Here is a 137,160-nt window from a genome sequence, read left to right on the forward strand (position 1 = left end):
GTGTTTGTCAGCCGCCCAGGTGACAGGGAGCCTTGTCTCCATCTTGTAGTTTTTACAGGATGGAGCAGACAAGGGACTGGCAGTTAGTACCCTGAAGGTGCAGGTAGCAGCCCTGACAGTGTTCTTAGAAAAATCTGTGGCCTCAGATCCGCTGGTGATCAGATTCTTTAGAGCACTTAAAAGATCTAGGCCAGCTCCTGTTAAGGTTTTTCCTAGATGGGATTTGTCGGTAGTCCTACAGTCTCTAACAAAAGGGCCTTTTGAGCCTCTTGTGGAGGCTTCCCTTAGGTTTCTCACATTAAAAACCGTTTTTCTGATTGCCATTGTCTCTGCACGCAGGATCAGTGAGCTAAATGCTCTGTCAGTTAAAGAACCATATCTTTCCATTTTTCCTGACAGAGTTATTCTTAGAACAGACGCAAAGTTCTTACCGAAGGTAGCTTCAGTGCAGAACCGTATACAGGACATAGTACTGCCAACCTTTTGTGTTAACCCCAAAGGAAATAAGGAGACTTTTTTCCATACTTTGGACGTCAGGAGGACTCTGCTGAGTTATTTAGAAAGGACGGAGTCCTTCAGGCGTTCAGATTCACTGTTTGTACTCTTCTCAGGAAGAAAAAAGGGTTTTCAAGCTTCTAAAGTTACTTTAGCTAGATGGCTGAAATTAGCTATCTCGGAGGCATATTCCCAGGCAGGGTTATCTCCTCCAGCAGAAATTTGTGCACACTCAACCAGGGCTCTGGCGTCTACGTGGGCAGAGAGAGCTGGTGCCACCCCGGAGCAGATCTGCAAGGCGGCGACATGGTCGAGTTTTCACACATTTGTGAAACATTATAGACTGGATCTCACTTCTGCCAGCGATCAGGCGTTTGGCAGAAAGGTCCTGCAAGCTGTTGTCCCGCCCTAAGGGGTAAGTCTCTGTTATCCTCTTAGGTGCTGTCCTGAAAGACGCCTTGGGAAAGACCAAGTTAGACTTACCGGTAACTTGTTTTCCAGAAGTCTTTCAGGACAGCAAGCATCCCGCCCTATGGTATTATATTATGCTACGCTGTGACTAACGTATGTGTTTATGTGTTCCAGCCGGGGCCGGAGGTTCTCTTCTACAACTGATGTGTGGTAGGGAGGCGCCTCCCTTTAAAGTCTGGAGGAAGAAGGTGTTTCCTAACGAGGAGGGTGGAGTCGCTATCTCTCAGGTGCTGTCCTGAAAGACTTCTGGAAAACAAGTTACCGGTAAGTCTAACTTGGTCTTTCTGGGGGAAAAGGCGTGTCAATTTTGTTTGGGTACAATGTCTCATGACCGCGCAATCGTCAGTTAAAGCAATGTAGTGCCACATCTTCTGGGGCTGAAGTGGTTAAACAATCCAATGTTTATTGTAAAATTCCCATTTATATTTAAAGTAAAAAAAAAAAAAGATTCAGCAATGTAAAATTGTCCAGTGGGACACATTTATTCAGGTATAATAGGCTGAAACTAACCTGATTTTTGAATTGTGATACCTTTTTAAGCTTTTGCTTTTTTATAAGCAGTCCTGTGTTAATTTTTTTGAAAGTGTGACATTATGTAATCTGATTACATACGCATATGACAATAATACAGTGGGCAAAGGAGAAGTAAAATCCTAGTTTACAGGTTTATATTTCTCCCGGCTGGGAAGACCCCTGCTCTTGATATCCTTGTTTACATTGTCACGGGGACAAAAACTGAGCGGAAAATCCAAAATGTTGCATTTTCACTAGGATTTTTCTTTTCCCTGGTGACAACTAGAGGCATTTCCCTAACTTTGGAGAGATTTAATTCTTTTCTTTTGTATATGGAGCAGAAAGTGAAGGGGCATGGAAAAAAACAAAAGGAAAACAAATGGCTTTAGCTGAAATGCTTTAGGATCAGATTTGACCTGGCTAAAAAAAAAATAGTACATTCTCTATAAGGCTGATCGCACTTATCTCTATTTTATTTTTTATTTTTTTCCTGACCTGCAAGGGAAAAGTCATAATGAGCTAGTATGTACCGCATACTAGCTCATTATGAAATACTTACCTTAGAACGAGGCCCCGACATCTCGCCCGAACCCAGACGAGGGAGCTGACATGTTCCCTCGGCGTGTCTTCTGGGTATCACGGCTCTGGCGCTGTGAGTGTCCGGAGCCGTGATATCGTCGCAACGAAATTCCAGCAACTGTTCTCACTATGCAGTTGACTGCCTCACTTTCCTCTTTACTGTTAGTTTGGTTATCCTCTAAGGCTCCATGCACACTGGAGCTCATAAACTGCAGTTTATTGGAGTTTGGGTGTTTTTTGTAAAAGCCCATAAACTCCACTCTGTTAGCCTATGTGTCCATGCACACACATGGACATTTTTTTAGCTTTAATGAGCAGTGGAGTTTATGGGCTTTTTTCTGAACGCCAGAAATTCACGTTCAAAGTGCAGTTTTTCCACCACCAAAAAAACGCTAAAACGCCATTAAACGCTCATAAATGCGCATTAGTGTTCGGCGTTCTATTTTTTCAATGCATTGTGGGATTTTTGGAGTGTCCTCTGTGTATTTTTATTAAAAATGCCCATAAACGCTTGTACAAAACGCTGTTAGAAGCACATTTTTCAACCAGCGTTTTCTGCCAGCAATCTGGCATCCAGAAAAAGCTTTTTTGAGCTTCAGCGTGCATGGAGCCTAAAGGCCCGTACATGCGATCTGACTTTTTGACAACAAACATGCAAATTAGCTGTTTTGGGGCAACATCCGACCGTGTATACGCTCGGTTTTCATCTGACTTTTGTTGGCCATGGAAACGGACAAACTTTTTGACAACATAAGTCCGATGGAGCAAAGGCCAATCGTGTGTACACAAGACTATTGGACTTTTGTACAAACACGCATGCTCAGAACCAATGCAAAAGATCAGACAACAATACAGAAGTTGACCAAAGGTGGCGCTGGAGTAATTGAACGTCCTCTTTTGACGTGTCGTACGTTGAAACTACTACATTCGTGTTTGTTGCCTAAAAAGTCCAATCGCGTGTATGCAATACAAACTTACGGCCAATGCCCTTTGTACAAAAATCCAAGGGAAAGTTTGTACAAAGTCCGATTGTGTGTATGAGGCTTTAGACAGCTGAGATCATTCATAGGGGGCTGAGTATTTTATGGTATTGCAATTTTCTATGAAGGAAAAAAACTTTTTTGTTTTTAGAGTAGCCATGTATAGTGACTGAATTTAAATACAGGGATATTTATTGTGTATGCGCGTGTTTGAGTATACTTGACAGTGATTGCTATTGCTCTATAGGACCATATTGACATTTTGCTAGCCTATTTTATGAAGCAGCACCTTTTGTATGTTGTAAGAGAATCGGTGTGACTTTGTTTTATGGTATGTGAACATATTCCTCAGAGATTAATTAAAAAAATCTGATGTGCAGCTGTGGGTATCCATGTAACCCTGGTATGTGTACATTTGTGGCACTTTTTGTATATCTGGAATTGCTAAAACAATGGCTTTCCATTTTGCAATTTATATTCTGCTACTTGAACCTCTGCTTTTTGCCCTTGCTACTTAAAACTCACAGCAAAATAACAATGAAATACTACATAGTAGCGGGTGATTGCATTAACCTCATGCTATGTATTACAGCCATTCACCTGCCTTCAACCCTTTCACTGCCAAAGCCATTGAAGATTGCATTAAACCCCCAAAACATTATATATTTTATGAAATGGCCATACACTAAAATTTATTTTGGTGCATACAAATACCCAATTTTTGGTAAAATTGTTCATGGGTAACACTTTAAAAGCCTGTACATGCCTACACAGTCTGACCAGTTGAACTGTGGCCATGCTTTCTTCCACCTCCCCATCCCTTGGATTGCACCACTTGTCCGCACCCAGTATGTGCGCACTTCATAGTTGGCAAAGCAATACATTATCAGTCGAACATTTCCAGCAAAATTACTTCTGACAATTTGTTTATTAACTTGGAGGGATCTTTACTAATGAGCAAGATTAAGTGATTTCTGAAAGTGTGTGTGTGTGTGTGTGTGTTGGGAAGGGGGTATAACATAAGTAAAGAATTTTTTTATTTTTTTGTAAATTATGTAATTTCTTTTAAGGTGTGTGGTGTGTGGTGTGTTTTTTTTTTTTTTTTTTTTTTTTTTAATTCTCACCGATTAATCTTTAGACTTCAGTAATACACTTTAAAATTTTATTTTTTACCTTCTGTACACACAGTAAACACCATGCTGCAAAATGCAATCTGCTGGGAATGGGTTTATGTCTATCGGCACATGGACCTCTGGTGGCCATATCACAATGTGAGTGATGTATATAACCTGATGCTGTATAAGTACACGGGGTCTTTTTTTCTGATGCTGTACTACATATGCCTAGACTCCCCTTACTGCAGCCTGAATAGAAAGATCTCTGCGATAGGTCAGGTCATACGGCTCCATTTATCAGAGTCTGAGCAAAAACTGTCAGTTATAGTAGATTCTTTGTTTTACTAAAAAAAAAAAATCCCTGTGTAGCTGGTCAGTGAGCCTACATTGTAAGCACCACTGGGCAGAGATATTCGTGGACAGGTCAGCGAGGAACACTTGTTCAAGAGAACTCCTCAGCTTGTTGTAGGAGGCCTTGTGTCTGCTGATGTGTGTAGACAGAATCATACAAGCATGCAGTTTGAAAGCCTCCTACACCACCCCCACCCCTCAGGGCCGACCCTAATTTGGAGACGAAGAAATGGGCCTAGTCTCACTGGATATCCTCCAAGTCCGACATGATGAACCAAAACGTGTTCGGTCGAAGGGGCTGAGGGCAATCGCAGGGTCATCCAATAGGGTGAATGCTCAGAGGACCGTGACACAGAACCCCACATCAAGGAGGTCCAGGGTAGGGTAGATCATAATCATGTAAATATGGGACATAGCAGACTGTGAGGGGGCGAAGCAGGAGTTAAGCGACTGTGGTCAGGTACTTGTGTCTCCAAGTATCTATCATGGCAAACTCTGAAAGGAATCTCCCAATGTTGGTGTGCAAGGGATGGGGGTGGCTTTTGTGCAGAGCAATCAAGTCTATTGAGGGTGGGTTCAACTGTTATGTTGAAGTTCCCCATCTAGACAATAGGCACTGTGGGGTGCTGGGCCATAAAGGTCACACCTTCCTGTAAGACAGCAAATTGAAACTGATGGAATATAGAATGCCATAAGGAGAACTTCCAGGCCACCTATGGCGGCGTGGAGGAACGGGTACCAACCCTGTGGGTCCGACTGCAGAAGGTGGAGCTGAAATTGAACCATCTTGGCAATCTGTACATCATGGGAGCTAGAAGTATAGGGCGCTTGATGTGACCAACTGACCCAGGTTATTTATTTTTTATTTTTTTTGCGGCATTTGCATCTGCCCTGTGATGTGAGTTTTAGCGAGGACAGAGGTCTGCACGCAGAGATTTTAAATGAGAAAGGACAGCCACACGTTTAGGTTTGGCTCTCAGCCCGCGCACATTCCATGTAGTTTGAGGGAAGCCATGACATTATTGGGGGTATATAAAATCGCAGTCGGAGATGCAGGGAGCACTCTCCAGTAACACATGTAAACATCTTAGACACAATACAGGACAGTATACATTTCAGTGAAAACATAACAAAGGCATACATGGCAGATCTGTGTGAGCAGGCTGCAATGCACAGCAGCTTGCAAGCGCTGGTCACACAGGGACCCGGAGAGAAGGGCAACTGACCTTGAGAATAAAAAAAAAATATATATATATATATATATATATATATATATAATATAATATAATATAATATATATATAATCTATATCTCTCTCTATATCAGCCGATGGAAGTGAATAAGTTGTAATATGAGGCTAGTCAAGCATAGGTATACCGATACACAACACACAAACTTTCCCTACACTGGACCAGCTTGGCAAAGTGAATAAATAGCAGCCCACAACAGCCGTGGGGGCAACAGCTGGCCAGGAAAAAAATGTTAAAGTCAGGGATGTGCGCCAGAACAAAAAAGGGGAACAGTAACTGAAAAGTGCACAACGGTGTGAAGTAGAAAAACATCCAGCAGTTCAATGGGATGCAGACAGTAGTCCAAGAGAGGCTGGGCTCATTTGGGTGGGGGGAAATAAGGAGTGAAAGTAAAAAATAGGGCTTCAGGAGGTTGATCCGGTTGAGGGTATAAGCAGCTGCAGACATTTACTGGGCATATCAATGTAGGCACGGGAGGGGGAAGAAAGAATTCAACTCGCGTTTCAAGAAAGGATGACCGATCAGCATTCTGTAGGGTCTAGGCTAAGGGGACCCGTTCACAGGGGGCAGCAAGATTGGCATCCACAGAAGGGTTAGGTGGGTGCAGGACCAGCCGCGTTGTGATGTTCCAGACAGAACAGGACCACAGAGGGATCTTCAAAGAAGTAGGCCTGACCATCCTGGAGTCACGCTGGGAACAGGTGGTGAGTTCATAATTTCCGTTTTGCCTTTCATGCGGGTAAGGCGTAAGATGGTGTTACAGTAGTTCAGGAGCTTGGCTATTAAGGTGCGCATGGGGGGGGCTCTGATTGGCGGGGGACGAGCAGCCAGGCGATGAGTGCGCTCTAGCACAAATGTGAATGATAAGGCCTCTCTGCTAAAGGCTTTGATAAGCGGGCTCTCAAGGAATGTGGGGGGTCCGAGCCTTCGGCCCTCTCGGGCAGATCCACATACCAGAGGTTGCATCTGCGGAGCCTGTTCTCTGTGTCATCCTGCTGAGTTGATACTGTAGTCGCTCGTTGGTTACCTGCAGCAGCGGGATTTCATCTTCCACATGGCCGATCCTGCGCTCCGTCTCAGTCACCCTCTTCCTCAGCTTGTGGCTATCCTGACGATTGAGGGATATATTGATTATTTTTCTCCTCCTATTTAGAGGTGAGGGTTATCTGGCACAGTGAAACGGCTTCTAGGATTCTGGTTGTGTCCTCCGAAGGTGGGTCCTCCACCCCCGGAGTGGGAGCGACTCCATCTTACTCCGCTGTGTCACTCTCCTCGTGGCCAAATCTGTCCAGCTTTGCTACAGCCTCAGAAGCCCATTTCAGAGGCGACATAGTTGTGGGCATATTGTAGGGTGTTATGGGCAGTCTGTGTGAGCAAGAGGCAGGATTACCCCCTAGGACCGCTATAAAGAAGATGTCAACCGGAGCTCTCACTCTGCACACCCTAAGCCCGGGGTGCCCAACTTTTTGAAGAGCGAGGGGCACTTAAGCGACTTGGTAACCGGTCGCAGGCCACAATGAGTGGAGCAGAAGGTGAGTTGCATGTCCACTGTGCATATGCAGAGCCGACACAGATCCAACCCATGGATTGGAGGTAAGTGGGGGTGTAAACGGCCACAAATCCGTTTACATCGGTGGCTCGATAGAGGTGAATGGGGGGTCAGACCGATAGTGTCAATGGGGCCTAAGGTTGTTTTCACACTGATGCGTTGTAGTTTACCCACGCAGAGGGTACAGACAAGTTCGCCTGTGGCTTTCCTGCAGTTTAGCTGTACTTTGCCATAGACTTCTATTATATCCTGCGGGTGTGGTGCACTTTCTGAAAGTTCACTAAACTTGCAGGTAATAACACAAGTCTATGGCTCAGTGTAGATAACCTGCAGGTGTTCTGCACTGAACCTGCGGATCAGTTTGAAAGCAGCCCAGTAACCACCGCAGAACAGATATGCCCATATATACACTGATTTAAGTATTAAACTTGCCTTTAATAACTGTTTTCCATTCAGGTATCGCCGACTGTTGTCCCAGGCAGATTGCATTTGGTGTAACTTCACCCATGATAGGAGTTGGTGCAATACAGGAAGTATGCAGCCGCTTGCTCCCTCTACCAGTGGCTTTTTTTTTTAAACAGAAGTTCTACCAGTGGATTTATTCACAACACTGATGCTCTGGGATGGCAGGTTGGCAGCCTACAATCTCTGCTTGCCAACCCACCATCCTAGAGCAGGAGGTCACGGGCCACTTCAGAGGGCTCCGTGGGCCACTGGTTGGGCACCCCTGCCCTATGCCATGCGGCTTCAGGCCGCGTTCCCCCAGCAAGTTCACATTTTACTTATACACCTGTCAAGTGGATGCTTTGTATGGCCCAAAACAGAAGTTTTTTCAGACTGTCTCTACATTCCTAGTCTACTAGCCACTTTAATTGAAAAGAGCCTGTCATAATTGGTATTATGCAGGGATTTTACTATGTAGCCTTTTGGTTATGAAGGCTTTACATTTACCTCATTTTTAGCTGTACTTGCTTTATCTGAACACGACACTTTAGCTGTCCTGACCACACACACACTGCCCTCTCACAACATGCAAGGCTTATATCTATTGCAATAGTTTTCGAATATTGCAGCTTGATTCACAAATGCCTCTTGTGAAGGAGGCATTTGTGCCTGCTCTGCTCTAACGTAGCACTGCCATAAAATAAAACCCATCCCTGACCACTTCTTATTGTGTGTCTGTTTTAGGAGTGACCATCTGTCTCCTCTCTAGTGGCATGTAAATCTTCGTCTCAGTTGGTTGCCCAGGATTTCAGGTGTAGGGATTGCAAATACATAGAAAATCTGTGGCATAGACTGGTTACTGACAGGGAGCCTGATTTGAATCTAAATTTTGTTGAGAACATACTGGAGGTCATTTATCGATCTTGTTGCAAGCAAAAAAAAGTGTGGAGAAACGCAATGGAACACATTGTGATACAGATGGTTAGAGCAGGAGGGTTGTTTGCTTTAAGTAAATTAGCAACACGATAAATCACAAATCGTGCTGAGACTCCTTCAGGAAAGTCTCTGCTGGTTTACTGCCTTGTGTTTCTGTATTCCTGGGCAGCCAAGTGCAATGGTTTTGCAAAGTTCTGAAACTGACTTTTTACTGAAGATAAGACAAATTTCTACTCTGAACAGAGGCATAATTAAGAAGAGGTCAGGTTTAAGGGTGACTTGGGGTTCATCGACTTGGGAATATGCATAGTTTCTGCATGAAAGAAAAGTTCTTGATGGCAGAGCTAGATGATCCTGCATAAAATCTGAAGATCTACATGTGTAAATTCTTCAGTGTCCTAATTAGTTTTATATGCATGCCTAAACGCATTTCACATTTTTTTTTTTTTTTTTTTTTTTTGTAAGTAGCTGAAGCTATGTGTATGGGATCAATAATTACTATAGTGCTGCATTTAGATGTGTACAAAAGCAAGCAAAAATCCACATTTAAACATGGTGTGTGTTTTTTTTTTTTTTTTTTTTCTGCCTGTGTTAATGAGCCCTAAAACATCCAAAGGAGAAATTTATGACCCGGGCTGAAATCTTGTATTTCTAACACGGTAACGGAACGTTTCCCAGACTCTGCTTGCGTGCTTCTGTCCTATAACACTTCCTCCAGTCTGAATATGGATATTATAGCCGCAGATTACAACCATGAACTAGGCAGGACATGTTTGGCTGCAAAGCTGGAACATGAACTGTTCATTTGAACAAAGGCACATAGATATACACTCGGGGGACAACCCCCCCCCCCCCCCCATGGTGGATGCAGCAAGTGCTGATTGACCTTGAGGATCCTGTTTTCTGCACAGGATGATCTTGGATGGAGTAATGCATCTGTCCAGCAGCCAAAACGAGTCTTCCCTAGTTCTTGGTTGCAAGCGGCTGTAATATCTATATTCAGAGTGGAGGAAGTGGTATATGGTGGAAGCACTCAAGCCGAGTGTGGGATGTTCTGTTACACGCCTGGTAAGCATTGCTTTGCCCAGAAACCGGATTGGCAAATGTCCCCCCAAGTCACAAATTCCTTCTTTTTGGCTGTTCTAAAGTGCTTATGACTGAATGAAACCTACCCTTAGTTAAGAGTCTGTTTAGAATGGAAATCTGTTACACTTGCCTGCCCAGGATGCGCATGTTTATAATGCTGTTGCAGAGACTCATCCTGAATTGAGATTGTGTCCCAAAAGCCCCATTCACACCTGAGTGTATTGTAACTCAAAGATCTAGTACTCAACATCCAGAATCCTATGTATTTCAATGATAAATGTTTGAATTTGAGCACTCAAGACACCTGAAGCTACATGAGTTACTTTTGAGGCAGATTTTGGCATCTATGGCCACATAGACTTTAATAGGAATGCCAGAAAATTCTCAAATCAAGTGTTTATTCAGGCGTACTTCTGGAATTTGTAAGCCTGTAAGAACTGGTCCCCCTCCCCCTAATGCTTTCCATTGGCTGAAACAAAAATGCCTAAAGATTGAATGCACAAAAAAGCTTGAAATGCACTTCTAAAACACTGGTATATGTGTAAAAAAGCTCAGATAGCGATGCCTAAAGGTCGCTCTGTTCCAGTGGGATTTGCAGCCTTTTTGGCTTCATAATTGCCCCCTATTGTCTTTAGGCAGTTCCTAATTCGGGAACTGTCAGACATTAGGTGACCTATGACCTGCAGCATTAACAGTTCCCATAATTCTATCCTGACCAGTTCCTTTCAAAATACGGCCCTCTGTCCTCTTCAGTGCGGTTTTCAATCTGATGGGTGGCAGTTGGTCAGATTGCCTGTATGGCACCTGGAATATAATCTGAATGTAAAAGTGTTAAGAGTCCAAAAACTTTTCAGGACCAAAATGCCATTGTTAGTTGTGTAGCTGACACTGCCTTGGTTACCACTTGTTTATACATGTCATTTTGTATGTCTTGTTCATACATGGGGAAGTATGTATATGAGAAAAAAATTTTTTTTATTACAGATTGTAATGTACTTTTGGTCATTTTCAGTGAAGTTTTATATGTACTAGCACATCTACCGGAATTTGTTTTTATTACCACAATGTATGTATGGTTTTATCTCTTCTAGCAAATGGAATACAGTGTATGGTTGGTTGTATTTCTGCTATTAAATGGATTCCCCATACTACTTCCTGTGAGATTTTATTTTGCTTATCTGTAAGGTACCGAGACACAAAATCTCTACAAATCTATAGGTGTCCATTAGAGCTGCATGATTCTGGCCAAAATGACAATCCCTATTTTTTTTGCTTACAATAAAAAGATCACGATTCCTCCAACGTAAAATCTTTCACGTTATGCAAAAAAAAAATTGAGCTAACTTTACTGGTTAGTTTATTTTTATTTTTTTAATTCATTAAGTAGTGTGTGTGTGTGTGTGTGTGTGTGTGTGTGTATGGGGGTTCTAAGTAATTTTCTAGCAAAAAAAATAATAATTTTAACTTGAAACCAACAAATGTAAGAAAGGTTTAATGTTTTAAGTGGTTAAACTTTCCTCATTTACACTGAAGGCTATTCCTTTGTCAAATTGTTACAATGTTTTTATACTTGGTTCCACTGCTAAAGAATGTCGTGATTCTTGGCAGACGGCCTGTTTTTATTTTATTTTTATTTTTTTTCCTTCCTTTCTTTTGATGGCTATCGGCTTCAGCAGAGTAGAGAGAATTCTCTGCAGAAAAAGAATCTGCAACAGGGAAAATAATCGTGATAATGATTGACGATTAACCGTGCAGCTTTAGCGTCCATACATGAGAATGTCACCCACACATTGCAGTCTGTTAATGATCAGGGAGATCAAGGCTGCTCATACATTCTTTGCTGTCTGAAGAAACTGATTTGAAAGCGGTATTAAACCTAAATCCACGCTTAAATGTATCCAAAAGGTATTTGCACTGTGTTGACCAGATTATTGTGCCTAGCTAGAAAGCTGTGCGATTTTGGTTGGCATCCACCATGTTAACTCCCTTCTACCTAGAGAACAATTAGCTTAGCGTCATTGAAAAGCGGTTAAAAACGTAATCTCATTTTGGCAGAGTTGGCTTGATAACCCAAGTCTCGCCCCGCCACAACTAGTGATGGATAGACTGTTACGATTTTGGACCCACCAAGAGTTGCAATGTTTTTGGAGAGTAGAAAAAAAATCGGCCATTCTGAGCAATTGTCCATCAATAAGCTCTGGTTGTTTTTTGTTTGTATTCTTTTTTTTTTTTTTTTATAGTTTTTATTTCTTTTCAAAAACTTTGTATATGTACCAAATATGATGTGGCCTCCTTTTTTTCGCTGTACATCTTATGTACAATACTTGTGCTATTGGTTGATGTGTATATCCTTTTTCACTACATTGTGCAATCGCTTATCATTTTTTTCAGGTTTTTTTTTTTTTAATCCAATCCAAAAATGTAATAGTGGCTATAAAAAGTTTACCCCTCTGTTAAACTGTCAGGTTTCTGTGATGTAAAAAAAATGAGACAAATAAATATTTCAGAACTTTTTTGCACCTTTTTAATGTGACCTATAAACTGTACAACACAGTTGAACAGCAAACTGAAATCTTTTAGGTGGTTGGGAAGTAAAAAAATAAAATGAATAAATAACTTTTTGATTTTATTACAGCACTCAGTCTTTTTGGGTACGAGTCTATCAGCATGGCACATCTTGACTTATATTTGCCCACTCTTCTTTGCAAAAACACTTCATGTCTGTCAGATTACAAGGGCATCTCCTGTGCACAGCCCTCTTCAGATCACCCCACAGATTTTCAGTCGGATTCAGGCCTGGACTCTGGCTGGGCCATTCCAAAATTGTAATCTCCTGGTAAAGCCATTCCTTTGATTTGGATGTAAGCTTTGGGTTGTTGTCATGGTGAAAGATGAAGTCCCTCTTCATGTTCAGCTTTCTAGCAGAGGCCTGAAGGTTTTGTGCCAATATTGACTGGTATTTGGAGCTGTTCATAATTTCTTCTACCTTGTCTAAGACCTCTGTTCCAGCTGAAGAAAAACAGCCCCAAAGCATGATGCTACCACCACCACTCTTCACGGTAGGTTTGGTGTTCTTTTGGTGATGTGCAGCGTTTTTTGCACTAAACATATCTTTTGGAATTTATGCCCAAAAAATTCAACTTTGGTTTCATCAGACCATAACACATTTTCCCATATGATTTTGGGAGATTTCAGATGTGTTTGTGCTAAATTTAGTCAGGCTTGGATGTTTTTCTTCGTGATTAAAGGTTTCTGTCTTGCCACTCTACCCCATAGCCCAGACTTATGAAGAATACGGGATATTGTTGTCACATGTCCCACACAGCCAATACTTGCCAGATTTTCCTGCAGTTCCTTTAAAGAGGGATTCCACCAAAAAAAATATTAAAAGCCAGCAGCTATAAATACTACAGCTGCTGACTTTAAATAAATGGACACTCACCTGTCCCGGGTTCCAGCGATGCCGAGGCCGATCGATCGGCTCTCGGCTGCTGTCACCACCACTCTAGGTGAGGGAATCAGGAAGTGAAGCGAATCAGCTTCACTTCCCGGTTCCCTACTGCGCATGCGCGAGCCGCGCAATATGAAATCTCCGCGCTGTCACTGGAACCCGTGTGTGTCCCAGCAGACAGCGCGGCAGGGCAGGAAATGGCGTAGACTCCCACGGGAGTCTATGCCTGGAAATGGGTGAAAATACCTGTCTTTGACAGGTATCTCCACCCCCCCCCCCCCTCCCCCATGAAAGGTGTCAATTGTGACACCGGAGGGGGGGAGGGATCCGATCAGCGGAAGTTCCACTTTAGGGTGGAATCCCGCTTTAATGTTGCTGTAGGCCTTTTGGTAGCCTCCCTGACCAATTTTCTTCTTGTCTTTTCATCAATTTTGAAGGGACATCCAGTTGTTGGTAATGTCACTGTTATGCCATATTTTCTCCACTTGATGATGACTGTGTTCCATGGTATATCTAATGCCTTGGAAATTGTTTTGTATCCTTCTCCTGACTGATACCTTTTACCAAGGAGATCCCTCTAATGCTGTGGAAGCTCTCTGCGGATTATGGCTTTTGCTGTAGGATGCGACTAAGAAAATGTCAGGAAAGACCTACTAGAAGAGCTGAACTTTATTTGGGGTTAATCCAAGGCACTTTTAAATGATGGCAGCTATGTATACTGACTACTATTTAACATGAATTTGACACTACTTGTTTAAATCTGAACACCGCTACATCCCCAGTTATAAGAGGATGTGCACACTTTTGCAACCACATGATTTATCTTTGTCTCGTTTTTCTTACATCACATAAACCTGAAATTTTAATGGGGAGGTGTAGACTTTTTATATCTACTGTATATTGCAGCTTACCAATCATTTATATGTGGTGGTTGCATTTTTTTTTTTTCACCTGGTAAATCTGACCAGTAACACACCTCTCGTATTAGGGTGACTCCACTCTGGATGAAGGAGCGCATCATCTTTTTGAAACGTTGCACCCATATTTAGAGTGCTCCATGTCTACCCCACGCACCCTCATTCCTGCAAAAATGTGTTTTTTTTTTTTGGAATAAAGGTTTTACATAAATGCTGATCACTGTAAGCACACCTGTCAGTGGTAAAATGGTTTGCCATTTTATATCAAAATGTAATGAATGGAAAAGTGGTGGTCAAAAATTTCACTTGCTTTTTAACATTCAGTTTTAAAATGAATGCAAATCCCCCCCCCCCCCCCAAAAAAAAAACGCATACATGGTAATGTAACAAATTTGTTTGCAAGAGAAATTTTTAATCCTGCTCCTTGAAAATTTTTGTCACTGGTTGAAAACAAAGTTTTTTTTTTTTTTACCCATAATGATTAGTAAATCATTAATAATGCATGTTCAAAAAACAATTATTTCCAGCCTTAAAGCGGGACTGTACTGGGGAAAAAAAAATATTAAAAGCCAGCAGCTATAAATACTACAGCTGCTGACTTTTAATAAATGGACACTCACCTGTCCCGGGGTCCAGCGATGCAGAGATCGATCGCTTGGCTCTCGGCTGCTGCCGCCACCATTCTAGGTGAGGGAATCAGGAAGTGAAGCGAATCAACTTCACTTCCCGGTTCCCTACTGCGCATGCGCGAGGAATGTCCGCTGTCTCTGGGACCAGTGTGTGTCCCAGCAGACAGCGTGGCAGGACAGGAAGAGGCATAGACTCCCACGGGAGTCTATGCCCAGAAGTGGGTGTAAATACCTGTCTTTGACAGGTATCTTTACCCCCCCCCTCCCCCCTGAAAGGTGCCACCGGAGGGGGGGGAGGGTTCCGATCAGCGGAAGTTCCACTTTAGGGTGGAACCCCGCTTTAATGGGTGAAAATAAAAGTGAGCCTAAAAAAAGATAAGGAATGCAGCCATCACATCTAAAAACAGGTAAGCAGCAATATAATACATTTTTTCTTTTGGGTTTAACACTGCTTTAAAACGGTTGTAAACTCTCTATTTGTATTTTAACCTATAAGTAAGCTTCCAATAAACCTTGCCTGTAGGTTAAATGAATATACCTGTGCCTCAGAAACAGAGGTTCTCCTGTAGTCCTCTGGGGGCACTGACAGATGCCAGAAGACTGCATCCACCACTCATAATGCACAGTACAACTCGCGCATGCGCAAGGGCACCCGACTGTGAAGCCGCAAGCTGTCATAGCCGGGTGCCCATAGTGAAGATGTCAGCGCCAGTTGCTATATAAATGAAAAAATACAGAATTTTGAAGAAAAAAAAAACGGTTTCCCTGAGTTTCTGTTATAAGATTTTGCAAACAAATCTTTCTTCATAAAATTAGAGCCGGTTCACACAGGGGCAACATGACTTCCAACGCGACTTTTGTAGGCAACTTGGACACGACTTGTCAACACGACTTGGGGCGACTTACAACACGACTTTAAGTCGCCCCAGGCCAGGCGACTTTGACGGTGGCCAATCAATGAGCTCTCAAGGGAGAAGTCCACGCCAAATAATAATAAAAAAAAAAAAAAAACGGCATGGGTTCCCCCTCCGGGAGCATACAAAATTTTAAGGGGAACCCCCTACGCCGAAAAAACGGTGTGGGGTCCCCCCAGATCCATACCAGACCCTTATCCGAGCATGAAGCCTCGCCGGTCGGGGAGGGGTTGGGGACAAGCGAGCACCCCCCTCCTGGACCGTACCAGGCCGTGTGCCCTCAACATGGGGGGTGCTTTGGGTAAGGGGGGGGGCCCGCACGGCCCCCCCACCCCAAAGCACGTTGTCCCCATGTTGATGAGGTCTGCGGGCAGGGGGGCTTATCGGAATCCGGGAGCCCCCTTTTAATAAGGGGGGCCCCCAGATCCTGGCCCCTCACCCTATGTGAATGAGTAAGGGGTACATCGTACCCCTACCCATTCACCTGGGGAAAAAAAAATGTCAAAAACCACAATACAAGTTTTAAAAGTAACTTATTAATCAGCTCTGGGGGTCTTCTTCTGACGTCGGGGGGTCTTCTGACGACTTCTCTGGTGTCCAGCCTCTTCTCCCGCTCTCCGGTGTCTTCTTCTGGGCTCCTCTGCTGTCTTCTTGCAGCTCTTTTATTAGCGGAGGAGCCTGGTCTCCTCCGTCCTTCCCTCTTCTTTCTTCCCTCTTCTCTCTTCTTGCGATGTTGACCCGGCGCTGTCTTCCGCTGTACTGGCTTGTGTGACGGGCGCAGCGACTTGTATAGGTATAGGGCGTGATCACCGGCTGATGTCACATGGTTACCCTGCCCCTTTATGACGTCCCGGGCCATGCTGGGACTGTGATGTCATAAAGGGGCGGGGTCACTGTGTGACATCACCCGGTGACTACGCCCTATACCTATATAAGTCGCCGTGCACGTCGCGGAAGACAGTGCAGGGTCAACATCGAGAGAAGAGGAACGGAGGAGACTGGGCTCCTCCGCTAGTAAAAGAGCTGCAAGAAGACAGCGCAGGAGCACGGGAGAAGACAGCGGAGAGCGGAAGAAGACGCCGGACACCGGAAGAAGAGAGTGGAGAAGTCGTCAGAAAACCCCCCGACGTCGGAAAAAGATTAATAAATTAATAAAGTAATTAATAAATTACTTTTAAAACTTGTGTTGTGTTTTTTATTGACATTTTTTTCCCAGGTGAATGGATAGGGGTATGATGTACCCCTTACTCATTCACATAGGGTGGGGGGGCCGGGATATGGGGACCACTTTATTAAAGGGGGCTCCCGGATTCCGATAAGTCCCCCGCCCGAAGACCCCGACAACCAACGGCCAGGGTTGTCGGGAAGAGGCCCTTGTCCTCATCAACATGGGGACAAGGTGCTTTGGGGTGCTGGGGGGCCGCGCGGCTCCCCCTTACCCAAAGCACCCCCCATGTTGAGGGCACGCGGCCTGGTACGGTCCAGGAGGGGGGGGCGCTCGCTCGCTCGTCCCCACCCCCTTCCTTACCAGCCAGGCTTCGTGCTCGGATAAGGGTCTGGTATGGATCTGGGGGGGGGTCCCACGCCGTTTTTTCGGCGTAGGGGGTTCCCCTTAAAATCCATACCAGACCTAAGGGCCTGGTATGCTCCCGGAGGGGGAACCCACTCCGGATTTTTTTAAATAAATTTGGCGTGGAGTTCCCTCTCGAGAACTGATAATTCTGTGAGAGTCTCCTCAATATAGACGGTGATCCGACTTGGAGGCGACTTCCATTGAAATCAGTGGGTACCAGTCGCCTAGAAGTCGGATACAAGTAGTACAGGAACCTTTTCTGAAGTCTGAGCGACTTCAGTGGTAGGCATTAAGACGGCTCTCATTCACTTACATTGATTTTTATGAGTCGCCCCTGTGTGAACCGGCTCTTAGGCCAAAATGTATTCTGCTACATTTCTTTGGTAAAGATAACACAAATTGGTGTATATTATTTAGTGTGTGTGACAGTTATAGAGTCTACAAACTATGATATATATTTGAGAATTGATCAACCTTGATGTACTGATGCCAAGACAGTACAATTACCCCCCCAAATGGGCCCCTTTTTGGAAAGTATACAGTCCCAAGCTATTTAGTAAGCGGCAGGGCAAGTTGTAGTTTTTTTTGTCACAATTTTATGGAGAACTAAGAATTTTATTTTTTTATACATACTGTGACCAGTGCAGTACAGCGTCATCATATGACTGATATGGCAGTGATCAGGGATACTGACTGGTGACAGTATGTAAAATAAATACGTTTGTTTATATAATATATATTACTGTAAATGTTTTTTTTATTGGGATTTTATGTGATAGACCAACATAAAGTGGCACATCATTGTGAAGTGGAAAGAAAATGATAAATGGTTTTCCAAATTTTTGGCAAATATGTGAAAAGTGTGGTGTGCATTTGTATTTAGCCCCCTTTTACTCTGATACCCCTAACTAAAATCTAGTGGAACCAATTGCCTTCCGAAGTCACCAAATTAGTAAATAGAGTCCATCTGTGTGTAATTTAATGTCAGTATAAATACAGCTGTTTTGTGAAGCCCTCAGAGGTTTTTTAGAGAACCTTAGTGACCTAACAGCATCATGAAGGCCAAGGAACACATCAAACTGGTCAGGGATTAAGTTGTGAAGAAGTTTAAAGCCAGGGTTAGGTTATAAAAAAAAAAAAAAAAAAACATATCCCAAGCTTTGAACATCTCACAAAGCACTATTTAATCCTGCATTCGAAAATGGAAAGCGTATTACACAACTACAAAACCTATTAAGACATGGCTGTCCACTTAAACTGACAGGATGGGCAAGTTGAGCATTAATCAGAGGAGCAGCCAAGAGGCCCATGGTAACTCTGGAGGAGCTGTAGAGATCTACAGCTCAGGTGGGAGAATCTGTCCACAGGACAACTATTAGTTGTGCTCTCCACAAATCTGCCCTTTAAGGAAGAGTGGCAAGAAGAAAGCCATTGTTGTAAAAAAAAAAAAAAGAAAGCCATAAGAAGTCCCATTTGCAGTGTGCGAGAAACCATGTGGGGGACACAGCAAATGTGGAAAACAGTTCTTTGGTCAGATGAGACCAAAATGCTGTGTGCGGCATAATAAAAAAAAACTGCACTGAACACCCCATCTCCACCTTGAAACATAGTGGTGGCATCATCATGTTGTGGGGATGCTTTTCTTCAGCAGGGACAGGGAAGCTGATCAGAGTTGATGGAGCCAAATACAGAGCAATCTTAGAAGAAAACCTGTTAGTCTGCAAAAGACTTAAGACTGGGGCAGAGGTTCACCTTCCAGCAGGACAAGGACCCTAAACATACAGCCAGAGCTACAGTGGATTGGTTTAGATCAAAGAATATTCATGTGTTAGAACGGCCCAGTCAAAGTCCAGACCTAAATCCAATTGAGAATCTGTGACAAGACTTGAAAATTACTGTTCCCAGACGCTCTCCATCCAATCTGACAGAGCCTGATCTATTTTGCAAAAAAGAATGGGCAAAAAATTCACAGTAGATGTGCAAAGCTGGTAGAGACATACCCAAAAAGAATTGCAGCTGTAATTGCAGGAAAAGGTGGTTCTACAAAGTATTGACTCAGGGGGGCTGAATACAAATGCACTCCACACTTTTCACATATTTGTAAAAAAATTCAGAAAACCATTTATCATTTTCCTTCCACTTCACAATTATGTGCCACTTTGTGTTGGTCTATCACATAAAATCCCAATAAAATACATTTAAATTTTTGGTTGTAACATGACAAAATGTGGAACATTTTAAGGGGTATGAATACTTTTTCAAGGCGCTGTATATCTCTTTAGAGTAGTTCAGTGAAAGTACTGTGGCCATCAAGTAGTAAACCAATTATCCTTTTTGCTTCTCTGTGTATACAGAACTCTACCAATTTGTGCTTGCGAATGCTTTTCATACAAATGTTGCTAGTGAATTCCACCACCTTTCACTCTGAGGGTGTGGACCTACATATATAGTACATATAGATCATAATATGCTTTCCCCTTTTAGGAGCTTCAAACACCTTCTGAAGAAACCCCTGGATTTACTACCAGGAAAACTGATGATTCCTCCAGTATGGCACAGCAAAAGGGGTTATACTATTATGCAAGTGACGAGTACCTCTAGTTAAAAAAAAAAATTTAGTTCACATAGATGTGTGCACTTTAAAAAAACTTTGCTCTGTAGTATGACCCCTTTATAATTTATGTAACATTTACCTTTTAAGGTCAGTAGATCAGCATCACCTCATAGAAAAACACCACTCGTTCACTTCTGGGTTTACAGGATGGTGTCCTAGGCTCTTCCCCAAAATGGTTCATCACAATGTCATGTGACTTCCTCAAGGGTATTGAATTTTGATCAGACTTCCATTTTCCCACAACTCCCTATTCTTTCTCTGGAACAGAAAATGAAGAGGAGTGTCCCTAGTGGGGTATGGACAGCAAATAATAAAAAAAAAGGGGTTTTAAAAAAAGTTGACCACATGCATACTAAGTTAAGCAAATGAATGTACACAAAATGCATGTTGCGTCATAGACAAAAATATGGAAACGCTACATGATTTTCAGGTGGGAAAGTGATGACATGTCTTGCGTTGAAAGTGGAAGTGATGTAACATTATTTTGCTTCCACTGTATGATGAGACTCCTAGTGAACAGTTGGGAAGCATCACTTTCCTCATTCACTTCGTTCGCTGATACGGAGTCATGTCAGAGCTTACTGAGTTTCCAAGAGGGCAAATTGTTGGTGCCAGCTCAGCTGGTGCCTCTGTCACTGAAGTTGCCAATTTATTTGGATAGTATGAAAGGTTATCACGGCATATACAGTTTTATGTGAAAACATTGACTGATAAGCATATGTGCGGTCGACATGGCCAACTGACCAAAAGAGACAAAAAGGACACTGCACAGGATTGTGACCCGGAATAAGAAAACAACTGCTGCAAAAGTGACTGCAGAGCTCAATCTAAAGGCCCGTACACACGGTCGGACTTTTTGACAACAAACATGCAAATTAGCTGTTTTGGAGCAACATCCGACTGTGTGTACGCTCCATCGGACAAACTTTTTCTGTTTTCATCTGACTTTTGTTGGCTGTGCGAACGGACAAACTTTCTGGCAACAAAAGTCCGATGGAGCAAAGTCCGACCGTGTGTACGCAAAAGCATCGGACTTTTGTACAAGGTACAAACACGCATGCTCGGAACCAATGCAAAAGATCAGACTACAATACAGAAGTTGACCAAAGGTGGCGCTGGAGTCATTGAACGTCCTCTTTTGAAGTGGCGTCAGTACGTTGTGACGTCACTGCGTTCGTGTTTGTTGTCAAAAAGTCCGACCGTGTGTATGCAATACAAACTTGTGGACCACGCCCTTTGTACAAAAGTCCACGGAAAAGTTTGTACAAAGTCCGACCGTGTGTATGAGGCTTTAGTCTTCAAAGCCTGTGTCCACAAAAACTGTATGGAGGGAACTCCATAAACAAAACATTCACGGGCTAGCTGCCATTGTCAAACCACTAGTGACCAAAATTAATGCTCAGAAGAGGAGAGAGTGGTGTGTCATCCATAAATCGTAGACTGTCGATCAATGGAAGACTGTACTATGGTCAGATGAATCGAGTTTCACACTGTTCACAAGCATCGGATGTGTTTGTGTGGTGAACACCGCCCCAAGCTTACAACCAGAACTGTTTTGTGCCAACGGTAAAGCATGGGGGCAGCATAATCCTCATTTGGGCAGCCATATCTTGGTATTGTGCAGGCCCCATCATCACCTTGACAGTTAGTCACTGCCAGCAACTGTGTACACATTTTGGCTGACCATGTGCACCCCATGGTGCAGACATTGTTTTCCAAAGATAGCTCCATTTACCAAGACTGTAATGCTTCGATTCACACAGTTGGTGTTTGTCAAGTCATGGTTTAACCAGCATGCAGACAAAGTCATCGCACCTTCCCAGGGCACCGCAGTCATGGGACCTCAATATCATAGAGCCACTATGGTCAACTTTGAGCAACAAGGTCTGGCATCTCTCCGAGAACTGGAACAATTTTTGCACGAAGAGTGGTATGAGATTCCATTATCCAGCATCCAAGACTTATATTGGTCAATTCCTAGTAGAATTCAAGCCGTCTTGGATACCAAAGGCGGCCCAACACCATATAAGGTAATAATTGCATTTTACCTGGTGTTTCCATAACCCTTGTATATGCAAATGCCACTGTTAACCAGTCCTGCAGAAAGAATTGACTAGTTGTGTCTAATTTTGCCCACTGCTTGTCTTCTGAAGAGAATTTCAGCCATCCTATGCCCAGGGGCAAGTCAAACCAGTTTTCTACCTTTGCTAAGAAAATGTAAAAAGCCTCCTTGATCAGCAGGGGTGTCATGTGCCAGTCAGCTGTTTGAACAAATCTGTCAAGCCGCGTCGGAGCAATCCGCAGGAAACCATTGCTTTTTTTTAATGGGATTCTAAAGCTGTACCACACTTGTGAAGGCAAAACTCTCTGAAGATTTAAGCATCACCCATAAGGTAATAATCCAGAAAGTAGTTTATTGATTGGGATAGTAGCCAATGCTTTTTGGGGGGCTGAAATTGTCTTGTTTCATTGCAGCTTAGGAGAATGGGAGGTTGCCAAATCAAAAATGTAATATGTTGCAGCTTACCAATCATTAGATGTAATGGCTGTATTTGTTTTCTTTTTTCACCTGGTGCTCTGGCCAATAACACACCTCCTGTATTGGAGTACCCCCACTCTAGATGAAGGAGCATGGGGCACCTTTTGGACAGCAGCATTGTTTGTCTGGGGGGAGTATTAGATGTACTAGAAGATTTAAAGTGATTGTAAACGATCACCTTGTAAAACAACCTATTCAGTTTAAAATAGAAATGAAATGCAAAACATTGTGTATAGATAGGTAAAAAACAGGTATTTACAATTTATTATTATAATTTTTTTTAATAACTGATCACATTCCCTTTGTTCTCAGCTGCATATGAGCTGGGAGGGGGGAAGCAGCACACTGAGCTTCCCAGTGAATGGCTTTGCAGCGGGGGCGTGTCAGGACAAGTCCGGTCATTGGAGGAGAGCAGGCTGAGTTCCCAGCATAGCTAGAGAACTGACCACAGTGTGCTCTCCTACTCAGGGTGGTCAGTTTTTAATAGAAAAGCAGAGGGACTAGCAGAAACACCAGGGATTTTACAGAAAGAGACCTTTTATACTGGGATGGGTGGGCGCAGGGGTGGACTGACAACTCATGGGGCCCCCGGGCAATAGGAGATTATGGGGCCCCCAGGCAATCAGAGATTATGGGGCCACACAGTATACACAAACACACACACACAGTATACAATCACACAGTACACACAGACATGTTTCTGTTGGCTGAGAAGGTACTGGAGAAGTGGGGCAGCTATAACCTTGGGATTTTTAGACCAAAAAGATGTCAGTAAGGGACATTTCAGAGACAGATGTAAAAAAAAAAAACAAATTTTTACATACTGTCCCTGGTTTTACTGAGGCTGGCAATCCTGATGGGGCCCCCTAGTGGCATGGGGCCCTCGGGCAGTGCCCGAGTGGCCCAATGGTCAGTCCGCCCCTGGGTGGGCGTCAGGGGTAAAGCGGCGCTATTCAGCCGTTAGCGGGGTGGTTTTAACCCCCGCTAGTGGCCGAAAAAAGGTTAAAACCGCCCGCAAAGCGCCGCTGCCCCATTGTTTTCTACAGCGCTGCAAAGATGCAGTTTGCAGGACTTTTCTTTTACCGTCCTGCAAGCACACCGCTCCAGTGAGAAAGCTTTCACACTGGAGAGGCTCTTTACAGGAGCTATGCAGGTGCTATTTTTAGCACTGTAGCGCCTGTAAAGCGCCTCCGTGTGAGGCTGGGTTCACACGGGCGCAGGTAGGAGAACCGGATGTGATTCGCACCGCACTGCAGTGCAAATCACATCCGATCTCTGTGCAATGCGAGTTCAGCCATGCAGATAGTATGGCTGAATTCGCATCGCACCCGCCACAAACTCGCACAGGACCCTTTTTTTGGTCCGCAGCAGAATCGGATCGCATGGGTGTTCACACCTTGCGATCCGATTCCTGTCCGAGTTTGCAGATCGCACTGCGATATGCGAACTGATCTGGGGGTGTCATTAAGGTTTCACTGACACTCCCAGCAGTCCGCATAGGGCAGTGTGAACTGCCGGCGGGAGGCATGCAATGCGGGAACCACCGCGGATTTGCGGCGTTCCCGCATCGCTTCAGTGTGAACCCAGCCTGAAAGGGCTCAAAGGAAGCAATACCATGAGAACAGGATATTTTCTTATACAAGTACATGGTACAGCAGGCACATATCAGGAATAGGAAGTGTTGGGGTTCCAAACGCTTTAAGTTAACACTTAAGGACCAGGCCTCGTTTTGGAATTTAGGTGTTTACATGATTAAAACAAGTTTTTTTTGCTAGAAAATTACTTAGACAAAAAACAATATATAATGTTTGGGGGTTCTAACACCATAGAGAATAAAATGGCAGTTATTGCAATACTTATTTTCACACCGTATTTGTGCAGCGGTCTTACAAGCACACTTTTTTTGGAAAAAATGCACTTTTTAAATAAAAAAATAAGACCGCAGTAAATTTAGTCCATTTTTTTTCATATTGTGAAAGATAATGTTACGCCGAGTAAATTAATACCCAACATGTCACGCTTCAAAATTGCGCCCGCTCGTGGAATGGCGTCAAACTTTTACGCTCAAAAATCTCTGGTGTGAAATTATTTCCAGTGCTGGTTTTTATTCCCAGTCTGGCCCTGGTAAGCACCACTGTCATGAATGTAGCCATCACATCTAAGAAATGGTAATATAAGACGTATGTTTTTGAGTAACTTCAGTTTAGCTTATTTTTCCTTTAAAGGGTAATGACAAAATAAAAAATAATATAGTGTATACAACTGATACAATATGATTTGTGTAATTGAATATTATTAAAAATTACTTTTCCTTTTCAATCTGCAGTGCAGTAATCTTCCATAAAATGCAATGCAATATGGCTACCCGGAGGTGTTCTGTACACAGATGGTGTACAGAACGCACCCAGAAAGCTTATTTCCTGCTTGTGTGATTGGCTCACCAATTTTCCTGATTAACCTCACTAGGATACAAGTCAGATATCCGGCACCCCCGCAACAAAAATGTAATTTTTGGTGAGATACTCCCAAAGGGAAATCACGTCTAAAGGAATGCAGACCCTTTCCTCAGAGTTTTGCAGGTGCAAAAGCTGATTTATAATATCAGCACATGGATACAGACAAACAGCTATTCCTTCAGAATAACAAAAGGTAGGAACCTGCAACAAAATTTGTTAAAATCCTTGCAGCTGAGAGGCTGAGATGGCTATCGGTCCAGGCACCTGGCGGATCCAGACTCTCAGAGTCGGGATGACACGGTGCCTGGATTGATCTGTGTGACGTCAGCAGAGAGCGGACCTCAGACCACTCTGTGCTGAAAACGGGTCACTGGAGTGCAAAACGAATTGCACTCCTGTGACCCATTGAGAAGTCCAGTCAAACGAGCTTGGGCTGCAATTCTACATTAAGGTTTCTTGGCCGTTTCTTCACAACTTGAAGTTTCAGCTCCCTCCATAACTTTTCTTTAGGATTAAGGTCTGGAAACTGGCTAGGCCACTCCACGACCATTATGTGCTTTAGCCACTCCTTTGTTGCCTTGGCAGTGTGTTTTGGGTCATTGCCATACTTGAAGACCCATCTTCAGTGTTCTGGCTGAGGTAAGAAGTTTCTCATCCAATATTTTTCAATACATGGCCCCATCCATTGTCCTCCAATGCAGCAAACTCAGTCTGTACCTTTAGAAGAGAAACACCCCCAAAGCATAACGTTTCCACCTACATGCTTGACTGTAGGGATTGTGTTTTATAGGGTCATAGTCATCATGACAAACATGTTGAATTAACGCCAAAGAGCTCAATTTTGGTCTCATCTGACCACAGCACTTTCTCCCAATCCTTCTCTGAATCATTTAGATGTTCATTGGCAAACTTCAGACTGCCTGTACATGTGCCTTCTTGAGGAGGGGGGACCTTGTGGCGCTGCAAGATTTCAATCCAATTTGTATTTCTTTGATTTGCGAAAAATCACTCCAACAGTTGTCTGCTTCTCACCAAGCTTCTTACTGATGGTTTTGTAGCCCATTCCAGCCTTGTGCAGGTTTACACTCTTGTCCCTGACGTCCTTTGGTCTTACCCATGATGGTGATTTTGAATGGAATAAAGATTCTGTGGACAGGTGTCTTTTATACGCATAACGAGTTGTTAGGAGCAGTGGCAGCTGGTGCTCAATATTTTGAGGGGGAGGGGGAGCGGAAAACCAACGCCAACTCCCTCTGCGGGAGATGGACTGGTCTCGGGACCTGCTTTCTGATTGGCCAGGAGGAAAATTAGGAAGACAATAGCGAATATTAATTCGCTATTGTCACACAACTGGGGGTGGGCCCAGGGCACAGTGCTCTTCACCCCGAGCCCATCCTTTTTTGAAGCCAATTGGAGTCTCGGGCTCTAATCATGTGCTTTAAAAAAATAAAAAACCCTGTTGAAATCCATGTGTCCGGCACTCTGCATGTAGATTAGGGGCTGGGAGCATGAATTAGGTGAGTGGCGCCCCGTATGGATGGGCTGCCACTAGTTAGGAGCACCTTCTTAAATTGACAGGACTAATCTGTGTACCACATGAGCACATACTGTAGACAGTCTGTGGGAGCCAGAATTTATTTTTGGTTGGTAGGGGATCAAATGTTTATTTTACTCGCTGAACTGCAACTCCATTTATAACAATTGTATTGTGTTTTTTTTTTTTTCTGGATTTTTGGTTGATATTAGACATGTGCAGAGTAAAATATTTTGTTTCGGAATTTTGTTTTCGTCCGAAAAATTGTGAAAAACCCTGCCCCCCTCTGATGTAACGGAAACCTGCCTGTGTTACATCAGAGGGGTGCTTGGTCACCCATACGTCACGGGGAACCCCGGGTTTCCCCTTGCAGTCAGAGGGGGGCGGTGTCAGGTGATGGGTGGCCCCGCCCTCAGCATATAACAAACGTCAGGCCGCCGGAATCCACGCAGTGTCTCCTCTGTGGAGACAGAAGATGGATGGATTCGCTGCGCTGATTCAGATGAGCCATCGCTGGACCCCGGAGAGATGATCGTCCGTCGCTGGATAGCAAGAGTGGATTACCACCGCTGGATTCTTTTTTTTATTTTTAATAAAGGCATTTTTCAAAAGTGTTTGTCTTATTTAACTATTTTTTACACTTTCTTTGTGAAATGGTAGGGGTACTTTTGTACTCCCTTACCATTTCAAACAGGGGAGGGGGGCAGGATCTGGGGGTCCCCTTGTTAAAGGGGGCTTCCAGATTCTGATAAGCCCCCTGCCCGCCGACCCTCACAACCACCGGCCAGGGTTGTGAGGATGAGGCCCTTCTCATCAACATGGGGACAAGGTGCTTTGAGGGGTCACAGACCCCCAAAGCATCCTCCCAATGTTGAGGGCATGTGGCCTGGTACGGTTCAGGAGGGAGGGGGGGCCACTCTCTCGTCCCCCCTCTTTTCCTGCGGCCTGCCAGGTTGCGTGCTCGGATAAAGGGTCTGGTATGGATTTTTAGGGGGACCCCCACGTCCAATTTTTTTTTTTATTTGACGCGGGGTTCCCCTTAATATCCATACCAGACCTGAAGGGCCTGGTAATTGAATTTGGGGGACCCCCACGCTTTATTTTTATTTATTTATTTTAATCAATGACTTTCAATGAGTGTTCTCTGTATTACGAAGCCGACAATTCATAATAGCTGCGAGTGATTTTTAAAGGACTTTTTTTCCTGCATAAATGACACTTTGTGTAGGGACAGTTCTAAGCACCAGAAACATGTGCCCCTTCACAGGCATACTGTAGACACCCCCCCCCCCCCCCCCTACGAAATTTAAAGGAATATTACACTTTTATTGTTTCACTTTAATCATTATTAAAATCACTGCTCCCGAAAAAACAGCTGTTTTAAAACTTTTGTTTGCATTAATACATGTCCCCTGGGGCAGAACCCGAGTCCCCAAACACTTTTTAGGACAGTAACTTGCAAATTAGCACTTTAGATTTTGAACGTTGGAGTCCCATAGACTTTAATAGGGTTCTAAAGTTCACACGAAGTATGCTATATACTAGCTCCGTCTAATCTTCTTTATACATTCGACAGACACCATAAGCCTTCAAAGACAGATTCGACCGTAATTCATGTTGATTTTCGGACTAATGCAATTTTTGAACGAAAAACGAAATAAATAAAAACGAATTTCGGGAGTAACTAAATAAATTAATTTTTCGGATGAAAACGAAATTCCGAAACGAAATATTTTACTCTGCACATGTCTATTTGTAAGTGGACAAACTTATAAAATCTGCAGTGGATCAAATAAGAGGGTAATATTTTTTTTCTCAACAGAAGTGGAATTGCTCTTTAATTATTTAAGAATAACTTTGTAATGATCTATGAAAGTGAATGATTTGTTTAGGTGGCACTGTGCGCTAAACTTCTATATATTTTTAGAAAAAAAATATATAAAAATATAGAAAAGTCTCCCCCTCCCAGGTTTTAATTTTAAAACTAGCTGAGTAAATAAAGAAATGGGACTAAGGATGCCTACAATTGATCGACACATTCATAAAAATTCAGATTTTTATTTATCGAATACTACATTAAAACCATTGATTAGTATTAAAACTATAATGTATACATATAATGTTGCTGTACACACAAATTCAATTTTGTATTATATAACATTATGTCATAAAAACACAATACTGTATGTTGCAGTGCTCTGTATTATGAAAAATAGCGCATGCACCTTTTTTGGTGCATTTGTAGCCCATTCAAAGCAACAGACTACCCTAGTGCCACGCATGTTCATTCACTGCAATGGTGTGAATCTAACCTAAGAGAATGACATTAGTCTGCTATATCACTGTGGATCATAAAAAAAAGGTAATTTTTTTGTTAACAAAACAATTGGTTTTATTTCATTTTTTTCATCCTTTAGTGCATGCCAGTGCTGCTGATTTCCTGCCTCTACTTCCTGTCTATATGCACTCACAGCGATGTCTATATGGAATTACTCAGGTTGGGTCTCCTAACAGTGACAACAGTTGACTGTTCCTGCATAATATGTAGAAATGGCCACTTGTAGTCTCAAGCAGGGGCCTTTGTGACAACACAATCTGGACACAGTTGTAGGAACGTTCAGCCTCCTGTTACAGTGGAACACAAACACAAGCCTGAATGAGGGGCAGTATCATCTGAGTTCTGCCTGAGCTTCACACTAGGCATGGTCACAAATTGGGCTTCAGGCAGGGGATGAGCTAACAGGCAATAATAGCAGAGATTAAGAAGTAAAGTATTTCAACACGATCCAATAGTTTAATTGCTCATTTCTTTTAAACATGGTTCCATAAAGATTTGTCCCTTAGTTTCTATACGGTGTGGTCAGACAGGTTTTCCAGCCTGTCTAACAATGCTGCTAGAAAGACAGGTTTATGAATGAAAGCTCTACTCTCTGCTCTAACATTGTGAGATCCATGGGCTGGGCTGTGTACAGTATGTGTAAAAGCAAGCATTGATACACTGTAGACACAATGCCACGGTGCTGAGTGGTCAGTCCCTCTTTTAAGGCTAGTTAGGGTATTAGGGGGTCAACCAAAGGTCAAATGTTACTTTCCTTAACCACTTACAGACCTGAAGATTTTTCCCCCTTAATAACCAGGCCATTTTTTGCGATGCAAAAGAAACACACTCTGTGTGTAATATTAGAATTGAAACATTTATTGCACAAGATTAAAAAAAAACAGGATGTAAGCTGAAGTCATGCTCATCAAAAGGTGTGCAGTCCTGGTAGTTCTAATGCATCCCACTAGCTGGTGGAGGGCGTCTGTTGGATATTTTGCTGGATGGCTGTGCTTTAGAACCAGGAAGTCGGAAGCTGCACGCTGACAAGCTTGAACCACAGAAGCGGAAATTACGTCACCAGCATGGGGTGGGAGGAAGGAATCAGGACTGTCTGTATGAAGAATAGGCTACGCGCTCGGAGCTCAGTTTCTTTTACTGGCCAGTAGCTGATGACGTAATTTCCGCCGTTCAAGCTGGTCAGCGTGGAGCTTCTGACCTCCTGGTTCTCCTGAAGCACAGCCACCCAGCAAAATATCCACCACACTAGGGGGTGATCAAGGGGTTAAATGCGTTCCCTCATGTGTGCTTCTAACTGGGGGGTGGGGGGTGGGACTGACTGGAGGGAGGAGACATAGCCCTGTTCCTAATCAATTGAAACAGCAGATCTGTCTCTCTCTTCCCCTGTCAGAACAGGGATCTGTCTGTTTACATACACACATCCCCAATCTGGTTTTCGTGCCTGTGATCGCGGGGAGATGGGGGGGGGGGGGTGGTAGACATCGCGGCCGCTGGCCATGTGCATCAGGGGGCACGCGTGCTTGCCATCACCTTTAAAGGTGCCGACGTACACCTATGACAATTTCTCTGTGCAGTTGGTTTTACACAGAGCAGCCCGGATCCTCTTGTTCTCGGATCCATCTTTGATTCTCCTTGCTCCTCCCTCCTGCCAAGCATCTTGCTATGGGGGAACTCGAGCCATGTCACAGCTGCATTTGTCCATGCCTTTTGACACAGAGCCCCAACCTAAACCTGCCCCCTCTCTCCTCTGCTTGGCTAACTGACTTTGATTGACAGCCGCGGGAGCCAATGGTGCTGCTCCGGATAGCTAAGACACTCGCGGACATCACTGGAGAGAGATGGGGCTCAGGCAGGTAATTAGGGGGGTGCTGCTACACACAGGTTTTTTTTTTTAATGTATAGAATGCATTAAGATAAAATAACCTTCTGCCTTTACAACTCCTTTTAACCACCCCACTACCAGCCATTGTAGTAAAATGGCCCCTAGGTGGAGTGGTTATTTTGAGTTGCTCCCATTAGACAGGGGAAAGCACAGGAAAAAGACAGAGTCAATCAAAGTTGCTGTTTGCCTTGTGGTCACTGTGATTAACCCCTTACCTCTCCTTTTGTGTATTATCTGTGCAATAATGATATGCTGTATCTAGTGCATCATTACTAAGGTCAACTGGTTTTAAAGTTTCTCCAGCCAACACTGATATTGCAGTGTTGTATTGACCATGTATGCCGAATCACCTCTTTCCAAAGGTGATGGCGGTTTTTATGATAAGTTCTTAACTCCGCCCCTCTGCTGTTATTGTAATTGGTGTTATGGGGAATTCAGCATGGGGAGTGAAACTCTGGCAGGAGGGCAAAGCATAAAACCCAGGCATGTAAGTTTGCCTGACCTCTCCACCCGTAACTGAAATATTGGTCTGGGGTGGAGCGACTGTTTAAACACCCGCCGCAGTTGTACTGCGGCAAGGTGGATTGGCTGCGCAAATCGTCGTACCGGCAATTCGTGCACTAGCTTTCCTAGGCACTCTCCGATTGGCCAGAGGGGGAGTCAATCAGCGATTGTTCCTTGCAAGGACAGGGATCTGCCAAAGTAAACAAGACAGATCTCTTTTCTGTCAGGGGATGACACTGAGATCTGTCTTTCCCCAGTCACACAGTCCCCCATACAGTTAGAAAACAAACAGGGAACACATTTAACCCCTTGAACACCCCTGACGTTAACCCCTTAAACTCCCAGTGTTATTAGTACAATGTCAGTGCATATTTTTAGCACTGATCACTGTACTATTGTCACTGGTTTAAAAAAAAGTGTAATAAAATGTCAGTTAAGTGTCCGTTCTGTCTGCCGCAATGTCGCAGTCCTGCTAAAAATCACTGATCACCGCCATTACTAGTAATAAATATGCCAAAAATCTATCCCTTATATTGTAGACGTGATAACTTTTGGACAAACCAATCAATATACGCTTATTGTTTTTTTTTTGTTTTCTTACCAAAAATATGTAGCATAAACTGGATATTTATTATAGCAGAAAGTAAAAAACAGTTTGTCTTTTTTTCAAAATTGTCGCTCGTTTTTTTTTTTATAGTGCAAAAAATAACAAAGCTCTATTTGTGGGGGGGAAATGGACATCAATTTTGTTTGGGTACAGCATTGCACGACCGCGTTGTCAGTTAAAGCGACGCAGTGCCGTGTTGCAAAAAATGGCCTGGTCAGGAAGTGGGTAAATCCTTCCGGGGCTGAAGTGGTTAAAGGCACCAGACTGTAATAGCATTCAGTATCAACCCTGTCCATACCCGCAATATGTGAAAACATGAGATCACCTTTTGTAGAGAGGTGGGTGGAGGAATCCTATTCATCTATAAAATGTAATACTTCTGAATGGTGGAGATGCACTCAGGCTGACTCGGTTTAGTTTTGGCAGGAGAGGGAGTCGCTACTACTACCGGAACACAGCGCCACCTACTGGATGCAGCTAATTCTACTACAGTACATTGCACTTCACAGACAGCAGACACATCAATGTGTAATGGAAATGGTTCACTTGAGCCGGTTTGGCCTCAATCAACTATAAAGTGAACTGAAAAACGAATTTTAGAATATTAGATTTCAGGTTTATTTTTTAACCTGCAATGTAATGGCTCATTCACACTTGCCTTTGCTTTTCAGAGGGAAGTTGACAGGCGGCTGCGAGGGGATATGTTGCCTCCTTACTGATTTAACCCTGAAAAGCCTGCATCACTCTCGTCACAATTGTGTGCATTACAAGATGGTTGCGGTGTGCCCCCTATTCATTTGGAGGTTGTACTGCTCACCGAATGTGACATGGGGTATAATTTCTCCCATAGCATGTGTACAACGCCCCCCCCCGGCTGCCATTGCAGCTTAAAGACTAAAAATATAAAAAAAATACATAAATAAATGCACATCTTGCAGGTTAAAAAAAAAAGACATTTATTTTTATTTCTTTACACTGCAGCCTGCAATGCATTGCACTCACTGTCTGTGGATGGCGGGTGCAATGCCAAGTTCCTGCAGACTCTCAGTACAAGTATCTGCCCGTACCTCCAATAGAGGCAGACAGTTATTGAGTCCGATCACAGCAGCAAAATAGAAAAGGAATTTGGAGGAGGCTAAGAACAATAGAAGGGGCTATTTGAGTTAAGCTTGGGGGAGGGCATTCACACTGTCTATGGAGACATCTGCAAAGCAGCAGGCTGGTTGATATATCACATGTATGCTGCCATGGATCCGTGTCAGGAAAATAAAATTTGATAAAATTTTCCATTGTCTCTTTCTGCTCCGCACATGCTCAGTTGCTTTCTATTTTTTGGCATTGTGACTAAAATCAGAGCCATTAGAGACCAATCTGCTGACAGCCTAAAGATTTACTGCTGCTCAGGGGCTCTGGGCTTCAGCAAAATGGCAGCCTCCAGCAAGAAGGAACAGGAACAATGCTGGAGGCAATTTACAGCACACACTCATTTTGATAGAATAATTATTAATGTGGAATGTATGGTCCTTGCTAAAGAACATTTATTTTTTTATCAGGGTTGGGATAGATTTAATTTTTTTATTTTTATTTAAAGAACACTGTACTATGCTTCATCTTTCACTTTGACTCTAGGAACTTTACCTTTCTCTATACTGCTGGTAATTTGACAGAACACCACTACCCATCAGAATATGTAACGGAAGTGACGATCTGGCATGGCCATCTTGGTACACCCTGCACTCCATAGCTCCCAACTTGGAGCAATGTCCCTCTCTGTCCCTCATTTTGGTCAGTTCTATATAGTTGTATAAAAAAAATGCACTTTCTATCTTTCAAAAAGTGTTTCCCAGTACTAAACCTTTCATCCAATTTCTAAATTGCTGCATTTGTACATTTTAAAAGCCAATATAAAGGAATAGTAGTGGTAAAAAAAGTCCTTGTGGATTTAATTAACCTTTTTTTTGGGTTAATGCTCCTTTAAGGGGGTGTGACAGGGGGCGTGTCCTATGCCTACATACATTTGTTAGTAGGTGTCCCTCATTCCCATCTCAAAATATTGGGAGGTATGAGCACTCGTCTGCAGTAAGCCTATAGTCAGAAGGCGGCAAGCGGACATCTTTTTACACCCATTGAAGTCTTGCACTTCACACTTATTTTTACCAGTAAACTGAGATCATATAGTGAAATACGGTGTTTGAAAGTCCGGGTGACTGTTTTGATGTTGAATTTTAAAAGCAGCGGCAAGCCTGCTGATCTTACAGGTTTACTAGTCTGACAGAACACCTCTGCTTTTAAAATTCAACATCAAAACAGTTTGACGGATTTCTAAATACTGCATTTCACTAAATAAGCTCAGTTTACTGGTAAAAATAGGTGTGAAATGCAAAACTCCAGTGGGTGTAAAAAGAGGTCCACTTGGCGACTTCAGATAGTAGGCTTACTGCGGACAAGTGCGGGGTGTACCAAGATGGAACGTCACTAAAGTGCCCCTTCACCTGGATGGAGAAAATATGTATAAACTGTTTGAGAATTGCGCCCCCTATTGCTTTTATGTACAACACAAAACTTCTATAGTACATAGTCCTCAAATGCAATGGTCCTTAATTATGTGCCAGGCCCCCCCCACTGTTATGTGGGTTCAGTCCTATCTCCAAATTGCGATACAATGCTAAATCAAAACACAAGTCCTTCTGTGTTCATGTGCCTTATTTTCCACCGACCAAAACTATTCGTGCCACCACCACCTTATAAAATGGCCACTCACCAGACTTTAAAGTGGTTCTGCACCTTTAAAAAAAAATATTAAAAGCCAGCAGCTACACATATTGCAGCTGCTGACTTTTAATAAATTGACACTTACCTGTCCCAGGGTCCAGCGATGTCGGCGGCAGATGACGAGCAATCGCTCGTCTCTCTGCTGCCCCCACCGCCATCCTCTGTCGGGGAATCAGGAAGTGAAGCATTGTGGCTTCACTGCATGGTTCCCTACTGCGCATGCGCGAGTCGCACTGAGCGTCTCTGCTGGTCCCCGCTGTGTCCTGGGAACTGTGGGGGGGGGGGAGGGGGCATATGCGTCGGTCTTGTCCCGGAAGTGGGTGCAGATACCTGGATTATCCAGGTAACTGCTCCCCCTCTGAAAGGTGCCGATTGTGGCACCGGAGGGGGGGAGGGATCAGATGAGCGGAACTTCCACTTCAGGGTGGAGGACCGCTTTAAAGTCACAATATGCCTTTGGTTCATTCAGTGGATAACCACTCCTTAACTCTCTCTCTTGTCAGCAATTCCTTGATTATTGTATGTTCATAGAAAAGGTATATGGAACCAACATAGTGTAAAACCGTTTCAACTTTAATTACAAAACTTAAAAAAACATATTGCACTCACATTATAATGTGTCATAGCCGACACTAAGCTTATCCAGACACATGTAAACGGTGTAGAATCGGGTTATTGCATTTGAGGACAATTCTGGCATTTTTGATTAACTTATTATTTTTTCATTTTGTGTTTTTTTTTTTTTTTTGATTTGGGATTTTGTTGAGCACTTGGAGTGGTCCTCAGCTGGGAGAATCACACCCATAATATACGTTGTGAGTTACTGGAATGATTGGAAAAAATTAATAATTCTTTGGGATATAATCATATTACATAGACTATAGAAGTTTTGTGTTGTACATAAAAGCAATAGGGGGCGCAATCCTCAAACAGTTTATATAGAAACACAACAGTACAACTTCCCTGTATGAGAGCCGCAGCTCCCCCATCCCAGCCTCAGAACTGCTGTGTCCAGAGCACATGCCAGATATTCAGGCGGTGACACTGAGAACACCACGCTTCAGTATGAGGCCATCCCTTTTTTATTATTATTAAATGTTTACAATAGACCTGTACTGAACAGCTATATAATGGACAGAATACAAGACACATGTTCAGAGAAAAGAAGGCCATGACAACCATTGAGGATCAATCTTCTCTTATTCTGCAGGGATTTCCTCTCACTTCCTGTTGTGTCTCCAGGACAGGAAGTGAAATCTCTGCAATAGGAGTCAGACATCAAAACAAAGAAAACTGACAGAGGTCCTACTCTCCATCAGTCAGTGATTGGCTGGAACCTCTTTTAGGTTGTAATCTACCCTATGACATCACACATCCTTGGAATGGACCAATTTTCCCTGGAAGGGGGCGCATGACATCACCTCAAAATGTACAATTTCTTGTGGGAAGGGGGGACGTTACATCACACACCCGTGTAAGGTACCGATTCTTCCTGGGACGGGGCACCTTATACTACACATCTTCGGAAAGTACCAATTCACAGTGGAAGGGGACACATTATAGCATAGATACTTGGAATGTGCCAATTCTCAGTGGAGGGGGGGCACATTACATGGCACATCCTTGGAATGTACCAATTACCAGTTGAAGGGGACACATTATTCACACATCCTTGGAAAGTACCAATTCCCAGTGGAAGGGGACACATTACATCATAGATACTTGGAATGTGCCAATTCTCAGTGGAGGGGGGACACATTACATCACACATCCTTGGAATGTACCAATTTTCCTTGGAAAGGGGTGCGTGACATCACCTCAAAATGTACAATTTCTTGTGAGAAGGGGGGACGTTACATCACACATCCGTGGAAGGTACCAATTCTTCCTGGGACGGGGCACCTTATACTACACATCCTTGGAAAGTACCAATTCACAGTGGAAGGGGAAACATTACATCATAGATACTTGAAATGTGCCAATTCTCAGTGGAGGGGGGGACGCATTACATGGCACATCCTTGGAATGTACTAACTCCCAGTGGAAGGGGACACATTACATCATAGATACTTGGAATGTGCCACTTCTCAGTGGAGGGGGGACACATTACATCACACATCCTTGGAATGTACCAATTTTCCTTGGAAAGGGGTGCGTGACATCACCTCAAAATGTACCAATTTCTTGGAAGGGGGGAACGTTACATCACACATCCGTGGAAGGTACCAATTCTTCCTGAGACGGGGCACCTTATACTACACATACTCGGAAAGTACAAATTCACAGTGGAAGGGGAAACATTACATCATAGATACTTGGAATGTGCCAATTCTCAGTGGAGGGGGGCACATTACATGGCACATCCTTGGAATGTACCAATTACCAGTTAAAGGGGACACATTACCTCACACATCCTTGGAATGTGCGAATTCTCAGTGGAGGGGGACACTTTACATGACAATCTTTGGAATGTACCAATTCTCAGAGGAATTGGACACATTACATCACACATCCTTGGAATGTGCCAATTCTCAGGGGGGGGGCACATTACATGATACATCTTCGGAATGTGCCAATTCTCGGTGGAGGGGGGACATATTACATCACACATCCTTGGAATGTGGCAATTCTCAGTGGGGGGGGGGGGGGTGACACATGCCACATCTTTGGAATGTACCAGTTCTCAGTGGAAGGGGACACATGACATCATCACGCATCCTCAAAATGTACCAATTTCCCCTGGAAGGAGAAGCATTACATCACACATCCTTAGCATGGGGACCACTTTTTTCTTAAAAGGGGCGCATTACATCACAAATCCTGGGAATGTACCAACCCCCCCCTTGCAGGGGGACACATCACACATGCTTGGAATGTACCAATTCTTCCAGGAAGGGCACACACGACATGCCACATCCTCAGAACTTACCAATCTCCCCCCCCCCCGAACGTGTCGCAGCACATCACACATCCCTCCCACCACACACATCACGCGGCTTTCCCGGGGACTTCAGTGACATCACCCCAGCTGTATTCCACATCAATCTCGTGAGAGGTCCACTCCGGAATCACGTGAGCTCGCCGGGGCCCGGTGCGGATCACGTGATCGCGGTGTAGGGGTGGAGCCCGGAGGGTGAGGAGTCAGTGGGGCGAATGGCGGGCGGATAGAGGTAAGTGTGTACTGCGGACTCATCACTGCCTGGAGCTGTCAGAGCGCCCCCTACCGATGCTGTCACCAACCTGTGTGCGCTCTTCTCTGCCTGTATACCGTATGTACACACACTCACACACACTCACACTCACACTCACACACCTTATTAGTGGAGCTGTCCTCCTATTTAAGTCAGAGAGGCTGTACAGACCCGCTATAGTAAGGTCAGGTGATTATGTATATACGATGTATACTGAGGTCATTACACACAGTATATCACAAAAGTCAGTACACCCCTCACATTTGTGTAAATATTTTATTATATATTTTCCTGTGACAACACTGAAGAAATGACACTTTGCTACAATGTAAAGTAGTGAGTGTACAGCTTGTATAACAGTGTAAATTTGCTGTCCCCTCACAATAACTCAACGCATAGCCATTAATGTCTAAACCGCTGGCAACAAAAGTGAGTACACCTTTTGTGAGACACTGTATGTAGTCGTTACGGTTTTCAGGCGCGTTTTTAAACATGCATTTTGATATGAAATTTACACTGTTATACAAGCTGTACACTCACTACTTTACATTGTAGAAAAGTGTAATTTCTTCAGTGTTGTCACATGAAAAGATATAATAAAACATTTACAAAAAACGTGAGGAGTGTACTGACTTTTGTGAGCTACTGTATATATGATGTATACAGAGGTGACTTGGGGTCAGTATGGACAATAGGCAATAGACAAGTAGCTGTGCAGGCACAGGCCTGTGTCACCCTAAATGGTTACTTCTTCTTTCTTGAAACATCTATGCAGGTAAGGGATGTCGGTAGATGAGCTGTGCAGCTCTGACCAGATAATGTCCTCCTTCTAGGTGTAGACTCATTACATACCTCCCAAAGCCTGGCTGGAAAACTCCCAGAGATGGCACCCTCCTATCCTGCCTTGTTGCTAAGACACTCCCAGCAATTTGAACCCCCTCACATGTACTTGCCGGAATCGAAAGCTCCTGTGATGGTGAAGGTGAGCAGTAATTCCTGGGAGCCTCTTGGCGACGTCCTAGCAACAAGACAGGTTAGGATAGTGTCACCTCTGGGTGTATTCCAGTCAGGCTTCATGAGGGATGTAAATGGCCCACACCTAATAGAAAGGGCATTAATCAACTTTAGTCAGAGTTGCACAGTTTGTTTTTATCTACATACATCTGCATAGGCAGTTTTCTTATGAACTAATCCTTTCCGGCACTTTATTATTATTATTCAGGATTTATATAGCGCCAGCAATTTACGCAGCGCTTTACAATATAAAAGGGAGACAATACAGTTACAATACAATTAAATACAAGAGGATTAAGAGGGCCCTGCTCAGAAGAGCTTACAATCTAATAGGGTGGGGTAGGTGGTACAGAAGGTTATAACTGTCGGGAATGAGTTGATGGAAGTGGTAGGAGATTAGTTTGAGATGTGATAGGCTTCCCTGAATAGATGAGTTTTCAGGGATCGCCTGAAGGTAGCAAGAGTAGGGGATAGCCGGATCGGTGGAGGTAGCGAGTTCCAGAGGATTGGAGAGGCTCTGGAGAAGTCCTGGAGACGAGTGTGGGAGGAGGAGACGAGAGAGCTTGAGAGTAGGAGGTCTTGAGAAGAACGGAGGGGACGGTTTGGGTGATGTTTGGAGACAAGATTGGTGATGTAGCTCGGGGCAGAGTTGTGAATGGCTTTGTATGTGGTGGTTAGTATTTTGAATTTAATTCGCTGGGTGATTGGGAGCCAGTGTAGGGATTGGAGGAGAGGGTTGGCAGACACTGAGCTGTTGGTAAGGTGGATAAGTCTGGCAGCAGCATTCATGATAGACTGAAGAGGAGATAGCCTATGGAGAGGCAGTCCAATGACAAGGGAGTTGCAATAGTCAAGGCGAGAGATAACGAGGGAGTTAACTCAGGCCAATTTTCAGCTTTCAGCACTGTCATACTTTGAATGACAATTGCTCAATCGTGAAGCACTGTACCCATATGAAATTTTTCTCATGTTTTTGAGACAGATAAAGCTTTCTTCCGATGGTATTTAGTCACCACTGGGGTTTTTATTTTTTGCTAGACAAACGAAAAACTCCAAAAAATTGTTTCTGGTAATTTTTCTCCTTCACTAATGTGCACTGATGGGTTGGGGCTGCACTGATCATCAGAACACTGATGATCAGTGCCCTAATTATCAGAGTAGATGTCCACTGTGTGGATTGCTGCTTACCCGCTCTCCTCTCTTCACATTCTGTCAGCGTGAGGAGAAGAATGCTGATAACCGGCAAATCATGTTTACACTGTGATTGGACGCAGCTGATCACATGGTAAAGAGCCGATGTACTTGGGCCTTTAACCCGATCCTCAGTCAGCTGTGTCCGAATGACGCAATGATAACAGATCACTGTCAATGCACCCTGCAGGGGGCATGTGCGGGAGGCACGATCTCAGGAGGACGTCTTCATAGAAATGTGCAACTGCGCTGAGGCCGTCATTCAGCTTAAGGCTGGGTTCACGCTGCAGCGGTTACGAGAACCAGATGTGATTCGCACCGCACTGCAGTGCAAATCACATCCGATCTCTGTGCGATGCGAGTTCAGCCATACAGATAGTATGGCTGAATTCGCATCGCACCCGGCCCAAACTCGCACAGTACCCTTTTTTGGTCCGCAGCAGAATCGGATCGCATGGGTGTTCACACCATGCGATCTGATTCCTGTCCGAGTTTGCAGATCGCACTGCGATATGCGAACTGATCTTGGGGTGTCATTAACGTTTCACTGACACTCCCAGCAGTTCGCATAGGGAAGTGTGATCTGCCGCCGGGAGGTATGCGATGCGGGAACCCGCCACGGATTCGCGGCGTTCCCGCATCGCTGCAATGTGAACCTAGCCTTAACGTGGTCGTGAAGAGGTTAAAGCAAAACTAAACCCATCAATTTAACAGTTTCAAAAAACGGGTACATTCCAGCATGCTGAGAATGCTGTGACATTGGTTGTGCTCTCAACCAAACTGTCAAACCATCCAATGGCTGGTTTCATACCTGCTCACATGTGCAGCACCATGACAGTTGCAGATCAGTGGCCGAGATGGCCACTTCCTTGGCTGAAAACAATAGGAGTGTTGGTGCCGCTTTAAGTTGCCATGCTACATCATGTGGCCTGCATCATCTTCAGCACGGTCTGCAATTCTTTGGCTTTGACTCTCCGGGTGCTATGACTTCCATCCACCTGTACTGGAAGCGGAGGGGTGAGGAGCATTGTTTTATGTTCCCCTATTGTCCCTTCCAGGCTTCTTTTGGGCAATCTGAGTCTTGCTTGCAATGTGTTGTGTTCTCTGCCATGGCAAGTACAATGAGGAGATCATCATAGGACCCCAATAATACTTCTATGTTTTGCATTATGTAGAACAGCCAGGGCTGTGTCCACAAACCAGGACTGGCATTTTCCCAACTGGGCCAAAGTAAAATGACATTTTCAGTTTCAAGTGGAATGCCGGAGTTATGGCTGTAGCAATATGCCATAACCACTTGATTTTTTTTCAGCCAGCAATTCTCTAACAGCTAAAAGCGATCCGAGCAAATTATTAGCCACTGGATCACTTTTAGAAGTTGTGAAACGAGTTACATGCTGCATCCACCTAGGTAAGTATAATGGGCAAATAAAAAAAACAAAAAACGACTTCTCTTTTAACTCTCACAGTGATTTGTGCTCTCAAGTGAACTGTCAAGCCATCGGATGGCTGTTGTCATAACTGATCACATGTGCTGCTCCATGGCAACTGCAGAGCAACAGAGACCAAGATGGCAGCTTCCTTGGCTGTAGGGATGAGCTGAGGCATGTTTGGACATGTCTGATCCTGCCTAAGGTGTTCCACCAGGAAGATGTCAAAGCTGATGGAGGTATTTGCTGGCCCGCAGAAACACTTGTATGCCTGTATACATGCAGCAACAGAGCAGGGAATACCTCCACCACCTTATGATTGACTATCAGCTTTGACAGCTTCTGGGCAGAATAGCAGTCTCCAGTCATGCCTGCACTCATCACGGCCTGGCTGTATAGGATCAGAGGGTTTAGTTCCACTGTAAGGACTAAGTTCACCTTTTCCAAAAATTTGCCTGTGCAGTCAAGGGGCCCCTGTGCAGCTTTGTAAAATGTTCAATAATATTATCTTAGAAGCCTGGCCTGAAAACTCCCAGTTAGCAACCCCCCCGCCCTGGCTTCTTGCTAGGATGCAAAAACTGTTGGTTTTGAATCCTGCAATGCTTGGGAGTGAGCGTCCAACATTATAGCAACAAGGCAGGACATGGGGGTTGCCAATTGGGAGTTTTCAGGCCAGGCTTCTTGGGTTACCCATTGCCTGCACGTATGACAGTCATATTATTGAATATTTTACAACTGTGCATATTTTTTTTTTTTTTTTAAATATCCATTGGTCCCCCTTTACTGCATAATAAGTTATTTTCTGGAAAAGGTAAATTTAGTCTTTAACCTTTTAAGCTCGGGGGAGGGGCACGCTGGGCTTGCCACTGCCACTCAAATGGTACCCTAAACCACAATCTACACCTGACTTTAAGGAGCGCTACAACTTCTACCCTTATATTACCCTTAGCAACCCCTCGAGGAACTGTAGGGTTCCACAAAACCCTAACTGAGAATGACTACTCTAAAAGAACCAGGCTCCTCTGCCTCTAACTAGAAGTTGATGTACCTGAAGAATCACCACTAAAGTCCAAGAGATGATGAGGTTCTGATCTCTCCTCCACCAACTAAAACCTGACATGTTGGTAGAGCTCATCCTTGGATCCCAGGAATATACAACACAGTCTTCTGCTTGATATGACAGACTATGTAATATTTGTTGTCAGAGCGGTGTCACTCTAAAGAGAGATGGTAATCTCTGGCTCAAGGTGGGTGGAGAAGTTCCTATGCTAAAACATTTACAGGCTTCACTACACCTCCCACCTGACAGTACAAAAAGATGGAAACCACCTCAATTTATAACTAACCCTTGCAGTAAGGTGCACATGGAAGGGAAACGCACATCACAAACAAAAATTTCCCAGTACACTTACCAGCCAGCCTGCAAATAAACCAAATTGACACTGTCAAAACCCTCTAATACAGAGGGTTTTGTTGCACACACGTATATCTGGAAGTCTCAGTGCCCATGTAAAGGCTCCTCCTTTATACTGCAGTCCTAACTCTAGTTTTAGTTCACTAGTACATGGACCTTTGTCTAAGCACCACCTGACTCAACAAGTCAATTTTGTGATTGGCTTTTGTCAAAAGGAGCTGGGTAGAAAATTACTGGTGAACAGTGACTGCATCCAATCAGATACAGTTATTGTTTAGGTATTCTGACCGCCAAAGAGAGTAATTTATATGTGCATGGCAAGCTTAAAGGTCAGTCAGACACCAAACACTGCATTGTAACATAATGAGGTAGTGCCATGTAATTAGATGCCAAGCATCTCAAGATTTAAAATTGAGCATGCAATACCTCACATTGCTATTGCAGTCATACCTCATATGTTTACATATGCGTTTGGGAACTAGATACGTTAATTTCATTTATTTATTGTATTTAAAAAAAAAAAATCACACTTTATTTTTTCTTTTTAATTCAACTTTTTTGCTATCACAAGGGATGAACAACATGGCTTAAGTAGTGACAGGGGCTTAAAGACAGGTTCTCATTATTAAGAGATATGGGCTCTATTAGACCCCTGAAGCCTCCTCTGCCCTCCAAGGCTGTCAACCAAACAGAGATCTGTTTGTTCAGCTTCTTCTCTGGCTGGTGGTCTCAGTGGAACAGGACAGCCGTGGAACAGAGGAGGGCCCCTTCCAAGTCCTCCTGTAAAAGTGAGCCGGGTGGCTGTATAGCCACTTGGCTTACTTTTATAAGAAAGCTGCAGCCATAGTCCTGGTTTATCTGCTTTTCATCAAGGACGTTTACATACGCTGGATGGGAATGTTAGGGTGATATCAAGGTTTGTGAAACCATTTGGTGCACACAACGTAGATTTATATTTGAGTTAATCTCTTACCTTATTCCTCACTCTTGAAGGCTTCCTCTGCACTGTACATTTGGTCTCCTGCAGCTTCCTTTCTAATGTGCTCTGGCCGGTGGTCTAATAATTACATCATCATTGATCAGAAGAGGACGGTTCTGCGTTATGGACAGACACTAAACCATTAAAAACTGCTGTCTTCACTAAAACTGCTACCATGGTAAAGTCAAGATTAATTGGGGGTATAGAAGTAGGGGTTGACCAATATAGTTTTTTTCCGGACCGATACTGATTCTTCGGCTGCCTTTCAAGCCAATATCAGGTGCCGATATTCTGTACATTTAACATTTTTTATTTTTACACTGTTTGCTTTTTTTTTTTTTTGCTGTCACTAGGAATGTAACCTCTTTGTGACAGTAATAGACAGTGACAGGTACTCTTTATGTTATGGAGATATATATATAAAAATATATGTGTGTGTTAAATTAGCAGAGACCCTAGAGATTAAAATGGCAGATGTTGCAATAGTTTATGTCAAACTGTATTTGCGCAGCGGTCTTTCAAGCGCTATTTTTTGGGAAAATGAATTAAAAAAACTACACAGTAAAGTTAGCCCAATATTTTTGTGTAATGTGAAAGATGTTACGCGGTGACACTCATGAGAGAATTGTGATCTTTATTCTAAGCAAAAAAATTGTGATTCCCATTTTAGCCAGAATGGTGCACCTCTAGGAATAAGATATTTCAGATTATTCCTCTGCCCACAGGCCTAAGAGCATTTAACCCTTGGAATGCAGAGGATGCCCACTACTAGGCTGTTTTTTTTTTTGGTAATACCCAGAATTCAGCTTTAAAAGGTGTGTTATACCACAAGTTGTTATTGCTGTGTGCTGTAAAAAAAAAACTGTGGGGAATTGTTATATTCGAAAGACTTTGCAAACAGCATCTCCGTACATCATCTATCAGGATACAGAAATCTGCTATAGAGTGTTTTGCAGAATCAGTTCTTCTGGCTGTGCCACCCACATTGCACCAACTGGTACATGCATCAAACAGCAACACAGAGCCTGGAAAACACTACAGCAGTGTTGGAAAATAGCCGGTCAGGTCACCTTTACTCTCAGTCATCTCACACGAAGGAGACTGAAGTGGATATATTTAGATTTTTAGATATATTTAGACATTAGGTTATTTATATTTAGACATTGTTTAAAGCGATATTTGTTATGTTAACTTGTTCATGTAGACTAGATTATTGTGCAGTTTATCACAGATATTTGGATGCCAAGGGACCTTTTGCCTATCAGTTGTATAATTGTACACAGTCCAATCCTATGTGTGCTTTTTTTAGGCACTATGGTAACAACTGTCAAATGAAAAATTCCATCCAGCTGTTGCATTTTGCTGCCACAATGGTCTGTCCAGAATATTTGGACATGTAGAAGATATTATTGCACAAAAGAATTGGAAAAGAACCCCGGAGTCGTTCTACAGGGGAGGAAGTGAATGAGGCAAACAGCGGCCTCCACGGGTTCCCGTCTCTTGATCGGATAGATTGATAGCAGCGCAGCCATTGGCTCCCGCTGCTCTCAATCAAATCCAATGGCATCAGGGGGCGGGACCGAGTTCTGCATTCAGCCTCTATGGATGCCGAATGCTGGACTCGGGAGCGCGCCCACAAAGTAACCCCCCTGGGAGAGCGCTTCTCCAAGGGGGTTATCTAATGCGGGGAGGAGGTGGAAGAGCCGCCGGGGGACCCCAGAAATGGATGTTTGGTGCCACGCTGTGCAAAACGAGCTACACGTATGACATGTTTATTTGAAAAAAAATAAAAAACAATCCTTTAGTATCACTTTATGTTCACACCACATGCAGTTCTGGTGCGTTTTTGATGTGTTCCAGTATAGTTCTGTGCAGAAAAAATGCAGCATGTTCTACTTTTTTATTTTTTTTTCTGCATTGGATACTTACTGCATCAGTTTGAACCAGGGTCATTGGAATACAAGGAAAACACTGCATGCATTTTTAGTGCACAAAAAAAAACGCACTGGACTGCATCTGGTGTGAACTAGCACTTAATGTCAACATTTAAAATTAACAAAATCACATAAAGCAGGCAACACACACAATGGGTTAAAATTGGGACAGCATTGTCACTAAAAACACACACCCGGGCAGTCAAAACACATATGTAATATCCATATCATGAACGATAGTGTAGTACATAAATACCGGGCATCAGGTCGCAGTGAGAATCAGGAAAGGTGGCCTTTGTGCAATAGTCTCTTGTGTTCGGGAGTTGAATAGAGGGGCTCCACCATAAATTACTGGTGAGTCGGTACTCCGAGTGAGAGCTGGCTATACAGGTACTTAACCTTGATCCTGCTGTACTTTCTATTCTTTTCTATTTAAGACATGTTGAAGTTACTCCAGAGAGAGCTCATCCACCCTCAAATGGTGAGTCATGGACAGACATGGTCTAAAGGTCCGTGCACACGATAAGAAAATTAGAAGTTAAATTTCATCCGACTAACGATCTGCCGATTTGCAGATTATTAGTATGGTGCTTTCGACATCCGATTCAGAATTTTTGTATGACAAAAACTAGGTATGCACCGATACCACTTTTTTTGACACCGAGTATGAGTACCGATACTTGACTTCATGTACTCATTGAGGCCGCGTACACACGCGGGGACTGTTCGCTCAACTTTGTCCGCTGAACAGTGTTTCAGCGGACAGTCCACTCGTGTGTGGGCTTTCAGCGGACAGTTTCAGCGAACAGTCTGCTGAACAAGGTTTTTCGGAATTTCCGAAAAACTGTCCGCTGAAACCTTGTTTCAGCGAACAGTCCCCTCGTGTGTAGGCTTGTTCGTCAAACAAAGTTCCGCGCATGCTCAGAAAGAATTTATACACCGAAGGTTGCATTGCAGTGTATAGGACGTCGTTTTCTAGTCCCGTCGTACGTGCCGTTCACGTCATCGCGCATGGTTTCAGCAAACTGTTCGTTTGTCGTGTGTGGCCATGTCCGTCCATGCTAATTTTGAGCGGACTGTCCGCTGAAACTGTTTGACGAACAAAGTTGAGCGAACAGTTCCCGCGTGTGTACGCGGCCTTATACCTGATTTTGGTCATGTGACCATTTTTTTAAAAAATAATGAAAAAATTTAACATTTTCGCCATAATATGAGGAATTGAAATGAAGTCAAAAGACATTATGAAAGAAAACGTTTATTTGCTGGTCATAAAGCTGTTAAAGCGCAAATTGGTTCTGTGCAATTTGCGCTTTAACAGCTTTGTGACCAGCAAATGTTATATAAAAAATAATGTCAAATGTGATCAGTGACATGTCATGTAGATTGCAAGTTCACAATTCAGGCATGAGGAGAAGCAAGAACAGTACAGTACCTCAGTCAACTCAAAATACAAGACATTATAAAATTTAAAAAAACAAAAAAATAATAAAAAACACAACATGTGTTTGTTTCCAGTTCAACTTCTTACACGTGTGTAAGAGAAACACATTTCACAGACAGAACATTCCAGGATGGCAAGGAAGGATGTGTGTTAGGTTGGCATGCAGGCTGCAGTAAGGCTCCATGCACAGCTCCAAGCAGCTGCTTCTCCGAGTGTTTTAGCTCTTTGAGCTTTTTTTTTCTCTACCTGTTACCTCTTCCCCTCCATGTTAACCTATGTATTTATTCATGGCCGTTGGCCAAGGAACACTGTGCGGTTTCGGAAGTTTAGTGTCAGGGCAGTTTACAGGTAGCAGGCAGAAAATAAAAATCCAAAGAAATTGGAAATGGAAAAAAATCTTTGGATTTTTTTCTGCCTGTAAACTTTCCTGCCACTAAACTCCTGAAACTAGTGTGCAATGGCATAGGGAGGGGAGGCGTTAACAGGCAGGAAAAAAGCTCAAACTCCTTGAGGAGCAGATGCATTATACCGGCATTATGCCTTGAAAATTAAAAGCTGAAATATCATCATTGTTGATGACGCTGCGTATAAAACAAACATCACAAGTTCACGACATCACATCAACCAACCCAAGTGCAATACAGTTAAATAATGTTAGGCCTGAGGAGGAGCAACTGAACAGTACCTCCAAAACTAACATTTTTTAAATAAAAAAAAAAAAGTGCTAGCTTCTAGTTCAACTTCTTATGAAACTCGTGAAAAAACATTTTTCAAGGACCAAAATTTGTTTCATTCCAGGATTGCAAGGCCAAGGAGCCAAGGACTTAGCAGCAGTAAGGCCACATGCACAATAAAGCTCCAAGTAGCTGCTCTTACAGGCCTTTGAGCTCCCTGTTTTTGAGCCTTCCGTTTGCCTGTAATGTTAACTCTATGCTGCTCCATATTAGGCTCCTCTATTAGCCTCCATGCATTGTACGTTGAATCACCTATAGTGTGCAATGTGCACACCATAGGTGATTCACTTTTTCACTTGAAAAGTTGTCATGGAGTTAAAAAGGCAAAACATTTTTTTTTAAAGGCCAACATGGGGGGGAGTTAACAGGCAGAGGAAATGCTTAAAAAAAACGCTCGAATGCCAGGTGGAGCAGTTGCTTTGAGCTGAAGCGTGCAACTGTGCATGATGCCTTACAGTTGGACAGTAACAGGCGGTAGATTACTTTTCCAATTCAAACGCAAGTGGTAAGTTTTTTTTTTTTTTTTTTTTAAGAAACAGAATAATCTCTGCATGTTCAGTTAGAAGTTGGTTTCTGTTGTCAGTCAAAATGTGCGACGCTGCACTGAACAATCTCACTTTCCACACTACTGCAAGGAGCTGAAAGATATTTTTGTGCCATTTGGGCTAGAGTGGGAAATCGCAGTTTATTGACTGCCCAATACTCAAGGTTTGTACGAAACGAGGCACAGTGACCTCTCCAAGATATGTTTCTAGTTGTATGGTAGCAGCTGTGGGAGCACTGTTCTCAAATGTAGATGAATAAGCAATTTCTTGAAAAACACACAGTCACGCTGGTACCTGGCTGTTGCTCAGTGCGAGGCCTTTTGGTAGCTGGTTTCTCAAGCACCTCAGGTGTAGCTGCCTGTGCCTGTAGTACCTGTACAGAAGATATTTCTTGCATTTCCAGCACAAACATCTCTTTGGCCTGCCTGCCTGCCAGCATCTGCATTTAAGAACCGATCTAGAAGAAAAATACAAGACATTAGACAACATCATGCAAGCAAAGAAAGAACTGTGGAGGCTTGCTGTGGGGGCACTGCTAGAAGGAAAGGTGACGGCGGGGGACACGGCAAAAACTGTTGTCTGCCCTGCTCTGTGCAAAACCATAACGCAGAGGCAGAGCAGGTAAGTGTGTTTGTCCATTATCGATTTTGTTTTGTGTTTTGTTTTATGAAGGTGAGATTTACAGTGTTATCACTTGCATTACAAATGCAAGAAAGTGATAACACTGCAAAATATCACCTTCATACAAAAAAGAAAATCATATCATCAATATTCAAATAAAAACAAATCAAAATAGCAGCCAGCAATAACTAATTGATTACCTTGGATCGAGGAAGGTAGCGATGCAGTAAAGTGGATTTTGCTCCATGTCAGAGAACCGTTTCTGCAAAGCACCGAGCAATGTGTTCTTCATCGTTTTCACTCCGTGATCCTGATCCACTTCTTTAGATAATAATCGCTGTAGCACAGTCACTGCAGGAATTACATCCGAGGCAAAAGAATATGAACAACTCACATACCGAGTCAACTCTTCAAAGGGAGCCAAGATGTTGATCATCTTCCCCATGAGATTCCACTGATTTGCAGTGATCATTGCAGGCAGCTCATGTTCTGACACATATACTCCAATGGCCCGTTTTTGCTCTATCAGAGACTGCAGCATGTAAAAAGTGCTGTTCCAGCGAGTCTGAACATCTTGTTGAAGTCTTTTAATGGGTTGACCAAGCTAGATCTGAATATCTTGCAGCCGAGAATATGCCAGGTTTGAATGTTTAAAGTGCCCCACAGCCTCCGTAATGCTCCGCTGTGATAAAAGCCCCTCTGAGACAGCCAGCTTCAGTGTATGTGCCACACATGAAAGACTCTGAAGACCAGCATCTTCTACACTTTTTATCATATTTCCGCCATTATCACGGACTACCACATGGACAGAACTTTTAGGAATCGCCCAAGTGTCAAGCATTTCATCTAGTATGCTTCCTATAGCTTGGCCTGTGTGAGAGCCTTGAAAAATTTCTCTGTGCAGCATGACTTGGTGCAGAGTGACACTGGCATCAATCCACTGTGCAGTTAAGCTAATTACAGACACGGGACTCACACCACTGCTCCAAATGTCCGTGGGAAACTGATAGCATTTATGTCCTCCTGTAGCATGTTGGTAATGTGTTGTGTAATTGTGGCAACATGACATCTGTGACATGATGGCGGCTGGGAATTTTGTACTTTGGCTCCAAAAGATTCATAAATCGCCGAAAACCCACATTGTCAACTATTGATATTGGCTGATCATCAAGAACGATGAATTGGGTAACTACATCAGAATTTTTCTTAGCCCTTGGGTTATCCATGGAAAAATTTTCATGTCTGGCAAGGGTTTGCTGCAGTGTCAGCTGCTGAGTGCAAGAGCTAGTGACAGCTGTAAATTCGCCATGCTCAGTCTTGTGTTTCATTTTGAGGTGTTTTATGAGATTACTGGAGTTATGAGAACTAACTTTTGAACCTCCTCTGGATATTTTGGAATAACAGAATTTGCAGTCTGCAATGCGTTTTGTTGGTTTCATCAATTTAAAAAAACTTCCAGACAGCTGACATTTTGCTGGCAGTGGCATCCGTTTGCATTGCACTTACAGCCAGAAATAATTAAGTCTCTCCACCTTAATGGGGGACAAAAATTAGGAAAAAATGTTGAGCCCAAATGATTTGTTTTCTGATTTTTATTTTTTTTTTATTTTATTTTTTTACACATGACAACTACTGTTTTTTAGAAGCTGCTCTCGCCAGTGCTTATTGTTTCTTCCTGCTGCATCTAGCGTCTTGGTATGGCCAAGTAAACCAGTGGCAGTGGGGATGATGAAATCCATCTGATGGGTACAACGGTCGCAGTCGGTATCTCTACAATACAAAAAGCAGAGGATGGTCTCAGAAAGGCACATGCAGGAAAATGTTAGGCAAGAGACAATGATGATTTATGTAACAGCAGCAGTCATTTGCCACCATGATGGACACGTTGGGCAACAGAGACAATGTGGGGCACTAAGTTATGTAACACACACAAACACAGGCCGGCCACCATGCTGGACAGTGGACATTATGTTAGGCAAGAGAGAGAGACAATGTGGGACAAAACTAAAGTATAACACAGGCTGGTCGCCATGTTAGGCAAGTGATATGTAAGCTAGTAGTACTGAACAGCAATCACCAGCCGCGGGACACATAAGTAAGCAAGCAACAGTTAGAAATAGAGACGAGCACTCACCGGCCGCCATGAGGGGACATGGTGTAAGGAGGACGCTCGCCATGTGGGGCAGCCATGTAGCAGACGCGGCAGCAGCAAAACACATGTCATGAGGGAAACGGCACTCACCGCCGTGTGGAGAGGCCACAACCTTATCCGGTTCCCGAGCTCCGGCCAAGCAGACATCACTTCCAGTATTGGTTTCTGGTATCGGTGCATTTTCACGAGTACCGATACCCCCGAAAAAGCCAAGTATCGGTGCATCCCTAACAAAAACTGAACATGCAGACTATAACCTTTTTAAACACGTGAACACAACATCTGATTTTTATATAATTGGTATGGTTTTTGTCCAAAAATAAATAAGAGCATGACTATGCATGCCCCAAAACAACAGAACACCTACAAAATAATAACACATTATATCACTTCTGACATTGTATTCTGTCATACGAGAAATTTTCTGTGTGTGTGTGTGTGTGTGTGTGTGTGTGTGTGTACATGTTCACTTTCGATATGAGACTAGCATGCAAAAAAAAATGGATGAACGTTTGTCTGAAAATCTGATCGTGTGTACGAGGCTTTAGTCTTTGGGGTGTGCTACTGGAAGATGAATCTTCTCTCTTTCTGCAGCAGACTGGACTGTTGAACATAGTTACATAGTTACATAGTTAGGTTGAAAAAAGACACAAGTCCATCCAGTTCAACCAAAAAAAAAATATATATATATACTATATATATACATATACACACATACATACACATATATACATATACCAGCCCATATACCCAATTCTATACCCACAGTTGAACATAAGATTAAATAAAATCTAAAGTAAGGAAGTATTCCCATTGGCCAAACCAGAAGCGTTCGTTTCAAAAGCTAGATTTTTGGTGCACAATATTGGGTTGTTGGAAAATTTGGCACAAGAATATTTCATTGCTATTTTGTTATGGAAGCGTGATTTTTAATACAGCACATACAATGGAGGATTGCCTGACAATTAAAAAGTGGGTTTACAACCACTTTAACTAAACTTGAGCAGTTCTGCAAAGAAGTGAGGGCAAATATTGCAAAGTCTAGATGTGAACCAACTGCACAGAGGAGGCAAGTATAACATATTTGATTTTGTTTTGTTTTTGAAAAACGATCCTTTATAATCACTTTAACCACTTCAATACAGGGCACTTAAACACCTTCCTGCCCAGACCAATTTTGAGCTTTCAGCGCTGTCACACTTTGAATGACAATTGCACGTTCATGCTACACTGTACCCAAGTGAAATTTTTATCATTTTTTTCCCCACAAATAGAGCTTTCTTTTGGTGGTATTTGATCACCTCTACGGTTTTTATTTTTTGCTAAACAAATAAAAAAATACAGAAAATTTTGAAAAAAATTGTTTTTTTTTTGTTTCAGTTTCAAAACTTTGTAAATAAGTAAGTTTTCTCCTTCACTGATGGGCACTGATAAGGCGGCACTGATGGGCACCAATGAAGTGGCACTGATGAGGTGGCATTGATGGACACTGATATGTGGCACTGATAGGCGGCACTGATGGGTGGCACTGATGGGCGACACGGATGGGCACTGATAGGTGGCACAAATTGGCACTGATAGCTGACACTGATTGGCATAGACGGGCGGCACAGATGGGCATGGACGGGCGGCACAGGTGGGCACTGATAGGCGGCACAGGTGGGCACTGATAGGCGGCACAGGTGGGAACTGATAGGCGGCATTGTATTATGTTGTACTGTACTAATGGATACCAATCAGTGCCAAACAATAATGCATGCCAATCAGTGATGCCCATTGTGGGCACTGATTGGCATCCATTATGGGCACTGGCATCCTTGGTGGTCTAGGAAGGATTACCTTGTCCTTGGCATCCCTGGTGGTCTGGTGGCGTCCCTGGTGGTCCAGTGTGGGCATCCTTGGGGGGGCTGCGCTGATAATCGATCAGCACAGACCCCCCCTGTCAGAGGAGCAGCAGATTGGCTCTCCTCTACTCACGTCTGACAGACGCTAGTGAGGAAAAGCCGTTCACCGGCTTTTCCTATTTACACTGTGATCAGCCGTGATTGGACACGGCTGATCACGTGGTAAAGAGTCTCCGTCGGAGACTCTTTACCGAGATCGTAGTTGCAGGGTGTCAGACTGACACCCCGCAACAACGATTGCCGCGATGAGCGCCCCCGGGGGCGAGCAGCGGCTTAATATCCTGATCACGTCATATGACGTCCGATCAGGATTATGAAACCACTTTGCAGCCGTCAATTGCCTATAGGGCGGGCGGCAAGTGGTTAATAATAGACGTCACTGTGCTTCTAGGCTTTGATAAAGCCTTTGAAATGTTTTTGTATCCATCTCCTGACTTGTGCCTGTCCACAACTTTATCCCGGATATCCTTTGACAGTGCCTTGCCACCCATAGTTGATTGTTTGTTTCAGTTGCAATACCAGGGACTAAATTGCTCCAGGAAAGCTCTTTTTTATGCTGAGCTAATCAAACTGACCACAACTGATCACAGTTAAGGCTTTGTTCACATTGGTGCGATGCGGAAATCCTGCGAATCCACTGCAGGTTCCTGAATCGCACCTGACTCGTAGGCAGTTTACACCCATGCAATCCGATTTCATTGAGGACCAAAAAAATGGTCCTGCATGAGTTTGGTCCAAATGCGATGCAAATTCAGCCATACAATCTGTATGGCTGAATTTGCATCGCAAAGACATCGCATGCGATTTGCACAGTGGTGAGGTACATCGCACTAATGTGAACCCAGCCTAAGGCCCGGTTCACACTGGTAAGAAAAACGCTCTGACTTTGGGAACACATGTCGCATGACTTGTTTAAATCAATGACTCCCTATGAGAGCCGTCTTAACTGGTCCGAATTTCAAAAAGGTTCCTGCACTACTTTGGCCCTACTTCAGTCCATTGAATATCCTTGAAGCCGAATCAAAGTTAGGTCCTCGTCCTAACCATCTGACTTGTGACATCCGACATGATGATTACAGCAGCAGTCAAAGGAATTTGTCACACTGGGATTGTTTTGATTGGTCAAAGGACAAGTCAGACTATCAAATTCGGAGCAAAATTGTATCCTGTTCATTCAAGTCTGATGGATGTAGGACTAATGTCGCAGGGCAAAGTAAGATGACAGTTGTGTCATACCAGTGTGAACCCGGCCTTAACCACTTCAATACTGGGCACTTCCACCCCCTTTCTGCCCAGTATAATTTTCAGCTTTTAGCGCTGTTGCGTTTTGAATGACAACAAAAGTTTTATCTTATTTTTTTCCCACACATAGAGCTTTCTTTTAGTGTTATTTGATCACCACCAGGTGTTTTTAATTTTTTGCGCTCCAAATAAAAAATAGACCGAAAATTTTGGGGAAAAAAAAAGTTTTTCTTAGTTTCTGTTACAAAACTTTGTAAATAAGTAACTTTTCTCCGGCACTGATGAGGCAGTACTGTTGGGCACTGATGATAAGATACTTATAGGCAGCACTGATGGATGACACTAATGAGCACTCATAGGTGGCACAGGCAGTCACTGATGGGCACAGAGTTCCATCCTGATGGTTAAAGTCGGATGGCTTTGTGTGTCATTGAGAAGATGATTACCGTATATACTCGAGTATAGGCCGACCCGAATATAAGCCGAGGCCCCCAATTTACCCCCAAAAAAACTGGCAAACTTATTGACTCGTGTATAAGCCGAGGGTGAGACATGCCTGTCCATCCCTGTGTGTGTGTCCGTCCATCCCTGTGTGTCCGTCCATCCCTGTGTGTCCGTCCATCCCTGTGTGTCCGTCCATCCCTGTGTGTCCGTCCATCCATCCCTGTGTGTGTGTGTGTCCATCCATCCATCCATCCCTGTGTGTGTGTGTGTCCATCCATCCATCCATCCTTGTGTGTGTGTGTGTCCATCCATCCATCCATCCTTGTGTGTGTGTGTGTCCATCCATCCATCCATCCCTGTGTGTGTGTGTCTCCATCCATCCATCCATCCCTGTGTGTGTGTGTCTCCATCCATCCATCCCTGTGTGTGTGTGTATCCATCCATCCCTGTGTGTGTGTGTCTCCATCCATCCATCCCTGTGTGTGTGTGTCCATGTGTGTGTGTGTGTGTGTGTGTGTGTGTGTGTGTGTGTGTGTGTGTGTCCGTGTGTGTGTGTGTGTGTGTGTGTGTGTGTGTGTGTGTGTGTGTGTGTGTGTCCAGCCTACCTGTGTCCCGAGCCTGTGTCCCGAGCCTCCGTCCCGTGCCTTGCCTCCTTGCCTCCGTCCCGTGCCGTGCCTTGCCTCCGTCCCGTGCCGTGCCTTGCCTCCTTGCCTCCGTCCCGTGTCGTGCCTTGCCTCCGTCCCGTCCCGTGCCGTGCCTTGCCTTGCCTCCGTCCCGTGCCTTGCCAGGATCGCCGCTCTTCGTCGGCGCCTCGGCGGCCATTCTAAAATTCAAAAGCCGCGCCTCCGCCTTCGCCTGTGATAGGCGGAACACTGAATTTCCCAGCAGCCTGTGTTCCGCCTATCACGGACATCGTCTCATCCTCGTCCGTAGTACGAGGATGAGCGGATGTCCGTGATAGGCGGAACACTGACTGCTGGGAAATTCAGTGTTCCGCCTATCACAGGCGGAGGCGGAGAAGGAGGCGCGGCTTTTGAATTTTAATGTCCGCCGTCTGTCTGCTCGACACGCTGATCGAGCAGTCAGACAGCGGTGACTCGAGTATAAGCCGAGGGGGGCACTTTCAGCCTCAAAAAAGAGGCTGAAAATCTCGGCTTATACTCGAGTATATACGGTATCTACACCTGATTGCGTTTACGTTTAAGTCATTTTTAGGAGGGGATTCTTTTTCCAACTCAGTGATTCTGTTTTTGAATAAAAAAAAAAAACATTGTGACATGTTGGTGTTATCTCTTTCACTTAGATGTTCTAAGTTGCAGCTGTACAAAACAAAAATGATGTGTCTTCTAGGGCTGAAACAACTAATCGATTAATCGACAACTAATCGATTATGAAATTAATCGATTACTATTTTCATAATCGATTAATTGGCCAGGAACATAATGGGGTTAAAAAAAACTAAAATGAGCCCTTTATAGTACAAAAATATAATCACTACTATAAATATTACTTTCACTGTGCTACAGTAAATAAATGAACCCCTTCCAGTAGTGATTATTTGCTTTTTTTTGTACTATAAAGGGCTACTTTTAGTTTTTGTTAACCCCATTATGTTACTAAACGTCTTAGATCTGGTTCACATCTATATGTTTATTGGTGCTTTTTGCAGAAACGCACTACAGTTCATTTACATGGTTTCCTATGGGACATGTTCATATCTGTGCTTTTTTCAGCCGCTGCATATTTGGAAAGGGTCAGGGACTTTTAACGCAAAATGGCGCTTTTTTGGTTCAATATACTTCAATGGAGAAGCTGCAGAAATGAATGTAATGCGTTTTCCAGCAATTTGTGTTTTTTTTAATCTGCCCAAAAAAAAAAATGCAAAAAACGCAAATTGCAGTAAAATAACGTGCACAAAAATCAAAACGTACAGCAAAAAGCACTGCAGAAACAGATCAAAAGCAAAAACTGCCCCACTTTTTTTGTTTTTTTTTAAAGTTTATTAACCGATAAATCGAAACAATAATCGGCCAACTAATCAATTATGAAAATAATCATTAGTTGCAGCCCTAGTGTCTTCATTTCAGGCTACAAAGGAACAAAATGTGATCATTTTGAAGGGGGGGGGGGGGTGATTATTTTTTTATACCCACTGTAAATGTGTGACATAACATTTGTTAATGCACCAGAATGTGAAGTTGTAAATGGGTCCTTAAACTTCACTTTTAGTAACATGTTACATCCAGATTCAGGGTGTAATATGTTACTATAGCACCTGCCCACACCCCCTCCAATAGCTTATTGGGGGATCCTTTCCCTGCACCCACTGTCACAATTTAAAAACGGTGTGGCTGTGACAGATGTATTAATCCCTGCAGCACTGGAAGATCACAGCTTTAGGGGTGTCTGGGGGGCAAAGAAATGAATATTTCAAGGAACAGCACATGGGACACTTCTCATTCATTTGTAAGCACAGTCCCTGGAGCCGATTTAAAAAAAATAAAAAATCGTCAAACTTCAGCTTTAAGGCCTCTTTCACACTTGTGCGACCTGAAAGTCGTGCAATTTTTGCTGCAACTTTGACAAGACTTGGAGAAATGCCTATGTATTCTTGAGATCTATAGACCGCAAGTCACTTCAAAGTCAGACCAAAGTAGTGCAGGGGCTACTTTGAAGTCGCTGTGACTTGAAGTCACACAGATATGAATGGTACTCCTTGTAAATCATGGGGTATGACTTGTCATGCGACTTTGCAGTCCCAAGTTGCAGGACAAGTTGCACAAGTGTGAAAGGAGCCTAAAATTAATTTGTGTTTTAGAAGTCTTAACTTTAAAAAAATTAGTTTTTTTTGGAAAAGTAAGTTATTTAGTAAAATGGGGAGATGTTGAAATCTGTAAATTCAGCCATTTAACATTTCACCTCCTTTCCTGGCCTCTAATTTGAAGTCTAGTATAGGCATGAAATAATTTTGTATGTCCCACCCACATTACCACAATTGGCTTGCAATACTTTGTGAGTCACTAATTCAGAGAGAGTATACAGATCAGAAAAGTCCAAGTGAAGGCTGCTGTATTCTTGTTTCTGGTCAGTGACATAGAAAGTTCTGAAGCCACCGGATTGCCATGACAAGCAGGGAGCTAACATTTTTAGAAGAAGAGGTCGGCGATGATCTCTATACTTCCTCAGTACAGGTGTGTATGTGACCAATTTAACTGCAACCAAAAGTTTCTAATGCTTCACCTAACTTCTTTAGAGGGTCTTTTGTGAGTAAAAACAGTGGGCCCGATCTGATTATAATATGTAAAGTATTTGGCTCTGTTCCAATGCTATAACATTTATTTAGCATGGGTAATCGGGCCACACAGACGCTCCTATGTGTACAGAACTAAGCAAACTAGCACCTGAAATATGTGTTAGTTTATCCACCCAAAATGGATTAAAACTTATCAGTTGTTTCACTTGGCCCAAACTAGAGTCTCCGGATGTACTCCAATGCATGGTGAATACTGGAATAAAAACACATGACATCTACGGGTGACCTTTGTCCGTATTTGATATCCTCTCTGTGGTTCCCTCTCAGGGCAGGTCAGATGGCTGATCTCACCTGATACCTTGGGAGAGGACAAAGTCTATAGTAGTATATTTGTCAGAGAGAAGCAGTGTTGTTCAGGCAGCCGTCATTGATTGTTCTATATCTTTTTATGTTGCAGAATCGGGGTATGTCTTCATTGGAGGCACCTCCACCCTCCATCTCCTCGAAGACCAGTGAGATGATGGAGACACCAATGACATATGAGGCTGTGGTTCCTCACTGGTTCTACAGAATACAGGACACCAAGGGGTCCTGGAACCCATTCAGCAAAGAAGATTCTGACAAACTGGAGGAGGCTTATTGTTCTGGTACTGTATATACAGCAATGACAAGGGGCACTAATAGGAGGAGGTATAGCCATGAATGGCAGGAGTTTGCAACAGTAATGCAGAGAGCGTTAGATTCTCAGAGGGTTATTGAAAGAGTGGTTTATTTGAAGAGCATGATAAATAATGTATTCTGATAAGAGTATGTGATAATCCTTGTAAATACATCCCTTCTTTTACATCGTTCATTGAAAACTACAGCACTGTGTATTGAAGACCAGTGAAATGCCATCTAATAAGGGGTCTATTTACTAAACAGTGAATGTGACTTGCACCAAACGTTCTCTAGTGATGAATCAATTGTCATTTAAAAGGCATGCGCCCAGTAGATTGCCTGCAGTGAATGTAGGGGTCCCTGTTTTATGACTATACCCCTAAGCTGAGGGCACTCAGTTTTTCATTTTTATATATTTTTTTTTATAGTTATGTGCAGACCAAGCTGTCCAGCAAATATAACAGTTGGCATTCATTCACATGAGGATTATGTGCTAGGTTCTGCAAGAATCCTGCATATTCCGGTATCTGGATTTACAGGTATAAGCAGATAGTTGTGACTATTCTGCCTGTAGATAGCAATGACAGGCAAAGTGCTTGCATCCAGGCAGGGGTGGTCATCTGTCCCTAACCGCAGGTAATGGCTCCATGTGCAATTACATCCAGAGAACTGCGGCCGCTGTCAGCCTGTGGTTGTTTTGTACAAAATGAAAGGCCCATTCAACTAGGATTCCAGACAAGGGAATAAGCAAGATTCATGCCGCACACATAAATCCTTTGTGAATGAGGTGGTAAAGTGGTTGTAAAGGCAGAAGGGTGTTTTTTTTTTTTTTTTTTTTTAACTGCATAGAATGCAGTAAGGTAAACAAAACTTCCACATGCAGCCCCCCTAAATACCTAAATACACCCCTAAGTCCGATCGCAATCCAGCAGTATGCACAAGAGCAGAGGCTCTCCCAGCTCTCTTCCTCCTCATTAGCTCAGATACAGCAGCTGGAGCCATTGGCTTCTGCTGCTGTCAATCACAGCCATTGACGAAGGGGGACGACGACGAAGTCTGTGTGTCTTATGGAGCAGCTATGGAGGTACTCAGCGGTGAGGGGGGGGGGCTCCAGAAGCTTGGGGGACCCTATAAGAGGAAGATCAAGGCAGATCTGTGCAAAACCATTGCACAGAGCAGGTAAGTATAACATGTTTGTTATGTTAACAAAAAAAGACTTTACAATCACTTTAATTTTGCTGGACAATTTTATGTGCACATACATTTACAGTTGTTGAAACCATAATACCAGGTGTGCTTTAGCAGTTAGACCCCTTTCACATCAGGGCGTTTTGCAGGCGCTATAGCGTTAGAAATACCGCCTGCAAAACGCCCTAAAGAAGCTGCACCATTGTTTGTAGTGTGAAAGCCCTGAGGGCTTTCACACTACAGCGGTGCGCTGGCAGGACGTTAGAAAAAAGTCCTGCCAGCAGCTTCTTTGGAGCGGTGTAGGAGCGGTGTGTTTACCGCTCCTCCACCGCTGCTCCCCATTGAAATCAATGGGGCAGCGCTGTAATCCCGCCGGCAAAACGCCGCTATTGCGGCGGTTTTAACCCTTTCGCGGCCGCTAGTGGGGGTAAAAGCGCCCCGCTAGCGGCCAAAATGCGCCACAAATCTGCCGCAGATCAGGCGGTAAAACTCAGCTAAAAATAACGGCGTTTTACCGCCCATGCTATCAGCGGTGTGGTGTGAAAGGGGTCTTATAGTAACCTATTTTCTTTTGAACAATTTTAAAGCGGAACCCAGAACAACTTGATAAAAAATAATGTTTAGCAAGGAACATATAAGTGTTAATAATAAATGCGGCGCTGCCAGCAAGCTAAACTAAAATATTCCAAAAACCCTAGGCAAATAACCCAGTGAAAAAAGTGAATCCACCTCACAAAGTGTTCCAATGTGTAATATAAGGCAATACACTAGGAAAAATGAAAATTGTGCGTATATAAAACAATCATGTGAATATAAATAGCACAATCAAAAAATATTAAAAGTGGCTGAAATAAAATGTGCAAATAAATGCAGTAAACAATACAACGTGTCGACTTATTGTAAGTCCATATAATTGCTTCGTGAGCATATATTAAAGTCCATGCAAAAAACGTGACTTCCAAGCAAGTGATATTCCAGCAAACAACTTCAGTGCCAAACAGGTGCACCACCAGTTTCCCCCAGCCTCTCACCTCAAGAGCTTAGTAAGCAGACTCTGTATGAAACCAAAAAGCTATTCCATCCTCCTCCATCCAGCAGATAGTATATAACTGTACATTCCTTTCTCAGACTCTTCACATATCTCCCAGTACAGTGTGCGGTACATAGAGTATGAAATAAAAGGACAGGGGGGCTCTCATGTGTAGTAATTCAAATAGATAATTTAATATGATAACTGGTCACTTACATAAAGGCTGAGAACAGCAGATAGCGTCGTACGAACCGAACTTCCGGTCTCGGCCGCGACCGGAAGTGACAAGTGTAACACCACAGCTCCTTCCCTGACGCGTTGCGTCACACCCTCGTGACTTTCTCAAAGGGTGTGACGCAAACCCTTTGAGAAAGTCACGAGGGTGTGACGCAACGCGTCAGGGAAGGAGCTGTGGTGTTACACTTGTCACTTCCGGTCGCGGCCGAGACCGGAAGTTCGGTTCGTACGACGCTATCTGCTGTTCTCAGCCTTTATGTAAGTGACCAGTTATCATATTAAATTATCTATTTGAATTACTACACATGAGAGCCCCCCTGTCCTTTTATTTCATACTCTATGTACCGCACACTGTACTGGGAGATATGTGAAGAGTCTGAGAAAGGAATGTACAGTTATATACTATCTGCTGGATGGAGGAGGATGGAATAGCTTTTTGGTTTCATACAGAGTCTGCTTAGTAAGCTCTTGAGGTGAGAGGCTGGGGGAAACTGGTGGTGCACCTGTTTGGCACTGAAGTTGTTTGCTGGAATATCACTTGCTTAGAAGTCACGTTTTTTGCATGGACTTTAATATATGCTCACGAAGCAATTATATGGACTTACAATAAGTCGACACGTTGTATTGTTTACTGCATTTATTTGCACATTTTATTTCAGCCACTTTTAATATTTTTTGATTGTGCTTTTTATATATTTATTTTCACATGATTGTTTTATATACGCACAATTTTCATTTTTCCTAGTGTATTGCCTTATATTGCACATTGGAACACTTTGTGAGGTGGATTCACTTTTTTCACTGGGTTATTTGCCTAGGGTTTTTGGAATATTTTAGTTTAGCTTGCTGGCAGCGCCGCATTTATTATTAACACTTATATTTTATGTAGTACTGAGATTACTATTTTTTGCTTGGCTGCTTCCACTTATTTATTATATATTTTTCTTACACATATAAAAAAATTGTTTTTTTAAGTGTACATATATTCACTTTACACACCTTTTTTGTTGACACTTTTTGAGTGAGGTGAAGCGCATTAGCACTTTTTTACTATATTAGCAAGGAACATACATTTTACATTAATAATTATGCTACCAAAATGAGTTTGTGCTGTAAATTTCCTCCAGCATTGCTCCTTTTTCTTCTTGCTGGAGGCTGCCATTTTGCTGAAGCCCATAACCCTGAAAAGCAGTAAATCATAAAGCAGAAATAAACCCGTCAATTAATTGTTTTCAAAAAAGTTACATTCCTGGAATTCTGGGATTGCTAACTGTCACATTTGCGTATGTCCTCAGCCAAACTGTCAACCATCAAATGGCGGGAGTCATAACTGATCACATGTGCAGCACCATAGCAGATGCAGATCAAACAGAAGCAGCTTTATTGACTGTAAAGGATAGGAGGGCTTAATTCAGCTTAAAAATGGAGAGCAACTGAGCAAGTGAGGAGCAGAAGACACAGTATTACTGGATTTTAAAGTGGTTGTTAAGCCACTTGTATAAAGAGCTCCCATCGCCTCTGTATTAGAATAATAAGTTCCCCTGTGTCTGTGTTATATCATAAATATGCTTATCTGTACTAATAATGCACTGTCTTCCTGTGCTCAGGTGCCTCCTCTCCTCTCCTCTGTCCGGCTGACAGTTCCAGCGGGTGGGCCCAAGCACTGCCTCTGACATCAGCCGGAGAGAGGAGAGACAGAGCTGAGGAGTCACATGATCGCAGGGATGGTGGACGGTTCCAGCAGGGCAGTGAATGGTGTCTTTCAAATCATGTCAATAGCACTTTTAGAAATATATTTACCTAGAACAATGATGACCTGTTCAATACTTATTACCCGCTGTATCAGCCAACGAATTGTATTTTCAGTATCTTTGGATATCTCCTTGACTGCTACATTCCAAGTCTGGAATATTAAATTCTAAAAATGTATTAACTGCTGGGTGAGCGTTCAATGACCCTCCATATGGTGTGCTTTGTGCTGGTTTAGAAAATTGTCAAGCGACCGTGCCCTGAAGGGCCATATTCTTTAAGGTAGAATGAGCGAAGTGGGTAGAATATTGCTGTTGGGTGATAATTTGCAAACAATAATCCTGATTAAATTGGTTGTATAATCTTTTTTTATAACTTTTACCTACAGGTAAGCCTATACTAAGGCTTACCTGTAGGTAAAAAAAAAATATCGGTTTAGGAGATATTCCCCTCCCAATGAGCCGCTGACTGCAGTGGCGCATGCGCACAGGGGATTCTCGGCTGAAATTTAGGCAGACGCCGGACTTTCCCGGAAATAAATCTCCCGCGCGCGGGAATGACGATATCGCAGCTCCGGCCACTCACAGTGCTGGAGTCGGGATACCCGGAAGACACGCAGAGGGAACATGTCAGCTCCCTTGGCGTGTATCGGGTGAGATGTCGAGGCCTCGTTCTTAGGTAAGCATGCTAGCTCATTATGCCTTTTCCCTTGCAGGTCTGAACAAAAAAAAAAAATGGCAGTGGGTTTACTCCCACTTTAACCGGTAGCACCTATGTTTTAGGCTAATAAAGGGGTACTTTCATTACCCTGACCCCCTTCCTCCAGTTATACTGACTTTTCTATCTTATAAATCCCCCACCCCAGATCCTTAACTCCTACAGGGAGTCTTTCAAGGCGCACCCTAAGCAATGGCTTTGTTTACATCTTCCTCCATCACTCTGTCTTAGTGCCAGTCTATTGGACATGTCTTACCCATTTGAAAAAAATAATAGCTTTGGTTACATATAAAAGCTTTCCCTAAAAAGGGATTGGAAACCTGTATAGGTAAAATAGAAGCCATATTTGATGCAAAAACGTAAAAGTAATTGGATTTGTGAATCTGGGAAATAATCCTGTTAGCTTTGAAGTTAAGGAGCTTGGCAATCCTTTAATCTGCTAAGAAATAAGTCTGTCTTTTACTTACAGTATGTCATGCTACGGCTTTATCTGCAGGTAATACTGCAATCAGCACGCCGTTTTTAATATGTGGAATACAACTTATGCAATTTTCTTTTCAAAATCAGAAAGTTTTTTTTTTTTGGTTTTTTTTATCCAATGATGCCACCATTGATTTTTGAAGTTTGGCCGACCAAGCCTTCAATTTCACCTCATGTTGCTACAGAAAATAATTTTCTTGCACATGCGCATTTTTTTTTTTTCTTATTACATTTCTCGCACGATTCTCCCATCATTGATTAGAAAATGGTTTGTTTTTCAAAAAATTCCAGCGTGTCCGATTTCTCAAATTTGATTGCCAAACGAAAATCGGCTGTTGCTGCAGCTCACGAATGGTGCGAAATTCATACGAAAATTCTTAGATACGATTTTCGAAAGAAAATTCTTTCGAAATTTGAACTGTATATGGCCGGCATTAGGGGCAAAATGCAGTTACATCTCAATGGAACTTTCAGTTTAATTTGGCTAAATACATTACGTAGCTATATTTTAAAGGCATTTTATTTGTTCTGTTGTTATTAGGACAAAACCCCAACGGTATTGTAATTCCAGTGTGTGGAGGACGATATGACGTGTATCTGGGGGGCCGTCGAAGGCTGTCTGTGTACTGGGATGAGGAGGACTCTTTGGTGCAGAGGTGCACCTGGTTTTTCAAAGGAGATAAAGACAGCAAATATGTTCCTTATCCAGAGAACTTCAGTGAGACCCTAGAGGTAATTTATCTCTTCTCTTCCCCACTATGTTTTACTCTTCATACTGTCCAGTGAATTCAAACTTTTAAAGAGACCCCGTCACCAACTTAGAAATTGCAGTTTGAAGCACATAATCGAGTACAAGTGCATTCATAAAGTATTCATGCCCCCTTTGTTTATTTTTGTTATGTTGCAGCCTGATACTACAGTTGTTTAAATTCATTTTTTTTTCTCCTTAATCTACACACACAGTAGCCCATAATGACAAAGTGAAAACGGAATTTTCACAATGTTTGCAAATGTATGAAAAAGGAAAAGCAAGTTTGGCACAACCAGGACTTTTCCAAGAGCTGGTCGTCCTGGCCAAACAGCAATCGGGGGAGAAGGGCCTTCGTAAGAGAGGTGACCACGAACCCAATAGTCACTCTGAGCTCATGAAATCCTGTGTGGAGATGAGACAAATTTCTGGAAGGGCAAGCATCCCTGCAGCCCTCCACCGATCAGAGCTTTATGGCAGAGTGGCCAGACGGAAGCCTTCCATCTGCGAAAAACACATGAAAGCCCACAGAAAAGCACCTAAAGGACTCAGAAAACAAAAACAAGATTCTCTGGTCTAATGAAACCATGACTGAACTGCTTGGCCTCAATTCTAAATGTTATGTTTGGAGGAAACCAGGCACTGCTCATCACCTGCACAATACCGTCCCAAGAATGAAGCATGGTGGTGGCAGCATCATGCTGTGGGGGGGTTTCACCAGCAGGACTGGGAAATTGGTCAGGGTTGAGGGAAAGCTGATTAGAGCCAAGTACAGAGATATCAAACCTGTACCACAGCGCTCAGAACCTCAGACTGGGCCGAAGGTCCACCTTCCAACATGACCACGATCCTAAGCACACAACCAAGACAACATAGGAGTAACTTCGGGCAACTCTGTGAATGTCCTAGAGTGGCCCAGCCAGAGCCCTGACTTGAACCCTATTGAACATCTCCTGAACATTAGCCTGAAAATGGCTGTCCACCGATGATTCCCATCCAACCTGCCCGAACTTGAGAGGATTTGCAAAGAAGAGTGGCAGAAAATGCCAAACTCTAGGTGGCAAAGATTTTCCCATCATACCCAAAAAGACTCAAGGCTGCAATTTCTGCCAAAGGTCCTTCAACAAAGTACTGAGTAAAGGGTCAGTATACTTAAAGTGTTACTAAACCCACAACAGTAAAATAAGTCTGTATATGCAGAATAGCATGCTTGTTATACTCACTGTGGAATTTAAGGGGTTGATCCTCTGCATTGTGTGAAAAGGCTCTTTGATCCTATATGGACATATCCTTCCCTCCTGCACTGTCTCTCCTGGCAAGGCCAGAAAATACAGTGAGGGTAGTCCTCCCGCACATGCTCAGTTTAGTTTCTATTGCTGGAGAGGACATTTCCTTGTTCTCAGAGCTAGCCAGGTCATAGGATATTGACATCACACACGTAGGTGTGTATACAGGCTATAGTGGAAATCTCCTCCTACCTGAACACACAGCTCTGGACAAACTCTGCAGGTTATCATGTGACCATGGTATAAAGATCAGCCAAAAAGATATATAGTGGCAGTATTTTAATGCAAAACTATAAAATGAGCTATTTTCATAATACTGGTTTTAGTAACACTTTAAGTACATGTGATATTTCAGTTTTTTTACTTTTTAATAATTTCACAGACGTTTCTACTTTTCACTTTGTCATTATGGGGTACTTGGTGTAGATTAATGAGAAAAAAATGAATTTAAACAACTGTACTATCAAGCTGCAACATAAAATTGAAAAAAGTGAAGGCGGTCTGAATACTTTATGAATGCACTGTATTGTAAATGCTTGTAAGTATTTTTTCTTTTCATAATTTTTTTTTCCACTTACAATTTAATAAAAAAGGTAATACTTACCTGCTCTGTGCAATGATATTGCACAGAAAGGTCACTTCCCCCTCTTCTGGTAGTCAACTTCATGCTCTTCGAAGTGCCTTTTTTAGCAAGCTGGGTGCAAGGAGGCCATTTGTGCTCACTTCTAAACTGGGCTGTGTGCATCTATAGATGCATACATTGCTGGTAAACCATGCCCCAGACACCACAGGAGTGTTACTGTGTAAGCAGAGTTGAGGGGAGCAGTGCTGGAGCCAGACGCAGCACTGGAGAGGGGACATGGATCCAGGTAAGTGTTTAGGGATGGGGTGGATAGGACACATAGTGGGGCTTCTTTTACCCTAATGCAGAGAATTAAGGTTAAACATGTTTAGAATTTAGTACTTCTTTAAGGTCAAAAAGTCCAGCCAGTGTGCCTAAAACCCAGCTCCAGCCAGAACCATCATTTAAGTTGTGGCTGGATTTGGAAATGTTTAGAACCCTGCCATAAATGTATTACTCTCTCTATTCCCTATTGGGGGAATTTCTTCTAACTTCCTGCCTGTACGATACTGCAGCATCCCGTCAATTGACTGTGAAATGCAACCACAGCCTAATTTCGGCCAGCAAAAGACCGATGAGTGCTTTTTGTCAGAAAACGTGACTGTGTGTATGCTCCATCGGAATTTTGCTGGCCGAATTTCCGCCAGCAAAAGATTGAGAGCATGTTCTCAATTTTTCTAATGGAAAAAGTTTCTATCGGAAATTCCGATCGTATGTATGCAATTCCGATGCGCAAAAACTCACGCACGCTCAGATTCAAGTACAAGATGGAAGCTATTGGCTAATGAGTATTGAACTTCCCTTTTTTAGTCCTGTCGTATATGTTGTACATCACTGCGTTCTTGACGGTCGGAATTTGGTGTCACTGTGTGTATGCAAGACAGCTTGAGCAAAAACCTGTTGGAATGCCATCGGGAAAACCGTCAGAGCTTTTTTCGACCAAAATTCCAATCGTGTGTATGCGGCATAACACTCTAATGTGTTAGAATGTTTTGTAACTATATTTCCCATGATGCTCATGCACTCTGCAGTGTGGTTGAGCATCATGGGAAATGTAGTTCCAAAACATCTGGGGGGCCAGTGGTCGTCATCACTGCTGTAATAGTGCTGTTCATACTGAACTTTCATCAGCTAAAATCTAGGGCCATAGAGGATGATCTTACAGACTTCTACTGGAGTTATAGTGGGACATCTTGGGATGAAAACTGGAACCATTTATATGTCCTAGGTAAAGCATCACTATTTTTTGTTGTCACGTACATTTCACAATTAAACATTTGCTCTAATACGGGGGGGGGGGGGGGGGGGGGTTGCTAAAACTGGAGCAGAGACAGCATCTGGTGCAGCTGTGCATAGTAACCAATCAGCTTCCAACTTCAGCTTGTTCAATTGAGCTTTGACAATAAAACCTAGAAACTGGTTGGTTACTATGCACATCTGCACCAGATTATGTGTGCTATGGTTTTAGTTCCCCCCCCCCACACAGTGTAGATGTCATGTCTCATTTAAAACGCGTCGGAAGGCATTGTGCCTTCTGGTGATGTTTCTACTTCTGATCTTTGGTGTGTACTGCACTTTTACCACATATGAGTTTCAGTGTCTAGGAGTGTACAGCCCTCCTGTATTAACCTTTGCTACTTGTATTAACGCTTGTGGCAAGAATGGATACACTAGGAAGAAAATATGGACTGTAACATTTGATCGTGTTTGTGCAGACTGCCTACATGGAAGCAGTAGTCCTGAATGAATGGAAGAAGAGATTGGAATCTCCATCCAGAGACCTTGTTATTCTACATAACCCCAAGGTAAATGGAAAAGCGTACTGTCAGCCATACTATACCCAGATCTGCATCATTCTGTGAGAATACTGAAGTGGTACTTGGTGGGAGGATGCATGCTCTTCTTGAAAGGAACGAGGCAGGATAGAAACACTACCGCTGCTATTGTCTTTTTTTGAATGTGCAAGCTCTGGGACAGTTCTTCCTATTCTTTCTGTACCACGTACTCACTATTGCTGGAATAAGGGATTTCAGCTGTGCAATGAACCCATCAGGACATATGCACTGGAAATATATGTCCTGATGGGTTCATTGCAAAGGGTTAGTTCACCCAAATTTGATATTTCCACTTTAGACTGGAATCTGGGGATTGGAGTCACCCACTTGCTCTTTTATCTCTTGGAGGCCTTACTGCTATGATTCCCCAGACTTTCTGCCCCTATAAACTGTATTTTATCATATAGGTCACACAAAGCACAATTTGAAAAGAGAAGAACATGGAGGATGCAGATGTTTTAAAGCGTTAATGAACAACAATCGTTCACTTACAGTTAGGTTAACATCTGTGAGCAGTCATAAGGTCTCAACAGTGTGATGTACACTCACTGGCCACTTTATTAGGTACACCTGTTCAATTGCTTGGTAACACAAATTGCTAATCAGCCAATCACATGGCAGAAACTCAATGCATTTAGGCATCTAAACGTAGTGAAGATGATTTGCTGAAGTTCGAACTGAACATCAGACTGTAGAAGGAAGGGGGTTGAAGTAATTTTAAATGTGCCAGGGTTGTTGGTGCCAGACGGGCTGGTCAGAGTATTTCAAAAACTGATCTGCTGGGATTTTCACACACAACCATCTCTAGGGTTTACAGAGACTGGACCAAAAAAGAGAAAATATCCAGTCAGCGACAGTTGTGTGGAGGAAAATGCCTCGTTAGAGGAGAATGGGCAGACTGGTTTGAGATGATAGAAATACAACAGTAACCACTTGTTACAACCAAGGTATGCAGAATACCATCGCCAAATGCACAACACATCGAATCTTGAAGCAGATGGTCTACAGCAGCAGAAAGTTAAACTCGAGTGCCACTCCTGTCAGCTAAGAACAGGAGACTGAGGCTACAATTCTCACAGGCTCACCAAAATTGGACAATAGAAAATTGGAAAAACTTTGCCTGGTCTGACAAGTCTTGATTTCAGCTGTGTCATTCAGATGGTCGGGTCAGAATTTGGCATAAAGCATATGAAAGCATGGATCCATCCTGCCTTGTATCAATGGTTCAGGCTGGTGGTGTAATGGTGTGGGGGATATTTTCTTGGCACACTTTGGGCCCCTTAGTACCAATGGAGCATCATTTAAACGCCACCACCTACCTAAGTATTGTTGCTGACCATGCCCATCCCTTTATGACTACAGTGTCCCCATCTTCTGATGGCTCCTTCCAGCAGGATAATGCACCATGTCACAAAGTTTAGATCATCTCATCACTGGTTTCTTGAACATGACAATGAGATCACTGTACTCCAATGGCCTCTAAAGTCACCAGATTTGTGTGAAAATCCCAGTAGATCAGTTTTTGAAATACTCAGACCAGCCCATCTGGCACCAACACCTTTTGGGATTTGGTGGAACAGGAGATTTGCATTGTGGACGTGCAGCCGACAAATCTGAAGCTACTGTGTAATACTATCATGTAAATGTGGACCAAAATCTCTGAGGAATGTTTCCAACACCTTGTTGAATCTATGCCATGAAGGCAATTCTGAAGGCAAAAGGGAGTCCAACCCCGTACTAGCAAAGTGTACCTAATAAAGTGGCCAGTGAGTGTATAATATGGCACCCTGATCTTTAGCAGCTGCTAGACTGTACCCAGTAATGTCGGCATTATCATGCAGGACTATTTTTGAAGCTTCCACCAGAGGGAGTCAAAAGTGAGTTAACAGAAGATTACGAGTAAAACAACTACTGGAAAAATTAAAGTGATTGTAAAGGCTATTTTTTATTTTATTTTTTAAATAACAAACGTGCTATACTTGCCTCCTCTGTGCAGTTTGTTTTGCACTTCGCTGCTCCTAACCCCTCTCTCCTACAGGGGGCGCCCAACCCGAGTCAGCTCCGTGTATCCATTCAGACGCAGAGCTCGACCTGGCCCCACCCCCTCTCTCATCTGGTTGGCTGACTGACTTTGACAGCCGTGGGAGCCAATGGCGCCGCTGCTCTGTCTCAGCCAATCAGGAGGAGTGTCCTGGATAGCTGAGGGGATCGTGGACATCGCTGGAGAGAGAAGGGGCTCAGTTAGGTAATTGTGGGGTGCTGGGGTGGCTGCTACACACAGTTTTTTTTATCTTAATGCATAGAATGGAAATTTTGGTACCGAACATTAAGGACACACTAGGCCGAACATGACAGTTTTTAAAAAATATTAATATTTTTATATACTCTGTAATTTTATTATATTCAACATTTAAATTTAATATCATTAATTTAAATTAATATGAATTTATTGTTGGCCATTATTGGCACCTTTATAAGCAAGAAAATTGCAGTCTCTAACCATCTCTTGTATCATGTCCTCAGTCTCTGACCATCTCTTGTATCATGTCTGCAAACACACTGCTAATAGTATTAGCAAAATCTCCATTCGGTACACCACTAGCAGACATGATACAGGAGATGGTCAAAGACTGCAGACATGATACAAGAGATCAATGCAGCCTCACCAGTTCCTGTCATATGCAGCTTGCCTGTGCCCGTCAGATGCAACCTGCCTGTACCCGTCATGCAGCCTCTCACCAGTGCCCATCATGCAGTCTCTTACCAGTGCCAGTGTATGCAGTCTGCCTATGCCCATCATGCAGCCTCTCGCCAGTGTATGCAGTCTCGTATCAGTGCCTGCCATGCAGCCTCTAATCAGTGCCAGTGTATGCAGCCTGCCTGTGCCTGTCATGCAGCCTCTCACCAGTGCCAGTGTATGCAGCTTGCCTGTGCCCATCATGCAGCCTCTTGCCAATGTGCATCATATAGCCTCTCACCAGTGCCAGTGTATGCAGCCTGCTTGTGCCCATCGTGCAGCCTCTCGCCAGTGCCCTATATGCAACCTCTCACCAGTGCCAGTTTATGCAGCCTGCCTGTGCCCGTCATGCAGCCTTTCACCAGTGCCAATGCCTGTCATGACGCCTCTCACCAGTGCCAGTGCATGCAGTTTGCCTATTCCCGTCATGCAGCCTTTCACCAGTGTCAGTGGATGCAGCCTGCCTGTGCCAGGATCAGAGCGGCGATCTCCATGTGTCACAGAGCTGAATTTGAATTACCGGCCTGCAGTAACAATGTCCCACCTCCTGTGATCACATCACACTGATTCAATGTTCCGTCATTGGATCAGTGTGCCGTCAATCACAGGAAGCGGGACATTGTTACTACAGCCGGACAATTTAGCTCCCTGACACAGGGAGATCGCCACTCTGTGAGGTGGGAGGGGAGGACAGGACCTTGAGTCGAGATGACATTCCGCAATGGGTGGCGCCGTCACCTCTGCTGTGAATGCGTGATTTTCGCCGATATTATCGGCAAGGTTTTCCTTTCAGCCATGTGCCGATTTTCAGCAGTTTATTTTCGGTCACCAAATTTTGGCTAGTTAAGATAAAACACCTGCTGCATTTACAACTCTTTAAAGTGGAATAAACAGAGTTGTCCAAGCAGAAACGTGCACCACTTTTCTAGGCATAAAAAATGAAGCAGATCCTGCTGCTAATTAACAAATGGGTGAAAACCTCTCTGAAAATTAGGAGCGATCAGTTCTTCGTTCTGTGAAAGGCATGACAGTTGGAGCTGCATGCTCCGATCTCTCTTTCCATTTCTGCCCCCCTGTTTGGCGAGAACGAGAAGGAGGGCTGCTAACCTTGCAGGATAACCTAAGTGTAAGTAAGAGATTTATGTTTTACTCATTACAGCTTTCCGTTTTGGCACACCTGTATGCTCTTCTCTCTTTACCAGTATAGATCACCCCTGATCTGCTAGAGGAGCTGCAGAATCTTTTATCTTATACCAATGGATCATCAAAACAGAAGCGGTAGATACTCTGCTCATTACCTTTTAATGCCCACCTTGAGTTCAGCTGAAAATATCCATTTGAGGAAACTGACCTAAAGCACAAATTAATCAGTTGATATGCAGCATGAACACCTATTAACCACTTCCCACCCACCATATAGCTGAATGACAGCCAGTAAGGATGAGCTCAGGCATGTTTGCAAACAACACGTGCAGAGCCTGCCAGGAAGTCTGCACTGCACAGGGCTAATCACAAGCAGTGAGACATTGTCCCGATGCACGGCTGCAGAGATCGGGAAATGTCTCACTGCCTGTGATTAGAATTTTACAGCGTGACTTCCTTGTGGGCTCTGCACGTGCCGTTTATGAACACGCCCAAGCTCATCCTTAACGGCCGGAATGTGTCATATGATGTCCAGCAGGTTACGCACCACTAGCGAGTGGCAAGCGATGGTGTGGTATGTCAGCCTATGATGTCCAATCACAGCTCATCACATGGTAACCATGAAGTGCCGTTTATCGGCTTTTCCTCTACTCACGTTGACAGGTGCGAGTGGATAAGAGAAGATCTGCTGCTCTCCTGACGGTGGGGTGGGGGGGGGGGGTTTGCGCTGATGATCAGTGCGCTGGTTATCAGTGCAGACCCATCCAGGATGCCCACTGGAGCCCACTAGGGATGGCACACTTTGCCCATCGGTGATGCCTGCCAGTGCTTCATGATCAGTGCCATCTATCTGTGCCCATCAGTGCTGCATATAAGTGCCTCATCATCAGTGCCAATCAGTACTGCCTCATCAGTGAAGGAGAAAACATACTTATTTACACAGTTTTGTAACAAACAAAGAAAAACTTTTTTTTATTTGTAGCGCAAAAAATAAAACCCCCAGTGGTGATCAAATACCACCAAAAGAAGACTCAAAAAGTTTGTTCGGGTACAGTGTTGCACGACTGCATAATTTTAATTCAAAATGCGACAGCTTTGAAAGCTGAAAATTGGACTCGTATATATACATTTTGGAATATAAAAGATTATCCCATACACTTTTTTTTTTCCTGTGTTAAAACAATGAATCTGTTCTCAGAATACACATTTCTTTTGATGCATCTTTGCTATAAACTGGCCATTGCATACGTGGCAATCTGAGACTTGCTGTCAGCTGTAGTGAGCTCATTTGTAAACTGAAGGCCTTCAATGTGCAGGTACTGCTGCAACTGAACATTTTTCAGAAATGCATATAGGTGTATGTAGGTTCACCCTTAGTGGAGTGCCCTGCAAATCATCACTTTGATAATTACACTGCATTTAGCTGACCACTTAAAGGTTTGCACATCTACTTTCATCTGTTCAGCTTTACTTTTCTTTTTTCAATGTTCAGCTTATGGTGCACTACCAGCCATCAGGAGCCATGGATGATTGGGGAGCCATGCCAAGTGAACAAGGCCGACCCCGGACAGTGAAGAGAGGGGTGGAAAACATTGCTGTAGAAATTCCTCAAGGTAATGGTTTTAAATGTAATACTTATAATTTCATCATTAGATGTTTTATAGGGTAAATAATACTCAAATTGTTTTGAGTAATGTATTTAGGGCATTTTACAGGTCGGTACCTATAAATTCATTAGGTGCCTCTTCTAGTAAAAATACAACTGTGCTTTAATTTTTAGCAGATTTGCAAACTTTTTCTTTGTTTTAGGGATGTAATAAACTGGTTCTACTTCTGACTACTAGTGGGGGACAAAGTATACTGTGAACATATACTTCATTTTCCTTTGACTACCTTCCAGTGCCTGCCTACTTTTGTTTCCCTAAATTCTCTCTTTCCATTAGCAGATGTGATGTATAGTTTATTCTTTGTTTCCAGGTGAGCCAGCCCAGATCGATCACCTAGTGTTTATGGTTCATGGTATAGGACCGGCTTGTGATCTGCAATTTCGAAGTATTGTACAATGTGGTAAGTCAACACTGATTTCATCAGCTTAAAGCAAACCTGTACTGAGAAAGATATGTGGGCTGGCAATTATGACCACCTTCCAAAAAAAAAAATAGTTGCCTAAAAAAAGCTAGTACTAAACTTCCAGTTTAGTAGTGCACCTTATTGTCATTGTTCAATATGTGACAGTAATTTGTCTGTCTTCCTCTTGCAGTGAATGACTTCCGGCTTGTTTCTCTCAATTTGATGCATGCTCACTTTAAGAAGGCCCAGGAGCAAGAGCAGATTGGCCGAGTGGAATTCTTACCTGTAAATTGGCACAGTGCTCTCCATGCGGATGCCACTGGTGTAGACAGGTATGGCCATGACTGCTGCTGGGTTTAAATAAAAAATATCTTGTGAAAAATCACAGTAGAGTCAGGTGAATGGGAGTTTTTTTTCACTTAGTGGCCACTCTGTTGGGTAGACTTGTTGCATCAAAATACATAGAATATGCAGATATGATCAAGCCATAGATCAGTGTCTGCCAACCTGTCTAACATGAATTTTACATGCCTTATACACGCACAATGCTCCAGCTCTCTGCCCCCCTCCCCCTGGATCACACTGCTGTCTTATACAGACTCATTGGATCGCACCTCTTTATCCAGCTCCATGCTCCCTCCCTCCTCTGTAATCAGCATTGTAATAGAGTATCCCCTCCTTCTTCACCTCCCGATCTCTGCACTAATCCCAGTGTCTCCCTCTGAGTTCACAGGAGCTGGAACTACAGTGGAGGCATGGAGTATCAATGCGCGCTGACAATATTGACTGTCAGCATGCATTGGAAACAACATTGGGCGGTATACATCTACCACAATGTTGATTTGTGGCAGAACCCCTGCAGACAACCATCAGGACCATCAGTGGTCCTTGTCAAACAAAACCAAAAAAAATTCCCAGCTCAAATTTTCTTTGGTTTTGTATGACATGCGTCGCCCTTCCACATGCTCCTTGCTAGGTGGAGGCAGTGGCTATTTGTACCATCAGTGGTCCATGGACCACTGGTTGACAACTGCTGCCATAGTCAAGGTTGATGGGGGAATCCTTTCTGCAGTTCTATATTGTGTTCTGCCAGCAGGAAGCCTTCCTGGCCTGACGGAACACAATAATCACATTACTGCTAGCGGCTGTAGCCGCTGGCAGTAATCACGTGTAAAAAATCCAACAGGCTGGTTGTACCAAAATCAGCCGATGGATCCACTTGGGCACAGCCAGCCTGCCCATAGGTTGATCAAATCTTGGATGGTTGCTGCTGAATCGGCTGAGGTTTGATCTATTTATATCTCTGGCTTTAGTGTCAGTTCTGTAAGTGAAAACCTTTTGTTAATGAGAGAGGTCAGAGGACACTGGCCAGACGTGTTGAAGCGGACAAGAGATCTGCAACTGCTACCACTTTTCTTTATCGTACATCACGGGACACAGAGCCACAGTAATTACTGTATGGGTTATATGGTGATGGACACTGGCACACCCTAGACAGGAAGTTCGATCCCCCATCTAACCCCTCCCCTTACCAGGAGTTTTTTCGCTATGATGTAACTTCTGCGCATGCACACACAACCTAGCCTCAAGCTGTCCTAGGAATGTACACTAAGCCATGCATGCAAGACAAATACAAGTGTACTTTTGAGAAGAGGATTGGCTTTTATTGCTTAAGAGACACACACAGCCTGTTCCAGTTAGTACTATACTTCTGCTTTAGAACAGCTTCTATCTATCAAGGTGCTGCAAATGTTTCCTAGATATTGTGGTTGATTCAAGAAAATAATTTAATTGCATTGCAGTGACACCAACAGTCAGGCAAACACTAGACAGGGCAGTTCTGTGGATTCATACTGCACACATCAAATTCTGAGTGAGGAAGGTTTGTTAGCCCATGCCACATGTTTCTGTCTTCAGTTCTGGTGATCCTATGCACATTATAGCTTAGTTTCCTAGTAGCAGTGGAACCCAGTGTGGTGCTTCTTTAGCCCTTCCAGTTTAAGGTTCAATGTGTTGCGCGTTTACAGATGCTATTCTCAAACTGGTGTAAAAATAGGATTTTTATATGGCTTACCTGTAAAATCCTTTTCTTGGAGTACATCACGGGACACAGAGCCACAGTAATTACTGTATGGGTTATATGGCACCTTCAGGTGATGGACACTGGCATACCCTAGACAGGCAGTTCAATTCCTCATATAACCCCTCCCCTTCCCAGCAGTAACTCAGTTTTTTTGCCAGTGTCTTAGTTGGTCATGAATAAAGATGTGCTGTGCTGAGCTCCATTGGAAAAATCTTTGCTGGGGCAAACCATGCAACTGGATCCATTCAACGTGTCTTTTCAGGCCGAATTGAATGGTACCCGGGCCTCGCGCCAGAAGAAACAAGGTCTTGCCTGTAACGCTTCTCTTTTTAGAGAGCTGGACCCCGGGATCCCGTGCTTGGTTTTTTCAGCCATATTTTTCTGGCGGGGTGCTTTACAGGTCCAGGGGTGTGGACCCCTTGATAAAAAGGGGCCCCGGACCCTGAAGGTTTTTTTAACAGAGCCCACTGTGAGTGGTGAACATTGGGTCTGTCTGGTTTTACCACAGAACCCTGCAGCTGGATAAGGTAAGGGAGATTCCTAAGGAATTTTTCTAGTTCTTGTTGGTTTTCTCCTTTAAATAAATGTTGTCATGCCTAAAGTTGCCACCGGGGGCTGTCAAGAGCACCTACCTTCCATAGTTGTCAGTCAGCTCTGTGTCCATGCAAGCTGCATGCTTTCTCAAGTCCAAGCCCCAGGTAAGATGTGGGAAGGGGTTTTTTTTCTTTAAAATGTCCCCCACCTGGACAGAGGAACCTATTCCACGCCGCTGCCACCACCATTACGGTGGTTCTCCGTCCTTCAGCTCTCCTCCACCCCAGCCCCCCACTCCACATGTGATCTGATCCAAGCACGCTCACGCGGGAAAGCAATCTTTTAAAAGAAAAGTGGGAAGGGGGTGAGGCTTAGCACAGCGTTTAGGTGCCTCAGACGTTCACAAACGCAGGGTTGTATCTGCTATAAAGTGCACCTTTTTTCAGATGCATTCAGCTGACGGAGGGACACAGAGCAGACGGGAGCATGAGAGTGTTGGTGACACAGGTATTCCCAGGGCACATTTATTTATTTTGCATCAGGCTGAGCATTAATATCAGCAGTAGTTGCTGGACTATTTGCTCAGCAATGGGTGCATTTTTTTCGGTAGTACCTCTGCATTTGTGCTTGGCACTATGACCAGAGGGAGAGGTACAAATACCTCAAAAGACAAGAGCACAAAGGGGTCACCCTCAGGCTCTAAGGATCCTACCTCTGCAACACCACCCCCCCTGAAAGGCCTAGGGAGGCTGTTCAGAGTGAGCCATCTGAGTTTTTTTTCTCTGCCATGATTGGATTGCAGGAAAGATTAACGGCTTTAACCCCATCTTCATAGAGTGGAAGAAACCGCATTATGTCCCCTGATACTACCCAAGATCCTCAAACAGAGGAACAGTGGGAGAAGGTAGATGAATCCCCCTCGGGACCGTGAAGAGACTGATGACTCCTCTTCTGCGGGATCACAAAACAGTATCCTGCAAAACAGTATCCTGTCTGCCTTGAACAAGAATGTCCAAACGCTAGAATTTCCAATGCGTTTGTCGCCAGAAGTGCGCCAGAGCCTCAGCTGGTAGAGGATATCCGAGAATCTGCAGAAGGGGAAATCCTTCTTACCAGTTACCTGGAAGGTGGTAACAGATGCCAGCCTTTCATGCCAAAGATGGAGGATCCTGTACTTAGATTTGTTTGCGTCCAGGTTCAACAATAAAGTCGACAACTTTGTATCAAGAACAAGGGATCGACTCGCATGCGGAACAGATGCGTTGGTGACCCCGTGGGATCAGTTCTCACGGATTTATTAATTCCCTCCTATTCTGCTGCTACCTCAACTTCTTTGCAGGATCAAGCGGGAAAGGAAGTCGGTAGTTCTTGTGGCCTCAGCTTGACCCGGAAGATCTTGGTATGCATAAATAGTAAAGATAGCGATAGGGGCCCATGGACCCTACCACCACGTCCAGACCTGCTATCACAGGGACCAGTGTTCCATCCTACTTTACAAACGCAAAATTTAACAGTTTGGCTTTTGAAGAATCATGGGCTTTCAGGCTCAGTGATATCTACCTTAATGCAAGGAAGCAGGTTCCAGAGTCATTTATTATAGAGTCTGGAAGGCATGTGTTTCCTGGTGTGAATCCAGGGGCTGGCATCCCAAATGTATGTCATAGGTAGAATTCTTGCCTTTCTGCAAATGGGGTTAGAAATGAAGCTGGCCTTGAGTACTATCAAGGGCCAGGTATTGTTTCAAGGTCCGCTTGCTTTGCATTCTTTGGTCCGAAGCTTTATACAGGGGGTAACAGCTTAATCCACTGGTTAGAGCACCCCTGAACCCTTGGGAAGTGAATTTAGTTCTGTCTGCATTACAGAAACAGCCTTTTGAGCTGATACGACATATTCCCTTGGTCCTTTTGACAAGGAAGCTAGTTTTTCTGGTAGCCATTTCTTATGCAAGAAGGATATCAGAACTGGTGGCTCTTTTTTGTACAGAGCCATATTTAATCATTCACAAGTATAGAGTAGTATTGCGTCCTCATCCTAGCTTTCTGCCAAAGATGGTTTCAGGTTTTCATCTAAACCAGGATATTGTACCTTAATTTTTTCCAGAACCCTGTTCTACGGAAGAAAAGTCGCTACGTTCTCTGGATGTAGTGAGAGCAGTCAAAATCTATTTGAAGATGACTGGTCAGCTTTGGAAAACAAATGTTTTGTTTGTGTTGCCTGAAAGTTTTAGAAAAGGACAAGCAGTGTTGAAATCTACTATTCCAAATGGATTCTGCAAGTAATTATTCAAGCTTATGGTTTGAAGAGGAAAGTTCCACCTTTTCAAATCAAAGTGCACTCCACCAGGGCCATTAGTGCTTCAAGGGCAGTGCATCACCAAGCCTCCATGGCTCAAATCTGCAAGGCCGCAACTTGGTCTTCAGTCCATACATTCACCAGATTCTATCAGGTGGATGTAAGAAAGCATGAGAGTATCACCTTTTGGACGCAGTGTGCTGCAGGCAGCAGTATAAGTCCTCAGGTCTGATTGCAGCTTATTTTTGTTTGCTTCTCCCTCCCCTCAGATAGCATTGCTCTGGGACATCCCATACAGTAATTACTGTGGCTCTGTGTCCCATGATGTACGATAAAGAAAATAGGATTTTTATAACAACTTACCTGTAAAATCCTTTTCTTTGAGTACATCATGGGACACAGAGGTCCCTCCCCTCTTTCTGGTTACATGTGTATTGCTTTGCTACAAAACTGAGGTACTCTCAGTAAGGAGGGGGGTTATATGGGAAATTGAACTTCCTGTCTGGGGTGTGCCAGTGTCCATCACCTGAGGGTGCCATATAACCCATACAGTAATTACTGTGGCTCTGTGTCCTGTGATGTACTCCAAGAAAGGGATGTTACAGGTAAGCTGTTATAAAAATCCTATTTTTACACCAGTTTGAGAATAACATCTGTAAACGCACAACACATTGAACCTTAAATTGGATGGGCTAAAGAAGCACCACACTGGGTTCCACTGCTACTAGGAAATTAAGCTATAATGTGCATAGGATCACCAGAACTGACGACAGAAAAATGTGGCATGGGCTAACAAACCTTCCTCACTCCTGTGGACAGCAGGGTCAGAATTTGATGTGTGCAGTATGAATCCACAGAACTGCCCTGTGTAGTGTTTGACTGACTGTTGGTGTCACTGCAATGCAATTACATTATTTTCATGAGTCGACCACAATATCTATGAAATATTTGCAGCACCTTGTTGTATACATGCAGATAGAAGCTGTTTTAAAGCAGAAGTATAGTACTAATTGGGGAACAGGCTGGGTGTGTCTTAAGCAATAAAAGCTACTACTCTTCTCAAAAGTAAACTTGCATGTGTCTTGCATGCATGGCTTAGTGTACATTCCTAGGATACCTTGAGGCTAGGATGTGTGTGCATGCGCAGAAGTTACATCATACCGGCCTTGCCTGTCAAGATGCTGAACCCGCAAGAAGACCAGAAGTCAATGAGTGAGCTTGTGAACACCGCATTGCTGGAGGGAGAGGTAAGTCTTGGGGTCTTTTAGTTTTGTTCAGTCAGGTTCTTGTACTTGATACTAATGTAGTAGCCCTGAGTACCCATTTTAATGATTTTAGAATTATTTTCATAGTACTGTGACCCTCTGCAGAGTTTCTTGCATTTTGTGGATGTGCAGTGACCTTGTAAACTATACATCTATCTCTGCAGGGACATCCAAAGGATTACACTTCCCAGCATCGGTCGACTCCGTCAGTTCACTAATGAGACGCTCTTAGACCTGTTCTTTTATAACAGTCCAACATATTGCCAAACTATTGTCAATACAGTGTGTGGGGAGATGAATCGTATATACCGCCTTTTTCTGGAACGGAATCAGGGATTCAAGGGACAGGTTTCAGTAACTGGACACAGCCTTGGTAGGTGACAAATCTAAAGCACGGTTGAGCGGTGACGTCTACTAATTCATTGGTGACTAAAGTTTCGGACATATGGGCAGAATGTTTGGAGACATTTGCCGGTTCAAAATAAAATTGCTGACATTCTGCCCATGTGTATGTCGGTCTGTCCAACAGAAGCCAGCCATTCGTCCGGCTTCTGTCGGACACGCATGCTGGAAAAACCAGCAGCCAACTGACTCCCAATCATCACTCACACAGTTTCTCCGATCAGAGCTGTCAGTTTTTTCCGTGGACACTGCTGGGTTGCACAAAAAAAAACTGTTGATGTGTACCTGGCTTTACTTTTCTTATTTCATTTGTGGGTTGGTACTCTTAAATGGTTGGTTCACCTTAACCATGAAACTGCCTATGCAGATAAGGGAGGTCTGTAGCTAAAAACAAGCTGTTTTAGCTTTAATACAATTAAATAATGCACTTGCTATAGCTGTAGGCCATTTATGTACCTCATGAAGCCTGACCTGAAAGCTTCCAGGACGCTTCTAAGTGAGGTCTAGCTATTACTGTTCACCTTCAGTATCACAGAAGCAAACTTTCTCTGATTCAAACCTCCTCACATGCACTTTTTCTCCCCTGATGCAGTAGTTCTGATCTCAGAGTGTGAATGCTCAATCTTGTGAAGGTGAACAGTAATAGCTGGGCTTCATTTTGCAATGTCTTAGCAACGTCCTGGGAGTTTTCAGGTCAGGCTTCATGAGGTACTTAAATGACCTACACCTATAGCAAGAGCATTATTATTTAGACTTAGCTGCACAATTAGTTTTTTTTATTTTCAGACACCCCTTAAAGTGATTGTAAAGCTACTTTTTTTTTTTTTTAAATAACAAGCATGTCATACTTGCCTCCACTGTGCAGTTCATTTTGCACAGAGTGGCCCCGATCCTCGACTTTTGGGGTCCCCCGCGGCTCCTCTCCACATCGTATATAACCCCCTAGGAGAAGCGCTCTCCCGGAGGGTTACCTTGCGGGAGTGCTCCCGAGTCCAGCATTCGGCATCTATCCTTTGACACCGAATGTTGGACCTGGCCCCGCCCCCCGGTGCCCGCAGCATTGGATTTGATTGACAGCAGCAGGAGCCAATGGCTGCGCTGCTATCAATCTTTCCAATCAAGAGCCGAGAACCCCGGACAGAGGAAGAGCACGTCTTTGCCGTGGGAAATTCCAAGGCTCAGGTAAGTAAAACGGGGGCTGTGCGGGCCAGTCACTAGAAGAAGTTTTTTCACCTCGATGCATTAAGGTGAAAAAAACACGAGGGTTTACAACCACTTTATCAGCATAGGCAGTTTTTAACCCTTTAAAAATAATTTAAAAATCTTTCAGTTTTGCCCACTCTCCATGAAAAACACTGTATTGAGGCTTCCTACCTAGTACATGGAACTCCACAGTTGTAGTTCCCAGCAGGCCTATATTTAATGGTGCCTATCCATATAACAACTTGGCCAAGCATGTGGAAAAAAGAATCCATCTATACCTATCCTATGAATTATGAGGGCTGCCAATGTTGATCTCTCCTTTTGAGTATGTTAGCCCCCTGGTGGTCAGGTTGATGTCTTGACTGGAAAGTATAGAGGTAAGGAATTATAACACCTCTGTGCAACTCAGTTACAGCATGCATGTTCCAGATCTGTGACTCAAAAAATATTTTAGCCAGACCGCTAACATTTTCAGGAGAAAACCAGGGAAGACCGCTCCTTTATTTTTGTCATGGAAGGTGTACTTTTAGGTGTTCAGGGTGAACATCTAAAAGCTGAAACATAGATGCCATTTTGGAAATTTTAATATTAGCGGTAAGTTAGCTGAACATTAGTACGTAAATAGGATTTGGAGGTTCCCATTTAGTTCTTGTGGAAGTAATAGGTGAATCAAGATTTTTTTTAAACCAATGAACAGCATATACAATAGTACCTCGGATTGCAAAAAAAACGTGATTAAAGAGCATTATGACAAGTTATCATGACAATGTGACTGACAGTGATCACATAATTACTTATGAGTAGTGTTGGACGGACGGTTCAGCCTGACCATGAGTTTGGGCCGAACAACGGCTGTTCGGTCCGTTCGTTCAAAACCAAATTTGCAGGGTGTTTGGCGGCTGTTCCCCCTCCCCCACAAACTTCCTGCAATGCACTGCACAGTGCATTTTGCGTCCTGATTAGGGAACCCCACGCCAATTTTTTTCTTTTTTTTAAATGGCGTGATGTCTCCCCCAAAATCCATACCATACCCTATCTGGGCATGCAGCCTGGCAGGTCAGGAGAGGAGGGGAATGAGCGAGCTCCCCCCCACTCCAAAGCACCTTGTCCCCATGTTGATGGGTCAAGGGCCGGTGGTTGTGGGTGTCTACAGGGGGAGGCTTATTGTGATCCTGGCCCCACTATGTGAATGAGTATGGGGTACATAGTACCCTACCCATTCACCAAAAAAGTGTCAAAAAGTAATACAAACACACACACACCGCTTTTGACAATTCTTTTATTAAAAATTAAAAAATACTGTCCTCCCGATGTAAATCCATCACCATTATGCCGCAGGTGAAAAATGTAAAAACAAAAAACATTTCCATCGTCTATGAAGGCTGGCCACCTACTGTAGACTCCGCCCTTTGACAGCTTCGTTATATAGGTAAGGGGCGGAGCCACCTAGCGATGTCACCTGGTGGCACCGTCCCCTTGTGACGTTGCCGACCCAGCATGCACCAGACCGTGGTGTCAGAAGGGGGTGGTGTCACCAGGTGACGTACCCGGGTGGCCCCCGCCCCTTACCTATATAAGAACTGTCAAATGGTGTAGCCTGCAGTAGGCGGCCAGCCTTCATAGATGACGGAAGCAGTTTTTATTTTGTTTTTCCAGGTGCGGCGGGCAGCGTGATCGATGATGGATTTACATGGAGTGCACTATTTTTTTATTTTTTTTTAATAAAGGAATTGTCAAAAACTGTTCTTTGTGTTTTTATTAACTTTTGACACTTTTGGTGAATGGGTAGGGGTACTATGTACCCCATACTTATTCACATAGGGGGGCGCCAGGGTCTGGGGCTTCCAGATTCCGATAAGCCCCCTTGCAGTGCCCCCCTGCCCCAAAGCACCCACTCCCTATTTTGAGGGCATGTGCCCTGGTATGGTTCAGGAGGAGGGGGGCCCTCGCTCGATTGTCTCCCCTTTCCTGACCTGCCAGGCTGCATGCCCGGTTAAGGGTACGGTATGGATTTTTTTTAAAATTTTGCATTGATGCATGTCCCTCAGGGAAATGCCCAGACCCCCATACCCCTTTTATGGCCAATTACTTGCATATAAGCTTTCAAAATGAGCACTTTTGATTTTTCCTGGTCGGCTCCCATAGACTTCAATGCGGTTCACCGTTCGGGTTAGAACTTCCCTTGTTCGGGAGTTCTGCTGCGAACCGATTAGGGAGGTGTTTGGCCCATCTCTACTTATGAGTCACAAGGCCAAAATTGTAGTTGAATGCATAGACCTCCTTTTCATTGGCTAAGTGCTTGTTCCTTCATTCTAATAGTCTTAGCCCTTGTACACACGGTCAGAAATTCCGATGGAAAATGTCAGATCGGACCGTGTTGTCGGATAATCCGACCGTGTGTGGGCTCCATCTGACTTTTTCCGTTGGAATTTCTGACCAACAAAGTTTGAGAGCTGGATATAAAATGATCTGATTGGAACTTTGTCCGATCGTTTGTAGAGAATTCCGATCGGACAAAGTGCCATGCATGCTCAGATCAAATTACGAGACCAAAGCTATTGGCTACTAGCCTGAACGTAGTCCCGTCGTAACGAAGGAACGTCATCACGTTCTGAACGATCGGATTTTCCGACAACTTTGTCTGACCGTGTGTATGCAACACCAGTTTCGGACAAAATCCGTCAGAAAAAATCCAACAGGTTTTGTTGTCAGAATGTCCGACCATGTGTACAAGGGCTTACAGGCTCCCAGTGGATCCCTTATATACTTATAATATATGGTTTGATTCTTATCTATTTATAGGCAAATCTAACTGAAAGCTATCAGCACTGACCTGAACTGTGAAACCTGTAAATGCAAGCAACTTTTAAATCCACTTGTATCTGTAATCACTATGCCCATACCCATTCCCAAAACTTGGTTGTATCACTGCTATATTTAAAAACAAAAACAAAAAAAAAAACGGGTAGACTATAGAAACCGGGCAAAATTACATAGACACTGACAGGGACTGTGTCCTTCACAGAAATTACCTGTGCCATTCCATAAGATTTTGAGAAAAAACGCCTCTAGATTGTGGCATACTGAAGGATTGTCAGACGGCCCCCAGACTGCACCATACCCCATGTATGTGCTGGCCGCTGGAGCATTGTCATTGACCTGGAGCAAGATCACATGGGGAAGCCAAATGGATAAATGCATTCTTCCCTGTTGAAACTGCAGTTATATTAATAAGGTTTCACTTACCAGCACATACAGTACATGGCGGCGTTTTCGGCACAGCTTTGTGGCAATTCTTATATTTAGTTTTAACGTTCAGTTTGTAGTTGGCCATGATTTTCAAAAGCTGTCTAATTGTGTGTAGTAGACTTTTATTCTGCTTCGTTATTGTGCATTGTGTAAAGTGTTTTTGTACTAAAACTGCTGCTATGTGTTCCCTTTATACAGGATCACTCATACTATTTGATATGCTAACCAACCAGAATGATCCCTGCCTCAGAAATCACCAGAGAGTAAAGGTATATTTTCTGTTTTCTTAGTTTTTTTCTATATTATCTGATTATTATATCTCCCTCCACTTTGTAGGTTAGTGGAGTTCTATTCTCTTATAATTTACTAAGCCACAGCATGTGTGTTCTTTACTGGCCTCTAGTTCTAGATATTTAATATCTCTGCTTGGATACTTCCCAAAGCAGGACAAGGTGGGTTTCTAGAATAAGAGCTTTGCTTAGGGATTATAATTTGTAATATTCAGGGACTATTTCATTATTGGGTTTCATTTTGGGGTGAGGTGTGGTAAACTCTCTAAGTTTTTCACCTTAAAGCATTCTAGGTGAAAAACCTGTGCTGCGGCTGCCCCCCAGAGCCCCTCTTCTTCTTAACTGAATCCGATCGTTCCAGCGCAGAGCATGAGCCCAGCAGCTGCTGTCTCAGATCCTCATTGGATAGATTGATAGCAGCAGGAGCCATTGCTATCAGTCAAATCCAGTGGCGGGGGGCAGGGCCAAGTTCTGCTGTCTGTGTCCACATGAACGCAACAGTGGGACTCATGAGTATGCCCGCACGGGTGCTCCCAGGGAATGCAGATCACCATGGGGGCATCCGATGAAGAAGAGGAGCCAGGAGTGCTGATGGGGCACCCAAGAAGAGTAGGAATTGGGCTGCTTTGTGCAAAACCCTTGTACAAAGCAGGTAAGTATGTTTGTTTAAAAAAAAAAAAAAAACCCTTACAACCACTTTTAGAGAAAATCACACCAACAATTAACAGCATTGGGGTCTTAAGCCAGACATACATGGATCAAAATTCAGCCGGTTCAGCAGGGAGTGGCCAAATTTAAATCCATGTATTGGCACCCTGGTTGTACCCAAGTCGATTTATTGATCGATTTGGGTACAACCAGTCTGTCGGGTTTTTCCTGAATGATCAGTGCCATCCGCTATAGCCAGCAACACTAATTGAATTTTGCCAACAGGAAATGCTCCCCACTGGCAGAACATGATAGCGCGGCAGGATAGATTCCCCCATCAGCACTGACTATGTTGCTGGGGGAATTTTTCTTTCCTTCCACCTGTGGTGGAAGGAAAGAAAATTGCATAATGTATGGCCTGCCTTAGTACCAACAGAGGACATATCACATTAGATTAGGGAAGTAGAAAAAAAGATGTAGGGAGTTGGATCTCTTAAACAGTAGGTGTTTTCAGTCAGGTCCTAGCCCCCATTCACACCATGCGATTTGTAATGCGTTTTGACATTTCCAAATCGAATGACATGTCGCACCCCATTGTCTGCAATGGAACTGATGATTTCATTGTGACTTGCATAGACTTCTGTTAAATGAAGTTGCAAGCTGCAGTGAAATCAGCCGTGCAAATCACACAAATGTGCGGCTTTGAAATCACAATGAAGTAGTGATTTCAAAGCTGCACCAGTGTGAACCATGGCTTAAGCAGTATAGAGGGAATGATTATTCTTAGGCGACTCTCCCAGAAGTGGTGGCAGAAAATCATCTCTTCACTGGAGTAGAGGCAGGGTGTGGAGGAAGGAAATTGGCTAAAACCGATTGACAGTATTGATTGCAGATTCAATTTTATTTAGACTCCTGTATCCTAAAATTTGAGGGATCTTGAGGGTTAGTATGATTGCTCTAATGCAGTATGTACAGCATGCAAATAGTATGCCCTGCTGTTCTCACAGACCTCCTTGTTTGTAGGCATCGGAACTGAGAGCAGAGATGCAGATGAGGAGGCAGACATTGAGGGACGTGCTGCAGGAACTGGACCTGACTGAGCTCCTCAGTATGTTTGAAAAAGAAATGATGGATACAGAAGCTCTGGTAATTCCTTGATCATGTCTGGCCTACAGTGATGTGCTGCACTGATATATTTAGCATGGAAGATGCCCATCCTGCCTGATTTCCGGAAACGGCTAATCGACTGGGTTAAGTTTCCTTTGGTCAACGCTGTTATCTTTTGATTTGGCTGACATGTGGGATGCCAACAAATAGACATGCAAGGTGATGCTTTGCAGGCATGTAGAAATGAAAAAAAATGACAGCTGTAAAATTTCAATAGCGGCTCGTGGCTGCTTTACACCCTTATATTGTCCCACCATATTAGCTATTATCGTAACAGTGATTATTCTCCCCGCCATCCTGTATCCAGGGACACCTATACATGCATAGTGCTTCTATTATGTTATTGCTGCCTTGCATAGTGTTTGATTTGTATCAAATTTGATTCTAGTCAATGTGCACAGAGCAAGACCTGAAAGATCTGGGTATCCCACTTGGACCAAGGAAGAAAATACTTCACCACATGCAACACAGAGAACAGATGAAGGTAACAGAGAATCTTTCCAGGCTGGTCCTGTACAGATAGTTTCATCTTCAGACATAACATGCTGTATCCTCCCATTTGAATCACTCTGGTGTGACCCACCGTCTTCTCCTAATCTTGGCTGATGGGACATTGTAGTGCAAATGCTGTGAAAAGCTCTACGTTTCTTTCCTAAGGAGGAATTGTGGTTGGAATCCACACAGATTTTCCAACATTTGCACAATAACAAACTTTTTAAAGTGATTGTAGAGGCTTATTTTTATTTTTTTATAACAAACCTGTTTTACTTACCTCTTCTGTGCAGTTGGTTTTGCACAGAGCAGCCTGGATCCTCCTCTTCCTGGGTCCCTCTTTGCTCCTATCCCCTCCCTTTGTGTGCCCCTCAGCCAGCAGCTTGCTACAGGGGGCACCCAAGCAGAGTCAGAGCCGGTGTATCCATTCAGACACGGAGTCCCGCCCCCTCCCCTGATTGGCTGACTGACTGACAGCTGTGGTAGCCAATGGCGCGGCTACTCTTTCAGCCAATCAGGAGGAGTGTCCTTGTTGGCTGTGAGGAACATGGACATCGCTGGAGAGAGATGGCGCTCAGGTATGTAATTAGGGGGGTGCGGGGGGGGGGGGGGGGCTGCTACACACAGAAGTTCTTTTTATCTTAATGCATAAAATGCAATAAGATAAAAAACCTTCTGCCTTTACAACTCCTTTAACTGTGCAATGCATGGAAGTGCTAGATATCGCTAGTTACCACTGTTGAGAAAACCTCCACACAGCCCACTTGCTGCTTCAAGCTGCTAACCTTGTCTGCTGCTACCCGTAACGAGAAGCTCTATTCTGGAAGAAAAATGTACAAGTCAGCAGCTTCATGTACTGTAGCTGCTGTAATATTAGGACACTTACCTGTCCAGGGATCCCACAATGTCGGCACTTTAAACGGATTCATCAATCAGCTTCGGGAGCAGGCGCCAACATTGTAATTAAGAGAAACCAGTTTCCTACTGTGCATGCACAAGCCATGCTGCGGTTTCTGAATGGTCCCGCCATGTTCTGGGAACCCGTGTGTGTCCCAGAGGAAAGGGGAGGAAGGAGGGGGGGTCGGAAATGCTCATAGATCGCTGTGGCATTCTTACCCGGAAGTTGAAGTGGGTTTCTGTCAAAACCAGGCACCCGCTTCCCCCTAAGTTGGTGTAATAGCAGCTTTCAAGCCATGCCTTTTTTTTTTTTTCTTAATTCGTGCTCAAAACTGATAACATGCAATTCAGAAGCATTTTCATAGAAGGCAATGGAATTCACATCTGAACCGCACAGCAGTGCTCAAAAAACGTACAGAACTCTTTTTAAAATTGCACTGAATTTGCACTGCCTCTGCATTGCAGATGTGTTCCGGCTCCATAGAAAGCTGGTTTGGTTCACGTGTCATGCGATTCTGATGTGGTTTAAAATGCATCCAATTTGTATATACATGAATGGAGCCTTAAGAACTGACTGAAATCAAACTACAGAGTCTTTTTTGTGATTGAGGAGGAATTACATTACAGTACAAGCAACGAGAGAGATCAGTGAAAGCTTTGTTTTAAAGTTCCTACTGGTTATTAAAAATATGCAAAAATATGTCCATATTCGCTCGGCTCCCCAGGGTCTCCTCCCTCCTCCTCCTCCTGGTGGCCAATCCAATCAGATCTCCTTTTGGTCAATCGGGTGACAGGTCTCATGACCCTCTTCCTGATTGACCAGGAGGGGAATCAGTGTTATCAATATTATCAAAATAAATCAATATTCATTTGCTATTATCACACAACTGGGTGGGCTTGGCAGCCCACCCTTTTTTTTAAGCCTTTTAGTGCCTCTGGCTCTAATCACATGCTTCAAAACCCCCCCTCCCATTGGAATCCATGCGTCCGGCACCCTGCATGTAGATCAGGGAGCCAGACATGGATGGAGGGGGCGGCACCCATGTGCCCCTAATGGATGGGCCGCCACTGCTGAGCATTGGCAGTGAGGAAAGCTGGCTGAGTTCTTGCATCTGTCAGCAGGACAGGACTGCCTATATTAGTAGGATTTGGGGGTGAGAAATGAGGAGATATGGGTAATTCTGGCACATTTTGGTATGTTCTTAATATGCTGTATAATGAATATCTATTTACAGGACTGTGATTGCCCAACTCAGGACACCACACATCCTTCTGATGTTGGCCAGCCCCCGCTCAGCTCAGGAAGCACTGTTAATATGGTGAATTATGAATACTTCGATGTGGGAATTGGACAGGTGAGAGAAGCCATAGAGAATAATGCTTTTATTGTACAAGTACACGATGTAGCAGTTTGGTGATAATTCGTTGGTATGCGGAAAAATTTCCATCCTACGTCTTCAAATTGGAACATCACTGGTGAATACAAACACCCCACTATTGATTAGAAAATCGAACAAACCTTCTCAAAACAACATTTCTATAGAAATTCTAGTGTATGGCCACCTCCATTGAACGTTCTATCTGTCCTATTTTTATTTTTTTTTTATCTGGATCTAGGTAGAATGCAATATATCTGTAAGGGTGTGTGAATGGATGTGTGTTGGTTCACATCCATGTCTGTTTAGGTCCTCAAAAACCAACAGAAAGGTTTGCGGATCAGATGAGAACTGATGTAAACGGTTGCACATCTGCCCACATCCACCTGCTTATAGAGATTGTATGGCTTTGTTTTTCCTCAGTCACAAAATTAAGGAAAAATCATAATGGATACAGATGTCACAGAAGTGCCCTCCATCCTGATCAGATCTGACTCAGCAGGGGATCTGTTTATTTTAACCAAACTTGTGTCATGCCCACAGTCTCTGACCATCATTTCCTCTAGTATGTCTGCACTCTCTGGCAATCCGCTCCAGCATTACATACAGTTTACTGAACATTATGTGAGGCCATTTGGTTATGTCAGGGCTACAAATACCTTTGCGGACATTAAAGTGATATTAAAAAAAAAAAATAATATATTGCAGCTTACCAAATCTTACATGTGATATGTACTGCATATGTTTTCTTTTTCAGTCTTTCATTTACCTTTAATTTCACCTGGTGATCCCGCCAGTAAATCCGTTATTTTTTTCTATTTTTTTCAACTTTCTAAAACAGCCCAGGCTGTCCAGAAAAAGTAGCAGTTTTGAGGCAAACCGCCCCAGCACAGTGTTTATAGTCATTTTAGTTTTTGCCTGTAGATGTCACTACAGGAAACTGTACTAGGAGCTCCATGTCAGATGTGTTACAGTGGATCCACTTTTTTTTAATTCGGCCCCTTTTCAATCAATTTTTTGTCAATGACTTTAAGCAATGCCTGTGTAATCTTGAGGTCAATGAACCTCAAATCGCATCAAAGTCGGACCGAAGTAGTGCAGGGACTACTTTGAAGTCACACAGATATGAATGGTACTCATTGGAAATCATGGGGTACGATTTGTCATGTTACTCTGACATCCCAAGTCGCAGCAAAAGTGTGAAAGGGACCATAATGCTAGGAGTGCATGCAGATAGAAGGGCTGAAAATCATAACTATTTTACAGCGTATTCCAGTAAAGCCGGTCACATGCATTCAATATAATTATATAGAGGCCTTTAGATTTTCTAACAGATATGTAGTGTGAGGGCCTACCTAAACAATCCATTTAATTTATATCTAATTGGTTATGCCCTGGTGATACAATGTTGTTGGTAATGTAAATAAGATTGTAACATGTGTCTAGCTTTAATGCATTCATAGAGTGGCATACTGTTCACTTAGGGCAGGGGTCTCCAAACTTTCTAAACCAAGGGTCTGTTTACTGTCCTTTAGGGGAGCCGGACTGTGGCCATCGGGAGTACGAAATGTACCAACCTCAGTGGGAGTAATTGTGCCCTATCATTGGTGTCAGTGGGAGGAAATCGTGCCCCATTGTTGGTGTCATTGGCAGGCATTGTGCCCCATTGTTGGTGTCATTTGGAAGAATTGTGCCCCATCATTGGTGTCATTGGGAGGAATTGTGCCCCATCATTGGTGTTATTGGGCCCCATTGTTGGTAACAATGGGAGGAACTGGGCCTCTTTGCTGGTGTCATTGGGAGGAACTCTGCCACGTCATTGGGCCCTATTGTTGGTAACAATGGGAGGAACTGGGCCTCTTTGTTGGTGTCATTGGGAGGAACTCTGCCACATCATTGGTGTCATTGGGCCCTATTGTTGGTGTCAACAGGAAGAACTGTGCCCCATCGTTGATGTCAGTGGTAGGATTTGTGCCCAATTCTTGGTATCGAGGGAGGAATTGTGCCCTTCAAAAATGTCAGTAAATAAAATAGAACCCCAGGAGCCAGATAAAGGCAAGCAAAGGGCCGCATTCGCTCCCCTGGGTCGTAGTTTGGAGACCACTGACCTAGGGCATTAGGCTAAAAAAAAAGGTGCCTGGCCTTCCCTGGCAGACACATCGTTTGCCAGCAGTTGTGACTTTTTTTTTTCTTACCATGGTTTAGGCCATATTCAATGATAATCAAGTTTGGTGAGCAAATTCTGACTTTTATGCCCCGTACATATGAGCGGATTTTCCGCTGGAAATTTTTTTTTGTTTTTTCCGACGGAATTCCGCTCAAGCTTGGCTTGCATACACACGTTCACACAAAAGTTCTCTGAACTTTCGACTGTCAAAAACGCGGTGACGTACAACACTACGACAAGCTGAGAAAATGCTTCCGAGCATGCGTCAAATTGTTTCTGAGCATGCGTAGGAATTTTGCGTGTCGGAATTTTTACAGACGATCGAAATTTCCAATCGAAAACAAGGAAAAATGGCCCATGGGACTTTAAATGAGTAGATCACTGAGGTCAAAACAATTAAGTAGAATAAATTTAAATAGAATTTATTACAGTTCCAAAGACATAATCATAAAGGAGCGTAAAATCATCATCAGTCATAATACATCTTGATACAATTTGAAAAGTACATTAATATACATAAACATCTTTTGCACTCGACGCGTTTCGCGAGCTCTGCTCGCTTCCTCAGGAGTAGATGTATGCATGGTTATATTATGGTTGGTTAGTCCAAAAAAAGCTGATCCCAAATGGAGACCATGGAGACTGATCTGTCCGGGAGCTGAAGAGGCATAACCCACACACCCCGATCAGGGACCAAGCAGGGGGCCGACCATGGCAAAAGGAGAGTTGAACACAGCATGTGTTTGTATTCTGAATTGTCCCAGTAGCCATACATGTAATGATGACTATAATAAAGGTATATATGTATCTAAATTAGTAAGTAGTATAATCAGTAATGACCTATAAATAAAGGTAAAGTATTGTTATTGTATAATAGAGTCAATGAGAATGTGAACAGGGACGTAGACAGAAGAGAAAAAGAAAAGTGTGAAAGAAAGTGATGGTGATAGTATCAGGGACCAATCAAAGGGCCGACCATGGCAAAAAGAAGAGTTGAACACAGCATGTGTTTGTATTCTGAATTGTCCCAATAGCCACTCATGTCATGACAACTATAATAAAAGTATATATGTATCTAAATTAGTAAGTAGTATATTCAATAGTAACCTATAAATAAAGGTAAAGTATTGTTATCATATAATAGAGTCAATGAGAGTGTGGACAGGGACGCAAACAGAAGAGAAAAGAGAAGGTGTGAAAGAAAGGGGGAGAAAAGAGTGAACAAGTGAAATAGAAAAGGTGATGGGGAAAAACAGTAATAGACAAATGAGTCTCTTAATGTGCCTTATTAGCCAGATACACCGTGGTAGTTGTGACGGGGGAAAGAAATATAGCCTAATCTATTATAAGTAATCCATAATATTGTAGCGGACTTAGTAATAATAGTGATGTAAATATCTATTTACTATGCGTCTATTATGTTGAGATAGGACAAGAAACAAAGATGCATAGTGAAGGAGTGAGATGTGCTTACCCCTATGTAGTGCCTCTCATATGTGGAAGAATAGTCCAAGTGAGAGAAGGAACATTTGCCAGGTGAACCCCGAACTTAAATCCCGAGCGGGAATAGCGGAACACACCCCTAACGCCATGCGTAACATGGCTGTGGTACGAGCCCGCACTGTGCCCGCTGAATGCGGGATAACGCCTGCGCAGGCTCAAGCCAGTGGAGTGGCGCACTGCACACCCAACGTGGAGACGCCGCGTCTGTCGGAAGTCCCACTATGAGGCAGAAACATGGCGTCGATGTACAGGTGGCCCCACCCATCCATCGGGGAGGGGACAGCACGGGAGAGACTCCCGCTTGTACATCGCAGCTCCCGGAGAGGAACAACCCACCGCCATCCACAGCGGGAACAGCATGATGGAGCCCAAACCATAAACTACCCAAAATAGCAGTACACATTAAACATATTCGCATATATGAAAATGTATTAAGGTTGATAAGAGTAGTAATGACCATGAGAACAGTAAACAGACAAAATGGGCACATAGGTGTCTTCCACCTGAGTTCAATAGAAAGGGGGCGGTACTGGATACTGCAGTATCCAGACTATGCAGTATGCAGAGCTCGCGAAACGCGTCGAGTGCAAAAGATGTTTATGTATATTAATGTACTTTTCAAATTGTATCAAGATGTATTATGACTGATGATGATTTTACGCTCCTTTATGATTATGTCTTTGGAACTGTAATAAATTCTATTTACATTTATTCTACTTAATTGTTTTGACCTCAGTGATCTACTCATTTAAAGTCCCACGGGCCATTTTTCCTTGTTTTCTATATATAATTCGGGATGGAGTTGTATCACCTTAGGAGGCAGTATCCAGACCGCCGGAACTTTTTCCGACCGAAAAATAAAGAACATGCTCTCAATATTTTGCTGGCTGGAATTCTGCCAGCAAAAGTCCGATGGAGCATACACATGGTCGTAATTTCTGACCAAAAGCTCACATCCGACATTTGCTGGCTGAATTTCTGAATGTGTGTATGGAGCTTAACATTGGAAAGTAGGGAATGGTCACTAATTGGTCACAGAGATTTTCTAAATTGTTGAGGTGCTCATTATTATTTAGGTATCTTCCGGGCCACATACACTGTGTGGCAAGTTTAACCACTTGCCGACCGGCGCACGACGATGTACGTCGACAGAATGGCACGGGCAGGCATATTGGCGTACATGTACGTCCCTGCCTTCCCGCGGGTCGGGGGCCCGATCGGGCCCCCGCCCGGTGCCCGCGGCGGTCGGTATTCGTTCGGGAGCGATCCCGGACGAGGGGACGGCCATTCATTCATGGCCACCCCCTCGCGATCGCTCCCGACGAATGAAAATGCTCCGTGACATCACTTCCTCTCCTGTAATGTAAACACAGGAGAGGAAGTGATGTAATCTCTCCTCCGTGTCGGTATTTTTCGTTCCGACACCGAGGAGAGAGGATCGGTGAGTTGCACCAACACGACACTACACAGTAGAACATGCCAGGCACACTCACACCCCCCCGATCACCCCCCCAATTACCCCTGCCCCCCAGTCACAGTGACACCAATGTCATTTTTTGTTTTTGTTTTGTTTTTTTTGCATTGGTGTCATTTGTGACTGTAATAACTGTTAGGGCAGTTAGGGTTAGCCCCCTTTAGTTCTAATGTACCCCCCTAACCCCCCAACAAAGGTTTAACCCCGTGATCACCCCCCGTCGCCAGTGTCACTAAGGCTGGGTTCACATTGCAGCGGTTTATGAGAACGAATGTGATTCGCACCACACTGCAGTGCAAATCACATCCGATCTCTGTGCGATTCGAGTTCAGCCATTCGCCGCACCCGCCACACCCGCCGCAAATTCGCACGGGACCCTTTTTTTGGTCCGCAGCAGAATCGGATCGCATGGGTGTTCACACCATGCGATCCGAGTTTTCAGATCGCACTGCGATATGCGAACTGATCTGGGGGTGTCATTAACATTTCACTGACACTCCCAGCAGTTCGCATAGGGCAGTGTGAACTGCCGCCGGGAGGCATGCGATGCGGGAACCCGCCGCGGATTCGTGGCGTTCCCACATCGCTCCAGTGTGAACCCAGCCTAATAAGCGATCATTTTTCTGATCGCTGTATTAGTGTCACAGGTGACGCTAGTTAGGCAGGTAGGTATTTAGGTTCGCCGCAGCTTTTTATAGCGCCAGGGACCTGATTGCCCCCTAGTTAACCCTTTCACCAGTGATCACCATATAACTGTTACAGGTGACGCTGGTTGGTTAGTTATTTTTTTATAGTTTCAGGGCACCCGCCATTTATTACCTAGTCTCACTAGTGTACCCCTAAATTTAGGGGTGTCTACTTTCCAAAATGGGGTCATTTGGGGGGGGTTTGTGCCATCTTGGCATTTTATGGCCTTCAAAACTGTAACGCCCTTAGAAAGCCTGAAGGCGGTGCTTGGTTTTCGGGGCCCCGTACGTGGCTAGGCTCCCAAAAAGTCCCACATATGTGGTATCCCCGTACTCAGGAGAAGCAGCAGAATTTATTTTGGGGTGTCATTTCACATATGCCCATGGCATGCGTGAGCAATATATCATTTAGTGACAACTTTGTGAAAAAAAAAAAAAAAAAAAGTTTGTAATTTTCCCGCAACTTGTGGCAAAATATAAAATATTCCATGGACTCAACATGCCTCTCAGCACATAGCTTGGGGTGTCTACTTTCTAAAATGGGGTCATTTGTGGGGGTTTTGTGCCATCTTGGCATTTTATGGCCTTCAAAACTGTAATAGGTAGTGAGGAGTGAAGTCAAATATTTACGCCCTTAGAAAACCTGAAGGCGGTTCTTGGTTTTCGGGGCCCCGTACGTGGCTAGGCTCCCAAAAAGTCCCACATATGTGGTATCCCCGTACTCAGGAGAAGCAGCAGAATTTATTTTGGGGTGTCATTTCACATATGCCCATAGCATGTGTGAGCAATATATCATTTAGTGACAACTTTGTGAAAAAAAAAATAAAAAAAAATTAGTTTGTAATTTTTCCGCAACTTGTGGCAAAATATAAAATATTCCATGGACTCAACATGCCTCTCAGCAAATAGCTTGGGGTGTCTACTTTCTAAAATGGGGTCATTTGTGGGGGTTTTGTGCCATCTTGGCATTTTATGGCCTTCAAAACTGTAATAGGTAGTGAGAAGTGAAATCAAAAATTTACGCCCTTAGAAAGCCTGAAGGCGGTGCTTGGTTTTCGGGGCCCCGTACGCGGCTAGGCTCCCAAAAAGCAGAATTTATTTTGGGGTGTCATTTCACATACGCCCATAGCATGTGTGAGCAATATATCATTTAGTGACAACTTTGTGTAAAAAAAAAAAAAAAATTTTTTTTTGTCATTATTCAATCGCTTGAGGCAAAAAAATAAAATATTCAATGGGCTCAACATGCCACTTATCAATTTCCTTAGGGGGTCTACTTTCCAAAATGGGGTCATTTGGGGGGGTTTTGTACTGCCCTGCCATTTTAGCACCTCAAGAAATGAGATAGGCAGTCGTAAACTAAAAGCTGCGTAAATTCCAGAAAACGTACCTTAGTTTGTAGATGTGACAACTTTTGCGCAAACCAATAAATATACAATTATTGACTTTTTTTTTACCAAAGACATGTGGCTGAATACATTTTGGCCTAAATGTATGACTAAAATTGAGTTTATTGGATTTTTCTAATAACAAAAAGTAGAAAATATCATCATTTTTTTTCAAAATTTGCGGTCTTTTTACGTTTATATCGCAAAAAATAAAAATCGCAGAGGCAATCAAATACCATCAAAAGAAATCTCTATTTGTGGGAAGAAAAGGACGCAAATTTTGTTTGGGTACAACATTGCATGACCGCGCAATTACCAGTTAAAGCAGCGCAGTGCCAAATTGTAAAAAGACCTCTGGTCATTTACCAGCAAAATGGTCCGGTCTGAAAGTGGTTAAAGGAAACATTTACACCAAGAAAGTGACAAGCATAGTTCTTTCCAATCCATTCAAGGTACAAGATTACTTCTAATACATTGAATTTATTTTCAGGTCAAAATTAATTACCCACAACTGAGTTTCCATCCGGAAATTTTCTTTGCCTGGGGATCCCCCATTGGGATGTTTCTGACTGTGCGGGGATTGAAGAGGATTGACCCCAAGTACCAATTCCCCACATGTAAACGGTTCTTTAACATTTATCATCCGGTATGTATACCAGCTGTGCCGTCAATCAAACATGGCTAATCTTTAGGCTTATTGGCATATTAGCGCAGCACAGCCAAAAGTGTACATTTAACGCAGTGTAACTACAATGCATGTGTTAATGAGCTTTTAACTTTAGGACATTTTAGAGATTTTGTTAACCTATCTCCAAAGGGTATCATACACAATGCTGTATCTGATGCTTTCAAGAAGTAGGGAGGCACCTTTATGTAATAGGAACTGCATTATATTGTCAAAAGTATTGGGGCACCTGCCTCTACATGAACATTAATGGCATCCCAGCCTTAGTCCGTAGGGTTCAATATTGAGTTGGCCCACCCTTTGCAGCTATAACAGCTTCAACTCTTCTGGGAAATCTGTCCACAAAGTTTAGGAGTGTGTCTATGGAAATGTTTGACCATTCTTCCAGAACACATTTGTGAGGTCAGGCACTGATGTTGGATGAGAAGGCCTGGCTCGCAGCCTCTGCTCTAATTCATCAAAAGGTGTTATATCGGGTTGAGGCCATAATCTTCCCTCCATCAAATGATTTGTACCAGTGCACTGAGCAAGGACCATAAAGACATGGATGTGCGAGTTTGGGATGAGGGAACTTTACTGGCCTGCACAGAAAAAAAAACTGGCCACTGCCCACACCTATAACTAGCCTTCACAGTGAGGAGCCCATGGAGGGCATATACATATAAAACAAAGACAATTTCATAGCTCAACTCACCAACCAGTCTGCTCACCAACCAAATGAACCAGTCTAACCGTCTGTTAAAAGCAGGGGTTTAGTTAGCACACATTGGCAAACGCATGTGAAAGCTGCAAGGCCTCGTCACGGCACCCTGCGTTGCTTGCAGTCCTAAGTCCACAAATTTCTAAGTGTCTCCATAGTGGAATCACATGCTTTGTATGGATAGATGTGGGACAGGTGAACCTGAAGACTGCCCAAGCCCCCTTAAAGTTACAGGAGTGCACTGGACACCCAGCAAGAGCACAATGGCAACGAAGATGCCCAGTGTGTCCCCGGACCATATATACAAACGGTAACAAAAAACTGACCACTGCCCACACCTATAACTGGCCTTCACAGTAAGGAGCACATGGAGGGGCATATACATGTAAGACAAAGACAATTCCATAGCTCAACTCACCAACCAGTCTGCTGACCAACCAAATTAACCAGTCTAACCGTCTGTTAAAAGCAGGGGTTTAGTTAGCACACATTGGCAAACGCATGTGAAAGCTGCAAGGCCTCATCTTGGCACCCTGCGTTGCTTGCAGTCCCTGCACAGAGTTCTGACCTCAACCCGATAGAACACTTTTGAGATGAATTAGAGCAGAGACTGCAAGCCAGGCCTTCTTGTCCAACATCAGTGCCTGACCTCACAAATGCGCCTCTGGAAGAATTGTCAAATATTCCCATAGACACACTCCTAAACCTTGTGGACAGCCTTCCCAGAAGAGTTGAAGCTGTTATAGCTGCAAAGGGTGGGCCAACTCAATATTGAACCCTACGGACTAAGACTGGGATGCCATTAAAGTTCATGTGCGTGTGTAAAGGCAGGAGCCACAATACTTTTAACAATATAGTGTATAGGGCAGCCTCTCTTTCCAAATTCTCAGCAGCCAGTAGATCCGATTAATCTTTTTTCATTGCTTTGTGGTATGGGGGTGTTTCAGTAACTTTTGCATGTTATGCCAATCTATGTGCTTTTAGAGAGCTTTGTTTTTTTGTTTTTTAAGCTTCAAGTTTCGTAAGTAATGGTCTTGTTGCTGCTATACAAATGGATAAAATGGCTTGATTTTGTAAAATAGGGGAACCGTGGATTGAGTCCTATATATTTCACCCTCTTTAATGCTTATTGCTTTTGTAGAGATTGGAAGCGAGAGGCTCGTTGACTTTGTAGGAATATTTCTGCCCTACATCATGATCAGTCTTTTTTATTTATTTATTTTTAAACCATCAATGCCACCTCCTAAGATACCAATTTTTTTTCTTCCTTTTTTATTTTATGATTTTGCAAGTCCAGTCTGCAAGAAAATACTGTACTTTTGTAATATGGTTAATAGGAAGGTGCAAAATGCAGAAACCCATACCAAGTGATCATTGTTTATTCATTGTTCTGCTGTAATCTGCTGAGAGAAACAATCTGCTTGGTTTTGACTGATGTCCTTGAACTTTACTCCCTGTGCTGCTTTATTTAAGCTCATCTGCCAAGACATAAATATAAGGCCTCATGTACACTGCATGTGTGTTCAGCTGCCTCTAGGGTCGACGGGAATTTTTTTCCCCCTGCCTTCAAACTTCCCTGCATGTTGGTCTATGTCTCCATGCACACATATGCTAGTGGCAGGGGCTTTTACAGGCAAAAAAACCCCACTGCCAGTTTGTCCAGGAGCAGCAGAGTAAACCTCTGGAAGTAAAACTCTAGGCACGTTTAGTGCTTGAGCGTTGGTTCATTTCAATGGCCAGAATAAATTATTATTCTGGCCAATGAACTGAATTACCACCCAAACTCTTGGTGCCTGTAAATGCCCTTAAACACATTACATACTTTTACAAGCGTCAGGCATTTTTTTTGCCAAAACGCTGCCGCCAGGAGGAATGACTTGTAAGAGAGTATGCAAAATCTCTTGTCTGGATGAGGTCTTTGGGTGTCTACCCTGAGGTTTTCACCCTTATACAGTACATACTTACCCTAAATATATACATAAAACATACATATGTAAGCGCAAGTGGTTATAATATGATGTAGTGCATGCAGGAGAAATAAAACACATGGTTTCCTGGTATGAAAACCGCTTAGCACGACTATATGTAGCATAATTCTTAATTTAAATGCCAATTGTTCTAATAATAAAGAACATTTCACACAAGGTATTTTATAATCAGAAAAGTAGGGTGTAAGAATCCATACTTATCCGATCATGATTTCACCCAGCTGACAGTAGGAGTGAAGTCTGGTCCCTATGTATTCTTGCACATAGTTTTGCTTTTTATGCTGCTTTGTCATATAAGCCTATAAAACATTTTTATGGTATTAAATACTACTATAATTTGTTTGCCTTTGTAGTAAAGCTGATAAACCACCATCATAAATCTGTTCAATTCATGTTAACGTTTCTTTTTTCCTATGCTCCTCATAGTTTGATCCAGTTGCATACAGGATGGAGCCAATTGTTCTCAGGGATGTGGATTTTGAGCCAATGCTGATTCCCCATCATAAGGGTCGGAAGAGGATGCACTTAGGTAACAATGATTATTTCTATCTTTGGTTGATTAATTCTTTTGTTCACATGCAATATATTGTAAGTTTACATATGTATTCGGCATCTAAACTAGCTTTCTTGTTCATCCAGAACTGAAGGAAGGACTCACGCGGATGGGCACAGATATCCTAGGTTCACTACGAGTAGCCTGGCAAACTTTCACCCGACCCCCTGTGCCTTCCTTACCACCTCCCACGGCTGAGGCTGCAACACTATCTGTTTCTGAACTCCCATTGACCGTTGACAAAGCTGGTAATTAATTTATCTAATGTATTAAAAGGAGAAACACCATGTACTCAGTAGATGCCTTTCGTTTTTGGTTGTAGCACTCAGTTAAGGGCAGCCAGGTGCTCAGATCTATTTGGTGGTAATACCTATAGAAGAGGTAAGAATTAGCCCAGTTCGTTGGTTTGTCGATATTTTTCAGAAAATAACTATCATTTCTACATAATGGAGATTAAAAACGTAATTAGAGCTATTTTTTCTTATGACCCCCTTTGTGTGGTGCCATAAAGGGTTACCTCTTGTCATATCGCTTGGCTGTTAATAAGACCAGAGGCAACAGTTGCATATTCTGTCTACAGTGCAGGAACCTGTTTTGTTGGTGTGGTCACAGATGCAGTAATTCCGTACAATTCACAGCGCTGTATAGAAGGAGAGAACATATCCATGCTACAACCGAGGCCCAAACATGAAGGAGATTTCCATGTTTCCTAAGCTATTTAAATCAATTATTAAAGGTCTTGTCCCCAGATGGTTTGACCAAGCCCCCCAGATTTACTGGTATGCAGAACCAGGAGTCACCTTAGCGAGAGAGTTGTTTTCTGAGTAAAATGTGTTGCATCAGGAGGTATGAAAATTACTTTAAAGTAATATTAAACCGTCAGCATTTTTTAGTTTAATTATAACTGTGTTACTTCTGTGCCGCCTGGTTTAAATACGGGATGTATCAATAATCTATAATCAAGTGATCATCCAAAGCTGCTGCTGACATCAAACTGTGTTCACCACACTAAAGGGCTTGATAAGTAAAACACTTAACTGGAGCAGCACACCATCCACATTGTTATGTATTGTTTAGTTTAACACACTGAGCACAATAAAATGAACATTTCCCATTACTCTATATGTTAAAATTCTTACCCCAGCACTTGCAGTTCATCACTTTTAATACTTTTGGTCTCACAGAGTTGCCTCCCTGAATGTCTGGTCCTAACAAGAAAGAGTTAACAGTGGGCACGGCAGTCTCCATGCAATATGTTAGCTTGGAGGAGCAGGAGAGTGCTTTTTCCATCCTAGGCTGCAGGACTGTGTGCTGCTATTGTTGCACACAGTGTAGGTAAGGACAGTTCTAATCCCTGCATGTAGGGGTGGCTCCAGAGGCTGCTGCAAGAGAAAGGAGCCAACCTGAAACAGGAAACCAGCTGCTAATGGAAAATAGGCAAGGGTTAAAAGATAAGCTGCATTCTCAGAAAATTATTAAATCGCCTGCTGATAGTGCTTATAAAAGGTTTAATTTCACTTTCATTCTGTCTTGTAAGAGAGATCAGAAGAAGCACCTGAGAAGGAAGAGCCTGTTCACATTGACGTGGGGATGTTGAATGGAGGACAACGCTTTGACTACGTTCTCCAAGAGAAACCGATCGAGAGCTTCAATGAATATCTGTTTGCACTTCAGAGCCACCTGTGTTACTGGTAATGGTTGTATTCTGTATATTTTGTATTCGTTTCATTGTAATGATTAATGCCAATATTAACTTCTCACTAATTGCTCCACAACCCACACTGGGCATATTACACTAGAATATAGTTGCCATTCTGGACACTGTAGATTTAGGCTGAAATACAGGGGAGCATTAATGTTTGTGATGGAAGCACTGAGGAGGGCCAGTGTTGGAATACAGCTTGCTGCCAGCACAGGGCAAGTTAGTGCAGTTGAACACCAACACATATGCAATATTCTGTACATACAGTGGGGGAAATAATTATTTGATCCCCTACAGATTTTGTAAGTTTGCCCACTTACAAGGAAATTGAGGATCTATCATTTTTATCATAGGTGTATTTTAAATGATAGAGACAGAATATCAACAAAAAATCCAGAAAAAACACATACAACAAATGCTATAAATTAAGTTGCTAGTTCAATGAGTAAAATAAGTATTTGATCCCCAAGCAAAACATAACTTAGTACTTGGTGGAGAAACCCTTGTTGGCAAGCACAAAGGTAAGATGTTTCTTCTAGTTGGTGACCAGGTTTGCACACATCTCAGGAGGGTTTTTGGTCCACGCGTTACAGATCTCCTCTAAGTTCTTAATGTTTCTTGGCTGTCGCTTGGCAACTCGAAGTTTCAGCTCCCTCCATATATTTTCTATAAGATTAAGGTCTGGAGACTGGCTAGGCCACTCCATGACCTTAATGCGCTTTTTCTTGAGCTATTCCTTTGTTGCCTTGGCAGTATGTTTTGGATCATTGTTCTGCTGGAAGACCCATCCATGACCCATCTTCAGTGGTCGGCCTGACAGAAGAAGGTTCTCATCCAAGATTTTACAATATATAGCCCTGTTCATTGGCCCCTCAATCCGGCAAAGTGGGCCTTGTACCTTTAGCAGAGTAACAGCCCAAAGCATAATGTTTCCAACCCTGTGCTTGACTGTAGGGATGGTGTTGTTAGGGTCATAGTCAGCATTTTTTTTTTTTCTCCAAACACGGCAAGTTGAGTTAATGCCAAAGTGCTCAATTTTGGTCTCCTCTGACCTCTGCACTTACTCCCAATCCTTCTCTGAATCATTTAGATATTAATTGCCATGACTGTGCATTTGCCTTCCTGAGGAGGACTCGCCGTGTTTGGAGGAAGAAAAATGCTGACTATGACCCTAAGAACACAATCCCCGCAGTCAAGCACAGAGATGGGAACATTATGCATTGGGGCTGTTTCTCTACTAAAGGTTCAGACTGACTTTGGCTCATTGAGGGGCCAGTGGACAGGCCATGTATTGTAAAATCTTGGATGAGAACCTTCTTCCCTCAGCCAGAACACTGAAGATGGGTCATGGGTGGGTCTTTCAGCATGACAATGACCCAAAACATACCACCAAGGCAACAAAGGTGTGGCTGAAGAAGAAGCACATTAAGGTCATGGAGTGGCCTAGCCAGTCTCTAGACCTTAATCATATAGAAAATTTATGGAGGGAGCTGAAAATTCGAGTTGCCAAGTGACAGCCAAGAAACTTTAAAGATTTAGCGAAAATCTGTAAAGAAGAGTGGATAGATGTGTGCAAACCTGGTCACTAACTACAAGAAGCATCTTACCGCTGTGCTTGCCAACAAGGGTTTCTCCACCAAGTACTGAGTCATGTTTTGCTTGTACTTATTTTACTCACTGAACTGCAACTCAATTTATAACATTTGTTTTATGTGTTTTTTCTGGATTTTTGGTAGATATTCTGTCACTATCATTTAAAATACATATTGATAAAATATAGTCCCTTCATTTCTTTGTAAGTGGGCAAACTTACAAAATCTGCAGGGATCAAATAATTATTCCCCCCACTGTATTCTGCACTGCAGCCTGACTGCAAAGCAAGTAAAAAAAAAAAAAAAAAACATCACTGCAGTTTGATCTTCCTCATGATTTTTCTTAAAAAATCAACCCACTTGAAAAGTACACATTTTCAGGCCTCTGACTACTCTGTGAGTAACCATAGGATTGTCAGTTGGATAGGATATGGACTGGATTGGTGCCAGAATTAGGCGTATTCTATACCTGTTTTAATGCTGTTTGGAAGAGGGGTTCTTTATTTCTTTCTATATTACTGACAGTTGCTTCTCTCTTCTCAGGACATCAGAAGACACAGCGTTACTTTTTCTTAAAGAGATTTACCAGTCTATGGAAATCAGCATGGACCAGCCACTGCAGTAAAATAAAGGACAAAAGTCCAATTGGCTTGAAAGGAGTTAAACAAGTGCCTGCAGGTGAGCTCATTCTGGCATTGACTTAAAGTGTTTGTGTAGCCACTTTTCTTGCTTATTAGAATCCCCAGTGTTAGATTGCATTATCTGCCCCAGTGTATGTTCTTTATAAAAATATGGCGCTTTATACCTTATTTCAGAGCGCCGCTCGGTGCTTACATGACCACCCGCCGCTCTCCTCACCCAATCTGAGAGCTATAGCAGGAGGAGCTGAGAATTCCCCGCTGACATCACATGGAAGGAGAGGAGGAGAGTGGTGGGTGGTCACGTGAGCGCTAAGTGGCGCTCTGAAAAAAATGTATAAAACTGCATATTTTTCTTTATAAAGAACATACTGAGGGGATTCTAGTAAGCAAAGTTATTTTAGCAGCAGGAGGGGCAGGGAACAGTTCAGCAGAGACTAGCTGACAGGCAGGGAGGGAGAGGGGAGCAAGGAGAGACAGAGGGATGACGGAGGCACATAAACTGACCACAGTAATCATGGATCAGCAGCCATGAAAAAACGTGGTCATTTTACAGCGGGGAGGGCAGCACTAGGCAGGATCAGCCAGATATTTTAGATTATACAAGGGAACAAATTACACAGCACAAGCACTGTGCTGTTATTCGTGCTTTAAAAGAACAGGATAATTTTTTTTTTTGTTTTTTTTTGTTAGGGCTATAACTGCTTTAAGGTGGCTACAGGTGAGATGGATGGCAAAATCCCCCCACCGGGACATTGTAGTCTGACAGCAGGTTACACCACTGTCAAGTACACTGATCAGTGGCTGAAGCCACTGATCAACAACATTTTTTTTTAACTTGTCAAAAGATCAACTTCCGCTGAGTAGGGATAGCCACACACTGATCACAATTTGGCCAGAACCAGCTGAATTTCAATTGGTCTATGTGATCAGCTTTAAAGTGTTACTCCAATTTTTACTAGAGAAAAAACAAAAAGAGCACAGCTCAATTATACATTCTAAATTCTCACACATAGATGGGAGAGTCTGTCTGCTACATGCAGTTGATCAACCCCAATGTTGGGTGTTTGGGGGGGAGGGGGGGTGCTAGAGAAAGCATTGATCCAAAAGCACGAGCATGAAACTAGATTTGTGGAGGAAAACAGAAGCTGTTTACAAACAATCCCCAGTGTCACTAATATTACAAGGAAGAAAGTACAGTGCCTTGCAAAAGTATTCATCCCCTTGCATTGTTTATTGTTTGAGGATTTGCATCATACAGAACATGCCCACAAATTTGAAGATTTTTTATTTTTATTTTTATTGTGAAGCAAACAATAAATAGGACAAAATAACAGAGAAAGTCAATGTGCATAACTATTCACCCACCTAATACTTTTAGAGCCACCTTAGAGTCAATACTTTGTAGAGCCACCTTTTGTGGCTATCACAGCTCCAAGTTGCTTTGGATAAGCCTCTATGAGCTTGCCACATCTTACCACTGGGATTTTTGCCCATTCCGCCTTGCAAAACTGCTCCAGCTCTTTCAAGTTGAATTGGATTTTCTATTGGATTGAGGTCTGGGCTTTGACTAATCCATTCCAACACATTTACATGTTTCCCCTTAAACTACTCAAGTGTTGCTTTAGCAGTGTGTTTGGGGTCATTGTCCTGCTGGAAGGTGAACCTCCGTCCTACCCTAAAATCACAGATTGGTACAGGTTTTGCTCAAGAATATCCCTGCATTTAGCACCATCCATCTTTCCCTCAACTTTGACCAGTTTTCCAGTCCCGACTGCTGAAAAACATCCCCACAGCATGATGCTGCCACCACCATGTTCCACTGTGGGGATGGTGTTCTTTGGGTGATGTGATGTGTTGGGTTCGCGCCAAACAGAACACTTTCTTTGATGGCCAAAAAGTAAAATTTTAGTCTCATCAGACTAGCGCACATTTTGGGAGTCTCCCACATGCCTTTTTCGCAAACTCAAAACGTGCCATTTTGTTTTTTGCTGAAAGTAATGGCTTTCTTCTGGCCACTCTGCCATAAAGCCCAACTCCATGGAGCGTACAGCTTATTGTCGTCCTATGTACAGATACTCCAGCCTCTGCTGTGGAACTCTGCAGCTCCTCCAGGGTTACCTTAGGTCTCTGTGCTGCCTCTCTGATTGATGCCCTCCTTGTCCAGTCCATGAGTTTTGGTGTGCGGCCGTCTCTTGGCAGGTTTGCTGTTGTGCCATGTGCTTTCCATTTGGTTACAATAGATTTGATGGTGCTCCTAGGGATCATCAAAGATTTGGATATTTTTTTTTATAACCTAATCCTGACTTGTACTTCTCAACAACATTGTCCCTTACTTGTTTGGAGAGTTCCTTGGTCTTCATGGCAGTGTTTTGGTTAGTGTTATTGGTTGCACCAGCGATTTTTATAGGCTTCATAACAAAACATACACACATGCCAATTATCCGTTTTTTTTTTTTTTCTGAAAAATAGTTTTATGTATATATTTTTCTAATTTTACTTCACCAACTTAGACTATTGTGTTCTGATCCATCACATATAGTTCAGATTAAAAAAAACTTGAACTAAAGGCTGTATGGTAACAAAATAGGTAAAAAGCCAAGGGGGTGAATACTTTTGGAAGGCTTTGTATCGTTCCAATTTCTAACTGCATACAATTGTTTTGTGACAGTGGGCTCTTGACTACAATACAGAAATGTAATTAAATTATTTATATATTAGTGGTTATGTTATACCATTTTAAAAAAGGCAGATTTTTCTTTACCTGCAAGAAGGAAATTTGGAGAACTACTAGTACAGTGACTGATTTGCAAGCATCTACAGTTTAGACAGCTGTATGGGTAGCACTGTGCTCCAATAAGTAGCAATTGTTTTGGTTGGTTACAGCTTGTTCTAGTCTTGTGAATATTCCAGTGTTTTGATTTTGTTGACTTGAGAATGATATAGAAGTTTGGTAGGTGTTCTCATCTGCATATGTTAAAGTTTTGAGTGGCTTTGCGTCATTTGAACTTTTAAAAACATTTTAGAGTCTGTATTGCTAATATTATAAAAATGGGAAAAGACCTGTGATAGTGGCCCACCCTTCAGTGACATGATCTAAATGTTTATTTATGTCAATTTCTAGGTACAACTGGATTATGCATATTCCCCATTGTGAATTTACTGTTCGGAGGAGGCTTGGACCATTACCCCTGATATGGACAGCTGCTTTTATGACTACACCGTTATTGGCTAAACACCGCCTCAGTTCTCTGCTGTCTACTGGAATATATACCAACCTTTAGTATTCAGGGTTCATGTAAATCTTTACCTTATGGTTATATTTTGTGATATTTGCTAAATGATAAGTCCTTTTCCAGCCAAACAGTGAAGCAGGGGAGAGTATCTTAACATGTTACTAAACCCACAACAGTAAAATCAGTCGGTATATGCAGTAAAGCATGCTTGTTATACTCACTGTGGAACCTAAGGGGTTAATCCTGTGCATTGTGTAAAAAGGTTGTTCGATCCTGTCTTCCCTGATCTTCCCCTTCTTCCACAGTCCCCAATCCATCTCCTGATAGAACAGAGCCTTGGGGGCACTGTACACATGCTCAGTTTGATGTGTATTGCTAGAGATTTTTTTTTTTCTCGGAAGGGTGCATGTGATTAGCACAGGGCCAATCAGCACTGCCCACACAGAGGGTCAGGGGTCCTGCAGCCCCATATGACAGACAAGGTAGAATGAAAACTCCTCCTACAAGCTTTAACTAGACACTGATAGGAGTCCCAAGACTGCTATATACAGCTGATGAGAAAAGGTATTAAGCTGGTTATATTTACTAAAACTATTGCATTTCCATATTCTGAGTACAGTGGGAGATCAGATATAGTGAATGCAGGGTCCTGGGGTTAATAACACTTTAAGTGTACCTTAAAGATTACATTATTTTCTACTGATTTAAAGTCCCAGTGCAAAAAAATTCTGAGAGCCATTGGTGTGCACCCTCCTCTGAGTGGGAGGTTCTGGGGAACTACACAAAGGACAATATGAACCTATTACAACAAGATCATAGCGACAAGGAATACAAGTCCTTGGGAAGGGTTTCTCAATGCTATATACTCTCTCCACTCATAGTGATCTGCAATGTAAACTGTATGCAGATCACACTGACTTTTGGAAAGTTCAGTAACATACCAGTTCTGGGGTGGTTGAGCACTGGATCTAAAATAACTCATAAGGGTTTTCCCAAGCAGCACACAGCTTACATACCATACATAATTTCCGATGTAAGAAATGGCAAGCAGACAAGCTTTTATTGCAGAAGAGACGTGCTACCTCTTCTGCAATAAAATGTCCCTACCTGTCTGCTTGCTGTCTTCTCTGGCACTGCGCATGCTCAGCTTACAGTGCCTGGCTGATAACCGAGTGCCGAGATGACTAGCTTGTGTGCATGCATGGCGTGACTAAAGAAGAGGCCTGAAGACCGTCACTCAGAAGTAGTTTTTAGTTCCGCTTTTACTACTTTGCTGTGCACTATAAATAATTCAGCACAGTTATTGCATGACCCAGTGTGCACATTCATTGAAAGGATTGGATTTTGGTTGATTGAAAGTGATCTTTTAACAAACGAAAATTTATAGAGGTGAGAAAGGTAATATGTCTGTTGTGGATTTGGAAACCTAGGAAAAAATGTTTGTTCCATTGAGGGACATAGGAAGTCTTAAACTTTCAGGTTTATTCCCACCAATGATCTGACACTTCCAGGTCTGGGGGCGTGCGCGCCTGCCACCAGCGACCCGCTCCAGGCAATCAGAGGGTACAGCAGACGTGATGTCTGCTGGGACACGCTGATCGTAATCTGGGGACAGGCAGAACGGCGGTCTGCCTATGTAAACAAAGCAGACTGCCATTCTGTGAGAGGGGAATGTATTGATCCTGTGTTTCTGCTAAGCAGGAACACAGATCTTTATCTTCCCCCACAGTTAGTAAGCACTCCCAGAGAACAGCTTTAACCCTTTGATCGCCCCTGATGTTTACCCCTTCCTTGCCAGTGTCATTAGTACAGTGACAGTACATATTTTTTAGCACTGGTCACTGTATTAGTGCCACTGGTCCCCAAAAAGTGTCAGGTGTCTGATTTGTCTGCGTCAATATCGCAGTCCCGCTATAAGTTGCTGATCGCCTGACTAGTGAAAAAAAGAAAGAAAAATACCTCATAGTTTGTGGATGCTGTAACTTTTACGCAAACAAATCAATATACACTTATTGGGATTTTTTTTTACCAAAATATGTAGCAGAATACATATTAGCCTAAATTGATAAAGAAATTTGATTTTCTTTTACTTTTTTTTTATTGGATATGTTTTATAGGAGAAAGTAAAATATATATATATATATATATATATATATATATATATATATATATATATATATATATATATATATATTATATAATTTTTTTTTTTTTTTTTTTCTTTCAAAACTGTCTGTCTTTTTTTTGTTCATGGCACAAAAAAAGTGTGGGAAGCCGGCCGCCACTCCTTGTGGCTACACAGGCAGCTTTTCCCAATGCACATGCGTGAGTCTTGCTGCGCTTTGTGAATGGTCCTGCAGCTTCTTGGGACCTGTCATGTGTCCCAATAAGTTGCAGGCAGAGAGAGGGGGTAGAACTTCCACCCTAGGCGATTCCAGTAGGAGTGGGTACCTGCCAGAACTAGCTGCCCTCTTCCCTCCCCAAAATAAACTTCCAATAATGTTAGAGGAGGAGGAGAGGATTCTTAAAAGCGGAACTTCTCATTTAGGGTGAAGTTCCGCTTTGGAAAGGGATCCAATTCAAAATAAAAACTGAATTTTTTCTGTTTCATTCTTTCTGTATAGATGCAAAATGTCTGCTCTGCTTTTGATGAGCAAAGAAGAATAGGGTAGATCAATGACTTGAATTACATTGTTTTGTCAGACTGGTAATGTGTAAGTCACTTATTTTTACCACTGGAGGTGTACTGTACATTACATACCTTTTTTGTAAAGCTCTTTGGTGCTTTTCAAATCCATTTCCTTTGTTTACCTTATTTTGAGGGAGTCCCTGGCCATATTTAGTTAGTTCTGAGCCCTATAAGGTTGTATTTTTATATTTAAATTCTATCTGGCAATTCTAGTTCAAGTCCCGAGTGACCTAAAGCCAGAAATGATACTCTATATTGAAAGTGTAGACTATAAAAAGACAGCGCAGTCTGTGAAGACAAGAGTGTTTTACAGGACAGCCTGTAGTTCATGTGCTGGTATGAGATCATATTGCATGTAGCTTGTTCATTCTCTGGTAGTTTCTGTCACAACTCACTTCAGCAAACTGCATTACAATTTTTTAGTTTTTTTTGTCAGAACATCTAAACTCACCTTAAGCCTCGTACACACGTTTAGATTTTTGGACGACCGAGCGTCCGTTTTTTTTTGTGGCATGCTAGTCTCACGTTGAAAGTGAAGAGGTTACTAACCATACGAAAATTCTCGTACAACAGAATACAACATCAGAAGTGATATAAAAAGTGTTGAATAGTTTGTATGTATTCTTTCGTTTCTGAGAATGCATAGTCTTGCTCTTATAATTTTTTTCATTTGAAAACCGTACTAATGAAATGAAAATCGGAAGTTGAGTTCACATCCGACAAAAATGTTCTAGTCTGCACATCCATCTTTTGTTTGACAAAAAATCGGCCGTCGAAAGCTCTGTACTAATGATCCGAAAATCGTACTAATTTTTCCATCCAATTTTTGTATTGTGTGTATGGGCCTTTATACTTGGATACACTCACTGTCTCATTTTTACAACTATTTCTACTGTTGCAGCAGATTGCCAGATGTGACTTTCATAATGATCTCTTTCTTCAAAAGTCACTCCTGAGACTGCTTCATTAGGCACCTGTTTTAAATTCACAGTAGAGACTTGATTTCCACCCGAACAAAGGATATAAAACCTTCTAGAAAAGCAAACCACCTGAGCTATGTATAATGATATCTATTCCAGCCATTTATAATCCACCTGACCACAATATCTTCTTGTGTCTCTCAGCCAGTATAAACCTTCCCATCCCGGATATTAGACATGCAATCTTTATGTAACACGTGACTCGTTCTTTAGCACAATGCAATACTCCATAGACCGTCTAGCTACTTTTCAGTATGTTCTTCCACAGCACGGTAACTGTATGCCTTATGTACCGGTTTTGCACTTTCCTTGATTTGTAGCTATTTTATTTATAAGTAATATGGTAAACCTGTAATAGATTAAACACGTGACACCATAATCAGCTGTGATCATAAACAGCAGTTTGTGTGCATTCTATTTATTAAATACATTTATTTTTAAACAGTTCTTGTTTTTTTTTCTTCACAAAATAACCTTTCTGCCTGGCTTGATGGGACCCTTCGGCCCCTTTTGCACTTGTGCAACTTAGGACTGCGAAATCGCATGACAAGTCATGCCCCATGATTTCCAATGAGTACCGGTCATATCTGTGCGACTTCAAGAGTAGTCCCTGCACTAATTTGGTCCAACTTTGATGTGACTTATACGTTTTATAGACCTCAAGATTACACAGGAATTGCGTCAAGTCACGTCAAAGTCACACGACTTTTAGGTCATACAATTCTGAAATGGGCCTTCATATGGCTTTTGCATTTCCACACGAGTCTGTGGAAATACAAATCCCCACTTGAAGAGTTGCTAGACAAATTCCCATCAATTAATTCTGGATGATCTCAGAAGAATTTCAGGCTGATGGCATTCAAATGTGCCGTGGATGTATTTAAAATGCTTGCAAACACACATGTGGAACTGCTCACTAAACATGGGGATTGCGGTGTAAACTAGCCCCAAGTCATCTAGAATCAACTGTAATGATGGATTATGGTGTAAGCGCTTTGTGGCATCAATGTCATGTTGCCTCAACTTTGCCACCAATGCAAAATGCCAAATAAACCTGCTACTTGAAAAGACGTTTATAAATATGGTACATATTTCTCCTTCTGCCTATGCCACTGAACACTGCTCTGTTAATGAAGAATTGTCCCATGAGATTATTTGGGGACCAGAGAACTTCTATGTCTCTCACAGCTCAGTGGTTCCTACTGCTCTCCACAGGACACATTGGTAATGTAAAATACATTGGACTCTCTATTAGAACCATGTTGATGTTTAAACAACAACATCAAAAAAAATTGTTTCTATGTGTAAATTGTAGTCAAGCATACGAAAATTCAATTATAATATACACACACACACACACACACACACACACACACACACACGGGAAAATAATTATTAGATCACCTGCAGATTTTGTAAGTTTTTCCACTTACAAAGAAATGAAGGGTCTATAATTTTTATCATGGGTGTATTTTAAATGATAGAGACAGAATATCAACCAAAAATTCAGAAAAAACACATGATACAAATGTTATAAATTGAGTTGCAGTTTAGTGAGTAAAATACGCATTTGATCCCCAAGCAAAACATGTCGAGGTAAGGCATTTCTTGTAGTTTAAAGTATAACTAAAGGCATTTTTTTTGTTTTTTTTAGTTGTCAATGAGGTGGAAAAGAAAAAGAACACCTGTCGGGTTTTAATTGCTGTCTATGAGCCCATTAGAGAGATTCACCTTCTGTATTTGTCCTGTTTACCGTTTATCGTTTAAAGTGAAAGTAAAAGAAAATCCTAAATTTATGTTTTCTCCCCAGAAAAGTAATAGAGGGGAAATCTTCCAATAGTGAAACTAGTTCTGGTGGTCCCCAATGAATTGCCTTAATTTGCAGGGATTTCCTCTCGCTTCCTGTTTGGCTATGGGACAGGAAGTGAAGGGAAATCTCTGCAATGGGACCCAGATGGCGGTAAAAAATATTGCCAGGGGTTATAATCCTCCCTTACTGTATCCAAAATGAAAAAAAAAAGTTTTGCCTGTCGCTTGGCAACTCAAAGTTTCAGCTCCAGTGCATCCTATGCATTAAGGTGAAAAATCATCTGATAGTTACAGGCCCCCCAGTTTACTTACCTGAGCCCTCGAAAGTCCCACGTCGGCTCTTCTCGGTCCGGTCTTCTCGGCTCTTCATTGGATAGATTGATAGCAGCACAGCCATTCGCTCACGCTGCTGTCAATCAAATCCAAATGGCGCGGAGCAGGGGCGCGAGACCGAGTCCGGCATTCGTGTCTATGGGCGCAAATGCTGGACTTGGGAGCGTGCCCGCAAGGTAACCACCTTGGGAAAGTGCTTCCCAGAGGGGGATAGCTGATGCGGGGAGGAGCCGAGACAGCCGCCAGGGGACCCTAGAAGATGTGGATCGGGGGCCACTCTGTGCAAAACGAGCTGCACAGCGGAGGTAAGTATGACATGTTTGTTATTTTTATTTTATTTTTTTTAAATTACAAACCTTTAGTATCACTTTAAGGTCTGGAAGACTGGTTAGGCCACTCCATGAACTTAAGGTATTTCTTCTTGAGCCACTCCTTTGTTGCCTTGGTGATATGTTTTGGGCCATTGTCATGCTGGAAGACTCATCCACGACCCATCTTCAGTGTTTTGGCTAACGGAAGAAGGTTCTCATTCAAAATTTTACAATATATGGCCTCGTCCATTGGCCCCTCAATTCGGCAAAGTCGGCCTGTAACTGAAGTTTGCCAATGTACATCTAAATCGAGGGTCAGCAACCAGTAGATCACAGACAGGTGCCCGATAGATTGTGGTCTGGGTCTGGGGGCCCACTATTCCAGAGCATCAAACAGAGTGCAATGCAGAAGGGACTGCTTGTAAAGTTGGGTCTGTAGTAGGGATCAAGAGCCACATAAGCCAAAAGCCTCTGTAGTGCTGGCTCATGTCCCATGAAGAGTGATGCCAACTGCACTCCACCTCTTATCCCGGCATAGTAAGCAATACACTGGACATAATAGTATAGGGCTGCTTTCACACTGATGTGCTGCAGTTTACCCACACTGCGGGTGCAGTGCAGTGTACCTTTCAGAAAGTACACCATATCGGCAGGATATAATAGAAGTCTATGGCAAAGCGCAGCTAACCCAAGAAAGTTGCAGATGCATGGTGCGTCACCCGCGGTGAAGGTAAACCACAGCACATCAGCATGAAAGCAACCTATAGGGGGCTCAGGACAGTAAGGGTTAATTTACATTTGCAGTTTGGGGAGTGGTGAAACCCCATAGTTAAGATGTGTTTTTATCACCCCATCCCAACTGTACCCCCTTTAACTGCAGTGGCCAGGTGTGTACACATGTCACAGCCGCAGCAGGAGTTATATGCCCTTTCATGGTTGGTGGGTGTGCCAAGCATGAACCATTCAAGTGAATGAGGCTACTCTGCAAGTGCCCTGCAACCTTGTGAGCACAGCAAACAAGGGGTTAAAGCAGGCAGGATTGTGTTGCTTTCTCACCACCTGCTTGAACCCCTTGTCCCGCAGAAGCATGCAGTTGCATGGTACTGCTGCTGTGCTAAAAAGCGATCCAAGTGTGTTTGACAGTTTGCAAGGAAGCCGTATGTTGCCTCCTCAACACCTGGTCTAAACCCATCATTTCCAGTAGTACGGCGCTTGGCGGTTTAAATCAGGTGTGAGAAGGGGATGCTGTGCCCTGAGGTCTTTGACTTCTACCATAAATAGAAAGTGATCCTGCGCAATGGTGTATAATGCATAAACTATAATAATAACCTATAATAGTGAAAATATATATTTATTTTTATATAAAATATAGGGCTTGACAAAGGAGTGCAGCCGTCGCACCATCCACGACTTTGCCAGCTCAGGAAAAGCGTTGCACGTCTGTTGATGTCATTCCCCCTCGCCTGAAGCCTTGCTTGTGTTCCAAGCCTCGCGCGGACGCCCCTCCATCGCTGCGGGCCTGAAAAAAACACCAGTACTGCCGGGACAAGCTGAGGATAGACTCATCAGGACTTAACATCATAAGGGAGTGACTACACCGCTGCCTCCCCCCCCCCCCCCGTTGTATGGGACCAATACACTGCCTGTTTTTAAACACTGAAATGTATGTTTGCTGTCCCCTCAAAATAACTCAACACAACCATTAATGTGTAAACTGCAGGCAACAAAAGTGAGTATACCCCTAAGTTAAATTGTCCAAATTGGACCCAATTAGCCATTTTCCCTCCCAGGTGTCATGCGACTCAATAGTGTTACAAGGTCCCAGGTGTGAATGGGGAGCAGGTGTGTTCAATTTTTTGTTATCGCTCTCACTCATACAGGTGATTGGAAGTTCAACATAGCACCTCATGGCAAAGAACTCTCTGAGGATCTGAAAAAAAGAATTGTTGCTCTACGTAAAGATGGCCTAGGCTATAGGAAAATTGCCAAGACCCTGAAATTGAGCTGCAGCACAGTGGCCAAGACCATACAGCGGCTTAACAGGACAGGTTCCACTCAGAACAGGCCTTGCCATGGTTGACCAAAGAAGTTGAGTGCACATGCTCAGCATCATATCCAGATGTTGTCTTTGGGAAATAGATGTATAAGTGCTGTCACCCCAGAAGGAAGCCTCTTCTAAAGATGATGCACAGGAAAGCCCACAAACAGTTTACTGAAGGCAGACTAAGGACATGGGTTACTGGAACTGATGAGACCAAGATAAATGATTTGGTTCATATGGTGTCATGCGTGTGTGGTGGCAACCAGGTGAGGAGTACAAAGACAAGCGTGTCTTGCCTACAGTCAAGCATGGTGGTGGTAGTGTCATGTTCTGGGGCTGCACAAGTGCTGCTGGCACTGGGGAGCTACAGTTCATTGAGGGAACCATGAATGTCAACATGTACTGCCACAGACTGAAGCCGAGCATGATCCCCTTCCTTCGGAGACTAGGCCGCAGGGCAGTATTCCAACATCATAATGATAACGACCCCAAACACACCTCCAAGATGACCACTGCCTTGCTAAAATAGGTCAGGGTAAAGGTGATGGACTGGCCAAGCATATCTCCAGACCTAAACCCTATTGAGCATCTGTGGGGCATCCTCAAATGGAAGGTGGAGGAGTGCAAGGTCTCTAACATCCACCAGCTCTGTGATGTCATCATGGAGGAGAGGAAGAGGACTCCAGTGGCAACCCGTGAAGCTCTGTAAACTCCATGCCCAAGAGGGTTAAGGCAGTGCTGAAAAATAATGGTGGCCACACAATATATTGACACTTTGGACCCAATTTGGACATTTTCACATTGTAGCAAAGTGTCATGTCTTCAGTGTTGTCACATGAAAAGATATAATAACATATTTACAAAAATGTGAGGGGTGTACTCACTTTTGTGAGATACTGTGTGTGTGTATATAGATAGATAGGTAGATAGATATTATAGATTGCCACACTTTTTTAAACTCTATTAACCACTTGGGATCCGCGCTATTGCCAAATGACCTACTTTTCCGGGACTACGTCTATTGACGTCGTCCCGTGCACGAGCGGCCTGCGCGCCCCGTGATCGGCGAGTCCATGAGACTCGCCTGATCACCGATCCGTGCAAGGGGTCGATCCCGACCCCTTATCACGTGATCAGCTGTCAGCCAATGACAGCTGATCATGTGATAGAACGGAGCCGGTAATCGGCTATTATTCCTCCTCGCGCTGACAGCTGATCACCGGCGGCCGTGATCAGGACATCAGTCCCGATCACGGCCAGCAATACAAGCAACCACCTGCCCCCTGCCAGTGCCCACCTGCCCCCTGCAGTGCCATCCTGAATAAAAGTAAGTGCCCCCCGTCAGTGCCACCCAGCAGTGCCCATAGTGCCCACAGTGCCACCCAGCAGTGCCACCCAGCAGTGCCACCCACAGTGCCCACAATCTGCCTCAAAGGTGCTGCACCCCAGTGCCGCCCATCAGTGCCCAGCAGTGCCGCCCATCAGTGCCCAGCAGTGCCACCTATCAGAGCCACCTATCAGTGCCCATCAGTCCCATCTATCAGTGGTACCTATCAGTGCCCATCCGTGCCACTTATCCATGCCACCCATCCGTGCCATCTTATCTGTGCCCATCTTTGCCCATCAGTGCCGCCTTATCTGGGCCCATCGGTGCCGCCTTATCTGTGCCTATTAGTGCCGCCTTAACTATGCCTATCAGTGCCCACCAGTGCAGCCTATCAGTGCCCACCAATGCAGCCTATCAGTGCCCACCAATGCAGCCCATCAGTGCCCACCAATGCAGCCTATCAGTGCCGCCTAATCAGCGCACTTCAATGAAGGAGAAAAATGACCCGTTTGCAAAATTTTATAACAAACTATTAAAACATGATTTTTTATTTTTTTGCATCTTTTTTTGTTTGTTTAGCAAAAAATAAAACTCTGAGCTGTAACTAAATACCACCAAAAGAAAGCTCTATTTGTGGGAAAAAAATGATAAAAATTTCATTTGGGTACAGTGTTGTATGACTGCTTAATTGTCATTCAAAGTGCATCAGCGCTGAAAGCTGAAAATTGGTCTGGGACTGAGGGGGGTTTAAGTGCCCAGTAAGCAAGTGGTTAAATATAAAAAAGTGCAGAATTTTTTTTTGTAAGGCCCCTCGTGTGTATGTTATATATATATATATATATATATATATATATATATATATATACACACATACACAGTATGATATATATATATATATATATATATATATATATATATATATATATATATATATATATCTATAACGATACTGTGTATGTGTGTGTGTATATATATATATATATATATATATAATATGTAAATAAATATATATATACTGAAAATTAATAATGCTCTTGCTGTAGGTGTAGGCCAGGTACATACCTTATAAAGCCCAACCTGCCAACTTCCAGGATGTTGCTAGGATGCTGCTAATAGAGGCCCCGCTATTACTGCTCACATCCACCATCACTGGAGCAAGTTCTTTCTCTGATTCAGACTTTCTCACATGCACTTTCTCTCACCTAATGAAATAGTTCTGAACGCAGAGTCTGAGAACTTGCTCCTGGAATGGTGAAGGTAAAGTTGGGCCTCTCTGGGCCATGGTGCTGCACATGTGATAGCTGGGCCCCTCTTAGCAATACCCTAATAACGTCCTGGGAATTTTTAGGTTAGGCTTCATCTGGTACATAAATGGCCTACACCTATAGCAAGGGCTACAGATGCCCCCTATTGGCAGTTTTTTAGTAAAGGTAAACTATGTCTACCTTTTTACATTGTTGTAATAATGTTAGATTTTAACACCAAGAATTCTCTTCAAGGCACCTTTGACCTCTTTATTCCTTAAGCTATATATCAGAGGGTTTAGCATTGGAGTGACTGCGGTGTAGAAGACAGAGAACACCAGGTCTTGTTCCTCTGAAGCAGGATTCATATACATTAAAACACCTGTGCCATAAAAAATCAATAATACGGTAAGGTGGGATGTACAGGTGGAGAAGGCCTTTCTTCTACCATGTGTTGATTTGATAGCTACAATAGTTTGGACTATTTTAACGTAAGATGTTACGCTAAGCATAAACGGGCAGAGTGCCAACAGCAAGGTCTCTATATAGAGAATGATGTGGAATCCTGTGTTATTGCATGATATTCTTTCCAAGGCTTTAATGTCACAAAAAAAATTGTGAATTAAATTAGAATGGCAAAAGTCAAACCGGTAGATTGAGAGGGTCATAAATATGGAATTAAGAGAGCCGGATGCTAAGGTGCCCAGCAAGAGAAAAATATATTTTTTCTTCTTCATTATAAGGTGATAATGTAGAGGCCTACAGATGGCCACGTATCGATCATAAGCCATACAAGATAGCAGAATGTCTTCTGTGCCGGCGGAAAACATAAAGAAGTATAATTGTGTGAAACACTGCCAGAACATGATTAAGTTATTCCCAGACAACAAGATGTCCATCAGTTTAGGAAGAGTGGAAGACGTAAAAATGATATCTATTAAAGACAAATGACAGAGGAAAATGTACATAGGAATATGTAATCGGATATCAAGAATCACAGCTGAAATGATGATTAAATTACCAAGTACACCAGTCATATATATAAGGAAAAAGATAACAAATAGAAGACTAGAGTTCTCTGTAGAGTTTGAAAATGCCAAAATCTGGAAAGTTTTGATGTATGTTCGGTTATCCATTAGATCTTGTTTCCTTCTGTAAAACAGTGAAATCCATTGAGTAGATAAGCTACTGTGAGATACAGTTGTAGAGCAAACCTGTTGTGAGAAATTGTGGATGCTGTTATTGTTGATCTCTCCTTCATGTGCAAACAATGGCTTCAGGATTGTCTGAGTAATTAACCTTGGTTCCCTGATGGGTTTACTTCTTCTTTGTCTCCCTGCAAAGGTAAAGCACAATGGGCTACTATGCATCGCGTAAGAGCCCATTATGTGTGTCGCTTACCTGACACAGGAGCCAGCAATGTCACCGCTGTCCCCTGTAGCACAAAGCGTCCATCTTTTCCCGTTATCGCTTCTCCAGCTACTCACAGCACCGGAGCAGCGATGACGTCACTCCCGCGCATGCGCACGGGAGCCGCCACTAACGGCATATCGCCATTAGCATCATCATGCTGCTAACGGCAATAGTGCGCCTGCACGCTGTTGTCTACGGCGCATGTGCCGTAGACAGCGGTGCCTGTCTTTTTGTAAATATCTCCTAAACCATGTAGGTTCAGGAGATATTTCTTGGACCTACAGGTAAGCCTTAATCTAGGCCAGTGATGGCGAACCTTGGCACCCCAGATGTTTTGAAACTACATTTCCCATGATGCTCTGGCACTCTGGGGTGCCGTCACTGATCTAGGCTTACCTGTAGGTCAAAGTGGTTTGTAAGGGTTTACAACCACTTTAATCACCCAACAAATTAAATTGCTAACAATTACTTACAAAGCCATCCACAACCCCCAGCTACATCACTAACCTAGTCTATGTCAACCAAATCATTCTCTTCGTTCATCTCAAGCACTCCTGCTCTCTAGTTCCCTTGTCACCTCCTACCATGCTCACCTCCAGGACTTCTCCCGAGCCTCTCCCATCCTATGGAATTCCCTACCCCAATCTGTCCGGCTATCTTTTACTCTGTCCACATTTAGGCGATCCCTGAGAACTTTTCAGAGAAGCCTATACTCCCTCCACCTACCAACTATATTTTTATTTTCTCCATCAGCTCAACCCCCATAATTATTACCTTTTGTATTACTTGACCCTCCCTTTAAGGCTCAGTTCACACTGCCACAACCTGAACTTTGCCAGGTGACTTTGGCACAACTTTGAAGCAACTTCAGGGAATGCCTGTGTGATCTTCCTGTAATGTCGAATCCAAAGCACATCAATAAAAATGAGGATTCAACTTCAATTCAAGTCTATGGCCTGAAATCGGACAGAAGTTGGACCAAAGTAGTGCAGAAACCTTTTCCAAAGTCCAACCAACACAAGACGGACTAGTTAAGACGGCTCTTATAGGAAAACATTGTTTTTGACATGTCATGCAATGTCTCAAAGTCGCAGCGATTGTTGCATCAGTGAGAATCGGACCTTAGATTGTAAGCTCTAACGGACAGGGCCCAAAAAATGTTTGCGCTACTTTAATAATAATATTCTATTCCTTTATTTTCTATTCTATTGTATATTCTGTTTTATTCTATTCTATAAAGCAGCCTAAGTAGGGATAATCATCTTATTTCACTTTTATACCTTACTGTATTTATCGCAATATGTGTTATCCATTTCAAATTCAAATTCATTTTGAATCGATTTAAAAATAACAAATATACAAAACAAATCGAATATACTAAATAAATTCTGAAAACAAATCATTTTAACATAACAAATGTGACCAAACAAAATTATTAACTTAACAAATTAACCTGAAACGAAACACATTTTTTCATCATGCACATCTTTGATGGGGCCAGAGACAGCCACGCAGCAATAGCACAATCCCACCCCCATATTGATTTTAACCACTTCAGCCCCGGAAGGATTAGCCCCCTTAATGACCAGGTCATTTTTTGCGCTACAGCACCGCATCGCTTTAACTGACAATTGCACGGCCATGGGACGTTGCACCCAAACAAAATTTACACCCTTTTTACCCAAAAATAGAGCTTTCTTTCAATGGTATTTGATCACCTCTGCTGTTTTTAAATTTTTTATGCTTTAAACAAAAAAATCCAACAATTAAAAAAAAAGAAAAAAACTTACTTTCTGCTATAATACATATCCAAAAAAATAAATAAAATGTATTCATCAATTTAAGTCAATATGTATTTTTCTACATATTTTTGGTTAAAAAAGAAACGCAATAGGCGTATGTTGATTGGTTTGTACAAAAGTTATTGCCTCTACAAACTGCGGGATAGATTTGGGGACTTTTATTTTTTTAATTTGTTTTTACTGGTAAGGGCGGCGATTTTTAGAAGGGCTGCGACATTGAGACGAACAAATCTGACCCCAGACTACACTTTTTGGTGACCAGTGACATTACATTGCTCAGTGCTATAAAAATGCACTGATCAATGTAAAAATTACACTGGCAGGGAAGGGGTTAACACTAGGGGGTGATCAAAGAGTTACGTGTGTTCCCTTGGTGTGTTCTAACTGTAGGGGGATGGGCTCACTGGGACATGACAGAGATCACTGGGAACAGAAGATCTCTGACATGTCATTATGCAGAATGGGGAATTACCTTGTTTACATAGGCAGTTCCCCGCTCTGTATACAGCGATTGCGGGTAGGCGTCAGACATCAAGTCCGCGGGGCCTGTGGGCACACTCCTACAATGGGCGTGCATGCGTCCGATTTCCTTCTCATACAGACCGATGTACAGGTACGTCGGATCATGCAGGAGAGCCGACCTGCCGCAGTATATCTGCGTGAGCTGGCCGGCAGGTGGTTTTAATGAAGATTTCCTTTAAAGTGGAACTATGGGCAAAATATAAACTGATATATGTTAAAGTCTGTTATCTTACTACTTCCTATAACAGGGTGACAATACTGCTCGTTCTGACCCCCTTTAAAATCTATGCACAATTTTGAGGCACCCCATTCTAAAATGTAAAAAGGTAATCATTTTATATAATGCAGCAACATTCACACATGTTCGACACCCAGTGTTATGCCCCATACACACGGTCGGACATTCGCCCACAAAATCCATTGGATTTTTTCCAACGGATTTTGGGCCAAACTTGTCTTGCATACACACGGTCGCACAAAGTTGTCAGAAAATCTGATAGTTCGGAATGAGGTGACGTCAAACACGTACGTCGGGAGTATAAACGGGCCAGTAGCCAATAGCTTTCGTCTCTTAGTTTATTCTGAGCATGCATGGCACTTTGCCTGTCGGAATTGTCTACACACGATCGGAATTTAAACGATTGGATTTTGTTGTCGGAAAATTTTAGATCTAGCTCTCAAACTTTGTGCGTCAGAAAATCCGATGGAAAAAGTCTGATAGAGCCCACACACGATCGGATTATCCGACAACATAATCCGATCTGACTTTTTCCGTCTGAATTTCCGACCGTGCGTATGGGGCATTAGAGGGGATTTTGATTTATTCTTCCAAAGCAAACGCACCTTTGCACACTGGTACTGACTAGTATTCCAGTGTTTCTCTTCTCCGTTTCTCTCCTTTAGGCTGGGTTCACACCATTGCGAATTGGATGTTGGTTCTCCGCATCCAATTCGCAATAGCAGACGATTTTAGCTGGTTTTCTGTGAAGCAGGTTCACATATCTCCGCAGCACGTCTTTTGGTCCGTTTCCGGGCAAAATTTAGCCCAAAATTCGGGCTGAAATTGGACCTGAAACGATGAACCAGGACGCACGGGACCCCTACTGTGAGCAGCATTGGGCTCATATGTGAACCAAGCCTGACTCAGCTAACATGACCCCAGTGCTGACAGAGAGATGCAGAGGAGGGGCAAACAAGGATACTTTGCAGGTGCCCAACATTCTCCTTAAAGTCTAAGTAAACCCTCCTGTGGTTTTCAGCCAAGGAGGCTACCATCTTTGCCTCTGTTTGATCTACAACTGCCATGATGCTGCACGTGTGATCAGTTATAACGCCAGCTATTGGATGGTTTGACAGATTGGTTGAGAGCACAACCAATGGAAGTGTTACATTTCCGGCACTGTTTTATGAATGGGTTTACTTCCACTTTAAGACGTTGGGTGCCTGCAGATCATCCGATGATGTAATTGGTTGGTAAGATGCCAGTGACTGGAAGGTTGTAATGGTGCACTGGGTAAACCTTGTGTAACTAAAATGCAGACTTGGTCAACCCGCAGACTTGTACACAATTTTGGGGTAATATTGGGGACATTTTGCTAAGTGATATTGTCATGTATAGAATAAATTTGACTGTAAATATTATCCTAGAGGATGTAAAATCAGACATGATTTTGCACAGAGCAGCTCCTCTTCTCGGGTCCTCTGCCAGTGCTGCTGGTGCTCCTGCCCCCCCGGCAAGTGCCCACCATTGCAAGCTGCTTGCTATGGGGGCACCTGTGTGCTCTTGCTCCTAAGTGGGCTCTGTGTGTCCATAAGACACAGAGCTCTGCTCAGCCCCACCCAGGGCTGGACTGGGACAGAAATTTGGCCCTGGACTTCATCCAGACTGGCCCACTTACATTTTGAGTGTCCCATCAGCACTCCCTTATATCAGAGTGTCCCATCACCAGCCTCCTTACAACAGAGTGTCCCATCACCAGCCTCTTTAAAACAGAGTGTCCCATCAGCCCCCCTTACATCAGAGTGTCCCATTACCAGCCCCCTTACATCAGAGTGTCCCATCAGCACCCCTTACATCAGAGTGTCCCATTAGCAGCCCCCTTACATCAGAGTGTCCCATCAGCACCCCCTTACATCACAGTGTCCTATCAGCACCCCCTTACATCAGAGTGTCCCATCAGCACCCCCTTGCATCAGAGTGTCCCATCAGCACCCCCTTACATCAGAGTGTCCCATGAGCAGCCCCCTTACATCAGAGTGGCCCACTGAGCCATCGGCCCACCGGGAAACTCCCGGTAGTCCCAATGGCCAGTACATGCCTAGCCCCACCTCTGCTTTCTCCTCACTGGCTGTGATTGACAGCAGCAGGAGCCAATGGCTTCTCCTACTGTCTCTAAGCCAATGAGAAGAAGTGAGAGAGCCGCGGCCTTCATGCACATTGCTGGATTGAGATCAAGGTGAGGTGAGTATAAGAGGGGATTGGGGGGGGGGGGAGCTGCACTCACAAGGGTGGACCTTTATTTCACTTTAACATCAATGAATGTGTGTTTCTGCTTAAATTCGGTGTCTACCTCAGGCATGTCCAAAGTCCAGCCCGAGGGGCCAATTGCGGCCAGTGTTACGCTTGAATACGGCCCCAGGCCTCCTTTGATCCAATGAGAACCTCCAGGGCCAGGGATAGCTGACATCCTTCTGTGTGTAGTGGGTTGTGAGGGATGGTGGGTGTATAGTTAATGTTATTGTCCAGGTGGCTCAGAACACAGATCACCTGGCCTCACCTGAATATATAGGCTCTCCCAGCAGGCCAAGGGATTGAAGAAAACCCCTGCCCATTGGCTGAGATACCCCGTATACCCATAACCTGACCTTGCATTGCCCTTCTCGTATCTAGTACCACCAAGTACCCGGCCACATAGTAGTAGAAGAGAAAAGCACAACAAGGCCAAACTTAGGGAGAAATCAATAGATCTATAGCAATCAACCAGGATAACTACTCCTGGCAAGTAAATGTGTGTCTGCCTAAACTCCAGAGTGCTACAATATATATCCAAATAACATGCCCAAGCTCATGCTTAGTCCTGAGCGGCACTCGAGGATTCGTTGGGGCTACAAAAGACATATCTGTAACCACGCACAAGCTCATCCTTATGCCCCGTACACGCGATCAGACTTTCTGACAAAAAAAAAATTGATTTTTGTTCGAAGGCTGTTGGCTCCAACTTGTCTTGCATACACATGGTCACACAAATGTTGGCCAACAATTACGAACGTAGTGACGTACAAGACATATGATGAGCCGATAAAAAGGAAGTTCAATAGTCATGTAATATCTCCATTACGAACGATAGTTTTGCAAAACCGAGCGCTTCCAGCTCGTATTTGATTACGAGTATGCGTGAACTTTTGTGCGACTGACACAATCGGAAAGTCCAATAACAAAGTTTTGTTGGCAGAAAATTTGAGAACCTGCTTGCCAACATTTGGTGGCAGAAAGTCCACCAGCAAATGTTCGATGGAGCATACACACAGTTGGACTTTCAGCCAACAAGCTCACATCCAACATTTCCTGTCGGAAAGTCCGATCGTGTGTATGCGGCATTAGACTCTTCACCACACACAGCAGTGTGCAGGCAGTTTTTTTTTTCAATTGAGATGAATACATTATAAAATCTCAGTTAATGTCAGTTGGTCTAACTCAGTTATAAATATATTTGGACACAACATGTATACTTGGTGTTAAGTTCCTGTACATATTTTTTTAACTTAAAAGTTGACAGACAACCTTTTTTTTTCACCAATAATAGTCATGACTAAGCACTACATTGAAGTGTGAAATGCGTTAGTTCCTGTCTGTTCCTGGTGTGGCTTGTATTTTTGTTCACACAAATTTTTGAATAAAAGGCCAAAAAACTTTTTTTGAGTGCGGCTGTCCAGATCTTCTTCCTGTTTTTGATTGCTATATCCATTGCTGGCACATGGGCTTCCAAGCTGGATGAGAAGGCTTTTTACTGTCGATTGACCTACCTGGAGCGGTGCTATCTCTCTCTACTCCCACCACCATGCTTGACTGTAGGCAAGACACACTTGTCTTTGTACTCCTTACCTGGTTGCCGCCACACACGCTTGACACCATCTGAACCAAATAAGTTTATCTTGGTCTCACCATACCACAGCACATGGTTCCAGTAATCCATGTCCTTAGTCAAAACAGTTTCTTGTACATCATTTCTAGAAGAGGCTTCCTTCTGGGATGACAGCCATGCAGAACAATTTCATGCAGTGTGCAGCGTATGGTCTGAGCACTGACAGGCTGTCCCCCCACCCCTTCAACCTCTGCAGCAATGCTGGCAGCACTCATATGTCTATTTCCCAAAGACAACCTCTGGATATGACACTGAGCATGTGCACTCAACTTCTTTGGTCTACCATGGCGAGGTCTGTTATGAGGGGAACCTGTCCTGTTAAACGCGATAACACCAAATTTAACACACCTGCTCCCCATTCACGCCTGAGACTTTGTAACACTAACGAGTCACATGACACTGGGGAGAGAAAATGGCTAATTGGGCCCAATTTGGACATTTACACATAGGGGTGTACTCACTTTTGTTGCCAGCGGTTTTGACATTATTGGCTGTGTGTTGAGTTATTTTGAGGGAAGAGCAAATTTACACTGTTATACAAGCTGTACACTTACTATACTACATTGTAGCAAAGTGTAATTTCTTCAATGCTGTCACATGAAAAGATGTAGTGTACTCACTTTTGTGAGATACTGTACTTTTGGACAGCAGCATTGTCAATATGGGGAAATTGAAAAAAGCGGGGGAGAGGGGAATTGGGGATTTTGAATTAGGCAATGAATAAGTAGGTTCATCTGCCTCCATTCCTAGTAATGTATTAAAAAAGAGGGCGTAGTGGGACTTTATATGAAGCATAATAACTGCAGGATAAGTATACAAAGACATGTTTGACGATTCCCACATCCATATACAAAAATTCTGAGTAAATAATGTAACACTGATAACGAAGGTATCGACTTGATGTCTTATATTCCATATATATATATATATATATATATATATATATATATATATATATATATATATATATATATATACATACATGTTTCAACATGATCCACAATAGTGATAGATATATTGATATGAAGTACTTTGATTGGACATAACATAAATGATCTTAAATTGGTTGAAGAATAAAACATTGTGAATAAAATGTGTAATCCTGGAGAATCTCAAACACATGCTTGCAATTGGTAACCGCTCTACGCATTTCATGGAGTTCATCCACTCATCAGGAGCAATCCAAAGTTAAAAGTATCTATAAAAAGAAAAATGAATGCAGAGGGGATTTTGGATATGGATGAGGAATCATCAAACATGTCTTTGCATACTTATCCTGCAGTTAGTCATATAAAGTCCCACTACGCCCTCTTTTTTAATATGGGAAAATTGTAGCGTTGGATGCACTAGCAGGTTTAGATGTGATTAACAAAGTTTTAAGCAGTTACAACAACAGTTTTTTTTCCCCCTTTTTACGAATTTACATAAATGATTGAAAGCTAACCATTGTAAACACCCCTGTCAGTGTTAAATGGTTTGTCTCAACCTTGTATATGCCACATGTGCTAGATAGTTTAAAAAAACAGATGTACTAGCCAAATCACAAGGTGAAAATAAAAGAAAAAATTATAAAAAAAATACAAGTAACACATCCATCACATCTAAGGATTGGTAAGCTGAAAAATAATATTTTTTTGTTTTTGGGTTTAATACCACTTTAAGTAAAAAATATTCATATCCAAATAGTTTTTGGCACTGGACTTTTATTTAAACCCCCCGTATGTATTGAAGACAGGTGGCCTGTGCAGGCAAAGTGATATGCCCGTAAGTCACTGCCCGTTTCTGGGTTTAGGGCAGGGGCATGCACACCCCCCCGCCCCACCGGCACCCGATGTGATTGTACACAGCTGGAGTCTGTCAGCAAGTCCCGGCCAATCATTCACTGCTGGGACCTGCTAAACAACTGTGTACCCTTTCAGCCCAGAGCTCTGTGTCCCTTTGCAGGGATGAGAAACGTAGAGATCTAGTAGTAGAAGCAGCACACATTACACATTACACATAGTTAGACACACATTTAACCCCTTGATTGCCCTAGATGTTAACCCCTTTCCAGCCAGTGTCATTAGTACAGTGACAGTGTATAATATCACTGATCACTGGATTAATGTCACTGGTGTTGTCAGTGGAAATGAGTTCCCCCCAGCATCAGTTATGCCTTGTACACACAGTCGGAAATTCAGACGGAAAAGGTCTGATCTGATTATATTGTCGGAAAATCAGATTGTGCGTGGGCTCTATCCGACTCCGACAGCAGGATCTCAAATTTTCAGACAAAAAAAAATCAGATCAGACTTTTTCCGATCGTTTGTAAAGAATTCCGATCAGACAAAGTGCCAAGCATGTTCAGATCAAATTACGAGAGCAAAGCTATTGGCTACTAGCCTCAGGGCCTTCTTTAATACTGATTGTACCCTGGGCAAAATTTTTATTGGGCCCCCCCTCCCCCATGCAGTTTTTCTCTCCACCTGCTCTGAGACATACAATAAATAGCAGCTAGACTTAAAATCTGTTTACTGTATCAGATCAGGCAGCAATAGCGATTGGTTACCAGCGGTTACAGCATATCATTACTGCTTAATGACTGGTTGCTAGAGGTTACAGCACACATTACGGCTCACTGATTAGTTGCTTGAGGTTACAGCAAATGATTTCTGCTTGTTAATTGGTTACTATAGATTACTGTAAAGTAATACTGCTCACTGATTGGTTGCTGGAGGTTACAGCACATCATCTCCTCACTGCAGGGAAGCATGATACACATATGAATGTCACCTTTATTTACATATCAATGCTGCCGGCCACATCTATTTACTTAGTAATGCTGCCACTATTTACATATGAATGCCGGTTATTTACATGTAAACACAGGGTCTGCAGGTGAGTTATCTGTACACAACAATAGGGCAGAGCCGGGCAGTATTAGTACCATCACTTCACACTGAGATATTGGGACTAAAACTTCAAGGGACAAGGGGATTTACACTGGCATAGTTGGCAAGTATGAGGCAGCTGCTTTGGGCCATACAACAATGACAGGGCCCAGGGCAGCTGCCCCTTTTGCCCTGCCTTAAAGACGGCCCTGACTAGCCTCAACGTAGTCCCGTCCTAAGAGAACGAACGTCATCACGTTCCGAACTATATGATTTTCCGACAGCTTTGTCTGACTGTGTGTATGCAACACCAGTTTAGGATAAAATCCCTCAGAAAAAAGCAGACGGATATTGTTGTCGGAATGTCCGACCGTGTGTACAAGGCAGTGCCAGATTGTCCATCGCACTATCCCAGTCACATAAGTCACTGATCACCGATAGTAGTATAAAAAAAGTAAATATAAATTCCAGTTTATATACTATATTTTGTAGGCACTATAACTTTCATGCAAACCAATCAATATACACTTATTGGGATTTTTTTTTTTTTTACCAGTCATTTAGCAGAATACATTATGAGCCAAATCTTTACAGAAATTTGACTTTGTAAAAAATCTTTTTGAATAGCTTTTGTGTAGCAGAGTAGAAAATATAGTTTTTTCTTCAAAATTTTCAGTCTTTTTTCATTTATATAGCAAAAAATAAAAACCCAGTGGCGATCAAATACTGCCAAAAGAAAGCTTTATTTGTGTGAAAAAAATGATGTACATATATTTCGTTAGCATACAGCATTGCATGACCATGCAATGGGCAGTTAAAGTAGCGCAGTGCCGAACTGCAAAAAATGGCCTGGTTATGAAGGGGGTAATAAAATCTTCCGGAGTTCAAGTAGTTAAATATTAACAGTAATTATTATTACTGTATTTTTTTCTGAAGTCTTATGCTAGAAAGCATTTTAAAAGAGTTTTTTTTTGAGTCATGTTGAACCTATTTATGAAATATCAAATAGAAAATGTTAGCATATACTGGTAAATTCAACGTATTGATCCCTGTTTGCAGAGGAATATATTTCAGTGACTTTCAGTTCTGTACATCTGGAAAAATACAAAGTATTGCAATAATTATGCTGTAGTTGTGTGATTCATAAATTCATTCATAAAGCAGATTAATCACACTAAAAATTAAAAAATTCTAGATGCTAACAGTTATATTGTTAACATTAGGAGAACATTATTACCTGTAGACTTCTAGACTTGCAGGGTGATTAATATATGGGGGTATTAGATACAATTTCATAATGATTACCAAAAAGCACACACATAATATATTTCCTATTCATTTAGATAAAGATGGTACCTTGTTGTGAACTAGTGGTTTCAGATCCCGGATTTTCATAGGTATCCGGAGAGGTTTATATAGCCTGTAAATATTCCTGCACCAGCTGTGCTGTCTACAGGGACACGCCATAGTTCAGGGACTCATTTCTTGGAGATATAAATAACTGATATTCTATGCTTTCTTTTAATCAAGTGTACTTTTTTTTTCTTAGGGCTATATTTGGTATTTTTTTTAAACTATATAGCGGGCTTTAAATACAGTAGATCCTGAGGGTTAAAGTCATTTTAAATAAAAAAAAATTCTTCCTATAAAAATAATAACACTGCTCTGTTGCAGTGGATTTGCACAGAGCAGCCCAGATCCTCCACTTATCAGGTCCCTGGCTGTAGCTCCTGGCCCCTCCCTCTTGTTGAGTGCCCCCACAGCAAGCAGCTTTGTATGGGGGCACCCAAGCTGAGCTACAGCTCCGTTTGTGACTTTGATTGACAGCAGCGACAGCCAATGGTGCCACTGCTGTGTCTCAGCCAATCAGGAGAGAGAGTCCCAGACGGCCGAGCAGTTTTAATTTTGGCAGCATATTTCGATTTAGTTTTAGTCTTAGACCCCATACACACTATTAGATTTTCTGCAGATTTTTGTCTTCAGATTTACCAAAACCATGTAGTGCAAGGGCCTGCCTGATTGCATACAACTTTTAAGGCCAGTTCACACCATTGAAACACAGTCAGGATGCGTTCCAGATGCTTTTCTGCATGTGTGTTTTTGGTGCGTTTTTGATGCAGTCCAGTGCATTCCCCCCCCCCCTTTTTCTTAACCTTAAAAAAGGACATGTTCCAGTGCATTTTTTGTGCGTTCCAGTGTGTTTTTGATGCGTTTTACAGGGTTCCAGTACAGTCCAGTGCAGTAAAAATGCAGCATGTTCTACTTTATTTCTGGAACTGGAATGCACTGGAACTGCAAGCACTGGTGTGAACAATGCCACTGAAAACCATATAAGTTACTTTCCATGTGTTTTGATGCAAAAACACACTGGACTGCATGTGGTGTGAACTGGTCCTTAAGCTTTGACCTCATATTATATTGTTTTGGGAAATCTGAAGACAAAAATGTAGTGTTTTGACTGCCATTGTTTTAGTTTTAGTCGTATTTAGTCGACTACATCTCCAGTACATGTTAGTCGACTAAAACTCATTTTAGTTGTCTAAAATCAAATGGGTGTAGTTAAATTGTAATGCATTATTTAAGCATTTTTTCTAAAATTTACAAACTCATTATAGACTGCTGGAGTGAAAAATGGAATATGTTATTATTTATGGTATTTAGGTTTGAACATGCACTACAGGCCAGTGTTAATTTTGATGTAAAATTTCGATTTAGTCTTAGTCATACTCTTTTGACTAAAATACCATTGTAGTTTTAGTTGTATTTTAGTCATCTCAATTGTTTTAGTTTTAGTTTTAGTCCTATTTCAGTTGACTAAAATAGTGTTAAATTAGTTGACGAAAGTGTTTTAGTGGACAAAATTAACACTGGTCGAGACACACGTTGACGTCGCTGAACAGAGAGGGACCTCAGTAAATATTAGGAGGGCTGCTGCACACAGAAGTTTTTTATCTTAATGCATAGAATGCATTGAAGAGGCATTCTGGCCACAATGTGTTTATTTTTTTAAGCCAGCAGGTACAAACACTGTAGCTGCTGACTTTTAGGCCGGGTTCACACCGCTGCGATGCGGGAACGCCGCGAATCCGCGGCGTTTTCCCGCATCGCATTACTCCCGCCGGCAGTTCACACTGCCCTATGCGGACGGCTGGGAGTGTCAATGATATGTTAATGACACCCCCAGATCCGTCCGCATATCGCAGTGCGATCTGCCGACTCGCACAGGAATCGGATCGCATGGTGTGAACCCCCATGCGATCCGATTCTGTTGCGGACCAAAAAAAGGGTCCCGTGCGAGTTTGCTGCGGGAGCGATGCGAATTCAGCCATACTATCTGTATGGCTGTACTCGCATCGCTACGGAGATCGGATGTGATTTGCGGTGCGAATCACATCCGGATCTCCCCCCGCAGCAGTGTGAACCCAGCCTTAATAAGGACACTTACCTGTCCAGCGAGCCCGCAATGTCGGCCCCACCCCAGGCTGATCCGTCCATCAGATCGGCTGTCGGCACCGCCATCTTAAACGAAGGGAAACAGGCAGTGGAGCCTTGCGGCTTCACTGAACATTTCCTGTGGTGCTTTGTGATTGGCCCCATTGTGTTCTGGGACACACACATGTCCCAGTAGGCAACGGGGCCACTCGCCGAAGAGGAGGAAGTGCCGTGGAATAGGAAGAGGCAGATTAGGAAGACTGCCTAGCAACAGGGGTTTCTGGTAAGTAAAAAAAAATATTTTTTTCACTTTTTTATTTTTTTTTAAGAATATTAATGCTATTTTTTATTTTACGGTGGCCCTCCACTTTAAGATAAAAAAACGTTCTGCCTTGACAACCCCTTTAACTTTATAAACGTATAAAATAGCATAGGAGGGGCACCAGGCATGTACTGGCCATCGGGAGTACTGGGAGTTTCCCAGTGGGCCAATGGCTCAGTGGGCCACTCTGATGTAAGGGGGCTGGTGATGGGACACTCTGATGTAAGGGGGCTGCTGATGGGACACTCTGATATAAGGGGGTGCTGATGGGACACTCTGATGTAAGGGGGTGCTGATGGGACACTCTGATGTAAGGGGGTGCTGATGGGACACTCTGATGTAAGGGGGTGCTGATGGGACATTCTGATGTAAGGGGGCTGCTCATGGGACACTCTGATGTAAGGGGTGCTGATGGGACACTCTGTTGTAAGGGGGCTGGTGATGGGACACTTTGATGTAAGAGAGTGCTGATGGGACACTCAAAATGTAAGTGGGTCGGTCTGGATGAAGTCCAGGGCCAAATTTCTGTCCCAGTCCAGCCCTGAGGGGCACTTGTCTATAGGCTTCTCCCCTTGATACATTAGACATACTTCTCTGAGTATTTCTCATACCTTTGAATGTCTACCTTCTAAGGGTCCTTTCACACGGGGCGGATCAGTTCTGATCCGCCCCGTGGATGTCCGTTTGCTCAGCGGGGATCACTCCGCCGATCCCCGCTGAGCAGGGAGATGACAGGTCTGTCTCTGCACACTGCGCAGGGACGGACCTGTCACAGCGCCGCTCTCCCCTATGGGAGATCGGATGACGACGGACCGCAGTGCCCGTCGTCATCCGATCCGATCCGCAGACGGATGGAAAAATAGCTTTTTCCTCCGTCACACTTTTTCGGATCGGAGCGGGTCGGATGTCAGCGGACATGTCACCGCTGACATCCGACGCTCCATAGAGCTCTATGGAGCACCCGTTCAGGTCCGCCTGAAAAACTGACAGGCGGGCCTGAACGGCACGTCGGTGTGAAAGAGGCCTTACTTGGCTTTTAGTTTCAGAACAGAAGCTTCTAATACATTTTCTGCCCGACACTAGATGTTGATCAGGATGCAAGAATGGCTACATGTCTGCCCGTATAAAATAACAATTTATACTTTTACAACTACCTTAGAAACAAGTATCCTTTTCTACCCTAGGAAGATGTGGCTGAGGCTCTGAACACTTGAGACAGCCAGGAACATGCTAGCATGCTAGATTGCATGAAAAATGTCCATTGGGCTCATTTAGACTTGCAATTGGGGGTGTTGAGAACACTAGGTTGAGCTGCATTTTTAACACTCCAACTGCCTCCCCTTAAAGCGATATTAAAGTCTTTTTTTTTTTTTTTTAATAATAAACATGTTATACTTACCTGGTCTGTGCAGTGGTTTTGCACAGATCAGCCTAGATTCTCCTCGGCCCAGGTCCCAGCTTTCCTGGCTCCTCCCTCCTACCGAATTCCCCCACAGCAAGCAGCTTGTTGTGGAGGCACCCAAGCAGGCACACTCCTGAGCCATGGCTCTGTGTGTCCATTCACACACGGAGTTGCGGCTCAGCCTCTCTGTCTCCTGATGGGCTCACTGGCTGTGATTCACAGTCATTGACAATCAGGAGTGCAAGCCCCCAGAGAGCTAAGGATCTTGTGGATATTGCTAGATCAAAAAAGAGCTCAGGCAGGGGCGTTTTTAAGGCAGGGCAAAAGGGGAAGCTGCCCTGGGCCCTGTCATTGTTGTGGGACCCAAAGCAGCTGCCTTTATACTTGCCAACTATCCTCGCTTAAATTTCCTCGTCCCTTGAGGTTTTAGTCCTGTACTGTGTCCCGATATCTTAGTGTGAAGCGCTGCGACTAATGCTGCCCAGCTCTGCCCTATTGTTGTGAACAGATGACTCACCTGCAGACCCTGTGTTTTCATGTCAATTACCGGCATTCATATGTAAATAGTCTAGCTGTTATTTATTGTATGTCTCAGAGCAGGTAGAGCGCAAAACTGCATGGGGGGCAAGAAAAGTTTTGCCCAGGGTCCAATCTATATTAACCACTTGAGATCCGCGCTATAGCCAAATGACGGCTACAGCGCGGATCTCCTTTTCCGGGACTACGTCTATTGACGTAGTCCCGTGTACGAGCGGCCTGAGCGCCCCCTGAGGGGCGCGCGGCGCGCTCTGTGATCGGCGAGTCCATGAGACTCGCCTGATCACCGATCCTTGCAAGGGGTCGATCCCGACCCCTTATCACGTGATCAGCTGTCAGCCAATGACAGCTGATCAGGTGACATAACGGAGCCGGTAATCGGCTAGTATTCCTCCTCGCGCTGACAGCGCGAGGAGAAAAAAAAAGCCGATCACCGGCGGCCGTGATCGGGACATCAGTCCTGATCACGGCCAGCAATGCAAGCGCCCACCTGCCCCCTGCCAGTGCCCACCTGCCCCCTGCAGTGATAGGTAGGTAGATAGATATTATAGATTGCCACACTTTTTTAAACTCTATTAACCACTTGGGATCCGCGCTATTGCCAAATGACGGCATTAGCGCGGACCTACTTTTCCGGGACTACGTCTATTGACGTCGTCCCGTGCACGAGCGGCCTGCGCGCCCCGTGATCGGCGAGTCCATGAGACTCGCCTGATCACCGATCCGTGCAAGGGGTCGATCCCGACCCCTTATCACGTGATCAGCTTTCAGCCAATGACAGCTGATCATGTGATAGAACGGAGCCGGTAATCGGCTATTATTCCTCCTCGCGCTGACAGCCGATCACCAGCGGCCGTGATCGGGACATCAGTCCCGATCACGGCCAGCAATACAAGCGACCACCTGCCCCCTGCCAGTGCCCACCTGCCCCCTGCAGTGCCATCCTGAATAAAAGTAAGTGCCCCCCGTCAGTGCCACCCAGCAGTGCCCATAGTGCCACCCAGCAGTGCCCACAGTGCCACCCAGCAGTGCCACCCACAGTGCCCACAATCTGCCTCAAAGGTGCTGCACCCCAGTGCCGCCCATCAGTGCCCAGCAGTGCCGCCCATCAGTGCCCAGCAGTGCCACCTATCAGAGCCACCTATCAGTGCCACCTATCAGTGCCCATCAGTCCCATCTATCAGTGGTACCTATCAGTGCCCATCCGTGCCACCCATCCGTGCCATCTTATCTGTGCCCATCTTTGCCCATCAGTGCCACCTTATCTGTGCCCATCGGTGCCGC

The 137,160-nt window shown here is 43.3% G+C and overlaps 2 protein-coding genes across 7 annotated transcripts; one reads left to right on the top strand and one right to left on the bottom strand.

Moving 5' to 3' along the window:
- The first annotated feature begins 22,155 nt into the window (after window positions 1-22,155).
- On the top strand, window positions 22,156-110,841 carry DDHD2 (DDHD domain containing 2). 6 transcript variants are annotated; one of them, XM_077469948.1, is made up of 18 exons: window positions 22,156-22,260; window positions 58,446-58,635; window positions 64,591-64,781; window positions 68,421-68,510; window positions 73,913-74,033; window positions 74,398-74,487; window positions 74,681-74,822; window positions 80,829-81,037; window positions 85,717-85,787; window positions 87,480-87,602; window positions 88,012-88,107; window positions 90,248-90,367; window positions 98,097-98,252; window positions 101,406-101,508; window positions 101,619-101,780; window positions 103,070-103,223; window positions 105,370-105,504; window positions 108,589-110,841. In XM_077469948.1, exons 2-17 carry the CDS (start codon window positions 58,455-58,457, stop codon window positions 105,449-105,451), a joined length of 2,091 nt encoding a protein of 696 aa, XP_077326074.1. In that variant the 5' UTR covers window positions 22,156-22,260; window positions 58,446-58,454; the 3' UTR covers window positions 105,452-105,504; window positions 108,589-110,841. The 6 variants fall into 6 exon arrangements, with proteins under 6 accessions (XP_077326074.1, XP_077326077.1, XP_077326075.1 ...); XM_077469947.1 differs by lacking the exon at window positions 22,156-22,260 and adding an exon at window positions 37,470-37,669; XM_077469946.1 differs by lacking the exon at window positions 22,156-22,260 and adding an exon at window positions 43,763-43,896.
- Window positions 110,842-119,658: 8,817 nt separating this feature from the next.
- On the bottom strand, window positions 119,659-120,644 carry LOC143963655 (olfactory receptor 1E16-like). Its single transcript, XM_077473365.1, has one exon. The coding sequence runs from the start codon at window positions 120,568-120,570 to the stop codon at window positions 119,659-119,661; it is 912 nt and encodes a 303-aa protein (XP_077329491.1). The 5' UTR covers window positions 120,571-120,644.
- Between the last annotated feature and the right edge of the window lie 16,516 nt (window positions 120,645-137,160).

This window comes from Lithobates pipiens, unplaced genomic scaffold (assembly GCF_037356315.1).
Source record: "Lithobates pipiens isolate NorthernLeopardFrog02 unplaced genomic scaffold, aLitPip1_a1.2 Scaffold_8, whole genome shotgun sequence".
In the NCBI taxonomy this organism is placed as follows: domain Eukaryota; kingdom Metazoa; phylum Chordata; class Amphibia; order Anura; family Ranidae; genus Lithobates; species Lithobates pipiens.

What these genes read in the sequence shown, in the direction of transcription:
- DDHD2 (XM_077469946.1), top strand. An exon ending in AGTAACTGGACACAGCCTTG is followed by an intron (nt 81,038 to 85,716) that starts GTAGGTGACAAA and finishes CCCTTTATACAG; the next exon opens with GATCACTCATACTATTTGAT. An exon ending in TCGATGTGGGAATTGGACAG is followed by an intron (nt 90,368 to 98,096) that starts GTGAGAGAAGCC and finishes ATTTATTTTCAG; the next exon opens with GTCAAAATTAATTACCCACA.
- LOC143963655 (XM_077473365.1), bottom strand. Translation starts at nt 120,570, where the DNA reads ATGGATAACCGAACATACATCAAAACTTTCCAGATTTTGGCATTTTCA.